Source organism: Aythya marila (assembly GCF_965140915.1).
Source record: "Aythya marila genome assembly, chromosome: 17".
NCBI classification, from domain to species: domain Eukaryota; kingdom Metazoa; phylum Chordata; class Aves; order Anseriformes; family Anatidae; genus Aythya; species Aythya marila.
In genome coordinates, this window is record NC_139058.1 from 9,732,351 (window position 1) to 9,875,511 (window position 143,161).

Genomic DNA, 143,161 nt, shown 5'->3' on the forward strand with positions numbered 1-143,161 from the left:
TTCTCTGTATCTCTGTGAGTCACAACTGAACACAGAGCCTGTGGACTGCAGGTGGGAGGCCACAGCCGGCAGCCTGGTAAGAGCAGAGCAGGCTGCGACATCGTTACTGTGCCTCTGCTGCCATTTGGAGCACATCGGGTGAGGCGGGGATAATGCCAAAGGCGAGGATTGAGGATCAGCGCCCACAAATACTGCTAGCTCCTATCTGTACTGTATTACTTCATGCCACTTTAGGAATAAAAATAAAAGCCAGAAATGTCAACAGCCTGTAACACAGCAAATGTACAGTGAAGCAGATGAAATGACTCACAGGTCTCCCCTGCAGTGTTGAGTGAGCAGCTCAAGTATTTTCAGGGCAGAAGGCTGCAGAACTTTGAATCTGGGATTGTCTCACAGTCTCCATCAAATTCCCACCTTTAAGAATTCCTGGCTTTCCACAAGAGTCAGATTACAACTGACAAATCCTTGAACATTCAGTCCAGGTCATTCTGTATACATTGTTCCAGGGTGATGTGATGCTGTCCCTCTCTTGCAAAGCTTTTTTTTTTTTTTTTTTTTTTACAAGACTGTTGTGTAGCCTCAGTATTCATATGTGCTGGATTTCCTGGCTGCCTTTCTGCCTAGTCATCACTTGAAAAGGGAAGGAACATCCTGTCATCATCCAAGTGGACCAGTAGGCAGAGACATAAATAGATTGGCCAATCCACGCATAAGGCAACAGTGAAAATAAGTCAGTAAAGACCGACTTCATGAGTGTTAGTATGCAGTAACTTTGTAGTCATTACCGTGGATCCTACTGGAAGCCAAGAACAGACTGACTGCATTACCACCCTTCTCAGTTACCTCTCACAAGGGAATTCCTGCAGGAATTTGTCTTCAAAGGCACTCAAATGTACTGCCTAGTGAACCCCACTGAGCAGATGAATATTTGATGTAAACAAACACTGGTATTACACAGGAATTCTAAGAGAAATATAGGGCTCAAATCCTAGGACAAGAAGGTCAAATTTTAGTACCCCCATAATCAAGCTCGATGTAATATTAGACTGGCAGAATTAGTATACCAGTGAGACTGTACTGAATACAAGCACCTTCGGTTAGCTCTTTCATCCCCATAAGATGGACAGTGGATGAATGTAAAGAATAAAACAAGGAAGAAGTTGGAAAAAGACATATGAAGCAATCAGCTAGAAGAAGCAAAATGTTACGTTAATAACTTGATTGAATGCAGGGAGAGGTTAAAAAATGAAGTAAATAGCTTACATTTTATCAATTTTACAAAATATGTAATGTCAGTAAGAAATGTTGTTGAATAAAGCCAGAGGAAGACAAATTCTGATTTTTCCTCACAAGCCTTAACATACCTTTCCTTAGATTATAAATTTAGGGGCAGGGTTTCCCACTTTCTGGGGCAGATGTGCACCTGGTTAATTGATAAACGCATTCCAAACTGTATCATTATCTTTCTGTGTTGAAGGATTAATGAATACAGCATGGCCTCAGTGGCACTCTTCTTACTCTTGCTCCCCTAGCTGCCTTGGAAGGTTGTGAGACACACTGAGGCCAGGCAAAGGTTTCTTCTAAGCAATACAAAATGTAGCAGTTTCTTGGAGTACTGATCTACAGGCAGAGCTTGTCTTTGGCAAATGACTGCTATCTGTTAACAGAAAGAACAGATTTATTAATATAGAGGAAAATGAAGAATCAACTCGAATACAGATGCCAAGGAAGACAGTTATTTTCCCAAAAACATTTACAGAGAGAGCTGGAATGCCATTTTCTAGAAGGTTCTGCCTCACTAACAACAAAGTCACAATCCATCTAGACTTTTTATAGCTGAGGCAGGGCTCCAGGGTCACTTTATTTAGAAAACCCTGCCTGGCCCCCCTCCAGGGGTCTTCCCAATTTGGCCAACTGTTTATTGTGGGGGTACCTCCCTGCTTTCTTTCAAGTAAGCCTTATCAGCCCATCAGTTCTGGATCCACGGATCCCTGGATCTCAAATATACATATTTATTTGGAAGCAATGTACAATATATGATGTACAAAACCAAAATGCAAATCGTAGGACTCTCTCCTTTAAAACCAAACCAAGCTGCTTTTCAGACACGGGAAAAAGAGACAGGCAGAAGCACAGCACCTGCTCTTCCCATTTTTTCATACTTGCATGAGCATCTTTTTTACCACCCCATTTCCCAGAAAGGCAGGGACTGCATTGTAAGAAAGGAAGTCCTTGAGGAAGCACAAAAGGATTGAAATGCCAGACCAGCCATAAACTAATCAGTATGAAATACTCTCTCTTCTGACTGTCTGATTCTCCATGCAAGTAGAGCAAGCTAAGAATATTTCTAGCAGAGACTCAGAATTCACTGCACCACTCCACTGTCTACAATCTTCCACTGTACTCTTGGCATTGTTTTGATTTTTCTATATGCAACAATAAGGTGCAGAGATGGAAGAGCTCTCAGATCCCGTCTGTTGGAGAACTCTCAGCACAAGGGCAGGAAAACAGTTCTTTGAATCTTAAAAACTGGTCGATCTCTCTAGCATTCAGACTTTAACTTTTCAGAGCTTCTGTAGTAGCACTTCTGTGGCTTTATGGTATCAAAGAAAATTACATCTCTGTTATAAAGAAGAAAAAAGAAATTCAGAAGCCAAGTTCCTCTTGTCACATACAGATAAGAACCTAGCTAAAGGTCAAGACATTCTGAGGACTTAATCAGCAAATTTGGGACCATGCAGGAATATTACATACCTGTTGCTTTTAAATTTTAAAGATTGTACAATTGTTTTAGCCTTATTCCTATCTTGCCTGCCTTCTTCATGTATATATATCCAGTTTATGATACTCCAGATGAAAACAAGCACTATGGCAAGATTACTTTTCAAGCAACATCTCGGATTATTTTGTCTGCACAAGTTAAGGTTTTGCATAAATGAATGCTTGTTTGCATTCCACTTTCGGGATCCAAGACAACCTACTCAAGAGCCACCCAGAAAGATAATACCCTTCTTTTATTCCAAGAAAACAAAACCCACCAGCTGCAAACTAATTTCCATTTTGACACAAAATTAACAGAATATGCCCAGCACATTAACAGATCTTATTATGGGACAGAAGTATCAATGAAGTTGTAATGAAAGAATTATGGAAAATAAATGCAAAAACTCTCCATTAACAATAAGCACCTTTATTGACCATCTTACCATTCAACACTTATTTAATTCAATTTCCTAAACTGATGAAGTACAGTCCAGTTTAGCATTTAAATAAAAGAAAAAGCAAGTGTTATACCTGGGTGGTATAGAACTAAAGTACTGTTAAAATAATAATAAAAAAAAGCTGTAGACACAACTACCTGTAGACACATCTACCTGTGATTCTAGAAATTAATCCCCACAGATTTCAGAGTCAAACTTAACACATCTCCTCCACATGACATTATGCCTCAAAAAATGCCTGTGAAAGTCTGTCTGTTTAGAAGGCAGAGTGGTTAGTAGGTATTTTCTATTTCACCATTTAACAAGTGACATCACAAAAAATACTAGGCAGCCAAATATTTCAGGTAAGTTTTACAAATTAAAAAACAAAACAGAACGACAGCTGTAAAACCTTCTTCAGGGAAAGGCCAGCTGATTTCAGACAGCATTTGTATATAAACCAAATAAAGGCAGTAGTATTCATTAGAAATTTTAGATGGAAGTCTTGCTATGTCCTCATAGGACATAATATAGCGTCCCAGTGATTTCAGTAAGACAAAAGAGTTCAGCACAGCAACAAATATTTGCAGTACAGACGAAAATCCAGACACATATCATTTGTTACAGTATTTAATTCAACACTCAAGCAATTTAAAATCATATGCACTGAGGAAACTAGTAACCAACTATCTGGTTATTCCCACTTCCTTTCCTTCCTGCTTTTAAAACGTATCTTACTATGTTTCCAGTATTTAACACTTTTTCAAAATATATTAGCAAATTTGTAGAAACAAGAAAATACCCTTTTATAAAGAAGATTGAAAAAAGTTTTTTGATCTCTTATGCTGACCATAGTATTAAACTTCTACTCAAGCCAGTAAGCATAAAATTAATCAGAGCTATGTGGCTGCAAGGACACCCATTTCTACGCCAACATGAATATTTAAGCAAAACAATTTATTTAGCTTATCAGGTTAGCACTGGTGTCTTCTGAAAGTCCTAAACCCTATACAAGGTAAGTATCCAAGAAGAAATAAAACTGTATGTCATATCAGGAAATAGTAAGAAAAGTTGCAGAAAGTCCTTCATAACATATATAAAGTGACATTTCCTGGAAAGGCAAAACTTGTGTCTGTTGTTTTGTTTTGATTTTTTCTCTCCTTTAAATTTCCCTTTCCTGCAGGATAGAAAGTTACTCTAATGAGGAAAAAAAAATCACTATTACAAAATAGAGTTGTCTCTTCACATCAGTTAAACTTCTTTATCAGCAGAAAGCATAAAGCACCTTTGTGTAAGTTGTGAAAGCAAATTAATTTTGTAGCAGATACTCTTTTATATCCTTGCACAATCTTTTTTTTTCCCCCAAAAATGAAAGCTCAATGTGGGAAGTAGACCTTTAAAACAAGGCTATTAAGCAAAACAAAAATACATAGAGCAGGAAAGCCTAACCAGCAAGAAAACAAACAAACATGTTTTCTCAAACAAATAAATAGCACAGAAAAGCCTACATAGCAAGAGAACAAAGACATATGTTACTGAGACTGTGAATGGAATTGTTAGAAAAGATGAAATGTTAGGCCTCTAACTTCCACATGGCTGAGATCTTGGTTTTCTAGTCTGCTCAGATCATGAAGTTCTCAAAGCAGAAATAGGGATTTATTTATTTATTTTATTCCTCTTTTTTTGCCTTTGTTTTCAAAGGCATCAACAGATATCCAGAATGCAGGAGACATTTAGTAAGGCTGATACAAATAAACTGTTGACCAAAAAAATTGAGCCCGTTCCACGAAACAATTCAGAATGAAAAAAGGAAGAGCTTACATCAGAAAGACAACGTACTTTTAAATCAGTCGAAATTTTTGCTTGGATTCAAGCTTCACATTTCTTATTACACGTAACATAACTAGATCTTCCAGATGCATTTTTCCTTCATTAACCATAACTTAGTGGAGAAAACCTCAGCCTACAACCTAGTTACCAAAGTCTAACTTTGGAAAAAATGCGATTGTTAAATAGCTGCATATGGATAAAGGCAGATTTCAAATTAAAATGAATGTTTTTAATTACTGTGCTTTTTTTTTTTTTTTTTTTTTTTAATATCCTCTATTCTCGACAGGCTTGATATATCATTTTTAAGATGCAAATGCTACTATTTAATTACTTTTAATAAAAAGGGGAGAGTCAAATACAAAATTAAAACAGGTACACTCAATTCCAATATTCCATCACTGAAGTTCTTAAAGATTTTGAAAACTAATGATTGGCACAATTTCCTAAATAAATCTATTGACCTTCTTGAGACATTAAATCATATAATTCATGAATATTCTAACAGAGTAAAAGAAAATTAATTATGATATACACTCACAAAAGTAGGTAAGTTGTCATTAATAAGGTTTTCCAAGCTTCCACATGAGTATAAGTGACATGTAAAGTGAAAGTTGAAAAGCAAATAAAGATGCTAATAGCTCATAAAGTCTCCACGAGGCACATCTCTTTTAGGGACCAAAACCAATGACAACAGTAAGGTAAGGAGAAACCGAGGCTCACTTTCAATCTAAATCACAACTGTACTGTGCTAGTAAGCGCAGGAATATATGCCTGTTTTTTCATAATACTATACTCAAGAAATGTAGCTTTTTTTAATGATTTATTTTTCTAAAAGGGAACTCTCAGGAGACACTGTAAAACAAAAAAGGCTTCAGTTTTCCTGTGCTTCCTTAAACTTGGTACACTTTATAGCCAGTCAGCTCAAGGTAACAGTTCCTTTTACTAAAGAAAGGAGAAACTCTGAATGTGATATTCATGAAGGATGCAAGCTTGACAGTCCTGAACATCAAGGTTTTAATTTAATTCATACAGTAACACGATACCAGCTCAAAGAAGTTATATCGTCTTAGTCACTCATTGTCATTTGTGATATTTAAGAGTTGCAATGCTGACAGGGATCTTCTCCAAACTGAAATAGCTTATTTGTTTTCAAGACAGACATCTAGTTCTCCCTGTCATGTCTTCAGGTTGGAGTAGAGCTGTAACTATTTTATTCTACAGTGATATTACTGTAATAAAGAATAAAACAAATTGGAAGGCAGAACATTTATCTGGAAGACTCAAACTTTTTAAACCTTTCTTAATCTGCAGAAGCTTTTTATACCTGCTATGCCTATGTAGAAGTATGCCAATCATAGTTGTGCATCTTAAAACCAGTCACATTACCAAGGAGGACACAGCACCTACTCGCTCCCTGATCACCTTTATTTGAAGTAAATGTTAAATTAAGGAATGATCTATGATCTGTTCGCACAGTATCAGTCCAATTCTTCACTTGGAGAAAATGGAAACTACTAAAATGGAAACTACTTTCAAATAACCATGTACCTGAATAAGCTGAGAAAGGGCAGAAAAATAAAAACTAGACGATGACAATGTTACCCAAACCTTTTGGGTTTCTGTCAGTCAATCAAGATTTTGTGTAAACCATAATACATGCCTGTAGATCTTTACTGATAATAACAAAGATTATAGCATTCACTGACAGTCATAACAACCACTGTTCTTCCACCTCTTGGGAAAAGAGGTCTTTGGAAAGTAAAAAAGCAGAGGATTTTATCATTCTTGCATGACACCCTTGATAGTTAACAATTTACAACTTCCATAGAACAGTTTGTTCCTTAAGCTCCAGAAATGCCAGAGGACAGTCAGTTACAATTATTTTTACAGCTGGAAATCGACATTTTTTCAGAATTTTAAATAGCTGTAGGTAAACAGAATTAGCAACATTTGCTCTGAACAAAGAAGTACATTCTGTTCCCCCTGACCCCTCCCCAAAACAGAGGGGAAATGTAGTTACTTTTCTCATCACAACTTTCAGGCCAAGGACACTGAAGCTTTGTAGACTCTGAATTCCTTCACGCACACAACACACAGTAATGCAACTGAGAAAGGTGTCCAGCACAAAAGAATTAACAGAGTGCTGAGAGATTTTACTCAGCATGCACTTTTCCTACGTACATTATGAAGAAACTTAAGGTATTATGCTGCACTTAAGATTATGCAATTTTAATGGCAACAAAATCAGTAACATACCAGAAAAAAATTAATAGATATTGTCCAAGTTTTTTTTAAAGAGATCTGTTGAGATAAGATATCCAAGAAGAACTAATGCTGGACAAAAATTTCTATAAGCTCTTTAAAGTTGTCGGATTTTTTTATCAGTGCTTTTAATATTGACATCCAGTGTCTCTACTTTTTTGGTTAGCCGATCCAGCATATCATCTTGCTCCTCTATTTCTGTCTGCAGACCAAGAGCTAGGTTTTTCAGACGACTCAACCCAGAAGACATCTCATCTGTCAACAGAGATTGACCGTAAGGATTCAAAGCAGTATAAAGCATCCGTTTAAACAGTGTGCTATCAGAATTCCCTCTTTGCCAAAACCTGGATTTAGGAAACGTTAGTTAAGACTGCTCAAGTCCAAGTGTTCTCTAATAGTGGAAGCAGCAATCTTTTTGACATGGCTACTGAATTACTGTCAGAAAGTAATCACTTCCTTCTTCCTTCCCATTAAAAGTTAAATGCTTAAAACCCAATTGTATCCTTATAAAATGAGGTATCCAGCAATATAGTTTCTACTTCTAAAAATACTTTATAGAAGGCTGGGATACATCTTTTCTCAGGTCGATATACACAATATGCTCACTAACTTTTCTTTTTCCCCGTTTTAAAATGTTCTTCATGCAGAGATATCATCAATACACTGAAAAATTTAAAATGTAAGCAGTTAATTATTTAACAGATGTAAAAAAAAAAAAAAAAAAATCAATTTCCACATTTCCTAATTTGGCTACAAGGAAACTTTTATTGCATGATTGATTGGTACAAATACTTCTGAGGCTAGTAAGTTTTTGCATGGCTTGGGAGTAGAACAAATGTGCTTCCACTAGCTCTTATACTTGATTATTTCTCTTTGATCTGTTCCTTTCTGATTTCCTTCAAATCTCTTCTTTCTAGGTCAGCTAAACAGCAACACATGTAAGCAAAGAGGCACTTTGTATATATACACTACAAAACAAGAGAAAAATCAGCTGAATATTTTTTGAAGTTAAAAAAAACAACAAACAAACATATGCAGCAAATTCACATGTGAAATATTTAGTGCCTTTTGATTGTTCAATTTTCTGCATTTTTTTTTCCAAAGTTGCACACAGTTGTAGACTCTTTGGGTTTAAACTGATGTACAATTTAATATCTTGGTTTTAACCGTCAGTGAGATAAGTTGAATGCATCTTTCAACACAGATGGCAAGCTTTATATAATGAGTTAATAAGTATCCATACTGGTCTAATCTGGCTGTCAATATGAGGCATTATTTCCTTCTTAATATTACTAGTATCTGTTTAATAATTTATTTTTTTCAGAATGGAAGAATTAGCCTGCCTGTCCCAGTGACGTTCCACTTACAGGATGATTCAAAGAAATATTTTCATATCCTGAGTACAGGTGTTATAGGATACATCAGCACCATTTTCTCATTCAAATAACAGAAACTTGCTAGCATATTCACATTTAGTAAGATTGTTTTTCTTATGGTCAATCTATGATCCAACAGGACTTATGCTTTGGGTGTAGTTTTTTTCTCCCAGTTTCTTTGTTCAGGGGCAGTTCAAAATCTAATAGTTTTAAAGCACAAGCATGTAGAAGAGTTAAAATGATGCCAATAGGGTATTTGTTTCCATAAGAGATTTATACTATTGCAGGCATCCTACCCAGTTTGTTTCTAGCTAGTTTCATGGGAAAGGTATTTCTAACTCAGATTTGTTATTAATATGTGCAGGTAGTTGACCCACAGACATCCCACAGTATAGAACTACTCAAATAACGCATGCCTCAATGAAATGTTGGATTCTGTCACGGTTATAGTTCTGAAAGAGTCTACAAGTAAATGTTGTTATTCTCAAAGCTTGTATGTGAGCTATATAAAAAAAAAAGTGCTTCTTGAGAACATATTGCTTAGAAATTTTCTCCCTGGCTTGAGAACCAAAAATTAAAAATTGTATTATGTCAAACAGTTTCAATTTTCTCACTTACCTAAGTTGTTATCTATTTTCTGGTGGTAAGCTCGCAGATGTTGATTCTTTGGATAGGCATCCCGTTGCACTGAAGTAACTAAATCTATGTTGCTGAAATCACTGTCTGCCAAGAATATAAAGTACATAGTATTATATAATAAAGAGAAAGAAAAATCAAGTTTTAGAAGGGCTATTAAAAATTAGTCTGACTACAGATGCCATGAAATCATATCACCTATTAGTCAGTGTATCAAAGCAGTCCAACTTCTCTATCTATAGGACATGCTCAAAATTAACAGTTATTAAGCTATAACTACTCTTCTGAATTGCGTTTTGTAGTTTTGCTGGGTAGTCGAGAGATGAAAAAAAAAATACACAACCAAAAAAACAGGCTTACCTGCTTTCTATCTGCATTTAGCCGTCCCTCAGGTAAACCCACCAGAGAGTTAGTTCTGCCCTCTGTTGGTCAGACTTTTAATATTATAGGGAGTGGAATGGAGATTGATGTTACCAAAAAGTATTTCTTGCCTTACAGAGCTACAACTATAAACTGCAGCTTTCTCAATCTCACGAAACTAAATAATTAAAACTTCACTTTAAGAAGTAACAGTTACTTTGTACATAAAAGTAATCCAAAGTTAACTCCTAAGAATGGGAACAAGACCAAACCCTGTATGGTTCCTTGCGCAAAGCAAGGACTTCATTGTGAAGGGTTATAGTTCACATTGCAAATAACAAGGAAAACACATACAAAAACTACTGCAAACCATGGTTAAAAAGAAGAACCTCAAAGTACAAGTCAACGTTTTGGCAATGTAGGACAAGGAAGGCTGTACATTATGTGGATTCTTGGCCAAAATCTCCTCTGTGCAAATATAAGCACTAGATGTCTTTACATCTGTAGATGCACTACAGTCCTTACTACATATAGCTTAAATCCCCTGCAGGAAGGGCTAGATAAAATCCAGGTGCAAGTAAAAATTTTCAAGTCTTCAGGATGGGTATAAGAGGTTTAGGGGCAGACAATTCCCTACAGTTGAAAGTCACAAACACTGGGATACAATCTCCAGAAGTTGGGTAGCAATCCAAGTCAGCAGTTGGGCAGGCTAAAGGGTCTCCGCCTTCACCACTGTGCAAGTTCCCTCCACTTTGATGACAGACATTCAGTATAAAATAAAGTTAACAAACCAGAATTATCTAGCCGCCTTAAGTTCGGATGACTTTCCTGGTATTTTGACTCTTGCTCCTTACTAGACGTCATTGCTTCTTTTAATCTGGTAATAAAGAGAGTAAAATTAAAACACTATTATGGACCACAGGCTTCATTCTAGATCCATTAAACAACAATGAGCATCAAAAGTATCCAAGAAAATATTTTTTAGACTTAATTCAACAAGTCCCTTTACAATAAATTATTGTATTCAGTGAAAGCAGAATTGGTTGCTTTAGTGCTGAAAATAGTGTAAGCTTTGATATCAAGAACAAAACCAAATCTTCAGTGTTGGAGGCAATCTATTTCTCTCTAATGGAAGATGAGGCCAGGAAAGAAAATAGTAACAATTTAAAAAAAAAAAGAGAAAAAGAAAAAAAAAAAAAAAAAATCAATCCATGCAGCATTACCAGGCTGTACACAAACTTCTCAGTTGAAGAGAGTACTGTAAGAGGTGGTACTTTCACAGCAATTCATTTTTGTTTACAGCTTTTAATAAACACTAGTGAAACATACGTAGTATTTAACTAGAAGCACTATAAATATAAAGGGATGCACAAATATTTTTCTCAGAGTTAAAGAAAAAGGGAATCAGACACCATCTCAGGAGTTTACAGAATCAACAAATTTATAATTTATTTTCTGGTGACATTTCAGAGATGCTGTGAGAAATGTCTCAAAAAAAAAGTTAAAAAGGTAAATGGACAAGGTGAGGAGTTTAGGGGAAAGATACACGAGTGAAACTGGCGACATTGTGAGGAAACCCTCTCTCTCCCCAGCAGACTGGTAACTGAAGGGATCAAGTAACATAAGTGTGCATACACACAGGAGACAGCCAGGACTCTGATAACAGAATAAGCTAATTACAGATTACTGGGGAGAAAAGGGTTCCACTTTAAGAATTACTTCAGAAAAACTGTTCTAGATCCAGAATATCTCAGAACATTTCTGATGACAGGTCTCCTGTTTGAACCCAAGAAAGTACTATCATTCCCAAGTGAAACATTTATTTTCCTTACCTACTATTACCATAATATTCAGGAGTTCCATTCTGCTCTGGCTTGCTCTCTGGAGGTTTGGGTTTGAAGTAGTTAACCAGCCCCCCAAAAACGCTCTTAATGCTATTTATGTGTCTTTGACTGGTCTTCAAATCCTGGTCCATTTTATCTACCATCTGTTCTGTGCGCTTCAGCGACTCTCCTTGACGTACAAGCTCCTAATAGATATTGACAGATAAAAGGAAGCTTGTAAAGCCAAGGTAAACTGAAACATCAAATATTTTTAACAGACATTCTGAAGAAAAATAAGAGCATTCCTTCCATCTATGTAGATGACCTCTAAGGGAGTGCAGCCTTTTCACTCACTCCTGTTTCTCCAGGGCATTTAAATCGAGCTGCTAGTCAGCTGTAGCACTAACCAGCTATAAAACCCTCATCAGTGCGATGCCAGCTTCCTGACAGGTACCACAAAGGGGAGCCAGGAATTTTCTGTATTGGCCGCTTGTCAGGTTGATGTTTGTATCTGTCCTCTGTGGGCAAAGTAGTGGAAATGCAAAGGTTTATGGCAGGGAAATGAGAACTATTTCTAGTTGTGAATGACACTTTAGTTAACAAGGGATGCTATTTTCATGTTACTGGGGTGTTTCAGATAATTTATAAACCGAATAACTGAAGAAAATAAACACAACTAGATTTTTTCATACTGCAGGAATATTTTTTTTGGCTAACACTGCAAGATTTAGAAGTTCTGATATACACAGCTGTGTTATTTTCTATTTCAGTGTCACAAATACTATTCTAAAGTAATCCAAAGCTTAATTTTGAGATTAATTTTGGCAGAAGAGTTGCCCACAGCCAACACTAGTGCACAGCAAAGGGCTTGTCCTCATACTCTCTCCAAAGCTTGGGGAGTTATTGTTAAAGCCCGTTGTTTTCTCCCTCCAGCAGCAAGCCCACACAATTTCTGTTTTACCATTACCCCTGAGTCAAGACTGAGTTCTTAATTCCTCATTTAGGCTGTTTTTAACACACAAATCACGAGGCAGGAAGCTCCCCGAGGCAGCCCTGGCAGGCCCAGCCCCGGGCAGGTGACTCCAGGGGCAGGACCCGCGTTAGCAGGAACCGGGCCCGGCCTGGCCCCCGGAACGGGCCCGTGAGCACGAAGGAAGTGATTAATCGGCGTGACACCGAGCGCCTGGTAAACAAAACAACTCGGCCGGCAGGCGCCTCGATTAGCGAGGGAACAGCTGGAAACCTCCCGGTCAGACAGGCACAAACCCTATCGCTACAAACGCCCGGGACCCACCTCGGAGGCGGCCACGCCGATGCGCTCCGACTCGTAGAGCAGCGACAGGGAGCGGGCGGTGCTGTCGGCGGTGGCGGCGGAGCGCCGCAGGACCTCCCGCTGCAGGTAGCGCTGCCGCTCGGCGCCGCCCGCCTCCTCCTCCACAACCTCCTCATCCTCCTCGGCGAAGGGGTTGTAGCTCCTCGGGGGGCCCGACATGGCGCTGCCGGGCGGCCTCAGGCACCGCCGCTCCTTCCCCACACAAGCACCGGGCGGCCCCGCCCGCCCCGCCCGCTCCGCTCCGCCCCGCCCCGCCCCTCCCCGTCCCGCCCCGGGCGCTGCGCTGAGGCGGGCGGCGGCTGGGACCGCCCACCGCCGAGAATAGGGGGAGCCGGGCGAGCCCATCGCTGAGAGGTCGGGTGCGTGGGGGGGGTGACTGGCAGCGAAGCCGCAGCGGGCGCTGCCATTTTGTTGACGCGCGGGGCGGTCCGGGGGAACGCCGTCCCGCGAGAGGGGCCCCGCCCGCGGGGCTCCCTCCCAACATGGCGGCCGCGGCGGTGGCGGCGGCGGCGGCGGCCGCAGCAACGGCGGCGGCGGCGGCCGCGCCGGGGAGCTCCGCCACAGCGCCGGCGGCTGCCGCGGCTCCCTCGGCCGGCACGGGGCGGGGGAGCAGCGCGGGCACCGCGCGGGGCTTCTACTTCAACACGGTGCTGTCGCTGGCGCGCTCGTTGGCGGTGCAGAACCCGGCGCCGCTGGAGAAGGTGAGCGAGGGGCTCGCCCTGAGGGGCTCGCCCTGAGGGGAGGCTGCTCCCCGGGGCGCCCGCAGCTCCGAGGGGCCCCGTGGGGTGGTCGTGAGGGGGTGTCCGGGCGCCCCGCGGGGCCCTGTCACGCGTGGCTCGGCTGTGTCCCCTGCGGGGGTGCTGAGGGGAGCAGGAGGCTGGGGTCCGGCCCTGAAGCTTGTGAGGTGTAATTAGCGCCAGCCTAACGAGGGCTGGTTGGGTTATCCTGTGTATCTGGTGAAATGGAAGTGAAGGAATCAGCTCAAGGTTAAAAAAAAGCAGAACGGAAAAAAATAGGAATTTGGGTTCAGGTAAGCGTCTAGTGACTGCGTAATGAAATAAGAGAATTTTCGCCTCACGAGGGTTCTCTCTGTGGGTCCTGCTGTCGGTGTGAGCTCCCGTGGCTGCGCTGAGACACCCCGTGTGTCAGTGTCTAGCTGGAAGGGGCTGAGCCTTCACATTGCTTCGGGCCTTCATGAGAAGTGGCTGAATTGGTGAAAAGCACAGCTCTGCCTTGGCAAAAATCATAGCGCATGACTTATTCTTGGCCAGCTGTTGCAGGTGTCTTTGCGTAGTTCTTGTTCTTGAAATCTGTCAGTGCTCTGACAGCCACCTGTAAGCGTTTTCTTTAACATCTTGCTGTTGGTTCACTCTTATCTGGTGTTTATTTTTTTTATTTGAGAGAGTACACGTAGGAGTTAAACGATATCAACAGGTCATATCTAGCTACAGTTACGTTATACCACATACTAATCTGACGTGGAACACAGGAATTAAAAGTTATTTTGAAGTTCATATTTTCCTCTGCCGCATTTTACGCTAATCAAGGGGATTATCTGTGTTGTATTACAGGTCTTGTAGTTACATTGGGCATCCACTAAGTTGTTTTAATCCTGTAGGAAAGTAGTTTCTTAGTTTACAAATTTCAAGACGGAATGTTTAAAGTTTACTGTGTAAATGGGAAGTAGTTTGACATTGAAACATAGGTCTTGTCCCTTTCTGTTACTACTTATTAGCATCAATCAGATTTTTAGAAAGTCCATCTGCTTGTTGCATTTCTTTTTTTTTTCTTTTTTTTTTTTTTTTAATAACAGTTCCATAGGCAAACTAAGCATTTTAGAGATTTGAAATATTCTTTAGTTGTGCGTTTGCTGGGTATGCAGTGAATTGATAGGTAAGTTGTGGGGAAAATAAGGTCTGGAAACTTAACATGTTAAAAGGATCAGAGCAAAAGTCAAACTCAGCTATGCAGCAGCGTTTATTCAGGGCTGTATATGAGGAAGGCACTGGTGCAGTTGTAACACCACTTCAGACACTGGAGGTCTGAATGAATCTTGAAAACCACAGCCTGTCAGCTTGTTTCTCTGTTATGAAAATATTTACAACTGTCTTAGTACTACCCAGGTCTATTGCTTGGCATGCTCTAGGGTGTGGACATGATGACTAAATCTATTCCTTATACAAAAAGCTGGGAGATATTTGCATTGCTTTCCTTACCAAACGTCTATTGGTAGATTTTTGAAAGACAGTTTTAACACTGTTGTTCCTTTGGATTGTTTTGACGCTTTTGCTCTTGTTCTCCCATCCTTTCCCATCGCTGTTTTTCAGGTACAAAAGCTGCTCTGTATGTGTCCAGTGGATTTCCATGGAATTTTCCAGTTAGATGAACGTCGAAGAGATGCTGTAATTGCTTTGGGAATCTTTCTAATTGAATCTGACCTTCAGGTATTTTTCCTCCCTTGGGATATTTAACTTGAAAGATGTTGAAATAGTTGTTCAATGAATCAAAACTTGGTATTTAATATTCATTTGAATTACTGTAATGCGGGGAAAATGAAATATGTGAATGCCTTAGACATATGGTACAATATTCATGTCCTTGCTATAAAGAGCTGACTAGATAAAAGATCAGACATAACAGATGGATGCAGGCAGGGGAGCACAAGGAAACAAGGACAGTACTGATGACAGAAGTCGTGGTACTGCCACAGCCAAACTGCTGTCATGTTTCTTGGTCGTCACAGCTGAAGGAGGGACAGGAAAGCTTAAATCATTTTGTAGAGTTTTTTTGGGGGGTGGTAACCAACACAAAGGCACTTGTTTGTAGATTTTTAAAAGGTAGCTGATGAATTGGCCCTGTGGCATTAAATTTGAGGTAGTAAAGGAGGGAAGTGGTTTTTAAGAGGAAACATGAAGCGTAGAAGTTTTCATTGTTAGAGTATATGTTGGCTGAATGTGGAAGTGCAAGAAGTTTTTATAGGTGTGGGCAAACTGTTCGGTGCAATTTACTCAGTGTGTCATTGCTTGTTCTGCTCTCACCAGCTTCTAAACAACAGGTATGTTTCAGGAGCAAACATGCTCCTGAATGTCAGGTTTGTAACAGCCTTTTTATGCCTGGGCATAGGTTGCATTGTATACAAATATCCCTTTTGTATCTGTCAGCTTGTTTCTGACAAGCTGGTTCTCTTCTCTTCAAACTCTGGGGATGGTATTGTTTCTTGGAGAAGAAAGGAAGGATGTATGGAGTCCTGGTTTCAAAGACATTCACCTCACTTCAAGTCTTTTAATGATGCTGGGGTTTGGATTGATACTGAATTTCCTCCTCTTTGGTGCCTGGTTACTACGATATAGCTTGCATACATAGTATTAACAACTTTGTCCTGTTTGCATTTTGTTAGTATGAAGTTAAAGCAATTGTATTCATTTTTTTAGCATTTTTATGATGGTTTTGAAAACATCAGTTTTAACTAATCCAGCTCTGTGGGGAAAGAAATTATTGTTCTTGGATTTGCAGATTTAACTGAGGTGTTAAGTGGGTGTGCAAAGTGATTTGCTTACGGCTAAGGGATGGATTTCCAATATTGAATTGGGACTGGCATTTCTAAATATCTAGACATCTTAAAATTATCTTGTGACTTTGGTGCAAATTGATGAACGAATTGGAGAGAAAATTAATTAATTCAATTAATCCCAACTTTTATGGAGAACGAGTGGTTGCCCAGAACAAAATGCTTGGGTTTATAGAACTGAGTTAATTTACTTTCCTTTGCCTGTGTTGAAATATATTTTGCAATATTCAAGAAGCCTGTGGAGTAATCATTAGAAAAAGCGTGTTCTATGTTTGTTTAATGTAGTGTTTCCATGCCTCTAAAATATCTTTAGCAGATATTGTTCAGCTTTTTGTTTCCATTTTAAATAGAGTATTTTCCACTTTAGCACAAAGATAATGTGGTTCCGTACCTCCTCCGACTTCTGAAGGGACTTCCCAAAGTCCAGTGGATAGAAGAAAGCAATGCACGGAAAGGCAGAGGTGATGTTTGTTTTTGTGTGTTCTTATCATTCTCATAGAACAGGAGACAAGACATAGAAAGAACAAAGCCTATTCAGGACATGGTAAAAAGAGAAATGGGAGAGGGCCTGTTAGGTCCTCAGCTCTTGACTTGACAGTGTTTAATACTGGTTGTTCTTTATAAGCAAAGAGAAAGCTGAATACCTCCCAGCTTTCTTCTTGACTGCTTTATGAGAAATTGCGCTTCCAAATAAATCTGTGTTCAATATATTTTGGGACTAAATTGGAGAAGTTTGCATGGCGGTTAGGTCAGGAGAATGGAACCTGAGATTTTTATGATCTGCTTTTAGTTAGATACTTAGTTGCTGTGAAACCACTTAATTTCTTCCTCCCTTAATACCACTTAAATATAATATAAGAATACTTCTGTTTCACAAAGCATATTATATTTTATTTATTTATTTATTTGAAAACCGGGAAGGGATTTTACAAATTTAAAAATAGGTTTTTAATGCTTCACACTGAAATTATGATGGTTAGAAAGTACTTCTGCATCATGTGTGTAGGACTCTACGCACAGGCTGTCTCAGAACTGTACGGCATGTGAATCTGTTGTGTTGTCTTTGTTATTATTTTTTCTGATATGCCATCTCTAACAGTACTTACCTCTTACTTTGCAGGGTTGCTTCCAGTAGCAGAAAACTTCAGCTTCTGCTTGGTAACTTTGTTATCAGATGTTGCTTACAGGGACGCCTCTCTCAGAGAGCAGGTAGAGTTTAAGTTTGTGCTTACCTCATACCCGATTCTCCAGTGGTGTAACTGACAAATGTCTAGGCAGGAGTACATCACAGCTGCCTTCCTTCTTCCTTGCCAAGGGATTGGTTGCTTTGACATGTATACTGCTGCGTTACTTTGCTTCAATTAATGAAGTCAGGTACGCAGAAGAAATTCTTAAATCTGTTTTTGCTTCTGGATGTCAAAGTATGACAATCACTGAGTCCAGAGTTCTAGAATTCAAGCTTGGTACTAAGATCAGGGCTTCTGCAATTTTATTCTGTTGTACACACCAGTTGGCTGAAGGCTTTACAAAGGAAGCTCTGTAAGCTGAATGAGACCAATATACTTTTGTAGTCACACAGCATTAAAAACATCTTGTTTACAGAGATGCTCACATTCGTAAGTAAGTGTCATATGTGTTGTAGTGATCTCATATATGATGATAAAACCTCTTTACCAACATCTGTTTTTGTACGTCTGTCATGATTACTTTAGATTTTGGATGCAATTCTACAAGTAATGCAGTTCCTGTTGGGAATGTGCCAGACCCCACAGATGCATGATAAAGGTACTTTTAAAATAACTCTTTATATTGTTACTGTATCTGAACTTGTCCTCTGAAATTCTTGTATTTTCAAACTATTAGGATTGCTCCTGAGAAATGAGAAGCTTTTCTCATTAGCTTTTCTCTTAGCATGTATTTACTCTGTTGCTGTAAATGAAATACAGAAGCTAGAGATGTATATTAATTTAAGATAACTTTCTAATTTTTCCTCTGCTTTTGAACAAATCTTTGTAAAGCACTTTAGGCTGAAGCAGTTTTGTGAACTGGTAGAACTACCTCTCCTCAGTTTTGCTATGTTACTGTTAATATATTCTTATATCTTTTGTTTTTGTTTCTTTTCCCTCTCCAGAATATTTATGCAAGTATGCAGTGCCCTCCCTCATCGGAATTTCTCGAGCCTTTGGTCGCTACAGCAATTCAGAGGAGGCTCTCCTTTCAAAGCTTTTCCCAAAAATTCCCCCACATTCCCTGAGAGTTCCAGAAGAGCTTGAAGGAATTCGCCGGCGATCCTTTAATGATTTCAGATCCATTCTTCCCAGTTCTCTGCTCACTGTTTGCCAAGAAGGAACACTAAAGAGAAAAGCTAGCAGTGTATCTAGCATCTCACAGGTCTGTATGACTTGCCATGTGGTGGAATTGGTGCTACAATGGCATTGTGGTCTTGATGTGATTAAGGCAGCCTTAAGCCTGGGTACATAGACTGTCTCTTAACATGTTATTTGACCACGTTCAGAAATCTTTATTTTGGTTCTATGGCTGACTTTCAGAATGATTTTTGTAGCTTCTAAGCTACAAAATAATTAGTGACAGTTAAACTAATTACTGTAGCAATAAATCTGGATTATAAATGGATGCCCAATTCTATTCCTGATTTTATATTATGTTTCATGTTAAAAAAAAAAAAATATATATATATATATATGTAATGTTTATTAGAAAATTTGGGAAACTGTCAGTTGATGGCTAGAGTTTTCAGAAGTGCTGAGATTATAGAAGCTCCTGCTGGCTTTACTGGCAGCTGTGCATATTCATTATCATAGGGAGAAAATGGGTTCAGGTGCCTGTTTGGAAACCATGGATTGTTATTAGCATAGTTATGTGCAGTACAGGAGTTGTCATTCTGATCTGTTTCCTTTAATCAAAACTACTGAACTAGCCTTTTTTAACTTCCCATTTTTTGGTTGTAATTGAGCTGTTAGGCCTGTCAATACATTGTTCTGGTAGTTTCACCTGAAGCTGTGTTTCACTATAAAGCGTGTGAACACACTGATGAGTATTTCTCCATAGTTTTTAAAAGTATGGTTTTAAAAAGTGTGTGATGTTTCAGGTTAGTCCTGAACGTGGAATTCCCCCACCCAGCTCTCCTGGAGGATCTGCAATTCATTACTTTGAAGGTAAATTATTTTGCAAATGAATAATGTGTGATTCCTTTATTTTTATTTCTCTTTACAGAAAATTGAGAACCAAAATCCTTTTGACCTCTTTCTCTACATTCTCGGATTCTTACAGTAATTCTAAGGCACATGCCTGCTAGATTTCTGAAAAAGTGCAGTGTGAAGACGGCAGGAAGTAGTCGTCATTAATACTACTGATCTCCGGGGTCAGTTGTTTCTGGCAGGCTTCTGAGAGACATGATTTCCTCGTGCTAGGCAGTGCCTCGTACTGAAGAGCTTAATTCGACTAAGCCAAAAATACTTGGGCAGATTAGACTGAGTAACTTTCAGAATCAAGTGTTAATGCCATTCTTCACAAAACAAGGAAATTGATGGACTAGTGTCTAGAATGTACCACAAAGGTCTCAAAATTCTAGGATTCTAAAACAACAGCTCCATTTGAAGTAAATTTGGTGTGGGTCACTGTTTAAGGACCTAGTAATTTGCTGAAGTAAAAAATATTAAAGGAGACACAGAAGTTGTCTCTTAACCACTGGGTTTTGGTACAGCTCCAGCTTTGAGTTTTTGTGCTGTGACATGTAGAAGCAGTGCTTGAAAATAAACCATATTTGCACAAGTTCAGTGGCAAACTGATTCTGCATCTGAGGCGTCTTTGGTTTTGTCTGGACCTCTGAAGTCTTTAATGGTTTGGACATTCTTGTTTTCTGTGTTCATTCTGTCTCTGAAACCCTGGTTTAAGATGATTTCTCCCACACTACATTTTCTGTCTTCTTCATGTTACTGTTTGTAGAGGAATCTGTCTTCCTTCCTCGTATCATGGGATGCAGGGTAATTCATCATAAGTGGATAAGTAAGAAAAATAAGTTATCCTCTGTCTACTCTGTTGAACCAACCTATACACATCTTCAGTTTTAGGTTCTTGAAGTTTTGAGTGTTAAAAAACAACCAAACAAAAAAAACCCATCAGGTTAAAGAGACAATAGCAAAATGCAAAGCATAATTAAAGCCTGGAGGCAAGCCTTTATATTTTTCTTTGTAGTATAGTCTGTGATAATCATCATATTTAGAAAATAAGGCTAATGGTCTTGTTTGTTTTTCTGGCTAAGTGTTTTGGGGAAATAAAAAAGACTTTTTTATTGTTGTTAGTAAACAGTGCTGCTTGAAAGACTATTAGTTGCAAGAACATTACTTCAGCACAGGCAGCTAAGTACTTTAAAAAGGCAAAGTTGTAAGTTCTAAACTGCAAGCAGTACCCAAAGCAGTACGATTTGCAAGCTATTTGTGTAATATTTGAATCTGAAAAAAATATTTTGTCTTTATCTTCAAACTGCAATAATGAACTGGCTCTTCTAAAATTAAAGCTATGCTCCATGTTCATTCACTCTAAGATAAGGAAAAATCTCACGAGAGAGCCTGTTTTTTGTATCTCTGCTCAATACTAAAATGGCATTTACAGAAATAATTTCAGGTAAAGGGACATCAGTAGTATGGTAAGAGTTGTTGTCAGCAGTGCCTGTGACATGAACACAGGCTAAAATCAATTCCTCACACAGGATTGTTGCTATTTGATGAACAAATATGTTTTTCATTGTAGTTTTGTCTTGATTTGCCAGTAGATTAGCTGAATTGAGCCTCTTGATAACTTGTCAGTTAAAGACTGCGCCCATGTTAGAAATAACTCTTTACTGATGATTAAACATTGCCATTAAACAAAATCTATGTATCCTTTCTCTCCCCAAATTTTTTTTCTCATACTTCTTTATTTTTTTGATCAGGTTCATATCTTCCTGATGGGAGTGCACTGGATCCTGATTATTACTTCACTACGATCAGCTCCAGCTTTTCAGTTTCTCCTCTCTTTAATGGCATTAACAATAAAGAGTTTAACATCCCACTGGAAATGCTTCGCCAGCTTTTGAACATGGTAAGTGATAGATTACTATGAAGGTTGCAGCAATTTCCATACTAGAGAAAGATGCAGTTTATTTAACCTTTTAGAAGTGCAAACAAAAAGATTGTGCTTATCGTTCGAGCTTTTTGTAATGTTATTTTTATGGCATTTAACATCGCGTTTCAATAGTATTCCTGAAATGCAAAGTTGAGATGTGAAGTTGGAATATCAAATAACTTTGTCAGATTCTTTCTTTTGGTGTGTCTCAGACCATGTGGTACTTGTGTACTGACAGTTGCTGAAGTAGATTGTTTTTTGCTGTGCGAATAAGACCCTCTTCCAGAAGAGTGTTGTTGCTGTGAATTCATGCTGAGTGGTAGAGGCTACTGGCCCTGGCTGCTTCATGCACCAGCTATTTTGGAATATTGCACAGAGGCTGAAAAATATTAAATCTTGTTGCAACTAAAAATTCTTGTAGCATTAATTTCATTGGATGCTTTGCAGAAGTGATGGGCGTTGTCTTTGCACATGCAAAATGGTATCATCTTTCTATCTAGAGTCATGAATATAAAATGTCCTTTTTTCTTTTTTCCCCTCTGTAGGTAAAACAGATTGTTGGGGATTCTCTGCTAAAGACTTTAGATGCAGTTGTAGCTGAAGTTGCAGAGGTACGTTCTTAAAATCTCTTTCTCTTGACTTGAATGTTTTGTCTTAATACTTTTAAATTAGCTAATTGGCTTTCTTTCAGTTTTTTGAAGCTAGCCTTGGGCTGTGTTAAAATGAGGAGAGAATATTTTTCACTAACAAAAAAGGAAATCATTATTTTCTTTTAATTATTCAGCTAACTGAGCTCTGTTGCCCTACTAAATTACAGCATTGGTTGCCCAAACTGGTTTGCTGTAGGCTCAGAATGTAGAATTGTTGCTTATTTCATTATGCTATTGTCTTTTTTCATGTAGTTAAAATATGGTGTGTGTTTGTTTTGTCTTTTCTCTCCTTTTTCTGGCTTGGAAATCACTGCTGCTCTTGTAGGTATCATTTCAAGAAATGTCATAGCATTACAATTCTTGGACCTTCAGTTTTAGAGGTGACATACGTGTTCCTGTACCACATATTATGGAGTTAGTTCCATTTTGTTGGAGGTGTAAAGCTGTCATAAAAGGAGTTCAGTTGTGTGGGAGTACAAGTGCTGTTCTCTCCAGCCATCTTTCAAGTTCTGCCATATTTGAAATGCAGGCTTAAGTGGAGACAGCTTCAGTTACTCCTTTGCTGTCTCAGTAAAATGATCAATTTTTTTTTTATGTATTATTATTAGAATACTGAGAACATGTATGAGCTTTTCAAATCAAAAGACTGACTGAATTGTATTTAATGGTGGTTGTAAAGTTGTTAAAGTGCTTGTACTTGTCTTTCTGTTTACATTGTGGGGTAAAACAATTGTGACTTGAATGAGAAGATTTATTTATCCATGTTATGGAAAATATTGCACTTTAATCTGGATGGTTGTTTGTTTTCTCTTGCAGACAGGTGCTAATACAGATCTCTATTATAAAACATTCAGTGATCCTCTTTATCTTGCGCAGTTTAAAATGCTGAGAGACACATTATACTATATGAAAGGTATAGTATTTATTTATTTTGCCATGTAATTTCTGATGTATTTTGAGATGTTTCCATGTAAAGGTGCAATGGAAATAGAGAAAAAAATTCTTATGACACCACTGGAATGATTTACAGACGGCGTTTTAATTGTCTGATAGCGGGTGAACTTTGCTACAATATTTATCTTTTTAGGTAGGGCATAAATTTCATGAAATTATTCATGACATGGCAATTAATTTCACATGTGCTTTCGTTCTGATACACTATCTCCCTTTCTTCTATTACAATGCTATTTCTTGTTATTTCTTTAGATCTTCCCACTTCATTTGTGAAGGAAATCCATGATTTTGTGCTTGAACAATTCAATACCAGTCAATCAGAACTTCAGAAAATCCTTCATGATGTTGACCGACTGCACAATGAGCTGAGTCCTCTAAAACTGCGTTGTCAGGCTAATGCTGCCTGTGTGGATCTCATGGTGTGGGCTGTGAAAGATGAGCAAGGTGAAAAATGCTTTTCTGTCTCTGGAATGTCTGATTTATATTTAACTCGTAGGAATACTTACAAGCTGTTTGAAACCTCAGAGAAATATAAATAAATTTTAGTTGAATACTTTTAGTTATTAGAATACACAACTTAAACTTCATCCAAGAAGTTAATGAAAATAAGTTGGCCAGGTAGACATCTCTTTATAGAAATGAAATCAGAAACTTCCTATTGGCTCATTTAGAAGGGACAGTACAATTGCTGAGTTTTGCTCTTTATTTTCTAGTTTGTTTTATGTTTTCAATTACTGCTTTTCATGTCTTAAAAGTTTCTTAGTGATTCATTAAAGGAAATGTTTTTCTTCATTGCTATCAGTATCGGTAAACTCTTTCCTCACTTTTTCTCCATTTTCTTTCTGTGTTACTCTTAAACATCTTCTGAGTACATGTAGCATTTTTTTCCTTTGACCCTTGCAAAAATTCCTCTCTGTCAGATGTGAAGTACCCTCAAAATCAACTTTAAGTACTGCCATTCTTTCCATCATAGTGTTTGACAGGGCATAGTGCAGATGCTAAGATTTTATGTTAACACTAGCATAACCTTTTTCTTTTTTAGAAAAAGTACTAAATCTCTTTGAGGAATTGTAGTACAAAGGGAGTGAAGCTGATAATTTTTCTTAATGCTTTAGGCATTCCAATGACATTGAGCTGTGTGTGGCGTAATAAATCTGACAAGCTTACTTTTTTGTTGTTGTTGTGTTTTCGGTATTAAGGTGCAGAAAATCTGTGCATCAAGTTATCAGAGAAGCTGCAGTCAAAAACTTCCAGCAAAGTCATCATTGCTCATTTGCCATTGCTAATTTGCTGTTTGCAGGTCTGTCTTTACTATATTTGACATGACTATATCGGGGAGGGAGTTGCAGGTTGCTGGAAGAGCATTTTATATCTCCTGTTTGTATTACTTTCCATCAATGTGTTCTTCATTTAGATTTTAGAGATTTGGTCTTGAAAGTAGATCTGCATAAGAGTAATGCTATCAAAATGTACTTAGCTCAGCTTGTTCTTGAATTATATTGATGAATGTTTTTAACCTGTATTTAATTTCTGAAATATTTAGTTTTATAGCCTATTACATAAACAGCTAAGCTGGGACTGGCAGATCACTGGCATTGAAGACTAAAACTTAGTTCTTCTAATTTTCATCGTCTTGTTGGACGCAGTCTTACAGATGTGGTACTTTGTGAAATTAGGATAGTAAGTTATCAAGATTCTGTACACATTGGAACTTGTCCAGTAACTTTATTTTTAGACTGAAATTCATTTCATATATTTCCTGTGAAATTAACTGTGAAGAAAACAGCAAGGCTTGAGTAGCATGCCAAATGCTAGGATAATCTAAAAGAATTAGAGGCTTAAATGTCTTCAGTCTTATACTAAATATTGAATCCCTCAGGACTATCTTTGTTTTTGGTGCAAAGCTTACAGTTGAATATAGCAGCACAGTTTTTATTTCAAATGATATATGCTACATAATGATTTTTTTTTCCTGTTTTGCTTTTAGGGTCTAGGTCGTTTATGTGAGAGGTTCCCTGTTGTGGTTCATTCTGTCAATCCATCTTTGAGAGACTTCCTTGTGATACCTTCCCCAGTGCTTGTGAAGCTTTACAAGTATCATAGCCAGTATCACACAGGTAACTGGGGGGTGGTGTCGTGTTCCAAAGGATATGATAGTGATCATTTCACAACTTTTGTGGCTTTTTGATGCTTTTAGATGTTCTGTGATGATGGATCTGTAGGGGAAGAATGGAGATGAATTTGATTTTTAGAGTGGAGAGGAGGAATAATGCAAATCAAGGTAGAAGTATATCTGTGTGCTAGCAGTGTACGTAGAGCTATGTTTCATTCTAGGAGCAACATTGCTGTGCTTGTATGCTGAAACTGCGATAGGAGAAAAGTGCTTGAGATAAGACTAAGCGAGATCACCAGCAATTGTGGTGTGATGCTGCATTATCAAAGGTTGTATTATGTGTGTCTTACGACAAACTTACTGGCAATGTCAGCTTATTTAGCTTTAAGTAGAACTAACATATGCTTTTCTAGTTCCAGAAAAGCATGTGCTTTTTCCAGCAGGGAGTTGAAATAGTATCCCATTGTGTAGACGGTGCAGCATGTGTTGCTAAGCAGAGAATGGTTACTTTCAGTTTGCAGGTTGAATATTAGACCTGTGTTAGCATGATACCAGCACAGAGTGGATGAAAAAGTTTGCTTTTTCGGTTTCTTTGCTTTATAAGGCAAATCTGAAGTGGGTGAGGAAATGGGTGGCTGCACTTTGGTACCTTTTGGCCACTCTTAGTGGGTCAGCATCTGTGTGTAGAAGGGTGTGCTTACATGCACAATGGGGTGAGCAAGTGTTATGAATCAACTTCGTAATCTTTAAAAATGCAAGCCTTTTAAGGCTTGCTTTCTGTCCAAAGTTAATCTTGGAAAAAGTGGCTATCAATATACTGTTCCGTTTTTATTTTGTGACTGCAGTTTGCCATGGAAAATGTTGGTTTTCCTGACTTGACAGCCTTGTAGAATCTTCTTGCTCAGGACAGCAAAGACAGAAGGGTGGCATTAAAATTCTGCAAGAAAATTTTGTTAATGATGACCAACATAGAGCAGAATTCTCTGTGCAATATGAATGAAAGAAAATGAGTAGATAGGATATGCAGATTCAGTGTGTTTAGGAGAGGCTTCATAATTTTAAACTATTCAATCTCTATTATAGTTATGGCTCAAATTTTAAAACAGAGTTCTTCAGCCCTCTGACTGTTTTGGTGGCACCCAGTGATTCTTTTGTTATTGTTTTTGAATTTTATTATTGAGCTGTGATTTCCCAAAAGAAAGTGTTCCATGTAAATCACTTCCTAATGCAAAAACAATATCATAATGCTAAGGCAGAATAGATAAAAATGAAAACCGGAGGTGACTAAATTTAGGAATTATTGTATTAAGTGTTACCTCACAAAAGTACTGACAACATAAGCAATTTCAAAGTTCTTCAGCTCAACTGTAAAGTATCCTCTTTTGCATTTGCCAGATATAGCTCTGCCTGTGTACTCTCAACTTGTGTGGGGGGGGGAACCTTTTGAAGGTGCTAATTTCTGTACTCTGTATTCTTAGTAGGTGGTAATGACATCAAGATTAGTGTAACCAATGAGCATTCAGAGTCCACTCTAAACGTAATGCCTGGCAAGAAAAGTCAACCATCCATGTATGAACAGCTCCGGGACATTGCCATAGACAATATCTGCAGGTAAGAGGTGTGTGGTAACAGAGGAGGCTTGCACCATTTTGGAATATATGTTCTGTTTCTCTAGCAGAAAAGTGTTGTGACCATTTAGAAGGTGCTGCTCTGTGTTATAAAGGCTTTTTGCCCTTTTCATTTCGTGACCTTGTTTTTCTTCAGATGATCCCTTGGTTTTATGTCCTAGTCTTAAAATACTCATTTAGTTAAATTGTTTTGTTTAATTGTTTTGCTTCCCACAAAGGCAATTCATGCTAGTCACATTTTGGTACACAGCAGGTTTTGTTTTTTTTTTGTAATGATTATTCTTCCCTTCTAGACAGCTGCACAGAGCTATAGGGAAGACAAATAGTTGGTGACTAGAGGCAAGGAGTTAAGGCTGCTAAAGGAATGGATTCTAAACTTGACTTACTGCGTATTTACTATTTACTACATATTTTACTATTTACTACTTACTGCATCTTTACTGTTGCTGGAAGAAGCAGCAGTAGAAACTTCAGTGATCTTTTTAAATACATCTGTGATGTTCTAGGCAATTGGTTCTTAGACTTCAGTGTAAATTCTTTTTCCTTATACTTGGTGTGCATTTACAGTTGTACAATGCGAAGTGTTTAATTGATGTGATTTTATTGTGTTGTTTTTTTCCTTTGGCTGTTTTAGCATGTTCTCTGTTCATTGTTATTCCAGGTGCTTGAAAGCTGGCTTGACGATAGATTCAGTGATTGTTGAGGCCTTTCTTGCCAGTTTGTCTAACCGTCTGTACATCTCACAGGAGAGTGATAAGTAAGTTGTTGATTGTGAAAACTCGTTTTCCTTCACTCTGGACATGAAGCTTATTCTAAAACTTAATTACTGACAGCATTATTTCAGAATTAAATATCACTGAGATCAGTGAGGGGAAGTCCTACAGTAGCTGGCCAGACTGTTGTGTCTTAATATTTTGCAGATCACATATATTTCTTTCCACTGTTGTTTACAGAGCAGTTTGCATGCAGGTTAGTGTGAGTTTCTTAGGCAGTGCGCTTGTGGGTTCTGGTTTCTATTTTGTTTTGCTTTTTTCTTTTTGCCTATGCATGTACCTCTCTAATGCTAAGTAGATGGGTGCGTAGAGGGGTAATAGTAAAGTTCAGTGATGCTTAAATTTAGTTCATGAATTGTTTCTTACATGAAATGTACTGTACTTTGAGGTCTTGTTAACTGCTGTACAGTTAAATGTGTTGCCTTGGGTTTTTTGTTTGTTTTTAACAGGGAAGCTCATTTGATTCCTGACCATACAATTCGTGCTCTAGGGCACATTGCAGTGGCACTGAGGGACACCCCTAAAATGATGGAACCCATCCTACAGATCTTACAGCAGAAGTTCTGCCAGCCACCTTCTAATCTTGATGTACTCATCATTGACCAGCTGGGCTGCTTGGTCATCACTGGAAATGTAAGGAAACAACTGTCCAAGAGTTTTCCAATTCATGACTTTTTTCCCTTTAGTTAAAAAGGAAGTCTGTATTTGCATATCTTTCTTGTTCACGCTCATACAATCTTGTCTCAGTGACATCAGAAAATAAAAGCTAATTAATAATGTGTAGAATGCTGTCCCCCGTAAAGAAGATTAGTCCCCACAGAAAATAATAAAAGTTTAGGAAACCAACTCCATGTTTTCAAAAGTTAAATAGTTCCTAAACCTGGTCTGTATGCCCAAAAGATGCACATAATCCTTTTTTTTTGTTTTTTGTTTTTTTTTTTTGTATCAGTATTCAGCTTAGAAGTCTTCTAGGTCCATATATTTAAAAGTAGAAGTTGACTTGAATAATGCAAACATTGACTCTTCCTTTTCCAAATGTAACTTGTTTTTCTGAGCAAGCAATTAAGAATTGCCAGAACTCAGAAACCTGGAGAAAAAAATGGGTGGAAAAAAAAAAGATAGTTAAAGAAATGAATAAACCTTGTAAAATCCAGGCAGCTGAAAGCACTAATGAAAGCACTTCCACTGCATGGTCTTTGGAAGTTGAAAATCTAGCTCAGGGTATGAGTAGATAGTTAAAGAACTTCGTAACAATTTATTTGACAGGGTCATTCTTCAGTGAAATAGTATTCAATAAACTCTACTTAGCATGTATTTTTTTTTTTTCACAGCAATATATTTACCAGGAGGTGTGGAATCTATTTCAGCAAATCAGCGTTAAAGCAAGCTCAGTTGTGTACTCTGCCACAAAGGATTATAAGGATCATGGATACAGGTAAGATTTATCCAAACACTTAAGGGGCACAGCTATTATACTGAATATTCTTTATTCTACATGATGGATTTTTCAGTCTCTTCCTTCAGTGCAGGTTTCAAACGATGTTGTAAATAATGCTGTTCTTTACTTAGTAAGTGAAGTATAATTTTAACACGGACTGAAGTATAAAGATAATCACTGACTTCATTGGTAGTTGGGCTAAACTGGGTATATTTTAATACAGTATTTGAGTAATTATTAGGACTATTCCCGTCACTGTTTTTGCATACTCTGACCCAGTGTGATCCCAGCTTTAATAACTACTGATACTAGTTCTGAATCTTCTGCTCAAGACCTTTCCCATTCCAGAAACACAGCCATTTGCTGTTCTTCTGTCTGTATCCATATCTGATACAGGAAAGTAATTTCCTCTTGGCAATGACAACATCATTCACAGGCAAAGTTGACAACTAATTTTTTACTTAAATATTGATTGCAGTAAAAATTCAGTTATTGATAAAAATGATTTACCAGTATTCATAGAAACAAAAGTTCAGAGAGGAGTTAAGAAAAAAACAAAAACTGATGTCAGCAGCCCTGCTAAAAGCATTGCTGATCAGCATTACTAAGAAAGGACTGAAGGTAGGAAAGCTTCTGTTGAGGAGTTGCTTGTTCATCATTTTGTTTTCTTTCTCAGGCACTGTTCCTTAGCTGTCATTAATGCCCTAGCTAACATTGCTGCTAACATTCAAGGAGAACACCTTGTGGATGAACTGCTGATGAATTTGCTGGAACTCTTTGTTCAGCTTGGGCTAGAAGGAAAGAGAGCTAGTGAGAGAGCAAGTGAAAAAGGACCAGCTCTGAAAGTAAGATATTAACTGTTTTTTGGTTTTAATTGCATGCAGCTTTATTTTTACATACATGGTATTACTAAGCATAGTCTCTATCCTTTTTTGAATCAAAACCAAATGTTTGTACGCTTTTCAAAAAACTTTATATACTTAAAAGAAATCTCCCCTGACTTGTAAGGGTGCTTTATTTAGGGAGCAAGTTTATTCAAAAAGCTTGCCTAAGAATGGCAAGACTCGTCTCTTTGAATTTGTATGATAGGAATACTTTGCAGAAGGTTACATTTATGTACCTTTGCTTTAAGATAGAGTTCTTTCTGAATGTGGTTTTTTTTTTTTTTAATTCAAATTTGTAAAATTTGACATGTACTGGCCATTTTGACATGTAAAAATTTGACATGTAAAAGTCAATGAGAAGGTCTGGAAGAGAAATGTATTTAAATGCTAGTTGAATTTTTACAAGAGCAGTTTTTATGCAGTTACTTTATTCAGTTAGAGTTCTGCTTTTTTATTATTGAAGACTTTCACCTCACTTCATACTAGTTTTTATTCCTATTTCAGTACAGTATCTGGAATTCTTGATACGCTTCTTCTATTTAAGAAGCATATAACAGTCTCAGCGTTTCCCACAGTACTTTCCTCTCTTCTTTACTCTAAAATATGCTCATAAACATGCTGCTAACCTTGACTTCTGCAGTTGAGTTCTACCCTATCATTTGAAAAGCAAAATGTGGTTGCTTCCTACTCATCGAAAATGAGATCTTTCCTCCCTAGCATTCAAATACAGTAACTTCTTGGCATTCTACGCTGTTCCTTATCATAACTTTAAAAATCTCATGGTGTTTGATAGTGCTTTTTTATTTTTATTATTATTATTTTTTTTTTTTTTGAGATGTGCTTTGAGAGCAGTTCCCTGCTATGATGTCTGCTTTTGGTTAAGGCAGACAGGTAACATTTCCTTTTGAAATAGACACATTGTCCTAGCAGTAAGAGGAATCTAAGATCTATGTGTTTGCTTTTTGTTTTTCCTCCTACATGTTGTTTGTATCAGCGCTCTCATCTTTGCAAGATGAGGAATGGGCTGTCTATACATCCAAACTCTAGTGATTCATGAGTTTTCAGGGAAGGAAAAATTACACATCATCATGTGGAATCAATGCTTTAGAAAGATGTGCAGGTCTTGATTGCTTTTCTTCTTTTGACTGTTATCTAGCAAGGCAGTATTTGTGCTTTATGATTAGTTTCGAAGATCTTAAATGGAGTTTTTTCAATAAACACTTGAAAGTAAATGCCACTTGTCTGTGCAGTCTATTACTGTAGTACTCTGTATTTAGTTGCATTCGCTGCTGGTATTTTTGAGAATATCCTACAGACAAAGTGCAAATTAATTGGCTTACTTGAGACCTGCTCCTGACTTATGCCACTAAATGTACATTCTCTTCGTTTTAATGGAACATATTTATGGTCATTTGTATCTGTGGGAATTCAAAATACACACTTCTCACCTGTGAGTTGCATTGACCTGCATTTTAGTTCCCCTTTTTTCCCTGTGAAGGTCAGGGAAGAGATGAATTCCACTTGAGTTTATTGATGCTTTTACTTGAGTCTCAAAAACAAGCACAGTGGGCCGAATGTCTTTCTGTTCAAATAATTGTTCCTTACATTCATATGGCTATTTATGGACTCGATATATTTCAAGTGTTAAAAGATAGTACTGACTTAAGCTGGAAATTATTATTTAAAGTGAGGTTAGTATTATCTACATACTCCACTTAAGTATAATATTTGCTCATAAAATTTCACCAATAACAAATTTGAAACATTTTTTTTTATTTTTGACCTCTTCCACCCTCCCTTCTGTGCATGCTACACTGTAATAGTATTAAGTTCTTTCTTTATCCCTTTATGGAATGGGTGAACTGTTGGTGAATCCCTCAGAAAAGAATGTTTGCTTTAAAGGTAGACTGCGTTTAATCAGGGATGCCAACTCTGCTTTTACAAAGGAACTAAGATATGTACAGAATTTGCTTTCCATGAAGTTTGTTGGAAGACATCTCTGCACAGCTGTTGTAGATTCTTTTACCACAGATAAGCAAGCTGAAATGGTGAAACGGATTGTAAATATTACACTAAAATGATACTTTTAAATTAGGTTCCACCCTCTCCCTTTACAGGGATGTTGTCATACTGTTATCATTTTAAATTGCTATGGGAGACAAACTGCTGCTCTGACTTAAGGTTGTCTGCAAATGGAAAAATGTCAGTGATTTAGCCTGAATTTTGAGCTAGGAGGCAGTGTTTCTTTATTTTGAAGATACTGAGAGTAGTTTTTACTAGAACACTCTTTATTCAATGTAGAGTAAAAGTTATGAAAGAAATTCTGAGGACTAGATTACTTATTTTTTGGGAAGAACTGAAGTTGGTAAGATATTGTACATGCTGTGCTCCAAAACAAAGGCATTTTTTCTCTTTGTTGGTTGTCAGTTTTCCCATGTCCTCTGCCGCTTTTATATGGAATTAAATTGGCTTGCCAGCAATTAAAATGCTTCAGTGGCATTCCGTATATTTGTTTTCACAGAATCACAGAATTTCTAGGTTGGAAGAGACCTCAAGGTCATCGAGTCCAACCTCCAACCTAACGCTAACAGCCCTCCACTAAACCATATCCCTAAGCTCTACATCTAAACGTCTTTTGAAGACTTCCAAGGATGGTGACTCCACCACTTCCCTGGGCAGCCTGTTCCAATGCCTCACAACCCTTTCAGTGAAGAAGTTCTTCCTAACATCTAGCCTAAAACTCCCCTGGCTCAACTTAAACCCATTCCCCCTCGTCCTGTCACCAGGCACGTGGGAGAACAGGCCAACCCCCACCTCGCTACAGCCTCCCTTGAGGTACCTAAAAAGAGCGATAAGGTCGCCCCTGAGCCTCCTTTTCTCCAGGCTGAACAAGCCCAGCTCCCTCAGCCGCTCCTCGTAGGACTTGTTCTCCAGGCCCCTCACCAGCTTCGTCGCCCTTCTCTGCACCCGCTCAAGCACCTCGATGTCCTTCTTGTAGCGAGGGGCCCAAAACTGAACACAGTACTCGAGGTGCGGCCTCACCAGAGCTGAGTACAGGGGGACGATCACCTCCCTAGCCCTGCTGGTCACGCTGTTCCTAATACAAGCCAGGATGCCGTTGGCCTTCTTGGCCACCTGAGCACACTGCTGGCTCATATTCAGCCGACTGTCCACCATCACTCCCAGGTCCTTCTCTGCCTGGCAGCTTTCCAACCATTCCTCTCCCAGCCTGTAGCTCTGCTTGGGGTTATTGCGCCCCAGGTGCAGGACCCGGCACTTGGCCTTGTTAAACTTCATGCAGTTGACCTCAGCCCATCGGTCCAGCCTATCCAGATCCTCCTGCAGAGCTTTCCTACCCTCAAGCAGATCGACACACGCACCTAACTTGGTGTCATCTGCGAACTTACTGAGGGTGCACTCGATGCCCTCGTCCAGATCATCGATGAAGATATTAAAGAGGACCGGCCCCAGCACCGAGCCCTGGGGGACGCCACTAGTGACTGGCCTCCAACTGGACTTGGCTCCATTCACCACGACTCTTTGGGCCCGGCTATCCAGCCAGTTTCTAACCCAACGAAGCGTGCGCCAGTCCAAGCCAAGAGCAGCCAGTTTCTTGAGGAGAATGCTGTGGGAGACGGTGTCAAAAGCCTTGCTGAAGTCAAGGTAGACCACATCCACAGCCTTTCCCTCATCCACCCAGCGCGTCACTCTGTCATAGAAGGAGATCAGGTTCGTCAGGCATGACCTGCCTTTCATAAAGCCATGCTGACTGGGCCTGATCGCCTGCTTCCCCTTCAAGTGCTGCATGATGACTCTCAGGAGGATCTGCTCCATGAGCTTTCCTGGCACTGAGGTCAAACTGACAGGCCTGTAGTTTCCTGGGTCAGCCCTCCGGCCCTTCTTGTAGATGGGCGTCACGTTTGCTAGCCGCCAGTCGATTGGGACCTCCCCCGATAGCCAGGACTGTTGATAAATGATGGACAGCGGCTTGGCCAGCTCCTCTGCCAGTTCCCTCAGTACCCTTGGGTGGATCCCATCTGGCCCCATCGACTTGTGCACATCTAAGTGCCGTAGTAGGTCACCAACCAGTTCTTCATGGATAATGAGGGCCACAAACCAGATCTGTTTTAAACCAGATCTTTCAGCCATGTGGAAGTGGCTTTTATGAGGGAAAGGATTTTTTTTTCTATTGCTAGCAGTTAACATAAATGTCTATTGAGTAGCCCAGGGATGGAAGAAATTGCATCCATTTGCAGACAGTAGGAATTTTTAATGCTTGAAATGTTACCTACCAAGTAATTTAGAAATGCTTTTGTAGATATAACTTTGCTTTTCTTTTCCAGGCCTCCAGTAGTGCAGGGAATCTTGGTGTGCTTATTCCTGTCATTGCTGTGGTGAGTATCCAATGATTGGTAGTTACAAACGGAATAATTTTGTTCATGTGTATCGAATACGAGTGCTATTGCAGAGTCAAATGGTTTGATTAACAAATAGTGTAGAAGTAAGTGTCCAAGATATAGTAGTGTAGTAGTACTGTTAATCTTTCATGATTCACAGTTAAATTGTTGCTTGTCCTGAATTCAGGAGATTAATGAACTAAATAATACCGCAAGGCATATTTCTTTGAATAATCTTTGGTGTGCAGTGCATAATAAATGGCATATACCTGAAGAAAAAGTGGCCTAAGAACAATGAAAAACAAAACTTATTAGAAACAGAGTTAAAAATAAAACTTAGTTTGGCAGCACAGAGAATTCTGCTTCTTAAAAAAATGATTGAGAAAGGAAGAAGAAGAGTGAAAAGTATTGTGTATCTCCTGAAACTTGAACTGCCTATCATGCTAAAGGCTTTTAAGGAAATGTGCAAGGATGCTGACCATTCTATGGTCACTTGTTCTGATGTGTATCTGCTTTTGGTCTTGGATGATGACTTCTTCTGGGGTCTACACTTTTTATTATTTTAAATAAAATGTAACTACTAATCCAGTCAAAAATGATGTGTGACCTTTATAGATTGCCCAGCTGAAAACTTGATTATGTCCAAGTTTGGGTTCAGTAGGACTAGTCATCTAACTCTAACAGTTTCTACAGAGCAATCATGTCTAGAAGATCCATAGACAAACTCACTGGAGGAGAAAAAACATCAGATCATTTTGTCCCCTTCTGAAGCTTTATTCTTCTGTGGCTTTTTTTTCTGCACAGCTAGTGGGACAAGAGGGGACAATATATTACATACTTGCAGTAAGCATGCCTATTTGTAACTTGCTCGACATCCATTAACAAGAATAAAAAAAGCATTAATTTCATACTCTTCCCTCACAAACCTCTTTACTGAAGCTTTTCAAAGAGCAGAGCCTTAAATTAGCACTGAAGATTTCAGAACCGTTCCTTTCCTTCCCACATCTTTCATCCGTTTCCAGCATAAGCTCTTGGCAAATTCACCAACACTCCTAAGGATCCAGGAGTGTATTTATAAGTGTCTCAGATTACTATTATTCAGTAGCTGCCCAGTTTTTGAATAAACTAGCCGATCCTGTGTCGAGAGATATTCTAGCGGTGGTATTTTTGAGTTGCAGTGAAGCTAGTGGTAATATCACTGATTAGAGTGCAAGATCGTTCCTTGTGTATTTAAAAAAAAAAATAAATGTTAGAGACACTAACATAAAAGTTATGGAAATAGTTTTCTGTTTCAAATTTTTATTGATGATGGGTCTGTTCTGAATAGCTGGTGATAACTATTTTTCTTAACCGATGTGACCTTTAAATAGTCAGATAGTGCCAGAATCTGAAGCAAGAGTTAATGGTTACATTATGGTTGTTGAGGCAAATATTTGACTTTCTTGCACAATATATGAAGATCATGAGTTTCGAGCAGTAGCTGATTTGCTTTTCTGCTTGACCTCTTTACCTTGAATAGTTCTGGTTACTTGGGTCCCCCCCAAAAAAATCCATCTCATTTAATCTTTGATATACTAATTAAATTTGCAACATGAAAATGTCATCTTTTGAATATCCTGTTCTTTTTTTAATTTAGATAAAACAATGAGTACATGAATGATAATGATTTCTCTTGTGAAACTTCAATATTGAAAATTATGTCTGCCATATGGACTTATGAGTAAGAACAGTATAAGCTAGGAATAGAGAAGGATTTGAACTTTTTATTAGATGTTAACTCTTTGTCATTGTGTCATTTAATACCAATCTTTCTTTGGCTGTCATGTTTAAGTGGCTTTGTGTATGGGGACAAATAATTGTAGTACATGCAAAATTACAAGTAGAAGTATAATCAGTAAGTTGAATTTAATATTGAAAAATACCGTTTTAAGAGAATTCTTACTCCTTTAACTGTTGGTTGATAGCGTTTTGTATTTTTGCTAACACGAGACTTTTATAATACAAATATATTTAGAGTGATACAGTATTTGACACTGCAAATAAAAAAGTCACTGGTTTATGAGGCACATCTTTTAGAAGTTATGATACAATGGAAGATATAAGAGGTGAGTATGCTCATGGACTTCAATAACTCACATGTGAAGTCTAACTCTGTCCCTTGCACCACATTGGCAGTAATACACTACGGAATGCAGATAATTTTTTGCTTTTTCAGATGTGAAACAAGCTTGTATACAGCATGCATATTGCTACCAGAATGAGTCAGAAAGTTCACAGTCTTAGTGCAGGCATTGCAAGGATTTGTCCATTGAATGGCGTGTGGAGAGTGCATTTGAATTCTTAACAAACATTGAAATTGCTGGAAATCACTTTTTGTAGAGAGGATTAGGTTTCCCTAGCTGCTTTCAATATATAAGGTATTCTGAAGTATTACCTGGTTGGCCTAACCCTGAAATTGCTTCTACTGATGAGTGCTGGAAAACTGTATCAAAATCATTGAAGTTAGGCTAGGGAAAAGTAAAGGATCCATTATTATTTAATTCTTCCAATACATTTTTATCTCCTCTTAATTGATACAATGGTCCATAAAGTTTATGTTCTGTGGCAGTCTGCTGATTTTTAAATGATGCAAGCAAAAGCAAAAATGCAGGCACCTACTCTAAATAGCGTTAGGTTATATAAAATACCCAGGAGAGACAGGTTTCTAATGTCAGTTGGTATTTAGGATTTCTCTACTCCTATTTATTATAAACAGGTGCCCTAGCACAAATTTAGAGCTGAACTTGAAAAACCCAGTTAGTCTAAATATTTTATTGATTACATTTTATGCAGTGAAGTAGAACACAAAGTATAAGTGACTTTGTGGTAATTTTTTAACACACTTGTTTTATATATGGCACTAACCACTGCAGACAAATCATCTACTATTATGAGTCCATTCATGTGAAACTATTTCTAGGCACTTATATATATATTTTTGTATACCAATGGCTTTTGTATCAACTAATATGACAAAGAAAATTGCCTTTTATGATACTGCTATATTAATGAATACAGCCTGTGTATGAAAGCATGTTGGAGGTCTTCTCTGCTTTTAAGACTTGGCAGGGTTGGCAACTCTACCCATGAACAGGAGGCAACTGGTACGATGTTCATAGATGAGAAACAAAAAGGGGCGATCGACGATAAAGCGAATCTGAGTAGACAGAGGCATGAAACCAACGTTGGTTATTGCTCCAGCCTCTGTGCCTTCCTCATTCACAGTTATTGTGCCTTGGTGATTGAACTGTGAAAAATAAAATAAAGCAAGATCTATTCAGTATTCTGAAATGATGTTCTTGCAGCCTTCCCCCGCCCGCCAACCCATGTCCAGTATGTGGCTCCCTTGTGACAATCCTGCTGGCAGCCCCCAGGGGCAGTAATCCTTTGGTTTTGGGTTCTAGGTAGACTGACTGACCAACCACAACATTGCCAGTAATTTAACATCTAATCAAACATATTCCTCTTTTTGTAAACGGACAATAAGGACATGCAGAGAAACCCACATCCCTCCAATATCCTCCAGGAAAGACTATAAAACAGTATTTTAGCTTATTAATCTGAATAACTTTTACTGCATTGCTTTGTTTTTGGATGATAAAGCTTAATCATAAAGGAAATGAAAACAGGAGAGGAATAAATACCCTGTCAATGGTGACTTTCTCATCTGATATACCAGAGTAGTCGCCTTTTTCATCGAATAGTTCTTCTATTCCCATGGATTTCAGAAAACCAATCAAGTTGTAGCTCTTCTCCAGCTTAAATTTAGGCAGAACCACTTCTCTTGTTCTAATAAAAATGAAAATTAAAAAAATAATTAAGGAGATGTGTATCTGTATATCTCCTTTGCTTTACTTTTTTAAACTTTCCAGCAAGTAGGACACAAATATACAGGAACTTGTACTATACTTTTACTATCAAAACTTGGGAATCACTAATTTTAAGCTGTGTTCTTTAAATTAATTCCTGTCCCCAGACTGTTAATTTGTCAATGCATTATTTAATTTCTGATGCTTTACTTTGGTTGTGTACATAGTATATAGGACTTTGAGCATTTCAGTACATGATTGGATGTGCTTGAACTGACAAATTTTCTGGAGTACTCAGGTGGGGATTTGTCGTTTCTGTACAACAGAAATAGGTTGACCAATTGCATAACACATCAGAACAGCTCTTATCTTTTTCTCAAGTCAGAGGAGAGACTACCATCTAGTCTGTCATACAGCCTGCCTTGGGCAAGGTCATTTTTTACCAGAGAGAAAATTGTGTTTTTAATCAAAATATCATGTGTTATCTTCTATGCTGTCTATTTACCATTCCCAACATGATCAAGAAAGTATATTAAGACTTTAAACAAGGTGTAATTTTCAGCAGATACCTGTTTGTCATGCTTTTCTGCCATTTTTCCACCACTTGAGGGGTTATCTGCTTTTCTAGGGCTTTCATGCCAGAGAGCTTGTGAGGAAGTACAATCAGCATACTGATATTACCCACAAACGGGAGCTGGATCACACCACAATCTAGGTCAGGGTCTGCAGCAGCCAGGAAGTTCCCTTTAGTCTGCATCATAGGAACCTTTATTGTTTGCTTATCATTCAGTCGGAAACTTCTTTTGGTTGTCATTTCCACTGGAAACTTATTCTCCCATGTTCCTGTTAATACAGTGCAGAAGACAGATAAACAAAAAGCCCCAGGACCTTATTTAGAAAAATATTCCCAGAATAACAACATATATTAAACTTCCTTTCATGTGAATTTGGATTTGCTGAAAGAGATTAATTTTAATTAAGCCGGAATAAGAAGACAAGTTTTAAAACAGCTTTAAAATTTCTGACTTTTTAACTTATTTGTCTTATTTAAATGGTCTGAATTACAAAAGGAGGTAAACACAAACTGGAGATCCTAAATGGCTTCATGTGCGCTTCTTTTCCTTACAAGAAATCTAGAAATTACAAAATACAAACATGCAAAATAGTTGACAGGGCTCGCACCTAGCGGAGCAACAGCCGCAGCTCTGTGTTCTGAGAGATCTGATACTTGAAAGCAGTACTGCAGTGGACTGCCTCAAGCATGGTATTGGTGCATCAGAGCTAGGTAGTAGCCGATTTCAGCATTATGCTGAAGGTATTACTTGGACTTAACTTCATCTGTGCTAATCAATGTACCATGTTAAGACCTCCTGAAGAGTTTAGGTGTTGACTGCCCAATTCTGTGCTGGAGTTTGATTTGATTTTAGCACATTTGCATGTTATCTGGCAGGTTTATTCCCAAAGCATGCGATTCACCATGTTTTGCAGCTGAGAAAGCGTGATTCAAACCCTGATGGTAAAGATACATGAAGATTCTTTGGGCATCCCCAGATATTTATTGACTGTGAAAACTGAATGGGATAAAAAAAACCACAACACTTCTTCAAAGCAAATTGCTATTGATCTTTTCAGAATGGTATCTCTGGAACAACATCCCTCTTTCTTAATGGGCAAAACTAGAATTTCACAGTGGAAATAAGGCTGTTGGTATTTCCTATTTAAACTCTAGACCATAGGTCACCATTGGCAAGCAAATGGGTGAGGAGTGTGGCTGCTGCTATGTGGAGAGACTACAAATTTAACTTCAATCTAACCTTCTAAAAAATTGCATGTGATTCTGAGGCCTTTAATCTGACTAATCTAAACTGACTGTGAAGTAACAAAATTAAAAACAACAAAAAACCCACATAAATCCAACTTTCATTCTAATATTTTCTTGATGTGTCTAGTCTATGAGAAGCAATAGAAGAAAATGCAGAGAAGCAAAAGAAGCAGTTTAGAACCTGTTAAAATTTTTCAGTTATCAAAAGCTGCCATGGTCTATCATGGCTAAAATAACCAGCTTCTACTTAATAGGAAGCTCATTTAAACCCTGGCAAACTGGAGAATAGATCTCAGGTAGATGTGGAATGGATATCAATGCAGGCTAAAGCTTACTTCTAACCAAGACTAAATACCCTCCAACAAATTCTTGTTTGTATTTAGCGTAAAAGGAGCCTAAGACTTAATGGTGTCTGCCAGCTATACTGTTACTCAATATTTCTTGTGTTGAGCATCTCTCTGTACCTGAGAATACTCACAGGTTTCTTATCTCTGAGGGCTAATCACAGGTTCTCTGTAGTGACACAAACAGTGTAAATGTTATAAATGGAAAGATGTGGACAAAAATTGGTATGTCTTTAAGGAGTGGTGGGGACACTAAGAATACCAGGAGCAGACCCTGCTTTTGAAAAGTAGTTTGAATTGAAGTGGAATTACCAGGAGATGGAAGAGTGGAAGATACTGATATATAGAATACATATTTTTTGGTTTTGAGGGTTAGAAATGATAGCCTTCAGCAGCAGACACTGAGGTAATTTGGAGTAACAAGACTTCATAAAGGAAAGAAAAAGCCAAAAGTCTTTTTGGTCTTGATTACTTCAGAGTTTCAATTCTAAAGCTATTTAATTTTATTTTTTTCCTTTTTTTTGAGATAGTGCAAGCATTTAATGATTTCAAAGTACGTATTCTCAATTAGGAAGTATTTTAAATATGACCAAATCAGGAAAAAATAATTCATCTGTTGCACATTGTGTAACGGTCTAATTGATAGTAAAGACATGCCTTTATTATGACAAGGTATTATCATTGGAGATGTACTTAAGGATACAAATAAGTTGGTTTTGGATGGCACTTCAAAATAGGGTATCATTGGATCTTGAGCTAAGGACAGCTCCAGAACTTTTAATGAGAGAAGTAGCATTGCTCAAGGAAGTAAGGCCTTGCAAGTGAGTGAAAAAGGTAATATTTTGTAAACTTGGAGGAACACTGTTGCAAGATCAAATGCTGACAATGCCGATTGCAAGAATGACCTTAAGCATCTGTTTCCTGGAAGCAGGGACATAAATAGGAGAAGGAAGCTCCCTTTATAAGTTATGGAAAGCAGTATGTTGTACTTCCAAACATTGCTATCCGATTATGGTGATTTCTCTTTTCTTACTGATGTCTTACTTTATCTGATTTTATTTTATACAGGCAGTAACAGATCTTGGTTTTGTCCTCAGATCTTTCACTTGCACTTCCCACCCTTTGCTCGTTTCATGCTGTTTAAAAAATGTTAGAAAACAAAACAAAACAAACAAACAACAACAACAAAACTTCCAACCTGAGGGAGATAACCAATGTTAAAAACCTCACTTCAGACTGCAAAATAAAATGTAAAGAGATTGAAAGTAAGAATTTTTAGTAACAGAATATATTTATAGTAAAAGTATTTCAAGCCTGTTTAACTGTTCAGCCTGTAGTGGAACATGTAGGAGCCTGTAGCTGCAAGCTGCAGGCAGTCCATGCAGAATTACTGAAGTACTCCAATTAGTGAATGTGGTTTTAGTTTTAGAAGAATAATGTTTTGATTATTGTCTTCAGTCCCCTTGTTGACAAGGATCACACCATGATCATGTAAAAATACATACTTTAAGCTGAAATTCTATAGTCATTGCTGTGAATCCTGAATACTTCATAAACATTGTGTATTGTAACTGAAATCACCCTTTACAATTTCAGTGAAGCCACTAACCCGAAGCAGGACTGAATCTGACCATTAACTTGCACATAAAGTACTGCTTCACCATCTGAGACTCCCATGAAGTCCATGCTTTCTGAGGTCATTACACATTCATGTTATTTTTTAGTCTCAGTTTTAGACTATAAGCTTTTAGGTGTAATAAGTGTTTTTGTCCCTGTACAATACCCACTAACTTCAGGGCATGACTAGAACATCAGAGTGCTACGGAAACATGCAAATTTTGTGTTAATAATAGAGATTCTTCTTAATGAGGGAATCAGTAGGCTATTTTGAACTGTAGAGTAGATTGAAGTTTAGTCTGGAGTTTCTATTAAAGTATACAGTGAAATACAAAGTAAGAAAATCCACAGCTAAAATCTGAAATATCAGATACTTACCTTTAAAGTAAAGACAGTTAAGAATCATCATCAGTGTTGTAGGATTTACATTCACAAGAGCTTCCTTTATTAATCCTTTGGTCAGCTTCAGGATGCGTTCGTTGGTTTTAGTTATGAAGGTAGGATCTGAAAAATCAGCTGGTTGGGCATCAGCAAAGTAGTATGTTTTCATATTGTTTCTGAAATCATTCAGAATAGAAAAGTCCTTCTGAATATAAAGATCGTTGACAGACCTCAGAGTATAACCAAAATTGCGCCTGAAGAGCCGATGAGTGAGTTTGCGGAAGAGATTATGAACAGTCATGAGCTCGTATTTGGTGCTTGCATTAATGAAGTCTTCAAAGCCAAGAACTGATAATACTTCCTGCTGAGTTTGACCCTTCAGACCCAGGGAAATCATAGCCATTGCAGTGGAAATACCAACAGGTGCCATGAGAATATTATCTGAAGAGTTGGCTTTGTCTGCCATGCTCCGATAAAGGTCGAAGCCAAAGTTTGCATTAAGAATATTAAGGCGCTGGATTCTGGTTTTGCCATGGAAAAGTTCAAGGATATTTCCTTGCTGAATTTCGGAAACGATGTATGGAGCAGCGTCAATAATGTCACTGTAGTCATCTTCACCCAGTATCTTGTCAAGATCTAGATAGTCCTCTTCCTCCTCCTCTTCAGGAATCAAGTCATTAGTGATGGTATTTTCTCTGTGGAACTCCAGTGGTAAGTTTGGCATACCGTAGCTCACGTTTTCACTTGGATGTGCATCTTTGAGGCTTTCAAAATGCTCACTGAAGTCCTTGATTCCACAAAACGTGGAGGTTATGATGACAGCAAAGGCAAGCAAATGAAGCAGGAACTTCATTCTGGCAGGTCACAATCTGAAAGACAACAGAGCTGAGAAAGCAGAGGGTAATTGAATTTTCATTGTCTCTTCACTAATTTTAGGTCTACGATGAATTCTGTTAGAGCAGAAAGTCTGTAGTTACTTTATTCAGCAGCAATTTTTTTTTAGTGGGACAGAGCGTAATTAGATGGATAAATCGGTTTTACTGGTAATCATTTTTGCTTGCATAATGCCTCCACCCTGCCAACTGAATGGTTGAACTTCTCCCACAGAAGCAGTTGTTATTGACATATTTCAGTGGTAACAAACTTGTTGCCTAAAATGCACTGGACTTTTTATATATAAACCACTAACACTTAAAATGTTTACTAACTGTGTTACTAACGTGTGCTAAAAATACGAGGTGAAGATAAGCTGAAAGATTTGAGCTTGGCAGGAGGAGGGACTAGGCATCCACTGAAGGAGCATACCAGAAGGCTGAGATGTGTTGAAGAATTTGCAAAACAGACGTTGCATAGCTACAGCAAAAAAAAAAAAAAAAAAAAAAGAGAATTTTATGGGAGTGTTTTTGGATGAGTGAAGCTGAAATTTGATGGAATAAAGGAGATCAGGGGATGTAGCAACAAATCTGGGAAAAGGCATTTATTTGTACTAAATATTGTTAGTGGGGCTGTGCTGTGTGAAGTGTTAGGCATAAATGTACATACTGGCATACTCATCATCTTACTCAGGTTTTACTCCATGGTCACGTACACTTTCTGCAGCTGTGATATATGCATCTGTCACTTTTGTTTGGATTATCTTGATTATGCTTTTTATTTAGTTTCAGTTTACTTTTTGTGTAGCACTGCAAAATACGTAGTGCTGTTTTCTTTATGAAAAGCACTTCACTGCTTCTTCCAAAGGGAAACTTGATCTCTTCTTCATCTATTATCGGACTGCTTTTTTTCTTTGCGATTTTAAGATCAAAATCTAGTCTTAGATACATAAAATTTGAAGAGAATTCATAAGCCTTACTCATCTGTCAAACACTAAAAAGAGGTGGGTCTGAGAGACTTTTCACCATAATACTGGCTTGCAATAACTATAGTGATCTCAGATATGAAAAAGTGCAATTTCTTTCTGTGCCTGTCAAAAGACTAAAATAAAAATGTTTAATAACTATGTCAACTGAGACTGTAAAATGGGTGAGTGAATACTAGGATCTTGATTTTTGATCGCACTTTAGAAGGTTGGTGACTGTATAAAGTTTATCTCTTTTGATAGTACTTGTTCTGAGTTGTGTGTTTTTTTTTTTTTTTTTAAGTATTTTGATCTAGGGAAAAAAAACACTCAATACGATAAAAACAAAAAATTACTAATATGTTTAAAATGTTTTGTGAATTAGCAAATAGTCCAAAGAGGTATTCTGTGGAAGTAAAATACATAGATACACATCTGTAAATCACTGCTTGTGTCAAATATTTTCAAACATGTTGTAGGAGGACTGAAGTAACAGCTAAAAATTTAATAAACCCCCCTCAAGCTAATAAGCCTGAAATCTTAAAACTATTCAAGATGATTATCCCATATCAAAAATGAATTGTTTTACAATGATGAAGAATCACTGGAAGGTACGTTTGAAAAGGTTTTACGTTGTGGCTGAAGGTCTCAACTCAATAGCACTGGTTTCTTCATAAATTCATTAATTTTTTTTCCCCGCCCCCAGAAGTCAGGCCCTTTGGGCTGAGATTCTCTGTCCAGTAACCACTGGTAAATGTTTTCTGCTTTTGTCACGTAAGAGTTTGCTGTCTGTAGTTCCCAACATTACATTCTAATCTTCACCAAAATGTAATTATCCTTCAGCTCCACAACGCAGGCAAAGCATTCCCCCACTCTGCAATATTTATATATTTGTGTTAGATCTACCAAAAATAACAGAAGATGTAAATGAAGCTTACCTTTAAGCCACTGTACGGAAAGGATGTGTTGAATAGCTCAAGTGAGGGGAATAGCAGGGTTTAAATCTGAACTTTGACGCTAGTTTTTTTGTCTATCTCCCAAAGTAAACATTCTCTAAACCAAACACTGCTAAACTTACTTCGTCAGCCAAAATCCCTCCCTTGCTTAGTGATCTCTGCTGGATCGTTTGGTTTGTTGTTTGTTAAACTGCTTTTATGGCTTTGCAGGTACTTGTTCACTTTTGAGGAAAATCTTTGAGCAAAAATTGGTGTGTATGTAAAGTTTGAAAGTCAAGCACGCGCATAAACTTGGCTGTTTATGACTTGTAGAAACCATATCGCTGCTGTTTTGTGCTGAGTTGGGGATATATTGCTGTTTGTCACTTCAAATGTATCTGAGGCTGCTGGGGTTGTGATGGTCAGGCTACTTTAGTCAGTGTGGATATGTGCAGACATTTGCTGACAGCTCCCCAGGGCTTATTCTCAATTTTACTGTTGTAAAGGATTTCTTAATAAACAAACTGGTTCATGATTTACAAATACATCCCAAATTGGCTTTATATAACATTTTATTAAGTACTGTTGGTTTTCTTACCACAAGAGAATTATGGTACAATTAGAGTACAATACTATTTTGTACAATTTGTACAAAATATCTTCAAGCTCAATTAGAATCCAAGTTTGTTTGTTTGTTTGTTTTTCTAATAAAGTTTGCAGTAATAATATCTGGTCATACTGGATAAAGCTGACAGTTTAATGAACCTTTAAGATTTTAAACACAGTCTGTGCTTGTAACAATTTCAGGGTAGCAGACTCTTAGATTTGTTTTAAAAATGTATCTAAAATTATGTATCATGTTGTCTGAGAGTATAAACTCTGCTCCAGCAGTAGCAGCTGTTTGTGAAAAAAGTATCAGAGAACTTTAATAGATGTGTTGAAAATAATGCTCTTCTACTTGCTTGTTTAGATAGTAAATTCCCCAGGCCTGATGTCATTATGTGCGTGGGTGCAAACAATGAAAGATCCCCAACTGGAGCCTCAATGTATTTCCACAAAGCCAATAAACAATAGCAACCAGAAGTATGTTTAACTAATATTTGTTTGGTTTTGAGTTCCTTTGTACTGAAGCAAAGCTGCATGGCACTGTCTTCAACACACAGTTTAAAGGACCATGTGATCTCTTTGCTGCAATTGATGTACAATAATATTACTTATTCTCTTCAGAAATTACTGTATCGGTACGGTGGTATGTGTGTGAAACCAAGGAAATTTACTTCAAGCATCTTGAATGTTAATATTTAAGCTATTCTAACAAAATCTATTTTTCCCCAGTGTAACAATAGCAATGTAGTATTAGTTTCCAGAAGTGACAAAATATTATGTTTCTAAATCAGAGTAGATGAAGGTACATGGATTGATTCCTGTGCTGCCCAGGGAAGTTGTGGAGTCGCCATCCCTGGAGGTGTGTGAATGTGGCACTTAAAAGATGGAGTTTACTGGTGGGCTTGGTAGTGTTATATGATGATTGGGCTTGATGTTAGGAGTCTTTTCCAACCTAAATGATTCTGTGAGTCTATGATTCTACGTGGAATTGGGTTATTGTAACTGCCACTGATTCCTGATTTTAATATTTATTTCTTTGTTAGCTTACTAGACGCTTACCACCCATCAAGGAGGCTAAACCAAGGTTGCAAAAGCTGTTCCGAGACTTTTGGTTGTATTCAGTTCTCATGGGTTTTGCTGTGGAAGGATCAGGTAGTGTAAATTTTAAAAGTATAACATTGCTTCTTGCATTTAGACTCTTGATGAACCGGAGTATAACTGATCTGGTTTGCTATGAGGCTCAGCACAATACAGCTTATTGTTAGACTCTTGTTTGTTTGTTTGTTTTTCTTAAGAAAAGATGGAACTTAGCCATGACTTCCGTATGAATTTTGATAGGCAAGTTTCTGAAATGGAAGATCAGACTAGTGTACAATGGAAAAAAAAATAGAAACTTTTTACCATTGAGAAGCTGCTCTCAGAATTACCTGAAAAAGTGGTTACTTTTGGAACATGAACCACTTGTGCTGACTGTTTGTGCTTAAGTGCGTGAGAAACTGGGTTTAGGAAGTGGTACAAAGCTTGATGATGCTGATTGACTTTGTGAATCTTAATATTGTTTTTGTCCTCTGCCCCACTGTCCTCTTTACACTTGTGCTTCAGGTCTGTGGCCAGAGGAATGGTATGAAGGTGTATGTGAAATTGCCACCAAGTCTCCATTACTCACATTTCCAAGCAAAGAACCACTTCGATCTGTTCTTCAGTATAATTCTGCCATGAAGAATGATACTGTGACTTCTGTAAGAATTAATTTCTTCGATTACCTTCTTCCATAATGTCTGTCAGGTGTTACATGATGTACCAACAAAGAAATATTGCATATTTCATAGCACAATACTCTTCCAGCCTTCCTCCTATTAGTGAAAAACAGCTCTTTTACACAACTCTTATGTTAGCAGTGTACATAAATGGCTTGGATTTGGTTTTATTGTGTTTTAATACAAGCATTTAGGGTAATACATTCTTTTGATTAGCTGTGGAAACAAAATCTTTCTGGAGATGGAAGCTATAAATAGTCAGTTTCATCTATTTTTTTATCAGACAGACAAAACTTGAATTATGAAAAAGAATTTCCAAAATGTATTTGCATAGAAACTATTAGTTACTTCAACAGAGAGCTTGATCCAATGTTTAATTCTGTTTAATTCTGTATTTTAAGAATCCAACTTGCTAAGTTAGAGCAAGTTGGTCCTAGTCTGCATTCAGAGGGGGTCTAGTATATTGTTTGTGAACATTAAAAAGTAAAAAGACTAATATCTGAAAGCAAAAGTTTTCAGAACACAAACTAATATAGTCCTCCCACTTCAGATAACTGCATGTATTCATCTCTAGGCTGAATTAAATGAACTACGGAGTACCATAATAAATCTCTTGGATCCTCCTCCAGAGGTGTCAGCGTTGATCAATAAGTTGGACTTTGCCATGTCTACTTACCTCCTTTCTGTTTACCGCCTGGAGTATATGAGGTACACACACACACACACCTTTTTCCCTGTTTGATTTTGTTGTTGTTGTTGTTTTGTTTCGTTTTTAAGTTGTATATGTTAAAGACAGAATTTCCAGGCACTATGATAAACGGGGATCAGTATTTTGAGTCAAAATACTCCACTGAAGATTCTGAGACTGAGTATTCAACTGTACAGAAATGGGGATGGGTAAAACGATGGAATAATATAGCAGGGCCCAAAAAATGGGAGCTCCTCTGTGTAGGGTCTAATAACAGATGGGCAAAAGGGTTCTTCAGAGAATTGTCTTGCAAGTGTAATATATCTTCTGCGCAGAATTGAAGTCTTGTGCTTGCTCTTCAGAAGGATAAGATATCTGAAAGATAATCTCTTCCATGAGATTAGTGTAATGTAGGAGCTGTGAAAACATTTTTATGGTGTTTTTCCCTCTCAGTAGTGTGTGTTAGGTTGTACTGTTCTGATTTACTGAATTCACATATTTTTTTTCTTTAGAAGTGTATTCATTACTGCTATGCAAAGAAGTGTGTAGCTGAAAGCTGAGGTGAAAGTCTAGCAGTAAGGAAAGTAGGTAGAAACTTCCCCCATCACATTTTTCTTTGTCAATAGCTAACTTGTACAACAGTTTGCAGAAACATACTGGCTGTGTTTTAGGAACAATTTTTTGATAAGTGATATTTGCATTAGTGCAAATTCAATAGAAGCAAAGCCTACAGAAATGCCAAAGATTGTATGTTTGTGATGTTTATGCATTTGTGGTGATTGATCCAAAGCTTTTAGAAATGCCAAAGATTGTATTGTATTTATATGTTTTTGGTGATTGTATAAGTGCATCATCGTCAGGTTTCCTGCTTCTGGGGTGTGAAAGTTACTCTCTGTGACAAATTGATGTTTTATCATCTGAGCCTAGTTAGCTGAATGTAGAAACATAGCAATATCACACTTAGTACAACTTAAAATTACCATGAAGTGAATCGTTATTGTAAGTGTGGGGTTTGCAATACAGGGTTAAAATACACAGATTTGTGTTGAAGGTGTTTAGATAAAAGGGAAAAAAAAAACACACCACCAACAAAAAAAACAACAGCAGAACTCTTCTTCTCCTAGGGTATTGCGTTCAACTGACCAAGATCGCTTCCAAGTCATGTTTTGCTATTTTGAAGATAAAGCAATTCAGAAAGACAAATCTGGTAAGTTTACTTATTTAGGTTATCTTGCAACTTGAAATACAATGAAGTTATTTTCAATCATGCCAAACTAGAACAAATCAGGCAACTAAATAATATAATGAGTCTCATTCATTAGATTGCTGTTGTCTTATTCTTGCCAAGAATGCTGTTTTCATTTTGAAACTGGTTTTTCAATGCTGTCTTGGTAAACATAAAGAATTTTGTAACTGTTAAGCATAAAGAAAACACAGTTCTTATGACAACCTTTGACTTCTCTCAATTCTTCAGGAATGATGCAGTGTGTGATAGCTGTTGCTGATAAGGTGTTTGAAGCTTTCCTGACAATGATGGCTGATAAAGTAGGTTACATGACAACTAAAATTTAAAATTAATATACAAGTTCTCATTCAGTTTATGAAAGTATGCTTGGATTTATACTACTATAATATGTTTTTTAGCCTAAAACCAAGGAGAATGAAGAAGAGCTGGAGAGACATGCTCAGTTCTTACTGGTGAATTTTAACCACATTCACAAGAGGATCAGGAGGGTTGCAGACAAGTACTTATCTGGTCTGGTAGACAAGTAAGTCTAGATTTCACTTTTCTTTTTTTCACGTTGACTGCTTAGTGAATATTTATGCAACTAAGGAAAACAGTCATGTGGATTTGGTGGCTGGTACTTTTGAAACATGGTCTTGTAAAATGACATCCAACAGTATTTTTAATGCAGGCTCTGAAATCACTGCTTAAAATGTCTGTGTCCACCAGCATTCCCACAGATTGAACAAAGGAAAGCACCCACTGGAGTTGACATTGCCTTTATTTAATGGAATAGCTCTACTTAGCTTGCTTTTTAGAGACCTTTCAAATGTTTATTGAGCCAGTCTGTTGTGAATCAAGGCAAACTTTGTGATTTCTGTGCAGTATGAGATAGTTTTCTTTGAGCAGCTCCATTTCTTGATAAAATAATTTCCTTCCTCAGTTCTCCATGGTTACTGTGTTTCTGAATGCTGTCTTGCTCTAGATTTCCTCACTTGCTGTGGAGTGGAACGGTGCTGAAGACTATGCTAGATATTCTGCAGACACTCTCACTGTCACTTAGTGCAGTAAGTGTATTTTTACTGATGCTATCAAGAATTAAGGGGCATATTTCCTTTTTTTTTTTTTTTTTTTTTTTTTTCCCCTTTCACAGAACTGATTTTTTTGCTTTTTTTCTGCATTTGATAATTCCTTTTTTGGAGTTCTTCATTTACTTTTGCTTTCATCATTAAGATTGCATCAATTTTAAGCAGTAGACTTCCATGACATAAGGAGTAAATTTGCACTTCTGTCAGTAAAATAGTGCTTGAAAGTTGTCAGATGTTCAGAAAATCAAATTTAGCATTAAGAAAACACAGGATTACCCAATCTGGATTGTAACTAATGAATTCTTTTATTGGTTCGTTTTTATTTTTTGAATGATAATGGGTGTCAGATTATATTCTTTCCAGTCTGTGTATGTAATCATAGTATTTTTGAATGTGGAAATGCTTTATCAAGATCTATTTTTGTACTAAACATAGAGGAGAAGTCTCTGGATTTTAGAATTACACAGAAAACCAAACTGGAATAGACCCCATCTCTTAGAGTTATTCAGACTGATTTTGAAAACAAATATGAACAAAATGTTGTGTTAAATCATACATTTTATTCAGGGAGTGTGCTATCTGTATTGTTCAAGTTAAGTGCTGATGAATTTTATTTTATTGAAACTTGATAATTTTTTTTGTTGAGGACATTCACAAGGACCAACCGTACTATGACATTCCTGATGCTCCATATAGAATAACTGTCCCTGACACACATGAAGCCAGAGAGGTAGGCAGTCCTTCTTAATATGTTATACAGTAAATTAATGCCTGAATTTTCTTCTTTTTTTTTTCTTTTTTTTTTTGTCTCAGTAAGTAACTCTGAGCTACTCTAAATGGTTGTTTAACAACCGAACAAAAAAAAACAACTTTTTTTAAAAAATGCTTACTTGTAGGTAAGGTTTTTTTTAATACCATCTGACACTTGGCATCTATATTTTTGGGTCTTATTATTTCACTTGACTTGAAGTGTGACAGTTCTTTTCTTACCCAAGTGAACTGTTCATTATTAGAGAAAATATTAACTGTATCATGTTGCTACAACCTTTCTTAATCCCTGTACTGCTTATTACACCATTAAAACCCATGCCTCCTGTTAAATATCCTGTATTTTACTGATGTATTGGTGCTTTGTTGTTTTAGAGTATAGTCAAGGATTTTGCTGCACGCTGTGGGATGATTCTGCAAGAAGCAATGAAGTGGGCTCCCTCTGTTACAAAATCTCATCTACAGGTGATGAGCCTGTTTCTGTGAAAGAATTTAATCCTTGTACATCTTCAAAATCAGAATTAAATTGTGTTGCTTTTTATTTTTTTAACTGTTCAAGCTTCATTTTTACTTTTTTTTTTTTTGTCACTCTAAGATTCCCTTTATATCATTACCAGAGAATAAAATGTTGCTTTGATATAGTCTAAATCTGAATATATTTAATACGACTTGTTTGTAAACAGTTGATCAGCCTGGACTTAGTTCAGAAATCAGAATTTAGTATAACAGAAAGCTCTGCCTAGCAAAGTTTAATTATAGCTAGCTTAAAATACCAGGTGGACTGAAAAATGTAATTAGGTTGTAAAACTTGTTTCTTGTTTCCCTCTTGGGAGGATGTTTTTTTCCATCTATGCAGTTCATTTTTCAAATACAGAGAAATACTGTTATATATGAGACCACTGTAAACTATAGACTTTAATTATTAGAGCATGAATGTAGAAAATGCTCACATGTGGCAGTTCAGCAGAAAGTGATAAAAGGACTTAGCAAAGACTACAGAAGACTCTTTATGATGTTCTAATAAAATAAATACTATATGTACACAAGAAGTCTCACTACAATAAAATAGAGGTCTCTTTTTGTTAACCCTTTCAGTAGTTGAAGAAAGCATGTAGTTCTGTTTAGACCAGCGTTCTGTATTCTTGAAGCTGATAACAGAATTTCTGTGTAGGCTCAAGAACTCTCTTGCACACTGAAAATCTACTTAGTCTTTCCTTTCCTAAAAACAAAATCCCAAGGGATTCTATCCTTATATAAAATAATAAATATATTCTCATCTTCCATGGAGCCCAGAGCACTTTGTTTTTTAAGGTTCTTTTTGTGAAAAGTCTTTTTAGAGGACTTCGGCCTTAAAACATTACCTTATTCACTTCATCCCTTTACAAAATGGACCAAGGCTTACTCTTTATGTATTTTGGATGGTGTTTAAAGTTTCTTACTGCCAGGGAGCAATGCCTAAAAGGGATGAATAGAGAAGGTATACTTGTTGTCAGATGCATATGTAATTAAGCTTTCTGGTAGCTTGTAATGTTGCAACACTTGCTTATGAGCTGTCTTGTTTTAAAAAACATAGTAATTTTTCAACAAATACATTTTTTTTGTGTACATCAGGAATACCTAAACAAACATCAGAACTGGGTATCAGGTTTGTCCCAGCACACAGGACTGGCTATGGCTACAGAAAGTGTTCTGCACTTTGCTGGCTACAACAGACAGAACACCACTTTGGGCGTGAGTATTTGCTTGTGTAGCTGTCATGCTAATTTTGTAACAAAATTAATTAAATAATACAGATTTCCTAAATCATCTTTGTCGTAGCACTTGAAAATTATTCAGATACCTTACTTCTTTCCATCTCAAGTCAAAGTATCTTCCAATCACATTACTGTACTGTAAATTACTGAAAAGTAGGGTGGTAACAAGCAAGGAATCAAATACATCTTTGATGTCTTTTAAGAGTTGTTTAGAGATGATTTTTAGTGGTTTGAAAGTAGTATCTTTGTACAAGGCTGAAACAAGCAGCTTTCTAGAATAGTAAGGTGAGCCGCATCCATTTGCTCTAATTTTACACAGGTATACTCAAAATATACTGTTGCATTGCATGTTTCATACAGTTATATGTAGTTTGTTACATTTCCTCTTTTCTCATATGTGGTTGTAATTTCTGACTTCCTGAAGAAACACCCAGTAGAATATGTTGCATTGTCAGCCAGCTTGTTTTCTAAAGAGGCAAGGTGAGAAATGAGAAAAATAGAGACCGTGATGGAAGAAACTTTAAAACTGGAAAGTAAATAAGAGAAACAACTTTCTCATTTTCCTAATGTGTTCACAGTACTTGTTTTCATTAGAGCCCTCCTGCATGCTAAGAGCTGTACTGAAAGAAATATGGCAGGGAAGTAACCAATCAAGTGACAAAAGCATTTTTAGAAAGCTGTCAAATTCTAGAATTTTACTACCTTTTTAATGCTTTTTTTGGTCTTTCAAAAGTGTGTGTTTGTATAAACCTTAAAAAATTTCAAACTGTATACATGGAACTAAGGCGCGTTTTCTTTATTTCATTTTTATCAGTCCTGCGACTGTTGTATCTAGTAGACCTGATACTCTTCTGATTGTAAACACAAAGAAAGCTAAGCTGAAAGCATAGGTAAAGGTATAAAAAGAAAAAGAGATAAGCGGTTGGATATGAACAGTATAAACAGCTATATGTGTTCTGGTCACAGGCAACCCAGCTAACTGAAAGACCTACTTGTGTGAAGAAGGACTACTCCAACTTCATGGCTTCTCTAAATTTGCGCAACCGCTATGCAGGAGAGGTAGGTACATACTTTTTTGAGCGTGTGGAGTGTTCACCAGCTCTAGCATAGCTTTTTAGGGGATGTTGTCCGTTCCAAACTAAACTGTTCTGTGATTCTATGTTCTTTTAAAAAAGGACTCTACATTTCTACAGGATAAAGGGTATAATTTTCCCGGGTTATTAAGGAGCTCATTTTACTCTTGGTCTTGTGCAGAATTCTTAGACTGCAGACAAGCCTATGTAGTGTTAGCAACGTAGAAAGAAGAGAGATCTGTTTGTTGTGGATATCCTTACTCAGCACGTGACCAATACCAAAGTAGACTTGAAAAAAAATATTGTTCTTTGTTGAAAAATTCATTATATTTTACAGGTTTCTGGAATGATTCAGTTCTCAAATGCTACAGGACGAACATCTGACCTGAATAAACTGATGGTCAAAGAGCTGAATGATGCTCTTGAATTGGGTCAGACTGAATTCTACACCCAGGCAATGTTTAAGTTGACTGCACTGCTAATAAGCAGCAAAGGTAATGAAAACCAAATGGAGTTCTGCTTTGTGGATGTGAATGCCAAGATTAATAAACTACAAAAGCTACCTATATGCAAACCCCATACACATCAACTTGATGCAAAGCTGCATTTGGAGATTTTTCAGTCAGGCTTATATTAAGGAAAGGGTGCTTAAGCTAGAAGCTATTTATTATCTATTTTCTTGTCGATGATCCATATATTTATTCTGCTGTTGAAATCTCTGTGAATGTTTGTTTTCAGATTGTGATCCCCAGCTACTTCATCATCTGTGTTGGGGTCCTCTGCGAATGTTCAATGAACATGGCATGGAAACAGCAATTGCTTGCTGGGAGTGGCTACTTGCTGCCAAGAATGGAATAGAAGTGCCGGTAGGAAGCTATCTAACTACTCTTTCTCTGCCACCGCAAGAGGGGGGAAGAGAGATAGGGAGAGATTCACAGCTGTTGTGAATCTGTGTCAAACAAGGATATTAAATGCATTGCTAATCACTTTAACCTGCCAGGAAGTTTCTGCTTATGTATTGTTGGAAGTCTGAATGCCCTCACTCGCTACGTGGAGTGTGGGAAATGGATCTTTCTCATTAGCAGGGAAAGCTGTTGGGTTCTCCGCTGTACTTTGCTGCTGAGATACCTGAGCTGCTCATGAATCGGGTCCCGAACTACTATGATTTATAGAATGCTGTTTTAAAGCAAATAGTAATTAATGTCTCTGCTCACCATTCAGGGCCTCTGGTATCTGGCATTGCTCCCTTGCAGAAAAAATAGGCTTGCAAAAGTACTAATCCTATAGCAGGCTAGCATTGTAGCTGTATTTCTCATGTAAGGATGAATCTAATGGTAATAAACCAACTCAGCATGGTAAAGTGACAATCCACACATGGCTGAGAAAGCTGCCTGGGGTAATTGCTGCAGTTAGTGAGCACTAAATACTTAATTTGCTGGATATAATTGTTTATCTAAAAATTTACGTATGTCAGTTCTGTGCATGTTTCAGTGTTTAGCTTTCTAAAGCAATAGTTTAATTTCTTCTCTTAAGCTTCTGGGAAATTTCTTTGTATCTTGTTGAGGAGATCAGATAGCCACCAACAGTTTCTTGGCCTCTTTTCTATTAGATGGTCCCACTTCCTAGAGAAGGTTCAGCAAAAGTGAATTTGTGTCATCTTTCTGTTGAGAGTCTACCGAGTGTTAAAGGTGGTAACCTTTAGCAGAGGGAGAGAAAGGCCAGCACTAGGTGATCTAACAGTTGGGCCTCTTCAACAAAATACAGCACTTGTCTGCTCTTCCCTCTAGTCCTTCTGTTATTAGCTGAACTTCCGAAGGAGTCTTTCTTCCCTTTGTGATTTAGCACGTGAAAGACATTTTACTTCAGGTGGAGTTTATACACCTGTCTTTGCCTCTCTGTTAGTGCTGCAGTGAATTTTAATTGAAGTAGTAGGTCATTGTGTGCCCTGTGGAGAAATAGTATGCTTCCCATACAAGAAGATGCTCTTGAAACCTTTGTTTGTGCAGTTCATGCGGGAAATGGCAGGAGCCTGGCAAATGACAGTGGAGCAGAAAGTTGGCCTGTTTTCTGCTGAGCAGAAAGAAGCAGATCCATTAGCAGCCTCAGAAGAGAGCCAGCCAAGGCCTTGTCCGCCAGAGGTCACCCCACATTACATATGGATAGAGGTGTGTATTTCATCTGGAGTGTCCCACCTATGATGGTGTTGCAGTGATGCTGCGATTAAGTGGAGTCATGATGGTAGTCCCTCTGTCACAAAGCCTCAGGGACACACTATTTTTAGAGGAGTATAATAATTGGGAGGGAGAAAGGTGTTTGAAACGGAGGAGACTGGTTTATGCATGTGGTTTTTGTTTGTTTGTTTGTTTTGAGTTGAAAAAACATCAAAGAAAGCATAGCATGTCTGTCTCCTTCTCAGTTTTTGGTGCAGAGATTTGAAATAGCCAAGTACTGCAGTTCTGACCAAATAGAGATCTTCTCCAGCCTGCTCCAGCGGTCACTTTCATTGAACATTGGAGGGGCGAAGGGCAGTTTGAATCGGCATGTGGCAGCAATTGGACCCCGTTTCAAGTGAGCAGGGTTTTCTTCCTTGTTGAAAACAATAACAGTATATGGGAGAAAAGAACTAAACGCTAAATAAATATATATCTTGTCCTTGGCTTAAAGTGGTGAAAATTCTTTTAAAAGACTGGAATTATAAGGAGATTAAGCTCTGTTTTCAAAGTAGATGTAGATAACTTTAGTTTGAAAGTCATTTTGGTGCTTCAGAAAACTTCATGGTATAATTTTGTACAGTGAATTGTCCAGATCATCGATCTAGTCAGTGCATCATTTGGGAATAATTTTGCTCCACCAATTGTTTTCACATTTGTGGCTTGAGGGCTTTAACTTTCTATGGTTTGGTCATCACAGCCTTAGGAACAGACTGATGAAAAAAAGTTGTCAAGAACTCAGAAACAGACAATTTTCAGTGACCTAACTGGGATTATAACTGTAGTATAGCTGTAACTGTGGTTTGTATGGTGTTGCATTGGTCACCATTTCAAGAATGCCAAAATTTTCATTCTGTAAATATTTTGTATGTTAGGTTGCTGACTCTGGGGTTGTCTTTGCTGCATGCTGATGTGGTTCCAAATGCAACTATTCGAAATGTTTTGAGGGAGAAGATTTATTCCACTGCCTTTGATTATTTCAGGTACCTTTTGTTTTATTTGCAACTACTCACTAAAAATGTGTGTGTGCGCGCCTGACTTCCTAAACCTTCCATGATATTTCAAAGCACCAGCTGTCTTTCTGTTCTAGTGATTTCACTTCCTTTCATGTTTTTGCCCATTTTAACAAAGGCTTTTATTTTCCTTGTGCTTTGGTGTAGTTCATGAACCATCTTGATAAGGCTTAGGTGTAAGTTCCATTTTTTTATATGTTGTCTATAAGGTAGTATCTTCAGGAATGTTTGTTCTTTTCTTCCCTACCTTATCTTGGTAACTTAATGCTCAAAACTGTACCTAGATTTATAAGATGTAAAAGGCTGCTATTACAGAATGTATGGCTGAAATGCAGTTTTATCATTTTAAAATACACCCACATTGAATTTGATTTCATGATTTGATGTGGACACAGCAGACAATAATGTAGTTAATAGGAATGTCTGACAATGTAAGGAGGTTAGTCAGTCATAACATTAAATGTCAAATCCAAGATGCTGACAGGCTGCCATGTTAATTTTCAGTTATAATAGGAAACTTCTGTTATAATAGGAAACTGAGTTATAATAGGAAGCTTCAGTCAGACAGAATGAAGCAATGAGGATAAAATATAGTGATGTGTAGTCTCATCCTTGAAGACTGGTCAGAAGGAAAAAAAGTTGTGATTAATTTGTGGCCCTCTTTTTTAATATAATATGTTCGACTTCACATTATTTGTGTGATTTCTTTAAGTTGTCCTTCAAAGTTTCCTACGCAAGGGGAAAAGAGGCTTCGTGAGGATATCAGCATATTGATAAAGTTTTGGACAGCAATGTTCTCAGACAAAAAGTATCTGACAGCAAGCCAACTTGTGCCACCTGGTAAGTTCTTTTATTTGCAGTTTCAAAAGCCTGTTGTTTCTTTGATTGCATTCTACATCAGATCTGTGTTCCGTTATTAGATAATCAAGACACCAGGAGCAACCTTGATATCAATGTTGGGTCTCGGCAGCAGGCCACACAAGGATGGATAAATACCTACCCTTTGTCTAGTGGCATGTCGACCATATCTAAAAAATCAGGTATCTTTTCAATTCTAACCAGCCAACTTTACAGAATATTTTGTATGCAGATGTTGCTTAAGGTCAGTATTTAACATTGGGCTCATATTCTCCTCCTGGAGGGAGGAGAACATACCAATACCAAGTCTGGAGAGGAGAAAAAAAGTAGTCTTACTGACAACAAGCAGCAAATTTTTGAAATTACCTGTTTTATTTGATAGAATGTTAAATTCTCTAGTACAGAAGATATAAGAATAGAGGTCAAGATTTATTGAAATCCATAAAGAAATTGCTTTCCACAGGCATGCCCCTAGTGCTTTTCTGGGGTCATCAGAGTGGCATTAAACTGTGAAGTGTGTTTTGTACCTTTACAAACTGTACTCTATAATAGGCTGTTGTGTTTCTAAAGTGAATGCAACATTGGCTAAACTAGTATCCCTGTAACCTGTTGTACTCCATATATCCAGAGAACAACTGCACAATGAGTAGTGCTGACTTTGAGGTCACTCCAATGTAAATTTACAGGTGTCCTATGGTGATTCAGTTCTTATGTGTTGATGTTGCCGGGTGTAGACAGATCGAAAGCAGAATTTAACATACAGAACGGAAGCCACTAAAAACTTTTTTTATCCTTTTCTCAAGGAATGTCTAAGAAGACTAACAGAGGTACACAGCTACACAAGTACTACATGAAGCGAAGGACGTTATTGCTCTCATTGCTGGTGAGTGTTTAGAAGAATGGGGAAACCGTATGAATTTATAAATGTGTTGTCTTTGCAGGATGCACAGACTGAAGTATCTTGTGAGGGTGAAATGGGAGTATTTTATCTTCTTCCAGAAAACATGTATTTTGTTCGGTTTCCCTCAGGCTACTGAGATTGAACGCTTAATCACATGGTACAATCCACTCTCCTCCCCTGAATTAGAGTTGGATCAAACTGGAGAGAGCAGTGTTGCAAACTGGAGGTCTAAGTATATCAGTCTTAGCGAGAAGCAATGGAAGGATAATGTGAATCTGGCTTGGAGCATTTCTCCTCATCTTGCTGTACAGCTCCCTACCAGGTGAGAAATTTCAAAAGAAAAATCTGATGTAATTCCTGCTGCCTTTCTTATAAGTTGAGTGAATACTGACTCTGTAAGTATTGATGCTGCTTGCTCCCATTTACAGCTTACTTACGTGCTTTCACAGCTGGTTGAGACCTTTCAAATATAAAGAAGTGGATTACTTTAAAAGATAGTGATTTGGCTTAAGCTCTAGTGGCATCTGGTTTCCATTCTTTCCATCCATTCTATGCTAATACTTAGTGTTTTGTTCAGCAAGAATTATGCTTGTTTTTTAATAGTGTTTAACCCATTAGCAGGCATAGCATTTAAACAGTTCTAAAATATCTTTGAATGAAATGTACTAGCTATATATTGGCTTGCACTTTAATAAGTATGCTAGGAGAATTAGCATAGTTGGCTTTGGAAGGGAAAGGAAATTCTTTCCCTATTACAACAGTGATACTTTTTGCCAAATAGAATTCTGTGTGCAGGTTTCTGTAGAATCCCAGACATTATATTTCAGTCAAGAATTCAATAATGGGGTAAAATGCTAGTGGTTTGTACAGAGCACTGGATGAGGACCAGTTGTTCCTGAATCCCTTTCTGACAGCATATTGTTCCCTCAGTGTGCATTATTTCATAGTTGGACTATTTGTTTATTAAGCATATTCATTTATACCTTTTGTAGTTCACAGCATAATTAGAAGAGGCTTTCACAATTTTCTAATAAGAATATTATATTCCTGGTTATACGTAGATTTAAGAACACTGAAGCTATTGGAACAGAAGTGACTCGTCTGGTTCGGTTGGACCCAGGAGCTGTTAGTGATGTTCCTGAAGCAATAAAGGTACTTGTGAATATTTACGCTGTCACAGGGCCCCATAATTCATTCAGTTACATTGGAGAATACAGTCTTTACTTAGCACAGTGCATGCTCTAGTGCTAAGCATATTTCCATAGGAGAAAATGGCAGAACAGCTTTGGAAATAAGATGCTGAGGCAAGAATCACAGGAATAAGAATAGAAGGCTAGTTAGCTCTTGCTATCAGCCTTATTGTCACCATACACAGAATGTCTGAAAACTCATCGCTTGCAGTACATCCACCATTTCTGTTCATTTTGCATAATGTGTAAAAAGACCCCAGGACCTCGGTGAGCACTGCTGCTGAAGCTATCTCAAGCTTAACCCATCCTCTGTGTCAAGAGGCCAAGCCTCCTAAAATGGAGAAGACTCATCATGTTGATCTGCAGTAAAGCATTCTAGTCATGTGAGGGACAGTCTTGTCACTTGCAAAATAAACAAGAAAACTTCACCTTCTTTGACTGTTGCAAAAGGGCTTATTTTTTCTTCTTTCTCCCCATGCTAGAACTCCTCTGTTGTGCTTTTAGTAATTTGACTTACTAATTTCATCTAGTGATCTGGGAGGTGAGGTGATTCCAATAGTTAGATTTCCATGGGAAAAATGCTTTAGATAAAATAGCTATGATGTTGTAAAATAAAACGTAGGATATTTCTATTGGCTTGCGATAATAAGCTAGATAATAGCATCACTGTCTGCTCTGCTGTGTATTACCCAGACATTACTGGGTGATGTAAACTTCTAATGTGTTTGACCTGCTTTTCCAGTACCTGGTTACCTGGCATACAATTGATGCTGATGCACCTGAGCTCAGCCACGTTCTGTGCTGGGCACCAACGGATCCACCAACTGGCCTTTCCTATTTTTCAAGCATGTACCCACCTCATCCTCTAACAGCTCAGTATGGGGTTAAAGTCCTGCGATCTTTTCCTCCGGTAAGATGAGTTCCAAGACAGCCTTAATGCTTCAAGTGTGGTTATGATCTTAGTCATTGTGGCAGTTGGCTCTTAGTTTTTAATACAGTGGAGAGACACATATGTGGAATGGGCACACCACATTGGGGAGAGTGAATAGATTGGGATGAAAATTTAAAGTTGAGAGTCCCAAATAATACTGGCTTGTGTACTTCCAACTTTATTGTCATAAATCACACCAAGTTTAATTCTTCAGAGTGTACCTCTCAAATAGTTCCTTGCAGATCTTTTCCTTTCTCTGGATAATTTTCATTCCTTGTTAAACTTGTATTAGGACTATAAAATATGTGATTGTTAATGATATTTTTGAAGTCAGAAAGGGCAGAAAAAATCCTTTGATTTGAGAAGATAATGCGTGTGTATAGAGTTTAAAATGAAGAGGCAGCAGTATTTGAAATTTTATTCCATCATGTAACTGAAGGAAGCTTTTATGTGCGTGTGACCTGTCTTCCATTCTTGAGTGCTAAAACAATAACAATAAAAACCCTGATGTCTTTTCTTTTCCAGGATGCCATTTTATTCTACATTCCACAGATTGTTCAGGCACTACGGTATGATAAGGTGAGGATATAAAACAGCTGTATATGAACCAAGCAAACTTCTAGAACAGCTTTCAGACTTAAAACTGCAAATTAGTCAAACTCTAAGGTTAAACTACTGCTGCTTATTATTATGTTATATCTAATATATAAAAGACAAATGTCTGTGGAGGCTAACTTGCTTTGGATACACCGCTTTTATGAACAAGTAAACTTGAGAAACCAGAGGCTATGAAGCTCATCTGTCAGGAGCAAAATTTTGGTATGGGAACCCTCGGCTGAGGACTGTGAATATGGCTTCTGAAGATCTGCATGAGACAAGAAGTAATAAAATTAATTTTAAATCACTATCCTTAAGCATTTTCCTGTGGAGTTATCCAGAAAAAACATCTAGGGGTGTCTCACTGTTCCATCACCAACATGAAATCAGATCTTAGCTTTATCTTGCAGAAGTAAGGAGCAAAGCTTGAGGACCACGTTCACAGTTCATTAATATGAGGTCATTGTTATATGCCAATAAGGTGTGTGAACTTTGGCTGGTGCATTATTTTCACATTAAGACATCCACAGACAGTAAACTAGGTGGCTGTATATAGTTATTTTTTAAGAACTTTTTATAAATTAATAACCTCTGTGATGCAGATCATGAGCATCAGATGTTTGACTTGTCAGTCAAACAGAGAAACCTCCACAGACTGAAGTAGCAGCTGCAAGTAGAGGAAAAGGAATGCTGTCCCTGGAATGAGTAGAATTCCCTTATACATTTCAAATTCTTTTGTAAGTTTGTTCTTATTACCTAGAATTTCTGTGGAACTGTGCCAAGATGTGTTGCTCTTGACACCAAAATGTGCAGTCTGTATAATTCTGTCTCCATTTCTGATATTACAGGAGCATTTAGTGATGCCAAGCAAGACCAATGCCTCTATGGCAGTTCCTGTGCATTGTACACATTCTAGGAGATAGCCAGATCTCAAGGAGATTTGAAATCCAAATAGAACATATAGTAAATGGAACAGAGGTGGGAAGATAGAGTAGTGGAGTATGTCAGTAATAAAGCTGAAAACAGTTTAGGTCAATTCCCTGCCTGTTAGAATACACCATCAGTCTTTAAATGTGTCTTGTTTTTTTTTTTAACAATGTGAATTTGATTGCAGTGGTCTTCCTTTCATCCTTTAAATATTTTTTTGTTTTGAAGAATTGCTGATAGAAACAGTAAAATTCAATCTGTTTGAGTTATAATGATCTTTGCTTACTGAACTGGATATGATTGCAGATGGGTTACGTTAGAGAATACATCCTGTGGGCAGCTGCCAAATCCCAGCTCTTGGCTCACCAATTCATCTGGAACATGAAAACTAATATCTACCTGGATGAAGAAGGACACCAAAAAGATCGTGAGTGATGTAAAATATAATATAGTTTTTAACTCCTTGCCTTAGTTCAGAATAAATCTCCCTTCTGCTTTCGCTTTTGGCAGGAGGAATCCTTTTAACTGAGAATTTCTTTCATTTTTAGAGATGGGGTCCATGCCCATTCTATAGAAGTGTCCTGCCTAACAGAATGTATCAAAAGAGATGCAGCAATGTTTGCATCAATACTTTTTTCTTTTGAATACTACCCGTAGCTGGCTATTCCCGTCACCCATGATATTTAGCTTTTAAAAATATGCTTCTTATGCAGATGCTTCCTTTTTTACATGCAGCTGACATTGGGGAACTCCTGGAGCAACTAGTAGAGGAGATAACTGGCTCATTATCTGGCCCAGCCAAGGAGTTCTATCAGCGGGAATTTGATTTCTTTAATAAAATCACCAATGTTTCAGCCATTATCAAGTAAGTGTTATGCTGCAGAGATTGTGCTCTTCTGGGACTCGTAGTTCTGGAAATTCCCAGCATCATGGTTAAAAGGCTAAAGTGCTTTCAGTGTTTTTGAAGATAGTGTCTTCAAGAAAAAAAAAAAGAATTAATCACTCATATGATAAGAAATTGATTTTGTTTTTAATGTAACTTAAGAGTCATAATAGGATGTAAAGGCTCATTTTACATTGATATTTTATATTTGGTCTGATCTGTGTGCTTTGGACCAGAGTTCTTCGGTCTGAAACATCTATAACAGTTTTATAAGTATTTTTCCTTCCTTCCTAAATGGAAGGAAAAGAATTCCTGTGGTTATGGAGAAAGATGTGGTTTCACAAGCACTGGACTGTATATCTTTAAAACTGGAAGTCTTGCTCACAGATTCTCACTGCTGATTGCAGCAAGGTATTTAATTTAACTTTATAAAGCTTGCCAGTGGATGGCAGCAGCTCAGCACACAAGTTGTAAGTCTGTAAATGTGGTTTTATTGCATATTTTTTAAACATTCTCTGGTGTGTTCAAGTATTTGAAAGGCATTTAAAATGTATTTCCTGGAACATACCTCTTTTAAAATGAAGCTTTGCAAACCACCAGTATAAGGGCATTGGGCTAAAGGACACTTGTTTTGCTAAAACTGTCAAATATTAAGTGTCTTTTATGCATGTGTCAAAATGTTTTCATCCAATAGGAGTTAAAATGGGTCTCTAGGGTCTGAATATCTAGATATTTAGGATGAATTTGTTAGTCATAATTAAGCAACTGTTTATAATTGTGCATTGCAAGCATTTTTTTGCACCCCAGACTTAAAACACATCTGTTTTTTTATGCATCTTTCATGTAAAGACAACACAGAGGAGATACTATTTGCTTTGTAGATGGCATAAATGAACAAATGTATCATCTGTGATTATTTCATTAGCTTAAGTGTTATGTTACTGCCTCAGTAATCTGCTGTACCTCTTAAACCAGAGCATAAGGAATACCTTTCAGTTACATGCTGCTACTCCAGGTGAGTGTGCAATTTGCAATTACATGACTAATTTCAATAGATGGTTAACACAAGTGCCTGTGCAAATTGGGTAATTGCACATGCTAATCGTTAACCATGTTACCAATTATCCAGTTGACACCTGCAGTCATGCTAAGTATGTGAGCAAATTAGGCGTGTAATTGCATAGGCATTTTACTGGCTTGTCCTTTTCCAGTTAGCTTGTACTACTTCCAAGGCAATGTTCTTACTCTGGAGTAAGGTCCACAAAGGAAAATTGTATCAATATAACTGTAGCAATACTTGCATGATTATGCTTGAATTTCTCTACCAGGAAGAGTCTTCATTTCATTTACTGTTTGATTTTGTCAGCAACCTGTATATCAAGTCAGTGTTAGATCTGCAAAGCAAAGACTAAGTCTACAAAGTGAAGACTCATGAAGAAGAGGTGCAGCAAGAGATCTTTGTCATTACAGAAGGAAATGTATTTTGTGAAGTTTTGTATAAATCTGAAACGAACTTCAGGGTAGTATATAGTATGTAGGTAGATAAAATATCGTTTATCTTTCTAGGCCATTTCCTAAAGGAGATGAAAGAAAAAAAGCTTGCTTGAGTGCCCTGTCTGAGGTGAAAGTGCAACCTGGTAAGAAGTGATTTAATAATGTAGTGGACTTTTTGCATTCAGTATGAGTACTGTATTTTCTGCAAGCAAACATTGAAATGTCTGGCAAGTGGATACTCACAGTTTTGATGCTTGTGACTAGGTGACTGCTCTTCTGTTACAGTTGGATTGTTTCTCTCTTGAAACAACTCAAATATTTTTACGCTGCCAATAATTTCTACGTGGTGCATCAAAACTTGCCCAAAAGTGCTTGCAGTTAAATTAGGTAACATAGAGATAAAAATAGCAATGTATATCTGAAAAGAGACAATAAATAAGCCTTCATTCTCCTTTTTCTCCCATCAGACACGCCCTTGTAACATCATTGTCTCAAGGTCCTTATATTTTTAAACATATTTTCCCTATCTGAATCTTCCCTTTAAAATGGACTTTGATGAAAGCTTGTCCTGACCTCTGTGTAACAAGTCTCAATTCTTGTACCATGTTTTTGTTGCTAAGGGCCCTCCCTAGTACACTGGGAAATGCTGCCGCATCTTATTAAAGGCTATTATAAGAGAAGCCTTACCTTTACATTTCTGTGATAAAGATTCTACAGTATTAGTTTAAAACTGTATTCTTGTAGTTTTGCAGTTGCTGACTAATGGAAAAGGTACTGCACCTTTCTTGGCTTGCAGACTGTACTCTCCAGTTTATCTGTAACATTTATTCAATTCAGAAGCATGTACTGAAGCTAGAGATGCTAATAGCAGTTATTCTCTGACTGTCACTGTCATACTGGCCAATGAGTTTGTTCTCAGCTGTCTGTTCTATTTTGCAGGCTGCTACTTGCCCAGCAATCCTGAAGCTATTGTTCTGGACATTGATTACAAATCAGGAACTCCTATGCAGAGGTAACATGCTCTTGTTGTATTCTTCCTTTAAGTTAATTCATTATATTTTTTCTGTAAGTTCTTGTTTGGCTAACTTGTGTTCATCTTCATCTTTGTGTTTATCACAATTTAGTGCAGCAAAAGCACCCTACTTGGCCAAATTTAAAGTGAAGCGATGTGGAGTTAGTGAGCTTGAAAAAGAAGGTTAGTAAATGGGTCTTAATCATTGATGCTACTAATGAAGAGTCAGCAATTCCTCTAAAACTGTCTGCTTTTAGTGACCTGTGCTGCTGCAGTAAAAATATTTCCATATTGAACTTTATCTGCAGTGGTTCAGCTTAGAAACAAAACTGCATAAAATGGAGACTTTTTTTTTTTTTTTTTTTTTTTTTTTTTAAGTCTCTGGAAGGAAGCCACTATACGTGTCCTGAAGAAATGCGAACAGTTACTTTAGACTAACATAAATTAATTGCCTTTCTCTGGTCTTTAGTGTGTAACAAACTCCACGCTTTGGCACCTTTTTCTTGTAATAAATTTTGTGGGATACTCTAGCTGACTAGCTTAATGTAATTCAGGCATTTATCAAGTAAATCACAAAGATTATTTTAATGTAGATGTTCTAATTCCAATATAGAATGGGAACTGCCTTGCAGAATTCACCTTGCAAAGCAGAAAATTCTGTAGTGGAATCTGCAGTGTGAAATGTTACGGTTTTGAGTGCTAAGGTGTTGTCATGATAGAAGGTTACTAACCAAAGTCTACATCTGGGTTTTGCTTTGTACTCTTCTTGCAGGTCTGCGATGTCGTTCTGATTCCATAGACGAAAGTGCAGAAGAAGGGGTAGACAGTAAGAAAATCTGTTGGCAGGCAGCTATCTTTAAAGTGGGCGATGACTGCAGACAGGTACAAAGCTAACTAGGCTTTGCAGTTGTAGAAGACAGATTTGTAAGTGACAGTATGTAAGAAGGAAATAATCTTAGTGTGGAAATGTGGTTTTTTTTTTTTTTGGAATTTTGAGAATCCCCACTAGCTGTGGACTGAGGGAGAAAACTGATTTGTGCTTGAGGGAACAGAACTGTGTTGTACCACTGTAGAAAAATCTGGTTTGGAAACAAAGGTCATTCTTTCAAAATAGTTCATCTAATGCAATGACTTACATTTTATTCTTTTTTAGAATATATTATTTCAGCAGAATTATTGGTAACATAAAGTACTTTCCAAGATGATACCTTGTATGTTGAAGCTTGATTGTTTTTGGTTAAGGAGGAATGCTTGCTATTATTTCTGGAGTTATTGGTAGTCTTCTTAATCAAAGAATGATGGAAAAGTTTGTTCTTCATAGTTTGTCAGCAGTTAAATCTTCTGTGTTGCTTGTTACACATTTAAACAACATTTATTTTTTCCTTTTTTGATTTCCCCCAGAGTCTCCGTGTATGCACAAGCACACATCTGCAGACCTTCTGGGGGAACTTAATGTTCACTTCAGGGTTCTTCAGAGCTTTTTTTGTAATTTGACTTACTATCCGTAACCCCTGTAATGTTCATGCAATTTTTTTCTTGTATAACAGGACATGTTAGCTTTACAAATCATCGATCTCTTCAAGAACATATTTCAGCTGGTAGGCCTGGATCTTTTTGTGTTTCCATACAGAGTAGTCGCCACAGCTCCTGGGGTAAGTGGACCTTTAACTGTACTGCTGTAGAAAATAGTTCCTAATTAAAAAAAAAAAAAAAAAAAAAGCACACATAAATTTCCATACTGCAAGGAAATACTGACAACATTGCTTATGCCAAATGTTTGGATTACCATTGACATGGAGAGTCTTTCCTCTCCTGCTTCCTGTGTTTCTAAAATTTTTGGCTCTGAAATTTTGCTGTTTGATTTTGGGGACTACATTGTGCAAGTCTATGGAAAGTAGCAGATATTGTCTTATGCTGAATGGAAATTCTTGAAGTTTGGATATACTTTCTTTAAGAATTAACTAGAAATTCTACATTTGGTGATCTGTAGGCTTCCCTGCATTTCCTGGGGAACCTGCATGACTGGCAAGAGCCATGAACAAAATATATGTTGGGAGTGTGCTTTACAGACCTGTTTCTCTTCTCCCCCTTCAGTGTGGTGTTATTGAATGCATTCCTGACTGTACATCCCGTGACCAGCTGGGCAGGCAGACAGACTTTGGGATGTATGATTACTTTACAAGGCAATATGGAGATGAGTCTACTCTTGCATTCCAGAAGGTAAAATATCAGTTGGCAGGCACAGCAAAATCTCAACTGAGAAACATTCTAGCTATAAGAAATAATGACAAATATTAGATAATGACTACCATAATGCTGTATCTGGCTTCTGATGCAGATAATTCATTTTAGCTATGAGTAAGTTAGAAGTTATTGCAGCTGTAGATATATGGAAAATATCATTGAACACTGCTTCAAACTAATCATAAAAAAGAATAAAATGTTCAGCTGTATCTGCTTCTAGTATGGAGAGTTATTAAATTCTGTGTTCTTACGATTTGTTTCAACTTCTTATTTGTACAGGCTCGCTATAATTTTATCCGCAGTATGGCTGCATATAGCCTTCTCCTGTTTCTGCTCCAGATTAAAGACAGGCATAATGGCAACATCATGTTGGACAAAAAGGGACACATCATTCACATTGGTCAGTTGTAGTCATCTTTCCTTCTGCTGTAAAGTATTGCTCACAGAAGTTAATAAGCCATTTCCATTTGAGATTAATTTGGTTTCATGGTTTGTAAATATACATAGGACATTTTTCATGCCTGTTTAGTAGTATTTTGTGTATATTTGTGTTGGCTGCTTCTGTGTAAATTTGGCTTTACAAGGTTTAACCAGCTTCAGGAAAGTATAAACACACGTGTATGGATTATGTGTGTATACATAAATGTACATGTATTCATATATATACAACTATATATTTATAAATACATAAATGTATCTTTGGATTTCTTTCATTAGTGTATGGGTCTGAACTAAATTTGACAAGTAAATTTATGTAATTACATGAGGCTGTAACTTCTGCTTTAGCTTTGCTTTTCTGGAACTGTACAGATGTTTCAGCACAAAATTTATTTGATGTCATCATCCTTGAGTATAGTCTAGTGTTACAGTGATGATTCTTTCATTGGTGTTTTTACACTTCATCAAAGCTTTTTCCCATTTGGATTTGAAATGCTAGTAGGAAAATAGATATCATGCAAAATCCACCTCTCCTTTATTCTGTCAGCTTTGACAGTGCACAACTAGCCAACGAAGTTTCTGAAGCAACTTATCTTTTGTGCACAGATTTTGGATTCATGTTTGAAAGCTCACCTGGTGGAAATCTGGGATGGGAGCCTGACATTAAGCTGACTGATGAGATGGTGATGATAATGGGAGGAAAAATGGAGGCAACTCCTTTCAAATGGTTTATGGAGATGTGTGTCAGAGGCTATCTGGCAGTCAGGTAAGGCATTCTTAACTGCTCAAAGGTGGATGCTCTTGCATGCCTAAAACCAGATAGGAAGATAAATAATAAACACTAGTCTGTAGGGGGGCTGAATTTGTCAGACTTTTCTGTTACATCTTGCAATCTTTGAAACAACTTAAGAATCCTGCAATTTTACAGCCTAACTTCATGGTTTTGTTTTTGTTTTTCTGTTTTTGTATGATGTATTTGAGAAGTTTATGTATTATATTCAATTTATAGATGTGATGGTCTCTTTTCCTCACTCAGTTTAGTATGCTGATAAAACTTTGCATTAAGAAGCTCCAGGAGAATCATTATCTTTCTTGTTTTCCCAAATAGGACAATCATATTAATCGCTATTTCAGCTAGAGATAATTATGTAGGTAAAAGTGCTATGATTTCTGTTGTAAAATATGCAGGGGTTTTGTTAGCTCTGCTTTTCAGCTATGATTGCCAGCCAGTCACAGTAGTTACTTGCAGCTTTACCAAGCTCCACACCAAGCAAACAAGGTTTGCTTTAACATGCATAAGCACTACTAAATTTATATGGAGCAGATGTTGTATGTGGTTAGGAGGACAGTATGAGAGTCAGATAAGGGATTGCTCTATCGTAAGTGTGAAGTATTATTGATGTTACCTTACAGAGTTTCTTCAGCTAATAGCCCCAGAAGGAGCTGTCTTGAAGTCAGGCAAAATTTGCTTTCTTGAAGGGGAACAGTCTGGAGAAAGTTCTGTGTCAAGCCAGAAATACTAGCAGAATAATACTACAGTAACATTATAAAATACTACTAGAGTGATGCTAGAGTAAAATGCCACTATATTAATATTGTTCTGCAACCAAGTAGTGGAGTAATAGTAGGTAATGTTCTAAGTGGGAGCAGAGGAGGGAGTAGGGAAGCCTGGCTGTTGTAGCAAAGAATTACGTAGAGTAATTAGGAAGTAGCAGATAATCTGTTACTGTGCTATTGCTGGTTTCAGCCATCTGTACTGTTTTGATGCACTGATTTACTTTTCTGTTGCCAAAGAAGTGTTATTTCTAAAAGTATTGCTTTGTATAATTTCCCTTGAGGCTGTTCATCTTGCAGCATTCTGAGTATCTGGTAGTCCAACATAAAGGAGTGAGATTTAATTGAAGTGAGAGATTGCAAGCAATGGTGTAGCTCCACCAGCAAATGTAGAGAGGTTTACATGTGTTGATTTAATTACAGAAAAAGGTGTGATTCAGCTCGTTGAACTCCTCAACTTGTCTGCTTTGCCTACTAAGGCTGCAGAAGTTTGAGTGCTGTAACCTTTTTGTCCTCTTTTTCCTCTAGGCCTTATATGGATGCTGTAGTCTCACTGGTTACATTAATGTTGGATACAGGGCTGCCCTGTTTCCGAGGGCAGACAATCAAGCTGCTAAAGTAAGTCAGCATTTATATGAACTGGAAAACTTTCATATGTTCTTTGTAGTATGTGCACTGTCACAGCTTGTGCAGTGAGTATTGTCATGCTAACCAAATATCTTAAATTTCTTACTGTTGTAAAAATAGTAACATTTTGTTTATAGAATATCTCCAAGTAGGAATTTCAAAGGCCTTTTCATATAATTAAGTTCAAGCTGTGCAGTGACTGTGTGAGTGCATGATTTCAGTTCTTAGCGCTATGAAGGAAGCACTACTTAAAGGAAAGGTCTGCTTTAATGAGAGGTAACGTGTTGCAGAGTTTAATGTCCTCTGAAATGGTGTTGCAATCCAAGGAATAGCAACTGGAATTTGTTCTGTGGATAATGCAGTAATGAATGTAACATTGTTTATGCAAACACAAATTATGATGTGATTTTTTAAACAGCCCTTCAGGCTTATGCCTCCAGAGTTAAATCAGTATTTCCTGCACGTAACTTCCTACAATTTCCTAAACGTGAGCACAGTTTCTTGAAGTATGATGGGCTGGAGCTCAAGGTTATTGCTAGGCACAAAGATATTTTAAAAGCATCAGCTGTCTAGAAAGAGGAATCTGCTGTTCCTATAGTTACCACTAAACTGATTAAAAGTTCATAGCCTCTGTCTCCACTGTAAAAATAGAGGCAAGTGCTTTTAAAATATTACACAGTTTGTACAAGGTAGTCTTACAGAAAGTAGGTACTTGCAGCAAGTAACTGACAGCAGGCTGAGCTTTTGCAAAGACACATTTGTATCACTCTCAAAAGAAAGTACACTAATTTGTACTCTCACTTTTTGTGATTTTTTTTTTTTTGCATATAGACACAGGTTCAGCCCCAACATGACAGAACGGGAGGCTGCAACTTTCATCATCAAGATCATCCAGAATTGTTTCCTCAGCAACAGGTTTGCCATCTATGTATGTCTTGTCTCTACAACCAAAATAAGCCGGTGAATCTGAGCAGAGCTAAAAACTACAGTTTTTATCACTCAGACACCAAACGTTTAGTTGATCTTGCAGTACTAAGAGGTATGAGCTTTGCTTCTGAACACATTGTGTCTCCTCCCTTTTATGTTGGAAAGGAAGGCTTAAGTCCAGGCTGGTCAAACAACAAGGCAGGCTAGTCTAAAGAATAGATTTTCTGTTAGGGTGAATCTTTGGTCTAAAAGTAAAGTCTTTTGTCTTCTGTGTTGGGGTATGCCCAACTGTACTATTGTGGGGATATGTCTACTTGTGCATCCCCTTTTGCGTAGGGTAGGTTCACCTATGAAGGGATAAATAGTAAAGAACAGTACCGGATGGCAACAGGAATAGCATGCTTTCTGGTCAGAATAAAGAGGGATTATCTTGAAGTTTGTTGTCCTTTATTTTGTAAGGAGAAGGTTTCTTAAAAAGAAGTGTGCATGGCCCATTATTCTGAGTATGAATGAAGCTGCAACAGTACTGCAGTACCTTTACAGAGTCCTTTCTATAGTAGCTTGCAGGTGTTAAGTTGCTTGAATATCCTTTTGAAATTCAAAGCTAGTATTCTTCACAAAAATGTATGTAACTCTTCTTTATGAATGAGTTTCAGGCTTCCCACTAACTTTCTTGTGATTTGATATTAACATTAATCTGCTAATAATTTTGCTAGACCATATGTTACTTACTGTATAATGTTGGATAGGGAAAAATTTATCAAGTAGAGAGCACTTGCAATGCAGTGTTTTAATATCTGTGTAGCTGGGCCACATTCATTTGTGATCTGCTATTCAATATGCTGAATGGCATAATCAATTCTATCTAGATAATTAGCAATTTAAAAAATAATCATAATGACAAGCTAGTCAATCAACTGTAGTTTTTTTCCCTTCAAGTATCTTACAGTTTAGTATAGCATCTACATAAGTAGTTTAGTATCTTGTACAAAAAACATGAAAGGAAATTACACATAAACTGGAATTTGAATGTAGTTAATATGTACAATAAATTTAATATTTAAATATCCTAAGTACATGTTTTATCACCTTTGATAAGGGTTTCTGTTGACATTTCTCCATCTGTAGCTTTTGCTTCTACTCCATCAGTGATATGAACCATATCTAACTGTTTATTAGTACAAAATACAACAGTCACTTTTGTCACCTGACCTATATATATATATGTGTGTGTGTGTGTGTGTATCCCAGTTAATGCAAATTTTGTGGGATATGCTGGAGAATCTAATACAAACTCTTATGTAGCTGTGCACGTGTTCATCTTGGGAACAGTAAGGTTCATTGGCTCAGATACAGCCCTGTTAGAGCTCAATTGGATCAAGTGCCTGCTGGTGCATCTGCTATAAAACTCTAATATTGGGAGTTGTGAACTCAGTCACACTGTTGTGTTCATCAGAGACAGCTTAGTTGTGGCAAGGTTGAGCTTCTCTTCTTGTGACATGGTCAGTCTGCGTCCTGAGCAAACTCTGTCCATGGATTAATTGAGTTGTCTGTAACAAGGCTTAGATATGATTATTCAGTCACTGATCAGAGATGATGCTATTAATGCAGCTATTTCTCCTGCATTTTTTAATTATTATTAGCATTCTCCTTCCCTGAGGTTACTTTGATATCCACATGATCCTGGATCTGTACAGACCTGCGTTGTTCATTATGCATTTCTTTCTCCTAAAACAAATGGCCGATGCAACATGAGGTGCTTCTGGTTTATCCAAACAGGTTCCACACGGCAATTGCAGCACGAATATGTTGTGTTCAGAACGGCACCATCTTATGTCTTACTGTTCTTTCCACAGTGAGAAGCACAGAAGTAATTTTTTAGCTAATTTAAACGAGAGCAGGACATTTTGTGCTGTCCATAACAATAAATGGGCCTTCACAGTGCCCTCAAAGTGTGTAAGACTGGTTTTGATTATAAGCTAATTTGCTTCACCTATGTTTTATTTCTGTGGGATCTTGATGTTTGTTTTCATGACAATGGATACAGTGTTCTGTTTTTTTTCTAACTTTCATTTACCCTGGCTTTGCTTTTCTCCTCTAGGAGTAGAACATACGACATGATCCAGTACTACCAGAATGACATCCCATACTGAGAGTCTGAAGATTCACTGCTGAAGTGAAACAGGTGGCCCAGAGCCCTTGCTCCAGACTTGTAATAAATAGGAGATACTCAGTCGCACCTTGCTATCTTCCACCTTTTGTGTATGTATGTGTACATGTGGGTACATGTTTCCTAGACATTGCAACAATCAGTCTGGTTCATTCCTTTCTCTTTATCAGGTTATATATATTTATTTTTGTCCCTGGATTTTTGGAGTTGGGCTGCAATCACAATAAAAATTGTACTACAATTATGAATGTGTGAAAGAGGTAAAGGTTGGGGAGTTTGATAATTTTTCATGCAATGCAAGGATTTTATAATACCTTTAAAAAGTAAAACAAACAAAAAAACACTTTCCTGCATGATTCCACAAAATGCTATGGAAGTGATGTGTATGGATTTCTCTTCGGAAGTGGAAATGTTGCATTGTTCAATTTTTACTTAAAAAAAGATAATCGTCCAAGGTGGTGATATCTTGTGTAGCTATGTTCATACTTTGCACTGTACATGGTCCCTGCTACGTGGTCAGTATTTCATATGTACATGAAGAATGTATTTTTTCCTTTTGTGTGTTTTAAAAGAGAGACTCTACTGAAGATATATTTAATCTATAAAATGTAATAAAAGACCTTAGACTTTGTGTCTGTTGCAAATCTTTTGGCGTGCACTGAGTTTTAGTTTATACACTACATCATTCTGCACATTTGTGTACTGGCCACTGTTCATTATATTGTGACCTTTCTGCTGGAGAAATGTGATATTTTTTTTCTTCAGCTTCTCATCCATCTTTAATGACAGTTTTTATTCATGAAATAAATGTTTTGTCCAAGACTCGCAGCTGAAGGAGCTGAAATGTAGGAACAAATGCTTTCCAAATGCTTCTTGCTGGGTTGGGCCAGAAAGTAAAATCTACTTTTTTAGCCGTTCTTTTTTTCATATGTTTTCTTGTGCAGTTTAGATGCCAGTTGTAGCTTTCTGGGGAAAAAGAAGCCCCTCATGGTTACTTGGGAGCCGCCTCAGCGGTCACCTCACGGCCCCGCCGCGCCCTGAGGCGGCCTCGTGCCGCGAAGGCGGGAAACGGCGGGGCCGGGCGGGCCGCGCGCGCCGCCCCTGTGGCGAACTGAGGCGGGCGCCTGAGGGCAGCGGCCGGGAGGGGCCCGGCGGGGCCGCGCCTCCCCTCAGCCCCGGGGAGCCGCCCTGGTGTGAGGGGGCTTCGCCGGGCAGCTGAGCCGTGAGGTGAGGAGCGGCGGGGCCGTGAGGGGGAACCGGGCCTGAGGCGGGTGGGGGGGGGGGCTTCGTGAGGTGGGTCCGGCCCTGAGGGGGTGGACGCGTGGGGAGCCTGAGGCCTCTGTGTGCCGCAGGAGGAGGTTGCAGCCGTTCACGCCGGGGCCCTCGTCTCCTGTGGAAGCTTCCCCTCGAGGAAAATGGCTCTGGGGTGTCGTCGCCCAGCCCGGGGCCCTGGAGCGCCCCCCTCGGGGGCCGGGGGAGGCGCTGCGTGTGGGGCGGCCGGGCCCTTGTCAGGGTCCCTTTTGGAGCACCTTCGAGTGTCCCCCCAACGAATTATCCTGCTCACTGGGGAGAAGTAGCGTGTAAGTCTGTGGTACAAGCTTATTTAGCTCAGTTTTAATAACGAGCAGCAGGGATGTGGAGTAGTTCTTGTGCTCCAAGCTTGAAGCTGGTTGTAACCACTTAGGCTTTGTAGGAAAAGGAGCTGAACAATATTAGAAACATAGTGTGCTTACTCAGACTGTTCCTGAAACGGAGAGCGGGTGAGGGTGTGAAGGCCTCTTCTCATTCCAGGGGAGGGGTTGAGGAGTTCTGGTATTTAGCTAACTAAAGCTAATGCATGTATTTTCCTTTCTTGCACCTAAAGACAAGCACACCGTGTAAGCTGAAAACCCAGATGAACGTCTTAAGCAGCCTTATGATGAGAAAGTCAGTTAATAGCTAGCAGTAAATGGAGGTGGCATGAGAAGCTGCCATCTTGAATGAGTCCAGGGTAAATGAAGACTAACAATAGCAAATGTCCTCACTAAAGCTGTAGCAAAAACTTGCAGTAGTATTGTTAGGAAGATTTGGTTCCAGAAGTATCAGCTAGTGATTAATAACATTAGATAAAATAATATTATGTGGAGCTCTGCACATGCTGGGATTGGGCTACAGAAAGTCACTTGCAGTTGCAGATCTCAGCTCATGTATGCTAGAATGCAATTAAAGCCATCTAGGGATTTGTATCACAAAGTGAAGGAGTTTGAGAGCTCTTCACAATATTTGCTTATTTTATGTACTTCAGTCAGGCTGCTTAGAGATCTGACGTGATCTTGGTTTCTTTAATCAAGTTTCTGAAAAAAAAAAAAGGCTACTGGAGCCAAATGAATGTACAGGTCAACTGGAATCATCACAAGAACAAGTTAGTTCAGTTATACTTGCAATGCACTCTTAAAAAACTTAAAGATGACTGTATTTGAGATCTCTTGGTTGTGTTGTTTCTTCTGGTACGGAGCCAGCAGAAATGTAAACGTGTTTAAAAAAATATTAGTAGGAAAGATGAGCTCTTGGTTTCTCTCCATGGTTTCTAGTGATGGCATGCACCAAAGCTCACCTGCAGACACCTGCAGTTTCCATATTCACAAGTTGATTGTGCCTCCTTTCCTGCTCCTCAGGGTTCCTGCACGTGGCACAGGGACAGGAAAAACCTCCCTTATAACTGAGCATCTGCTGGGATACAGAGAGGATTAGCTAGTGTACATTTAATCATGCAAAGCAGTACCCTAAAGCTGATTCTTCCTAAATGGATGTATTCTGAATCTTCCTCTAGGGAGATTGAGGAGGGGAGGTGAGAAGAGATGGTTAAGGTGCTCCAATATATTGCATGCACTTCGGAGATACTGAAGCGAGACAGTTGGAGATGACAGGCTTATTTCAGCTTCATCCTCCCACCCAGGAAGGATGCGAGTCCTTTGTGCAAGAAGTCTGGCAGGCTTTCAGAAGTCACTGAGGTAATTAGGACCAGATAAAATAAAGACCTACATAAAGGCGTTCTGAATGTTTTTGTCCCTAAATGTTATATCAGCATATGCTGTAATGCCTCCACAGCCCTGGCAGAAAAGAAGCATCAAAAAGAGGGAGGGAAAAATGCTCGCACTCTCTCAAAAAATATCTTTCAGCAAAGATGCTCCCATCACTTCTCCACTGTCAGAAATCCAGGTCACAGTGAGAGACAGATTTCCCTGTCCATACCTACTGCAGTTCTTTCTGCATTGGCTGTGAATATAAAGAGCCCTTAAGAAAGGAGCAAAATTTATAGTGGCTCATTTGCATCTGATGGACCCCAGGTTCAATGCTACTGGTAACTTGATCAGCACTATTCAAATGCTAATCTCATTATGTGCGTTAGAGACTGAAGCACAGCAATCCAGCTCCATTAGTGCGATGTGTCTGTGATGTTCTGGCTGGTGCTCAGGGTCGTGGGACCCCCTGCGGACATCTAGCACATGCTGCATTGCGCTGGGGCTGATGTGGGCAGAGAACGGGAACAACTCAGTGGAGGAGCCAATGGAATGGTCAAACACGGGAAGAGAATCTAGATTCCTCTTTGGGATGGGCTGGGAGGAGAGAGAGTGGGGAGGGAATGAAGGTTTGTTGCTGACAAAGCAGTTTAGTTAACACTTTTTTTCCTTTTTACCTTAAATATGCCCATTGGTTCCCTTTGGTTCCAAATGAACACTGTGGAAAAAGAACAGTAAGTAAAATGATTTGTCTTGGATGCAGATACAATTTAAAGGCATGATTAATAACTGTCTGACCTTATGAAAAAGATCACCCTGTGCTGCCCAGTGTTACGACGTGGCATTTCTGCTTGTCATGTACCAGGACTAAAATAGGTTGGGCAGCATGTGGCATGCTCAAGGAAAAAATGTGGGATTGTTTCTAGATAAAGGCTCTCTGCCAACCTTGTTAGTGAAAGCAGATTGAAATCAAGTTTGGGGGTGCTGCGTCAGTTTCCGAGCCTGGTGGGAAGGAGACCTACCCCAAGCTGTTACCTACCCCGTGTCAGTGGTGGGCTCATTTGTTGTGTCTGGTTTGTTTGTTTTTGTGTCTGCTTTTGTCATAATTCTGCATTTGGGAGGTCATGGGGTTTGTAATAGTAAAGAAGCAAAATTTGTAACGTGACAAAGTATATTTATTAGGTAAGCTACTTAGCTGGCAAAAGCAGATGAGCTGTGATATATGCAGTACTGGCATCAACTGGTTTATTAAATAACACGACCTCCCCAAAGGGACTGTTTCTGATGGGCTACTGCAACTGCAGCAGCCTTATTGCTAGAGCTTTGTAGTTCTAGGTGATGCTTTTGTGCTTTTTTTTTTTTTTTTTTTTTTCATGCAGTATCAGTGGTAGTGTTTCTGTTAGTCTTGTTATTCTAACACATCAACTCAAGGTCAGTGCTGCTGTGGTTATCCTTGGTACTTGTTACAGAAGCAGCAAAGTGAGAACATGCTCGTGTTAAGGTTTATGAACACTGTGTAGCTGTGTTTGCTTGTTGTCTTCCTGGCTGTACGTCCCTGGCAGGAAGGAGCAGAACAGGGCTGTTGCAGAGCAAAGGAGGATGACACAGTGACACAGAGAAGTGACCTCAGTAGTCATGCATGCTGGCAGTGTGCATGGCAACGACGGCTGGCAGCTCTCTGAAGGAGTTACCTACCTGACTGCGTTCAGGTATCTCTTCCCAAGGGAAGCCAGGGAACCGAAAGGGAATTGGGAATCTTGGGTATAAGTGCCCATACCTTCTGTTATACACTCTGACCACCTTTCGTACCCCTTTGTGAATGAAAAATCCCTCACTGGTGACAGGTGAACATCGAGGGATGCACCCTCTTCTGTTCTTAAGCAAGTTGTCTCATCATTGCCATAGCAAGCCTGGCCAAATTGTGCTTTTGCCATGGGGGAAAAAATGTCTAAACTTGGCAAATCTAGGAGACAGTCCCAGTTGCATGTACTGCTTAGGAGTGGATGCATGGGGTGGTAACCGTGATCCTGACATGAGAAGGGTGAGTCTATAGCTCTCTGAGGAATTTCATCCTTGTCGTGGTATCAGAGTGATGCCTCAGAAATCTGTCTCTGGATAACAGAAGAGAGAAAATCCTGTATTGGTATCGTGAAGTTCCCTTTCTCTGTGTGAGACTTGCTTACAATTATTACACCTAAGCTTTTTAAGATGCTTGTTGAAAACTGTATGTTTTTGCATGCCCACATATGAACTCTTTTCCTTTCCAGAGAGCATTGCATTACTCTTTGGCACACAGATTTAAATGCTTCACAACACCTGACTTGCACAGTGAATCCTGTATGTATTGCAGGGCTGTTCCTCGCACAGTGCAGTGCATGTGTGGTAGCCAAGTGTGCACGAGTGAGCGATCTAACAGAGTGACCTATGGGTGTGGGGCTTGAAAGAACTTTGATAACTTAGGTAAGTAACAGATTTGCAGGAACATCTTTATTCTGAACGCTTTATATTCTGGCACTGAGGGTCAGAAACTAATCTTAGTGTCAGGCCTGGCTGCCTGTACCAGCTTGGACATGTTGCTCTCCGTACACGGGGCAGAAAGATTATTGGTAAGGGTGGGGATTCTTGGAGCTGTTAGGATACCTGACTGACTAAACAGCTTTGCCAAGCAGTAGAGGTGGTATGCCAGTAGAAACCTGGAATATCTGGTCTCTTACCACCTAGACAGAAACTTCCAGTGCAGTTTCCAGAGGACCCCCACTACCAAAAGGAATCCTGGTTCCAGGTTTTGTGCCAGGTCAGGATGAAAGTCAGCTTTCCTGTTTTCCCTGGCAGATGGGAGTTACTCTTTACTCAGATGACATGGGCTGAGTAGCAGTGAAGAGTAAAGCTGCCAGCTGTGGCTGCAAAGGAGGGGTCCCAGCAGTGCTAGTACAAGGGGTGTCTGCTGTCTGTTCTATCCTAGATAGGAGCAATCAGAACAGGGCAAGAGCTTTGGGAGGTGCGGGTTGTGAGCTGAGGTACAGTTCCTCCAGAAACTGAACACAGACCTGAAAATCAATCAGCTGTGCATCCCTGGCATGTGGCAGTGCTTTCTGAGCCCGCCGCACTTAGAGCTCTGGCAGGGACCAGATGCTGAACTCAGATCTCAGCACTAGCACGGGGCCTCTGAGCTGACACGAAGCTGTGTGGTGCTGAGTGCTGTCTGTCCCCACAAAGATCCTACTGATTTCTCGGCACATTACCTATAGCCTCACAGCCGTGTGGGCTGGGCGGTAGAGGGCACTGTGAAACAAGCAATAGTACCTGGGACACACGAACCAAACAATTGAATAGAGAAACAAATCTGCCTTTCCTGTAAGGCGAGGAACACTGACAGGGAAAACCTTGCCGTGACCTTTAGTGGTGACATATCTGTCACGGCAGGCACCAAGTGGTAGAGCTAGTGAGGTACCCGAATATCAGATATGAAATTGTTCAAGAGCCTGGCAGTTTGTATTCGGGCATATTCAGCTGGGGACGTTTTTGACCTTCTAAGGGACATACAGGAAATGCATTCTGCTGACTCTGCATTGTTGTCGCAGGTGAAGTCTTTAAATATATGAGTCTCCTTCCATATAGCAAGCATGCAGAAACCCATGGTGAATTTACCAAAAACCAGAGGTTTGCTGTGGATAATGCCATGGTTCATGTCACTATCGCACTGTGTTGGATAAGCAGCAGCTGTATTCAGCTCCAGAGGTGGCTGCATTTCTGTTGGTCTGTGCACGTACATTTTTGGAAAGCAGCTTTTTTTCCATTTTTTGAAAGATACTCAGTCTGCAGGCTCAGATGGAAGTTGTCCCATAGTTTGCTTAAGATTCCTGAGTACATATATATATATATAAATAAAACCTTCCTTAGATAACACTATTTTAACTTCATCTCTTACTTCGAGTAATTCACCTTGTGCTTCACCTTCACAGTAGACACAGACGTAGGCTAAACACTTCACAGGGGCAAGTCTCAGAGTAAACCACACAAGTGGTAGGATGGGGAAATAAACCAGGTGCAAGAGAAGAAAACACAGAAACAGTTCAGGTATAAAGAACTCAGTGAGTATGAATAATTCCTGTGGTCATTTGGAATCCAGGCAAGTACTCGTTAATAGTCTTCCCCTTGCTGTTTGTGCCAAAGGTGGAATCCTGTGCCATGAAGATAGCCCTGGCCTGTGCTGTTAAAAGGCTTTAAAAAAAAATGCTGTCTAGGTATGGATCCCAAATTAAACCTTGGCTCTAAAAAGTTCTTTCTCCCTTTTACCCCACATGGAAACAGATTTGAATTTCAGTGCTCTCAGCATCAAGCCTCGCCTTTAGGCTGCAACCCGTCAGTGAAGAGAGAAATAACTCCAGCTACAGCTGTGGCTGTGTCACAGATCAGAGCTCAGAGAGGGGCAAACAAGTGTGTAGTAATTTCAAGCTCATTAGCTTGCAGACAGGCCGACTAGATCAGAGGAAGGGATTAACTCTAGGTAAGAAGACAAACCTGCTAAGGAAACACCTGAGCTTGATCCATGGTGAAGCTTTGCAAAGACCTCAGAAACCTGAAAACCCAGTTGGTTACCAGGACAATGCTGAAATTATTTTCCCCTCCACTTCTTTGCTGATACTGTGATCCTTCTTCCAATGTGAAGAGTTGTCTTTCCTTTGAGATGTTCACTCTTATCGAGTTGTGGGAAAAGTGACTCAGCGCAGTGCCCGAGGCTATAGGAACAGGTCTGATGGTGACTGAGTTCCTACACATCAGCTGAGCCTGGATAACCAATCATGTTTGTGTTCCTCTTTTGTCTCAGGTGAGAGGTAAAACTCTTGAACTTAAATCTCACTGAAAGTTCCTTAAAACCAGAGCAGCCTTTAGAGCAGCTACATCAGTTCACAACTTCACTGAGGAGCAGGAATTCCTGTTGCCGTAGCCCCATGACATGGGATGTATGATGAGTTAAATCCCTTTAGAAATGCTGGAAGTGAGACACAAGGAGCTCAATTTTTCACAAGCATTGTGCATTAAATTTGGAAGCTCCTTTGGCTGCTCAGTACTTAGGAAAATTGAAGCCAATGGGATGTCCGTTGGGGATCCAAAAATCAGCAACTGCTTCTTGAGAACCGAGTGCATTTGTATGGCTGTGCAAAGGGAGCTCAAAGTATGAAGTGAAATCTGAGTCCTCCTTCCTCTACTGTCTTGTCGCTGGGATGTTTCGGCAGTAGTGGTAACAGCAGAGTAAAAGTGATATTTCAGCTGATGCAAGTTTTATGCTGAGAATGGCTTGAGTTTGAAACTGGTTCGTGACTGAGCCTGCAGGTTGCTGTCCCTCAGAGTTACTGTGGTTTGCCCTTTTCCCAGGAGCTCATTTGCTTGTTGTGTAGAAGTGACAGGATAAGCAGAGCTTGTTTTTCCCTTTATTTGGGACCCTTTGCAAAAAAAAAAAAAAAAAAATCTCTTCTAAATGTGAATGGCTTTTGCTGAAATAGCGTGGCTGGTTTGCCTCTCAAAGAATTGATGCAAAGCAAGTTACTCCCTGGACCTGGAATTACACTGCACTGCTCGGAGGATGTTTGGGAAGTAGAGGTGGGTACTGTGCGCGCTCATACAAGCTGCCACCACTAGGTGACACCATGACTCTGGCAACAAGGTCCAGATCAACCTTAAGACCAAGGGCATTTGGTGTGCTTTGGAGGTTTTGCTACAAACCCAGAACATGAGCTGGATTCACAAACTTGCCGTGAACCAGGTTCAGGTTTCCTCCAAATCGCAGGTTGGAGCAGAATGGGCTCGGCTCCAGGTGACAGGGTGGGATTTATGGCTAGGGGTGGAAGCCATGTGAATATCTGACTTGCAACCAGGCTGATCTTGGCTGTTGGTTATGCGTGGAGGGCCTACACGTATTTGAAACAAAATCTCACCCAGATTCAGGAAATGTGAACCTGTCTGAGCTAGAGCCAGAAGGGGTTTGCGTGACCCTGCCGTGAACCACTGTAAGGAGATTTCACGTGCCTTCATTGCTCACCCGAGGTGGGCCCAGATGTGAACCCAAACACGGTATCCAGACACGGTCAGCTCTAGCCCCACTTCCCTTTAAAGCTACTGTCACTGTGGGCGGTCGGCAACTGGATGCTAGCTGCTAGCACCTTGCCATGTTACGGCCAGTCACCATAGCATCGTGGTGGCTCAGTGAGGGGTATGGAGGCAGCCTGGTCTCCAGGAGCACTTTGCTTTCTGATGGACTGCCTGGCTCCTTGCATACCAGCAGGAGGTATCTATTTCTCCTGGGGTGTCTTTCTGGGCACTCATTCTTTAAATTGCACATAGTGTAGCAGTTACAACTGCGTAACTGTTCCTTGAGCAGTGGTTATTGTGTGCTATTTCTTTTTTTTTTTTTTTTTTGGTAGAGGAAATGCTTAGCTATTGCCTACCCTGAAAAAGCTTCTTTCTCCTGTAGTTACTGTATATGTACATCTACTAAAGCCACTCTTCCATTATTTTTTTTCCTATTGCTTTTTTTTCCATCCCTTTCAATGAGACTCAGAGGATGTTTGCATGAAACATGTTCCTAAACCAACCTGCGTGTCTTTGACTCTTGCAAAGGGTATTTCTGTTTAGCAGAGTGTGGCAACTATCATGTAATTACGTGGCTCCAAGGATAGATTCAGGGAGCTGATAATCTAAGAGATGTTTATACAGTGCTCTGTCATCTTTGAAATTCGTGTCTTTCCACTACCACCTCAGCAACAATCCTCACATGCAAACTGGTTAAATGTCTTTTAGCAAGGAGTCAGCAGGAGTGAGGTAGGCATTCCCCTAATGAGCACATTGTGTGTGAGCAACCCCAAACGCCCGATGCCCTAGTGTCTGCCACGCTAGTCATGGCCTAGAGGGATCCTGGCAATTTGAGAGACAGGTCTTTTCAGAAATACTGTGGCTCTCAAAAGTGCATGGATATCTGGTTTTTATTTTGGAAACCTTGTAGTGCATGGGAGTTTCCCAAGTTATTGACTTCACAAATTTATATTTTCATATGATGCTCAGATGACCAGCAAAACCAAACTAACCATATTAATACAGTTTTATTATTCTGTGTGTAGAAGTATTTTTCAAAATAACATTCATAAAAGCTTCATTACTATTGTAAATTTAAGCATCACAGAAATCCCCACTACAAATAATTTGGTTTATTGTTTGTTTCTGTAGACGAAACAGCACAGTGTTTACCTTGGATCATCACAAAAGTGTTCTGGTTGGAATGTTTTTATGGAAGCTGGCTTTTAATGTAAGGCTGGTGCTTCGTGACACTGTCTTTTGTTTATTGTATTCACTGAAGCAGTCAGAGAACTCTAATGGATTAGTAAAATGGGATTTTCCTTTACAGAAACTCTGTTCTTGCCCATCATGGAAAAACAGTATCATTACTCCTATTTTTAATTAACAACTAAATGAATTTACCAGCATACAGCCTTTGAGTCTGCAGCTCTCCAGAGAACCCTAAGGGGCTTTTTGAAATACAGGTACCACACTTGTTACTGTGCGGGGCTGCAGCACAGGAGCTGCTTTTAATGAGATTGCATATTTTCATTCCCAGTTTAAACACTTTGTTCTTCTGACACTTTATGTCATTAGACGTTGGGAGAGTCAGGACTACAGGAAGGAGAAATAAGAGGCGAACTCTTTCCTTTCTACACTGTGGTAGCTAAGCCCAATGTACTCTACTATGGGTTTTGCATAAAACTGACACCGTGACAGATCAGAGGAGGCAACACGTATGGGTCAGTAGTAGATGTAACACAGATGGGTACTGATGGCCTAGACACCAAGTGTAGTATGCACGTGTTGGGCTGCACCAGGTTGTTCCAGTCCCATGGTATTCAGCTGCTTTGGCCAGACCATCAAATGGGAAAGCAAATAGGAGCCCGGTCAGTTAGTCTCACTCCTGGCAGTGTCAGGTGACTCTCATCCCTGATAAGCCTTCCAAAATCTGTTGCAATTTTTTTCCTCCCCCCACTCCCCACAGCCTTTATTGCTTAAAGAAAATTACTGCTTTCTGGGCAGCGTGTCATCTTGCAGAGATTTCTGGCTGTGCTGGAAGACAAAAGATACAGCTACATCTAGCAACCAGCGCTGTGTAGTGTACACTTATGCTGCCGGTAGTGTTCTCCTCAAGTCCTGTGTGAACTTTTGTTCCAGAGGGCCAACATACTAGAGGAACAACTGCTTTCCTTCTCCTGTGAAGCACCTCTGGATCAGATGCCTGAGGGAGCTGAGTGGAGCTGTCAGGCACCCTCCAGGGCTCTGTGCAGCTCTGACTACTCCAGAATTAATGGGCTGAGGTCTCTGAGTGCTAAGACCATTCTTAGCAGCTGTTCATTCTCACCTTTAACCCTTCTCTATTTTCATATACAGGGCAGGCATAGGGAAAAGAATAATGCCTGTATCTTTTTCCCTCCTTGCCACACACTCTGCCAGGCTTATAGTATTCAAGGTAGCTTCCTCCAGTGGTAGAGGATTGATGGCCTCTGGCACAGAAACTGGAGTGAGGAAACTCCAAACCTCTGTGCTGGGAGCACCGTACACCCTGAGCTATGAAAGACCTTACGCCTTGCAGGAAAGAGCAACGTTACTGAAACCTCAGTGCTTGTAAGTGTGGATTTCTCATTTATTCTGTGACTGACTTCTGCTTAAGGGGCTGGACTCCTGAAAGGCTGACTGTCATGCAGAATGTCTGTGAGGCTGAATGGAACTCTTTAGCAGGATGAAATGGCACTGCAGCAAGCCTCTTTGGTGCGGATTCCTATAATGCTTGTAGCTTTCTGCTTGGATGGGGGTGGGGAATCTCTTGCCTGAGAACTGACACTCTGCAAGTTAGTGCTTGCTGCCTGCTCACTTTCTGCATGCTGATGTGAAAGAAGCAACCCAGCAAGCTGATGTACAGTCAGAGAAATGTAGTTTGGAGAAGAGGGCAGGCGCTTAGGAGAATCAGCACAGGCTTCCCTCTGTTCTGCTGCCTGTCCTGGTCATTTGTTGCCACATTTACACACAGGATAGCAAAGTGGGTAACAGCTTGGTCTAGTGCTGGGTCCTTCAGATAAAACCTGAAGTTAGAAGCGTTGTCTTTGCTAGCCAGATTTCACTGCTTCTGTTTAACGCTGTGCTGCATCCACTCTCCAACAAGCTTCTGCAAAGTTACCTTCCTGTGTGGATGTGAGAGTCCCGCAAAGTTGCTTATGCAGGTAACCGAAAGGGTGTGAGTGGTGCACAGAGCTGACAAAATGAGGAGCCCTGCTTGATGGGCTGTGCTGTTCTGGGAAGGTCAGCCAAATGGCCTGGGTCCGTTTGCCTGTCTGTAACGCTGGACATTGTGAAGAACCCGCTATCGAAAGTGCTCTGTGACCCCTGGACTGAAAGTGCCAAGGCTTGGTGCTTCATCAGAACTGTCAGGCCCCTAGAGTTGCTCCTATTTGTAGGGTCTGCTGAGACTCTGGGGGGAAGGATTTAATTTTCTCTTTTACAACTGGGAAAACAGTTGAAAACAGGCTTGAGTCAGTGATAGACTCCCACATACCCAACTTTAGCCAAGAGCTGCTGTTGCCCATTACGGAGAGCTCTCAGAAGGGAAGAGCTGAAGCAGTACACCAAAGCCCTCCCTACAAGCTAAGCAAAAGGCAGAGGGCTCCATTTGGCGGGGCCCCAACCAGTGAGCCAACAGCAGGTCACGGCAGTAGACTCCCTGCTTCTGTAGGGGATAAGAGTGTGACTGCAGGGAATGAAGAAGTGCGTGCTGCTTCTTGCTTGAAGTCTTGCCTGCAGAAAAGGAGCTCCAGCAAAGGCTATCACTCTCCCATTTGCACCCTCTTGGTCTCTCATTCTCCCATCTCCCTTTCTGGCCATTTGTGCTGCCTGCCAGTTTGTTTGTTGGCTGAGTGCCTGCTGAATTATTTACCAGCCTGGCTGAATTAAGCAGCAGCAAAAGCAGGCAAGTGAATCCCACCTGAGACTCTTCCAGGGAGGAGGAGGGTGAAGAAGTAGCATTTGTGTGTGTGGCTGGGGGGAGCTGATCCACAGTGCTTAATTAAATGCACTAGTCCCTTCTAGGCAAAACCTTGTGGGAAGAGGAACTCCTTTCTTGCCCTGTGAATGCACTGAAGGAAGCTGAGTGCACGGCTGACACCTGCCCAGGTGGCAGCACGCCCCATCTCCAAGGGAGGGGGCTGGGAGTACGCCACGTAGGTGCTCAACACACCGTTGTTTGTGGTGGTTGTTGTGCTGGGTAGGGTTAATTAGGTTAATGATTGCATTGTTCATTATTAGAGGCTGAATCAGCCAATTATGCTAATTATTTTGTCTCCCAAAATGCAACAGTTAGTGAGGATGTTCAAAAGTACAGGGGCTCTCCCACCACCCAGTAGATCAGAGCTGAGTATCTGGGCAGCAGGGGACCTGTGCAAATCGTGGTGCACCAGGTGTCTGAGGTACAGCAACTCTCCTTGTTGAAAAGAAAGCTCAAGCTTAGCACGCAGTCTTAAGCTCGTGCAGGTCCTATCTGCTCTGCATTTCCCAGCTGTAAAATCTTACAGATGGATAAACGAAGACGTAGGTCATTCTATGATATATCTGGTTTGCTTTCCTTGTGCAATTCCTCCCTACCTTGTGGTTGTCACAGCCTTGTGACTCTGCCACGTGGCAGAGTCAACCTTTTTCTTCCCTCTGACACACACTGAGTGTGTTAGCAGAGACTTAACCCCCTCAGTCAGCCTGCTTGCACTAACATCTCCCAGACTTCTGACTTGCGGCATCTTTTCCCTTCCGGAGCACAGCATGTCAGAAGAGGCAACTGTTGCAGGCTGGTCCTTATTATCCGTAGTACCCCTTTAGCATGTGAGATAGAAAACTGCCTCTGGAAGCCGGGTAAAGAGGGAGCTGAAAACGACAAGACATGAGAAGAGCACTGTGCGATCAAAAGCACATGCCTCATGAATTTATCATGAACTAACTCTGTGGGACTCTTGCTACATAAATCAACTGATAACACACCATGTAAAAGATCATATACAGCAATTCACCATTTCCTTCCCATTTCTATTTCTATATTCCCATTTCTGAAATTCGCTGTGCAATTGGTGTGAATGTGCTCACACACTGCTCTGTTGCAGCTGTGTGGATGTAGCACGTCAAGGTAATGGATTTTTCCTGAATAACCTATGCAAGTACTGTCATGTTTTGCATCAACAGTAAGTGATTTCATATTGCATAAAGCAAGGAGTTTAAAAGAGTTGATGACCCCTTCTGGCTTTATTCCATATGGGGGTCATGTGTCTGGGTTACTGCCCAACCTTTTTCAATAAGTTAATTCCCCTTCTTAGAATAGTAATGGCTGCATTGAGCTGTGCTACCCTCTGTAATGATTACTTAAAGAGAAGATAAAGTGCTTTTTCACCAGACTTCAGAATTCTTCATCATGCCTTGCCAGGGTTTTGTACAAGTGCTTCGCTTTCCACTGCTGTGAAAACAGAGGCAGCAGGTGTGAAAATGCTGCTGGCGTGAGCACACGTGTGGCATCCCAGGGCTATGCAGGAACACTCAAGTCAACCAGTTCTGTTCAGTCTTCACGTGTTCAACTAATTTCATGTGTTTCTGTCGTAAGGAAACTCGATTGTCATGGATCATCATCAGACGTGATCTGGATAGATTTAAGTAAAGCACTGTACAAGGAATATTTTCTAAGGCAGAGAAAAGAGGAATTAGCACATGGCTTGTGTGGTAGAAGAGGGCCTTGTGTCAGGAGACTGCACAGAAAGGAAAAGTCATAAAGGGTGGAATTCTATCAGCACAAGGTTGCTGCATTTATGAACTTTAGTTCAACTGCTTATGTACAGATCGCTGAACAACATTAGGATTCCCCAGAAGCATCTGTATAAACAAATGTGTCAGAGGAGCCGAGGTCCTCTTCCTTTGGCTCTGTACCCGTTGAACAGCACTTCCTCACGCTAGTTTCTGCCAAAGGAAATGACCCTTTCTGGTGCTACCATCTCCTGCTGTGTTTCGTGGAGACTTAGGGCTCTCTACTCACTGACTGCAGCGGGAAGACTTGTATAACAGTAAGTACTGCAGGGAGGCATGTCAGCAAAACTTGGTCTCCCTGATCACTGAAGTTAGTCCGGCATGGGCTTTCTGTCAAAGAAAGGATTGTAAGTCTGGATCTACCCTCTTCAGGCTAGGACAGTTTCCCCCTACATCTGCTCCTGTCTGCTTGTCTGAGCTTGGACGGAGAAAGGGACAGTCGTACTTAGGGTGTCAGAGGTGTCCTGGCTGGTGCCAATAGCAGTGTCCAGGAGAGGTGCTCCTTCTGGCATCTGTAACCAAGCAGATAGCTGCACGTGAGCATCAGGGTCACTGCCTCGCACTCATAACACTCTGTACAGCTGCTGCTGCTGTACACGTAAAGGCAACGTAAAGGTCATTTACCTTCTTGGCAGACTTGTCAGGGAGATGATGGAAGAGATGCACCTAGGGGAGCTGAAACAACTGAGGGAGCCCCAGAGAGAACAAGGGGGAGAGATTCAGAAATGATGAGTGAGACATGGGGAAGGAAGAGAATAAAGAAGATGAAAACAGGATGTGGAGAAGTATTGTGGGAGGATACAGACAGGGACTAACCTCAGCAGCAGTCTTGAAGAGGATGTTTTTCTTCTCTTCCCTCTCTTCCCTTTCTCTTTCCCAGCCTCTAGCCTTTCTCCCTTTCTCATCTTTCTCACTTACGTATCTTAACCTACTTCCACCACGATGGCAGGCCAGTCCAGTCCAGAGCATGTTCTACACTGCTGTGCTATCAACAAGATGCTGTTCTGCCTTTTCTGTGTGTTTTTTTTTTTTTTTTTTTTTTTGTGCCAATTTGATGCCAAGAGCAAACCTTTAGATCTGCTGCACAGGAGGTGACGTGTTAACATGAGGAAGGGAAGGATGGCATCAGTGCCTAGGACTTGGGAGCCCTTTCCTCTCCCATTCACAAATATTCACTAAAGACGTGTTTTGGTGTAACTGTAGCTTATTGGATTATATGACCATGAGATTTGAATTCTTTATTAGATCTTTTCTATTTTGGTCTCTAGGGTAGAGAGGGACTTGTTTTCTGGCCTTTGATGTGCTTGGAAAGTCAGGCTATCTCTGTCACTGTTCCTTTGCTTTGTTTGATTCTTTGACTCCTCCTCTGGGGAGCATTTTCATGTGCAGAGCTCAGCGTTGTGTGCATCTACTGTACGGGATGTCTTTGTGGTTTGCTTTTGGTATGGTTACAAGTCACCCCTCCTGCTTGCTTCTTCGCAAGTTGTCTTGAAAGCAGACTGTTGCTGACTGGTTCTGTTGGAAAGCTTGTATTTGCTGAAATCTGTACAGAAAATTTGGTATTTCATGGGGGGAACAAGGGATGGGTGGCATTGCAGCAAACTGGAATTGCACTGTACATTTCCAAAGTGTGGGCTTGATCTAGGCCCCTGGTCAACAAGCTGCCGGCAGTAATACAGCACTACAGCAGAGTTCTGATTTTCCCTCGTCCCCTTTCTTCTGTGTCTAATCTGACTGTAAAATCTGATTGTTCTAGTTTGGGTATCAAAAGAACATTCCCCCACATTCTGCAAAGTTTGCTCTCTCCTGATGATTTTGAGTGATGTGCCAGGAGAGGACTCCTAAACCCCCAGTCGGAAGTGAGAAGCTTCTACTCCAGTGCTTAGCCACAAAGCAGCACCCCGTGAGCAGAATATCAGAGGAGGGAAATTTGCTTAGCCTGCAAGAAAAGGTCAGTCCCAGCCCGGTAAACCCTGCCAAGAAGGGTCAGCGTGGTGAACCAACTTACGCTTCATTTGTCACCTGTCAGGGCTGAGCGTGCTACACTTAATAGCATGGTAGTGCAAAGGACAAAGGGGATTTCTGATGGGGAGAAGTGAGGTAAGCCATAATTAACTAGAACACGGAAGGAAAAACTCCATCTTGGAGCTGCTGGGTTTCTCTTGTGAGCTCAGAGGTTTTTTACATGAGCTCAGCCACACCCACGTGTCCCTCACACCCACCCAGGGTCACGTTCTCTGAGTGTGACAGATCAGCAAATGAGACAGTAAATAAAGGGATGACTGAGCCTTTGTAGGCATCACTAATGAATGTAGTATGAAGATCCATGACACTGAGCGTCCCTGCCAGTGCACAGCACAGGCTCGGTCTGAAGTGCTGCCTGTGGCAGCAGAGAGGAGCCTCCCGTGCTTCTGCTAATTGTGGAGTTAACCTCCTCACCCAGCATCAGTGAAAAGGGGGCTCACGGGCCTCTGAGGAGGATAGAGTTGATGTTAACAGTCACCTCTGGCAAGAAGAAACAAGAGGTTTCCTCTAATACTTCCTTTTCCTGTAGCTTGAGCTTAATGCCAGTATCTGTAGTGGCTGGTTTGTGTATAATGCCGTCTTTGCTGCATGAACGGTTACTGCTGCATTCCTGCTCTTCCCGAGATGTAAAACATACATGTGTGCTTTTCTTCCTGAGTAGCTTCCAGCCAGTGCCCCGTCCCCATGAAATGTACCTCAGTGTATGTGTGCTGCATGACACAGGCTGCTTGGATCTCAAAGCACATGCTAGTTGGAAATGAGCAGATCGGTGACCTCTTTTTCTTCCAAGGCATGTTTTGGAAATAGCTCTGCAAGGACTGCTGGTGCCCAAGCAGTGATTTGGTTCCCACATCCTGCTCATCGTATGTGGGAGCTGCTCATGTTTTGTGTGCAGGCAGCTGGCACAGCTGACTGTGAAGGCTGGACACAGGTTCTGCCTCACCCCCCAGTATTGTAATTTAAATGGCACTGAACTATTTTTAAAGGAAGCCTTTCAAGAGTTGGTAACAACAAAGACATAATGGCAGTCTCTGATGCAGATCTTTTCCAGCTGCAAACACTTGGAACAGGTACCAGGTTGATGAGACTAATGTTGTATCAGACTGCTCATGGGGATAAACAGCCCTAGCTGGTGGGGTTAGCAAGGTTCGGAAGTGTTATGTGTGTTTGGTTCGGAAGCGTTATGTGTTCGGGAAATGTTGGTAAACCCCAGCGCCTCCTTGCTTCTCGAGGGTGTCGGGATGTAGAATACCAAAGAAATGTAATTTACCTTACAAATGTAGCCCTGCTCCTTATATGGATTTTTCTTCTTGCATTTGCTCATTAGTCAAAATTTGTCAGATTTCTGTGGCATTTTGGAGGGTGGAGAGTAGGCATTTTGGATTGTTGTAGGCTTTCTTTTAAACAGCTGCCTGCACTTGGTAACTGTGGCTGTCAGTGGTTAAATGACTAATGTTTTACATTCCCTAACCTTAAAAATAGCTGTAGTGAAGACTTTGCTGAGATTAGTTCTGTTAATCTGTTTCTGTAAAGACTTATGCAAGTGGCTTCCAAAGATGCTTTCCGTGATTGTCTGCATCAGCAGAAGTTATTCACACAAATTATGGCATGAACGCAGCAGTGGTTAGAAGAGTGATTCATATGTCCAAATGAATATTCATTAGGATTTTTATTTTATTTTATTTTATTTTATTTTATTTTATTTTATTTTATTTTGCATGTTTGCTCTGAGGAGTGTCTGGATGGTCAGGATGCCATAATTTTTATGTTTCTGATACTCTAGCTTGAGAAGGAGATTCTAAGCTCTCTATCTCTCCCTATCACTTGATAGGGAGACTCTAAGTGATAACCACACCACATGGTGAATATAGCAAAAAGACAGTGTTGTGTTCTGTGTCCTCTCCACCTCCCACCCAAGCTTTACCATTGTCTGAAGAACAATTTAATATTTTTTATCATTTTAATAGAAATGCCAGGTGAAATAGATATTGGAGATCAAAGTCTTTCTGTTCATTGTGGAGCCATTAAGCAACACTGCTGTCTCCCCGTACATGAGAGTATTTTTGATGTCACAAAAGCCACTGAAGATCTTTTTTTCTCCTTTACTAATAAGACGCACTTCTCCCTTGAAGGAGGCACAATCAGAGCAGGGCAAACCTCCTAAATACAAAATAAAGACAGAGCTTTGGTATCGCAGCTACAGCACACAGTGTTGGCTGGACCTCTGTGATGCTGTTTGGCAGAACAGTTCCAGCTGCTGCTAGGTAAGAGGTCTGAGAGAAACTCTGGCTTCATGGGGCTCTCAGTTTTCTGAGATAATGTTTATGCAGAGTAAGTAACGTCAAAAGGCCTTATTGGAAACACCATGACACTCAGCACATGTTGGAGACACTGTTGTTGAGTCGTTTACCTAGAGACTTTTCAGTGTTTGCAGAGGGAGAAGGTTTGAGTTTTTAAACTTAGTTAAAGGGAAAAATTCAGTTTAAATATTTTCTTCGAGTTTCAAATCTGATTTAAGATTACCTAAGAGAGCAATAAACTTTGTCTTCCCTACCATACCCTTTTTTAGGTTTACTGTAAGTACCTGGTAATACTCTAAGTAGCCACTTTGTTCTCACCATATATATCATCCTGGATTAATCCACAAGGAGGCTGGTCTGTGGGATGTCCAACTGGCCTCAGATTGAGTGTTTTGGGGAGTGGAGCAATGAGGCATGTGTCTCCCATCGAAACAGCGTCTTCAAAGCTTGATCTATGCACCACTTTTGTACCTGCATACGTTCTGTTGGTAAGGAGTAGGGTTCTTTGGCTAATTAGGGTTCTATTGGTAAGGAGCAGTGTCACAAGCACTGGGGCAGCCTCTAGGCTATATAAAATTATGCAGATATAAGGACACATGAACAAACACAGATGCAAATTCGTTAACGTTATTCTTTTCCCCTAACGAAAACACTTGCATTGCAGTCAGATTAGTGGCAAAGGGGTCTTGCGGCCTCAGCTGTGCTAGTGAAAGATGCTACCATCACCAACCGATGTTACTCTCTCCACTGATCACTGCAAGACCCCCTGGCAAAGGTGAGTGTCTTAAGCACACTCTGTGCACTTAAACTGCCCAGAGCAAGCCTGTTGGCTCCGCCTGAATAAAATTAGGGAGTGCTTACTGAAAGTGCTCCTTTGGCAAATCATTGGAAACACAACCTCTGTAGGGAGGATGAAAGAGATGGGAGAAGTAGGCAAGCAGCTGGAGGAGGTAGGCTCTGGTTCTGGGTGGTGATGGCTGATCGTGTCCTTAAACATCTTTGGACCGCTGGAGTGATAGCAGAAAACTGTCTGAGTGTAGACCCACCTTTTGTTTGTTTCAGCAGATCTGAGACAACTTCTTTACCTGTCATAAAAGAGCAGAGTATTGTTGCTACTATTTTTACATAATTTTTAAGGTACTTCTGCAGGGTTATGTTCAGTAAGTGACAGTGACAGACCTAGAAACAAAAGCCAGGACTCCAGAGTTCGTAGCTATCTTCACTAACCATTAGATGATACTTCCTCCAGATGTTTCTGTAAGGGCTGCTATAAAAAGTTCTTGACGTTGCTGTTCCAATTCCTCATTTCCAAAGGGCTGCCTGCCTTTATGGTTTTAATATCATTGCTTTGAAGCACCATAGCTAGAAGTGACAGTGCCAGAAATAATAATAACAATAATAATCTGCATAGCACAACAAACATTTTACCAGCATGTAGGAAGACAAAGGTCTCTGTGTGTTTCATATTAGCACACTGGAAAAGTCTCATTGAGTCTATCAGGAATTCATAGGTGGGAACCTTAACCCCTCATATGCTGAGAAGAAGATTGTATGCAGACCTGAGGGCTGAATTAAGTGAACAAAAGGGCACATGAGCTTCATTCCTTTGGCGGTGGGAGGTCTTTCTGGACCATATGGCTTGACAGCCTCCTTCAGGCTTATATATCTAATATCTGTGTGACACCAGGGTAGTTAATTTACAAGTATTTTTCCAGTTTCTTCAGTCATATTTAATTATTCTTTACCATACACCAGAAAAGAGAGGAAAGGGACAAGCTAACCCAAACGTTAAAATCTGCGTTTTTTCCTCTGCGAATTCCATCCTTATTTCAACCATGGCCCACGTTCAAAACCAAACAATAAAGCATACAGCTGTGACATAGGGGAATTGTCCAAAAAGGACGATGTCTGAAGGTTTATGATTAGGTTTTATATTCCCTCTGTCTATAGAGCAGCACTTCCTGAATGTTTCTGTGGTGGGAAAAGCATCCCAGCCATTTCCCCTTATGGATGATGGTGTAATTAGAGCTGTAAAGAAAGAACCCATGACACTAAAAGGCTATAAGTGCTGCAGATTTAGGACAACAGGTTACTATGGAAACTGAAGTGAAAATAGGACCTTAAATGGGTGAATAACAATAATATATAGAGTTCTCAGTTTGGATCAGTCTGTAAGTTGCACTAAAATACAGACTGCTTTTCTGGCAGTTATTTGCATAACCTTTTCCATGGTGCTCTCAAGGAAACCTTGCTACTCCCCACATCAACTCTTCCTTTCCATACAGAAACATTTCCTTTCAAAAAGAAAGAAAGATGCTCAATTTGCAATGGATACGCATATAATATCAAAATACCTTGAACTTAATATAGAGAATATTCAGTGTACTAAGTTCTGACATCTGTTGTCATCGCTAGTGCTACTGCAATGGAGTCCTTGGTAGTAGCTACAAATTCCTGCGCATCACATGAAGTTCTCTTATATTCGGGTTTCATACTGGTGCACTGGAAAGCTGGGGCAATGCCAGTGATGCCTTTGTGTCCATCACTGTGTGCTGGATTTGTCAGTTCTTGGTAACTAATTGTCTCCTGGAGCCTGCCGGAACTCACATTTGGTGTGCTGAAATTAGTTCTCGTGGCTGCAGTGCAAGATCCTGTCCTTTGGTGCTCCAGTTTCTGAGGAAATTCTCTACCAGTAGAAGACGGTTCTCAATCCTTCAAGGATTTTCAGTAGAATAATGGTGTCTTGCACTGGTTGTGTCGTGCTTGAAGCAACATCTAAGAAATGGCAGTACTATAAATGTTCCGGGAAAGAACAAAGAAGGGGTCGGCATTCTTCGCACCATGATTTTTCTTTTGAGGATTTAACAGAAGTGGAAGAAAGGAAACTGTGGGGAGGGAAAGATTGAATTGCTAGTGTCAGAAACACCCATATGGTCCTGTTTGTTTCTGTAGAAGCAGCTGTGCAAACTTTGTAGTAATAAATATAACAACTCAGGGATATTTAGAAAAAAATACTTTAGATGATGGACTTGGCTGCAACTAACTTGTATAGGCTAAGTATATAGACAAATATATGTGGAATTGTCACTGAAATCAGTGGCAACTGAACTGGGACACATCTGTGCAATAATGACCCTAAAAGCTTATTGTCATCCTGGCACTCTGAATGGTTCATGTTCTCTACAGCCTGAAACATGAATTAATTTTGCAAGCAGTGGGCTAAAAGTAACATAAGTCACAGCTTAACTCTTTGAAAGCCATCTCTGTAGAAGAGCCAGCCTCATAGTGCGGGGTTTCTTGCTCTGCCTGCACTGGCATAGTTCCCAGAAAACCACCACTCCAAGTGGGAACTGCTTAAACCAGTCAGTTCCCAGTCATCAAGAGTGAGTCAGGGTCCCAGTTTGTGAGAATGGGGTTTGCATCAACACACCGTGCCCAAATGCCGGTAACTTCTGGTCTGAAGCTGGTGTCCCCTGGTTTTAGTGTAATAATATGGGCTTCCCTGACTCTCCAGCTTTATGTTGCCATAAATGAGAGAGAAACAGTTTCTTTGTGTGTCCAGAAGCTCTCATTACATGGCAAGCCAGGCAAATTCATGACTCCTGGCTGCTCTGCTTGTGTAGGCTGAGGGCAGCATCCAGATGCTGATGTGCTGGCTCCAGACAGCCTCCCCACAGAATAAATGCTGTTAAATTCTTGATCTGATTGGCAGCCTTGGGAATTCAATTCAGGTCCCTGGGGAGAGGCAGGAGACTGTTTCTTTTCTCTGTGGCTATTGTCATGAAAATGAATAAATCTTCCTCCCTTCCCCCCATCCTCAGGTTGTAATTGGCCTAGATTAATTTTGTGTACGTTTTTCATATTCCTACCTTTCATCTTGAGGAGGGAATTGCCCAGTTCACCGAGTGCAAAGCAAGGCCAGGCAACTTGGCAGGTTGGGAGGTAAGAGAAGGCTGAAGCCACCGTGCCTGAGTGCTGTGTGGGCACCTGCTGCTGGGTCCTGGTACCCCAGGAAAGGGACAGGCTCACCCTGCTGCTGGCAGCGGGACCAGGCACGCTCCTGCCTTTGGCACAGCTCATGTCATTCTCTCCTTAAGATAATACTCGATGATTTGCCCATGGCTTTACCCATTCTTCTAGACGAATGTAAGTTATTCAAGGCTGGGCTGGCCCTAGTTTGCTCCCAATGTCTGCCCCCCTATTCATCTGTGTCATCTAACGTGGGGTAGCAGCTCAGCGCTCACCAGTGAGGAGAGCAAGCCCTGCAACGCAGCGCCGCTCGGGGCAGGCACAAATCAACTGGAGGTGAGCAGCAGCTGGGACCCAGCACCGGGGCTGGGCTGTGGCATTGGGCTGTCACCGAGTACCTTGGGCACGGGCTGCTGGAGGCACCAGGGTCAGGAGCAGAGGCTGTGGGGCCCAGCCCTAACCTGCCTGTCTGAGGGCGCCCTCTCAGGCCTTTGTTTCAGCAGAGTATTCAGGTAGAGGTAAACCTCAGGTTCATGGAAGAGCTTGCAGAGGAAAAAATGGAAAAATAGATTTTTGCAATGAATTTTAATACACAGACAATTTCACTGTCTCCTCCCTTTCGAAGGGAAATGAAATTTAGTTTTTGGGAAGAAATTTTTCAGTTTTGAAAATGTATGGTTAGGGAAACAAAATATTTTAATGGAAATGAAAAACTCTTCCAGAATTTTCTTTAGAGAAGTAACAAGTATTTCTTAACCGGCTTTATTTATGTGTTTTAAATTATATGCTCAAGAATCTTGTTGGGTTAGAATTTTAAAAGGAAAATCTTATCCTATCTCAGCTTCGGCATCCATTTTAACTTATGTAGGGCATTAAGTATGGTAGTTCTATGCTCTCTCTTTTATCTCTTAATTGCAGGTCTTTAAACAACGTTTTTTCTTTTGAAGTGTCTGTACTTATTATATATAGGTTGGAGATTTTACCTTTAAATGTCAGGTATTTGCATGAAAATTTACATATATTAATGCTAAGCAGGGCCATAGGAAAGGAAACAATTTCTCTAAACTCCCTGCTCCAAAACAGGACTCCAGAGTCAGAGGGCAGGCTGAAAACACAGACCATTCCAGCTGTGCTCCCAAAATCTTTTGGTAACTGCAAACTGGTTTGGTGTTCCCGTGGGTGATGGTTCTGTCAGGCTGGTGCTGATGTGCGTGTTGCTGCACTGTGGTGCTAACGCCTTGGTGAGCTGCACGAGGAGCTCGCACCTCTTTTTAAGGCCATTGATTTAGTGATTTATGATCTGTGCTCTGGAGGCTCTTCGAAGTGCGACTAAGGAAAGTGAGCCTGTTGTCAGCGTGCTTAGAGTTAGTAGACAAAGCATGGGACAATCGCTGGAAAATATTTAGAATCCGGGGTGTGGAAAAGGTTGCCAACTTGATTTTAGACCGTCAGCAGCTGGAGCAGCTCCTGGTTAAGATGGGGAACGTTTCCTCTCCAGCATCAGATGCAGTGTACATGCAGTGTACCTTCTCACCTGGGAGCCTGGGTCTTTTCTCAGTCACTCCAAGTGCATAAATGCAGTACCGAAATAGAAAGTGTTCAGGAGTAAGTGATTATTCCTAGAAATGTGAGGTAGCTTCCACACAAAAAGTTTATTTACTTTGAAGAGTGAGGGAATGATGGAGAGTTGTCCTAGAAGCAGGTGAAACAAAGACTAACATGATGATGGTAAGGAACTCCCCTTTCTGAATGTTTCAGTAGAAGAGGAAGGAGATGTTTGGTAACTTTGAAAGGAAAAAAAAAAATGTCTAAAGAAAACAATCTGTTACCTGCTTCAGGACATCCCACCAAATGTAGCACTGGGCCAGGAGTTTAGCAGAATCCAGAGAAGAATTGAGAAGAATTTTCCAAGGCAAAAGAAACAGTTTGGGCATCTGACTCGCTGTGGGAATTAAATGAACGCTGAACCTGCAGTCATGAGCTTGAGATCCCCTCCTTGTCTCTGTGGTGAGAACTTCAACAGTTGCCTTAAAGAGGGTGAAGTGAAATAAAACAATAAATCTACAAGAACCCCATATGCCGAGGCAAAAACTCTGACTTGTGCCAGTTAGGAAGGAACTTTCCCTCTGGGCAGATCGTTCTGTAATTCACCTGCTGTGAAGCTCCTCACATTGAGATCTCTGCTAGGGATTGCTTAACAAAAAGGAAAACAAACAAAAATAAAACCTAGATTTTGAAGCACTGAAATGTCAAAGTGCACCAAGTCCTGAGCTGCTGAACAGAGTTTCTGTCACTCCACACCAGGGAGAAACTGCTGCTGCTTGTGCAGGTGGAGCGGTGCTCAGCTGGCCGCCTGCCTGCAGCCATCCCACCCGGTGCTTGGCTGGGCTGAATTTGGAATGGGAAGGAAAACCGACTGTGCTTTAAGGGGAAGTTATTTTTTTCAACTTGCTTGAATGTTGATGTTAATTTGTCAGGTTTTATAATAAATACCTAAGTAGCTGGAAGCCTTTATCCAATCGTTAGTGCAACAAACCTGCACTAGCACAGAGCAGCCTTCCCCAACACTTAAATCTATAGAAGGATTGCTTTCCACACACAGGCCTCTCACATACAAGCTAAATGAGCATCATCTTGTTTAAGAAGTAATTCATTTATGGTGAGCAAGGGCTGAAAAGGAGACAGTTACAAAGAAGGTACTAGAGCCACGCAGTATCAGCGTTTAGGTACACTTTTTAGAGCTATAGATACAGAACGATGCTACGATGTTATCATTATGCTTGTCCATGTAAAACGAGAATGACACACATAGGCTAGCATGTGGAAGGAAACCATGCTATTTTCTTTGAGACGTGCCTTTGTGCTATTTTAAGATGGCATCATTTTCTAATAGTGTCAGAGGCAAGCTTGCTGTGGTCTGTAAGCCTTTAACTCAGCAGCGGTCCAGGATGGAAATAGAGCCCACCTACCTGCAAAAAAGTCATCCCCCTGCATCGTGCTTGCAGTTTGAATACCAGAAAGGCAGAGCTTTTAAAGCCGAATTAATATGTAAAAGCTTAGCCATATCCAGTTGTGAGACATCTAAGGCAATTTTAGTGTCAGTCTTTGGGATTATGATTTACACCACGTGTGCCTTTTGACTGGGGCAGAGAATAGCTTTAAAGTGTGTTCTGATTGAACACGTGCTGCTGCTGTCTTTGGACTGGTGTGGGCATAGTCAGAATCCACAGGTATCTAGAGCAGAGCTTAGTGTCTTTAGAAGAATGTACTTTAAAAAAAAAAAAAAAAACACTTTATGGCTTTGATATACTTTTTTTTTTTTTTTTTTTTTTAAAGTCATGATGCAAAGAAGGACACCAGTTTTAGAGAAATTATTTTTTTGTGGAAAAAGACAAGAAAGTGTTGTCTGTAGTGATTGTAAAAAATAAATTGTTTTTGTACAGATGAGGCCTATATATATTAAAAGAACATTCCAGAAAGCTCATCATTTAACATTAGTAGAAATAGGGCTAAAATGTAGAAGACTATTTTCTACAACATCCATTCATATTAGCAAATCAGGTTCTGCAGTCATGGGCATGAGTATAATCCAGAAGGGCTCTCAGCAAGGGAGAAGTGAGTGTGCCATCATGCTTATACTGAGATGAGAAGAACAGAGTTGGGTCCAGTGAATATTGAGTCAGGCAGGGTAAAGCTGGTAGTATCTTGCAGGGAGGCTATCTGGAGCTTGCAGCTTCAGTTGACACAAACAGCTAATTCGTGCAATATACTGCAGCATTTTTGTGCATGTTGTATTTTATAGAGTAGTGCTTGCCTTGGATATAAGCATTAATTGGTCTGTTTGATTGTAACACTCATGGGCTAGATGTGGAGGAGTTACAGCAGACTACACCAGTGGCACCTGAACAGATTACTAGGACCTGTGTTTTGCTGCAGGGCAGCAACCCATGTGATAGGGATTAGAGGTCAAATTCTGCTCTCCTGTAGACTGTTGTAAATATCAATAATCCAATCGATTTTATCAGAGTGACTCTGGGTTTAAACTGGTGTGATTAACGGCATCTGACCTTGTTTTGTGGAGTTTGTTAATGCCTCCAGTACGCTCTAGCAGCTGTCGTTGGACAGGAGAGGAATCCATAGATTCCCATAGGTTGCTGAGATTTTTGAAGGAGTCTAAACAACTGTAATGTGAGCCTTTCACTAACTGCAGTGGTCCGGTATTTCAATGTTAAAAATCTCAGCCATGAAGTAGAACATAGAAATTATAGTGCAGTTTTGTGCAACATCCTCTGAAGTGAATGCCCTCGTTTCAGTCTGAGCTGTTAGGAAGGGCAGTGTGCTGCAAGATGTTGCAGTGACAGTATGGTCACGAGATACGTAATGCTGGTTATATGACATGAACAGGAAAGTGGATGCAAACAACGTAAGTGGTTACTTATGGATTTAGTACTTGATCTTATCACCACCAAAGCCTGTAACAAAACTTCCTTCAGCTCTAGGAAGAAAAATGAAACCCTGCTGTTGCTCCAGTCCAGCACAGCCTCCTTGTACGTGCTACAGAGAGGAGTGCATCGTGATGTGAGATTGCATTGCTACAGCATCAGGGAATCTTCTGGTCGGGTGGTCTGTAACAGAAATGTGACATAGCCTGCCTGCTTTTATAAATTAGCGTAGTTATTTTGACATTGCTCTTGTTAAATTCAAAGCTGCTAAAACAGCTGAGTGGCAGGGGTGAGCCAGCTTCACCTGCAGCCACCCTGGCAGGCCATAGGATTCTGTTGCTTGCTCCTCCAAGGAAGAACAGCAGTTTTGTTCTCACACCTCCCATCTGACCTTGCTGTGCCTTCCAGAGCAAATGTTGCACAGAGCCTCATGAGTGGGGTGTGAGACTGATGGATTTTGCAAGGGGGAATAATTTTTGCCTCTGTTGCAGCTCTGCCACTTGTTTTGCCTCCCTGAGTGGAGGGAGCCAAGGGCTGGTGCCTCTCTTGACCTCTCAGGTTTCTTCCAGGCTTGGAAATGGTCACCACCGCTAGAAGTGCGAGTGGCTGCATGGGAGGCTGGGGGTCACAGAACAGAAAGCAAAGCTGCCTACTAAACCTGGGCCCAGGATCCTGTCACCTTCCCAGGGTGACGCATGGGCTTTGTGACACATGTGCATCCTGTCTGGGCTCTTTGCACTGTGGGTAGGCCTGGGTGGCCAGCAGCCACTGACTTACTAATGATCCCATAAATAATGCATATGCTAGAGTTTAATTGGATGGATACTGGGCCCTGTGTGTGACCTCCAACAGAAAGTCTTTCTTCGAGCCTTTTGATTGTTTGCTCTTTTGATTTCAGGGTCACATCAGCTGCCGATTCTTCCTCGGAGTTTGGTTCTTCTGTAAGTGACCAGCTATGGAAAAGCTAAACACAGGCCTGAAAAGTGATACTTATTTTTTCCTGGTGCTTCATACAGGAGATGACTTGCCCCCTTTTCTGCTTTGCTAGAGGCACTCACTGACAAAACACAGTCTGGACTGACTGGAGGAAGCACTGACAATACAGTCTTAACTTTGAGCTCTGCAAGACAAAACGTGGGCAAGGCAGTGGTAGTCTTGGTGAAACCTGGAGCTAGTGCACAAGAGACCTGAGGTCTTTCCAAGGTCCTTTCCTAGTCTGTTCTATTGTCTTTAGCACCTGAACTGTACGCCTTGTTCCCCACCTGTCTGGTGAAATTTTAAGATTTCAGAGCCCAGAAGTACAGTACTTCAGTGTGACATCTACAGGCTGTAGGGCCTTGGTCTCTGGCTGCAGTTTTTAGGCCAGGTGGAAACGTGGTTAGTGTCTGGTGCCCTATCTAGTGTGTTTTAAAACACTGTAGCCTGTCTGGGTATGAGTCCGAATCTCTTGCAGTGCCAAGCATCACAGCAGGTGGTTCTCTAAGGTGGCTGTAGAAGTTGTCAAACAAACAACAAATAGGTCCTGTGGATGAACGCTGCAGAAGGACTGCAGAAAGGGTCCCTGTCAATCTGAGGGCGTAGAGAAATGGGATAACTGCTTAAAATGCAAAATGCTCTCGTTTTATTCATTGCCTTGTCTCCTTTTCTGTCTCCTTCTGTTCCACCTACCTGTTGCGCCTGTCATTAACTCAGACTGTAATCAGTTCAGGGCAGGGTCACGGTCCTGTGGTAACGTAGACCAAGAGATCTTTTATTAACGGGAGTGATGCACCAGTAGTTGAGCCAGAGCTGAACACGTGGCTGCATTTGCATCACCGACTGTTCATGTTCTTGGACTAAAAACCAAGTGGTTTTGCACTCAGGTTTGTGTACGACAGCTATATGGAGCCCTGTGCTGTTGATTTTAACTAACTGAATAGCACCAGGCTCCAAAGGAAGTTCTGAGGCTTGAACTTCATTGAAAGGAATGCTGTTCTGTGTGCAGTGCAAGGGATGAGTACGCCAAGTCTGACTTAGTCTGTAGATCTGAGAAATTTCTCTGTTACATGTGCATCCATTCATGAAAACAAAATCCCATTCCTTTTTTTTTTTTTTTTTAATTGAGTTCTAACCCTCTGTGCGTTAGAGGGAATTTAACCCATGGCATTCACAATAGGAATTTTGAAGCAGTCACACATATTTGCTTCCCTGACTGCCCCATCATGTCACCCCAACTAGCAGCGATGCATTGACCTACCCAGGACTGTTAGCCCTTCTTGCATTGGTTTATTTCCCTGTTTTCTGCCCCCAAAAGTTAGACAAGGGAGGTTAGAAAATCTGTGCAAGTTTTAAAGGAATTTATGCAGCTTTGACACAGCCAGAATCACTGGTACTCAGCCCTGTCATTATTACTGTAACAGCTTAATTATTTGATTTCCAGTTGCTGTTGTATTGTTGCTGTAGGCACTGTGTAAACATACAAAAAATGATGGCCTCTGCCTTGAAGCAATTGCAATTTTGAGTACACAATGAGAGACAGCAGCCTGATGCAACAAACGCATTACCAGCCAATTAAAAGTATAAAGCAACAGTTGGGTTTTACCCTTAGGTCCTCATGGCTGTCAGGTGCTGGTCTTGTGGTTAGGTTTAAGTCTGCTGTTGCCAGGATGGAATGGGGCAGGCTTGCTTGTGTATTGGTTTATGTGAGGTTGTCTTTAAACAGTGTAAATCATCGTTTTAGCACACAGCTTCAATGAGACAAGAAGCCTGAGTTAACTAGTGGGAGGACTGCCATGTACCAGATTGAGCTCAACGGCTGCTGACAAAGGCCACTGGTGGATAATTGATGGTTTTTGCTGCTCTGTCTCAGTTTCAGTGCAGAATTCAGCATAAGCTATCAGAACGTCATCCCCATGATATCTCTGACTTCTCTGCTGGCTTTCCCCAGGCGCTCTGACACAGTTTAATTTATAGAGGTGTTGGGGAAAAGGGACCCCTGTAAATAATTGGGTTAACTTTGGACATAGGCAAGTATTAACGTTGAAACAGCAGCTACTTTGAAGGCTGATTTTTATTTGAGGAGGCATCTAGGCAAGCAGCAAAGGTAGAAATATGATTTAGACAATTAGTCACACCAGTGTTCCAATACAGAATGCTCAAAGTCAACAGCTGCAGCAAGTTGTTTGCAAATATTCCAGATAAGTAAGGTATTCCTGGAAGTATTGGAGCTCTGCTGCTGTGTAGTATGTTTGCATAAAGCATCAGATAAGGATGTGTTACGCTGTTCTAACACTGATTGTGAAAGGATCTATTTCTGGGTTTCTTTTAAATAGTTTGACTTACACCTGGCTTGAAACTTTAATAATTTATCTAAAAATGGTTAGACTATGACATTCTTGCATGGTTGCAGGGGTAAAAGTTTCAGTATAAAGGTAGGTACGGTGATAGGTAGGTTGTTGGTAGGGGGTTTTCCAAGCTGGGCAGGAGGAGGTGAGGATGCTGTCTGAGCTCAGGAGAGCTGGGGGGATTGCCTTGCAGGAGGCAAGCTTCAGCCATCCGCTGCTGCAGCGAGCAGCCACTCTCAGCTCCTGCCTCCAGGCACTGACCCGCAGCTGCTGGGTGCTGTTCTGCTTCTGTGCGAGCCAGCAGCCCCTGCAAATTCCTTCCAGGTATTTGGCGTGCGGCTCTTTGGCTGAAAAGGCAAGGGGAGGGGCAGCGTGGTGTTGCAAAGAAGGGAAAAAGCATAATGTGCCTCTGCGTATCAGCGCCTCTGGGCAGTGCTGCCAGAGGTGACCGTCCCATTTTCCCTACAAGCATAAGAAAATCTGCACAGAATGCATTTAAAGACAAGGTCTGCCTGGCTGGGGAAGCTTGTAGGTGCCTTGCTCTAGCAAAGCAGCCAAGCTTTCTAGTGCAGACTGAGCCCTGGGCAAAGCTCGGGACAAGAGCAGTAGAGTTACTGCTTGATGTTGGGTGACTTGCTTTTAGAGATGTGGGGAACCACAAGCCGTGTGGGCATTTACTTCCTTCACAAACCCTAATGTGCTCCATGTGACACCAATGAATAGGGCTAATCGTTCCTGGGAGGTGGCTGTGCATCTGTCAGTACCTCAGGGCACTGAAATCTGGTGAGAAGTCGCTCTGATCGTTGTCTTTTAGTGTCACTGCTGGAGTCTTACAGGTCGTAGTTTTATAAAACTGATCGGAACAGGAATTCCCTTCCTAAACTTGTTTTCAGCTCTTCTTGAAAATCAGGTTGGTTTTGTTTGTTTGTTTGTTTTTCCGTTTGTTTCATTACTGGTCAAAACAGGGTGTCTCCAAACGCATCATCCTGCATTGGCATCCAGTCTTCTTGGCTGCTCTGGATTTTGCAGAAGTTAATTTTTATTGCTGGTTTGCAGGAGCTGACTTGTCGTCATCCATATGTCCCTAGTAACTGATAAATTCAGGTTCTCCCCACGTAAGCATGTAGAATCTCATCATCTTCAGAAGTTGAGGTCTCCTGACAGGCTTCTGTCGTGAGCGCTATTTCATGGGAGACTTTGGTGAGGTGCATGTTGGGTTAGGGTAATTCTTACCGTTAGAGTCAGGGTTTGGAGAGAATGAAAGCAGAGTGCTGTTGCGAGTAGTGTTACAGCACTGCAGCACTGCTTAGGCTCAGTTCAGTGTTTTCCACATTACACTGGGATTTCTTGAGCATCTCTAGGGTACACTGGGCACCCCTAGTTATCGCTAAAGTACCCTGGGAGTCCCTGGTCTGTCTGTACAGTATGCCACAGCAATATGGGTCGTGCTGAGAGGCATTTGGAAGTATTAGAGGGCACTGGCAGGCCCTGCGAGGCATCCAGGGGACACTAGAGTGCACTGCAAGATCTCAAGATGCTTGTAGGCTGCACTGGGAGGCCTCTAGTGGATGCTAGACTACACTAGGGGCCATTTTGAGTCTTTTGGGGGTGCTGGAGCGGGCTGGAGGCCCTCGTAGACACGCACAGTCTTTAGGTCAGATCGGAGATTCGTGGGAGGCATGCAGTGAGCGCTGGAAGGCCTTTAGGGCGCTCTGGAGGACACTGCAGAGCCTTGCAAGGCCTCCAGCTGGTGCTAGACCACATGGCTGGGCCCTGGGAGTCCTGGAGTGTGCTCTAGAGTGCACTGGGGAGCACTGGGAGGTCTCTAGGCTGCAGGTGGAGGCTCCTAGAGCATCCGAGAGTGCGCTGGGTGGCCCTGCAGAGAATCTAGGGTGGAGTGGAGGGCGACTGGCAGCCTCTAGTGTGAACTGGGAGGCATTTACGGCACCCTAGAGGGCAGTGGAAAGCCCGGTGAGGCATCCAGCTGGTGCTCGAGTGCTCTGGGAGCCCTCGTGTGCCCTCGAGCACACTGAGAGCTCTTTGAGGTCTCCGGGTGGCACTGGAGTACACCTGGGGGCACTGGGAGGCTTTCAGGTTCTGCTAAACTCCACCAGGAGGCCCTGGAAGACTCTAGGTTGCACTGGGAGCCCTCCAGTGCTCTCTAGAGTGCACTGGGGCTCCTGGGAAGCCTGCAGGGGTTACCAGAGGCACTGCGGAGCCTGGGCGGCCTCTACAGAGCCTTGGAGAGTTTCTTCGGGGCACTGTGAGGTCTCCACGGGGACACTAAATTACAGGGGAAGCCCTTGGAGCCTGTAGGGTGCACTGGGAGGCCTCTGGTGCCCCCTAGAGTGCACTGGGGGGCAGCTGCTTGAAATGGGGTGCGGAGGCACAGACCTGGTGAAGGAGCAAGACCACCGAGCGGAGTTAAGGGGACAGGGAATTCTAGAGAGAGGGAGACATACTCTTTCATAAAACAGCCATCTTTCTACATCAGTGAACCTCGCTGAAAGGCAGCGTGCAATTTTCTTACCAAAAGGAGAACGCCTGCAATACTGCTCACCCTCCAGGGCTCCGCAGCAACACGTTGCTGCAGCCCTTGTGGGGCTGCTCTTGGCGGACTTGCGGTGTGCCTGTAGCAAGGCAATCTCATCGCGCTGCTCCGTGCAGGGCCGTAACAGACTTGTCAAATCCGATACCCTAAGCGAAAGATTTGCACCACTGATTCTTCCCTCTTCTCCCCTGCAGCTAGGACACAGCTCCCGTATTTCCATTATATTGCCATGGTCGCCCTCCTGCCCTGTGATCTGTGCCCCAGATGGTTGTCGCCAGGGTGCTCCCACCATCAGGTAACTGGGTGCTGTTTCACATGTTAATGAGGACACTTCAAAGGTTTCCAGACACGGTTCCTATGCCTCCGTGGAGTGGCACAGGGGTGAAAGTAAGAGATGGAGTCAGCCTCCTGCCTTTTGCCAGTGGTGTGGTGTTGGTGAAATAGCAAGAAGGATCTCAGATACCATGATGTTAACAACTACATAAATACGTAACCAGAGCCTGACTGTTTTTACAGTGCCTTGAACTGGGCACAGCTGTAAGTGTTCTGTATTAACCTTACTGCTGCCTACAAGCACCTTTCAGTTTGGTAACTATGTAAAAATCCAGCTCTGAATATCTGCAGAGGCTGGGGAATGCTGATCTCAAGGCACGGGGCTGGGCAGCTCTGCAGGAGCCAGGCTTTAAGTGCCAACATCCCATTCCCATGAAATTCTGCATCCTTCCAGAAGTGGGCTTCAACTCCGTGGCCCTTCCACAGAATGTTTTCAGTCACTTTTCCTTTGCCAGTTTCAGAATGCTGTTATTCCCCCTGCGGGGCTGTACCAGGCTCCCTGTGGTTGGTAATTAAACATGCTGGAAATTCTTGTGCTTTCATTTTTGACCAAAGACCCTAGGCTGAGTGGCACAAAGGGATAAGGTTTGCTGACTTTGGTGTAGGAAGCCCTGAGTTCAGATTCTCTTCCCTTTCTCAGCACTTTTCTCTTTCTAATGAAAACAATAAAAAGAAGAGATATGTGATCACAAAGCACTTAACAAGTACAAAAATATTGGAAATGGGATGTTTGCTGCAAAGATGGGATGAAGTTAGTACAAGCAGAGCCTCGGAATGGGCCAAGTTAAATAAGCAGCAAGTCTTGATAACTTGGCCCCTTTTTTCTAAGGTTCATACGCCCACATATGGGATCTCAAAAGGGTGAGCCAATGTAACCCTAATTGTGTCTTATTTATCTTGGCTGTTTAAACAGCTCACCATGCTGTAACTTGGCCCCTTCTACAGTGATTGCATCTTTATACAGTTGACCTTTTCTTCCCCCTCCATTTTTTTTTTTTGTATGTGCTACAAGTTTTCATGTCAGATATAATTATCTGAACCCCTGTAGGCTATAAGGATAAGGTTTCAGCCATTTTTGGCAATGGGGTTCTTTCCCAGGGCTGCAGATGGGTTAGGTGAACCAGATGTACTCAGATAAGTTTGTTGCAATTTCTGTGGGTTTTTGGGTTGTGCTTCAAAGGATGGCCCTTGTGCTTAGGGGTTAGTTGCCTTATAAATTCTAACTTACATTTTTGCCTCTGTGATGAGTGCATTTTTCATTTCGTTGAAACCTGGCATAAACTATCCTGTTCTTGCACGTTCGTTTCTAGGACTAGGGATGTGACAGTTGTGTGTGTTTGCTTGTAGGCAAGTGCTTGGGCTAAAGTTGAAAAATAAAGTCTTAAAAGATGTTTGGGAACCCAGAGGTAGCTCTGCTGCTGCAGTACCCTATCACCTGCAGCAAGCTCAGCACAGGGGGCCGCACTGTGCTGGCACCAGCTTTACCCGGGAGGTGAAGACACTGCCCGGGTATCAAAGCCGTGCAGGCAGCCCTCCCCATCACCACCTGGCTTCTCCTGCAGTTGCATCTGAGTCTGATTCTTACAGATTATTGATGGACTGAAAAGTAGACAGATTGGTGAGCTGATTAATTAATTGTTTGATTATTACTGTTTATACTGAGAGACTACAAAGAGCTCAAAGAGCTGTCTGAGGTCAGGCACCCCCCACCCCCCCTCCACTAAGCACTTGAAAAGCATGTGGGCAGGACACTTTCTACTTTGATTTGGTTTCTATCTCACTAGAAGAGGGTGGGGAAAAATGATGTGTTGTGACCCTTGTTTTGTGCAGGGCTAAGTGGGAAAGGGGAGAGGCTAAGAGACGTGGCCAAGGCTGTACAGAGACCCTGGCTAAGCCAGAAAGTATTGTCATCTCTCCCAGACTCAAGTGCAGGGCCCTTATCAGAAGGCGTCCTTGGTTTTTGCTGAAGCCTTCTATTTTTAAATTTCTCCATCTTAATATTTCCATAAGTTACAACATCCTTTCTTTGCTCCCTGTCTCTCATTCTGTCACCCCATCTCTGTGGTCTCAGAGCCACAATACCTCCATCCACCAGGAACAGCATTATTTTGGAAGCGGAACACGATGTGTTTCAAAGACAGCCCTGCTCAGCTAAACCACTTGTAAGGAGCAGAAAGGAAATGTGAAGAGCTCACCGGCTTCTTTTTATTAGTGAGTTGCTGTTTTTTCTGTTTGCTGCAGATGCCACTGAGGAGCACCCCCCAGTTTCTGTTAAAACCCCGTTCCCTGACAGACCACAAGCCACACGCTGCACTGGTGAGCCCCAGCTGCACTGAATGAAGGCGGTCAGAGCCCAGACCCCTCAGGAATTGGCTCTTTTTTTTTCCTCCAATTTCATGTTTTTGTCTATTTGGGAGGTGACCAGTGGCACTTAATGTGGGTCAAGCCTGGCAAACTGATCTCCATGGCAACCCTTAATGAATGCCATTGGCTCAGTGGTTCCATCCCTGCATCTCATTAAATTTCAATGACTTTCATGGGGCTCGGACATGTAATTAATATCAAACACATGGTATTCAGCAGGGTAAGGTTTAACAGCAGGCAACGTGTGCACGAGCGGGAGACTGACGTGGGGGGGCAGGGGGAATGTTTGGGCTCTGTCCCCAAACGCCGCAGGAACAAACAGCCCATGAAAAAGAAGCAGAAGGCAGAGCCTGGCGGTTGCTGCTTGCAGCCTGGCAGAGACGGAGCTGGGCTTTTTTATCCCCGTTCGCTTTGGAGAAGATTGGGAAGCAGTTCTGTGACAGGGGCTGATGCCCGCGTGTCAGAGTGGCTCTCATTGCTTTGTGACCAGTAGCCATCTTGCTGAAGTAGTTCCATTGTTGTAAGAAATCAGGAATTGTGGCACATGTGCTGGCTAAAGGGAACTCCTCAAAGGCCCGGAAGGGTGGAGGAGGCTGCACGAGGCAGGAAGAAACCTTCAGTTGCGTGCTTCGATTTATTTTGGTCATGTACAGGTACAGCCTCGTCTGTGGCTTCTGTGGCACAAAGGGAACCCTCCCCAGCCCCTGCACAGCAGCACCACAGAGCAGCTTCCAAAGTCCTCGCGAGAAACCACTGTGGACTTGGGTGCATCTTGTGCTTATCATGAGGCTGGAGTGAATCACAGCTCTTCAGAAGTGGGCAGTGCAGCCCAAGCACAGGGCTGCTGAGATGGTGGCGCAGGGACCGCCTGACCCTCACACCATCCAGCTGCACAGGAGGCCCGGGGGAGGCTCCTTCTCTAGGGGAAGGGACAGATGCCAAAATGCAGGGGGGAGTGGCTTCTGTTGTTTGCCAAATTGAATTTGGATTTCCTAGGGTTTGCCTGCCTCTAGTGAAGATCCCAATCATTTCAGCTGTATTAAAATCTTACAGCGTCTTATCTCCCATGGACTAATGTTATCAGACATGAAATGAAGCAAAAAGGGGGGAAGGAGGGGGGAGGAAATAACCTCTGCTAATTACTAATGCAAAATGAGTAATGAGATGAAGAAATGATGTGCTATCAGATACAATCCTGGGGTTTTTAAAACGAATTATTTCATCTTCAGCTGCATTGCTGCTATTCCCCAGGGAATAATATACAATTCCCACAAGGATATGAGGGTATAATTCAGTGGCAGCTCTGGTGAAGTTATATTCAGTTTAATGAACGTTGGTGGGAAGCTAAGATTGAATTATTGCCTGAGTGCTCTGTCAGGTTGCCTCATGTTGTTATGCAGGATATAAAGAAAATTATTATTGACAATACTAAGGAGATTCATTTTGTCTGAGTGAAGGAGGTAAAGGAGGTGTATTGAATATGTGACGTAGCGGGAGAAGGTTAATCATGACTGTAATGTGGGATGGGGAGATCGATCATGCGTGGATCATGGGGATGGCTATTTAATGTGTATGTGACACCGCGAGGGAAGTTTTACTGACTAGGATGCGTGGAAGGGACAGGGCTGGAGGCAATAACAGTGACTTACTGCATGAATAGTAAACAGTGGTGTGGGGAGGATGGTATTCAGGGATCCACGATGCACTTGAAGGTGCATCAGTGGGTGGAGAGTGAATGGGATTTCTTACGGAGTTGAGCTAAATTCAAGGCTTCTCCAGGTCTGCAAAGAAAACCCAGACCTTTGCAAGCGTTGCAAATGGTCATTGGCATTTTACCCAACTGCTGCTCGTCCTCTCTTGCCATTAGGTGGCAGCATCTTGATGTTGAAAAAAATGCTCCTGGAGCGTTTACAGGTTCCTTTCACTCCAGGAGTCCCAAAGGCATCTCCAGAGGCTTTTGAGTTTGGGCTCACATCTGTAACTCCAAGCAGGACGCGCTGTGCCTGGTGGGGAGTCTGGAGGGCAGAGTGTTACAGGATTACAGCACGGAGCTGGGAGCAGGGTGTGGTGGAACTGGCACCTATAACTCTGTCTCCGTTGGTCCCAAGCTGCATCTCCTTATTCTGCTTGTTACAGCTGGAGACTCCAGTTGCTTGCCAGGAGGCCACCTCTGAAGCTGGGAAGGGTGGGTGGTGTTGGGACACAGTGACGGGTGTCAGACAAAGGATGACAGAGGCTTGCAAGGTTTCCCAATGTTGTACAGACAGATGGAAAGCTTTCTGGCACAAACAGGGGATGGCAACAAACACCCTGGCCTTGCACTTGCTCTGCACTTCACATTCTGCACTGAAATAAGCTCTCTGGCCAGCAGCTGTGGTTGCACATAGCATGAGGGAGCGCTTTTATTTGGTTGCCTCTCTAAACACCTTGGCTGTTCTATTTCCCCCTTTGTGCTCTTTCTTTCTTTCCTTTGCCCAACCCACTTTACTTCCTACAGAAGTAAAGACAAATTGAGCTGGAAGGGATCTCAAAAGGTAAAGTTATTCATCTCAGTCAGGGCAGGCTCTTCTGTCCTGGTGTCTGCTCCTGGGAGACGTCCAGCCTGTCCTTAAGGAACTCCAGTGACAGAGCTTCTGCACCCTCCCAGACAGCTGCTTTGTTATTCCTTACCATAAGAAGTGGCCTCTTGGTGTCTTACCTGGACTGTCCTGGGTTCCTTTTGCAACTGTTTTTATTACATCTGCCATGGACATAGAGAATAAATTACCTCCTCCCACTGCCGCGTCCTTTTCTGTGTTTGAGGACTTCTGTTATACTTCTTCATGGAGTTTTCTTATTCCTCAAGAGTCTAAACTAAACAGAACATTTGCAGAACATTTTTTAAGCTCTTACCATTCTCACTGCTCTCTTCTGAGCTCATTAGTAGAGGACGGTGGACATCAAATTTTCAGTAAGTTACATTTGCATCAGAAGTTAGCTAGCCTCCTTGTCTCGACGAAGAGCAGTGGACTGTCAGTCCCACCAGTTGTAGGTATTTCTTGGACAGTCTCGACTTGAATGAGAAAAAAGATCTTTGCAAAAAGAGCAATTCTGTGCAAAACAATGCAGAATTAGCAAAGCTAGTTCTTGCTAAAACCAGATCTGAGTACCTCTGAGATCTTTAGATGTCAAATTTGGTTGACTTTGGCCAATGAGTTACAACTGGTAGACAATCTGTAGTACAGGGGTATTAATAAATGGCCCAGTTATTAATGGGGAGACTTGCTCAAGCATGTAATAGAGCAGGATTGCACAAGACTTGTTTTCTCAGGAAACCAGCCTGTAAGTAACGGATGGTTTGGAAAAAAGTATCTGAACTTTTTCAGACTTCCAAGAAATGTTTGCTCAAAAATAAACATTAAAATGCTTTTTAAAAAACTCCTATCAAATATCTGTTTTATCTTGGCCATTCGTACACAGGAAGTTCGTGATTTATTTTTAAGGATTCTAACCAAGATCTCAGTTGCACGCACTCAGAAGGTAGAGGTCACTGACTTGAGGGTTTTCTTTGATTCTTCATACTTTCCATGCTGAGAAATGTACCCTCCAATTTGTAGTACCATTAGGGTAAAGGGATGTTTGGATCTGCAGCACTGGCTGAGGTCCATCTTTAGCATGGAATAGTCAGTAGCTGTTAGAAGGAAATGAACGTATTGGAACCCAGTGCAAAATACTATAAGCAAGCAGCTGGTGGTCTTGTTTCAGCAAATTCCACTAGTTTGCAAAGTAGGAGATCTGTCCAGAAATTATTTTCACGTTTATTTTTGCCATCCACAAACAACTTCAAAAGCAGATTAATTTCAGTCTCCTTGGACCTGTCCACCACATTTCACTTTCATATTTTCTTGGAGAAAAAAATCATACGACAAAATATGGAGATGATTGTTTCATTTTCTTAACCTGTCACTCACAGTGTTTGATCTGTCTGTTCAAAGTGCAGTCACTCGCAGGCAGCATGTTTCCATTAGAGGCAGGAGGAGTGCCTGGTCCAGACTATCTAGCACTTCTCCAGCGGCGGGATTGAGAGCAACATGGAATATTTTATTGGTTTCTGTTCTGGTGAGATGGGAAGAGTGGTAAGAGGATAACTAGACAAATTTGTTAGTGGTCAAAATATGAGATACTCTCATAAATCATAGAATAATGTGAGTTGGAAGAGACCATCTTGTCCAATCTTCTGCTCAAATTCCTCATCAAATATTGAATTTTGATATTGTAGACCTCAGTGTCACATTTATACACTGCCTTTTCTAAAAAGTCCTATGAATTACTTCCTTTTAAGTGCATTTCTGCATGGAGCATCTTTCATTCTTGATATTTCTATTGCAAATAGCAGTAGGCAGTCCTCAGATGCAAAATTTGGATCTGCATTCGGAATCCCAGTCCCAGGGAAAGTCTGTGTTAAAATGGAGCTGAAGCTAAGAATACCTGTCAGGGACTGAGGGGTAAAACATTGCAAGGGTCTGTTGTATGTAGGATCCCACTGGGCACTACATGACCAGGGAATTCAGAATTGAGATAAAACTTTAAAAGAATCTGAATAAAATAAGGAATGGAAAACCATCCAAAAATAGCTAACTGTCTTTTTCAATGATACGAATTTGTTACTAGGATAGAAATGTCATAGTGCTGGTGGTGAAAATTAAACAGATTTTAAGGTACATTAGATTTTATGTGTTATTATTTTTTTTCCCTATGTATTCAGTTAGCATCACTTGGAACATGACAGAGAACATATCACATTTCTTAATGGACCCGAATTTTAATTTATCTGTATAAGCCATGCAGTGATATATATTTATAAATTCCCCAGTAATTGCTGTTGTAAAACCAGAATCGGAAGTTTTTACTCTCTGAAAATACCAGACTTCTATAAAACAAAGATGTTTTGTTTTTAGGGATGCCCATTTAACAATGGGCTCTGCTCTGAACTTGTGTACCTGGCACCTGAATGGGGTGCACGTGCATTATGGAGAGAAGCCCAATCGCAGTGGTGGGATGTGTCACAGGATGGCCACAGCCCCTGTGAGAACCTGGCAGTACCTTGCTCCTAACTGAGAATAGACAAAGAGTCATCACACCTTATTTTTCTCATGGCAGAACGTGAGTCACAAGCAGGATGTGCCCATGGGGTCCAGAACTGCCTCATCTGACACTTCCCGCTCTTCCCAGGCTCCAGCTGTAGTCAGGAAGGTTGCTGCTGTAGGTGTGCTGCGGGCTTTTGGTTTGGTTTGGTTTGGTTTGTTTGTTTGTTTTGAAGGTAGAAGATGGGATCTGAAGGAGTGGTGCTTCCAAGCCTTCTGGGGTAGAAGAGAGCTGCTGCCATCACGCCAGGCTCCGTTTTGCCTCCTGCAGAGGAAAGGTGCTTGCTGAACTCAGCAGCTGCCTGCCGGAAGCCAAGGCTATGCCAGCTGAGACAGATGCGTTAGAAATGCTAAAGCTGCATTCTCTCGCAAAAGGCTACTGGAGCTAAATGTGCAAAAACAGCGAGGCTGGGGAAGCTGCTGGGACTGAAAAGGGGAACTGTAATGGGGAGATGCAACCTGTAAAGGTCCATTACCCTTCCTTCTAGCCTCAGGTCAGCAGCGAATGAGATTTTAATTCTCCCATGGCTGCTGCAGGGCGCTTGTTCTTTGGTCACATTACCAGAGCATTACATTATGCCTAGCACAGAAGCTGCTTCCTGATGGAGGATGCTGCACTTGTTTCCCATTTTTCCTGAGAGTATTGGTGGAGGCAAACTCTGAAACTCAAAACCGCCTGCCCTGAATCTCACACTCAGCATCCATGCCATTTTTCTGTGAGGGGAAGCAACCCTGTTTGGCATGGTTGAAAATCAAGTCTGAGGAAGGGGCACGGGTTAGCGCAGCTTTGTCTTAGGTACTAAGCAATAAAGAGGGAACCAGGTGAAATGAGGCTCAGGGAAGAGTTTTCCTTCAGCTTTATTTCCTATTCAGGGGCCTAAATCTGCTGAGGGCTTGGCATGGGTGGGGAGCTGTGGTCATTAAAAGAACTCAGAAGGTCTGGTTCCCCGGTTTGGGGTTACAGTTCAACACCAGGGAGCCCATCGGAGCTGCTGGTAGCACGGAATGAAAAGCTGGAAGCCCAGGATTTCCCAAGGCTCATGCCAGGTAACTGCTTTGGCAGGTGAAGCCTTAGCACTGAAATCCAATTCCAGCCTTGTGTTTGGGAAGATGGCAAGGCTCTTTTGTGGATGTGCGGATTCCTTGATGGTGGATAGCTTCCTTCACTTAGACTTTCCATTTTCCTTTCTCTCTCTCTCTTACATATTATCCAGTCAGCGTGTTTGGGAGCTCTATGCATTAAATAGATTTATGTGTTTAATAATTATTAGTTTCAAAGATTTACAGTGCCCTGCTGCTGTTGCTGTGACTCTGCTCCCCTGGGGGGTTGAGAAAGTGAAAATCCTTCATCAGGGGAAGGGAAAAAATTAGAAACTTTAAATCTTTCATCATTTGGAAAATAGTTTGAGCAAAGAGTAAATGCACATTCTCTGGACGTCACTGTGCTACGTGGGTGCATGCATATGTTTTGGGGTTGCACATTATTTCATAGCTGATCCGACACTCTTGTGCAGTGATGGTTTCACAGGACGAAGCCTTGATTTGTCAAAAAAAGAAATAGGATTTACCAAGAAGATACAGCTACTTCTAATACAGCATCGCTGTTTTGTGTCGTCTTTGAAGCTGTCTCTTGGTCTGCACTTGGATCAGCTCCAAAGCTGTCTCATGCCAGAGCATGTCCCATCGTGCAAAATGGGCATTTCAGTCTCCTTTTCATGCACAGTGATTATAGTTACTACAAAAGCAAAGGGAGCACAACGAGGAATTTGAGAACTGAAATGTTTTTACTTAATGCTTACTAACATATTCCTGACCAGATATGGTGCAAAACCAACGTGGATCAATTACGCAATCCTAGAGGAGTAAGGAGTTAGGGATGCAACTTAAAGAAATTGAATTGAAATGACCCATTTTGAAATGGAATGAAGAAAGTCCTCTTGGGTGACATTTGTAATAGTGAAAGAGTTCATGAATTTTGTGCTTATCCCAGTTAACTTAGGCTGTAATACACAAAATTAGAGGTTGCAAGATAGAACTTCAGTAGCACTAAACTGGAAAGTGTGTGATGCTTCTGGGAAGAGAAAGATGAGGGAAACCGTGTATTGCGAAAGGTTGGAATTATATGCTAAAGAATTACGTTTCCAGTTTCCTGACACCTCGGCATTTCCAGGGTCCCAGAAGGATGGAAGACGTGTAACAAACACCAAAGTTCCTGCCATGAAACAAGCCCTGGAATCTCATGAACATTAGAGTTGTGTGGTTAACATTGTAAGTGAAAGCCCGAGGTCCTCTCTTCCTTCTGATAAAGGGAGGACCTTGTTATGCAGAACACAGAGAAGTGATTTTAATTTGGAACTGGTGTTAGTGAGTGATGGCAACAAGAAAGAACTAAATGGAGAGCAGCAGTGCTCTTAGAGGCCAGCAAGGGTTGTCATTTGAACACTGATCCATGGGCACCCACTTATCCCAGCAACCCCCTCCGATGGTGAGAAGTCTCTGTCCTCTCCTCCTGTGACCTGTGCGGCTCCAGTGGCCCTGCGAGGGAGAACTGAGCTCTCTGGTCTGGTTTGGACACCCAAGGGTGCAGACTGCAGCCTCACTACCCGGCACACATTAAGGGATCTGCGGAAGAGAGGTTTATCCTGAAATTTGGCAGCACAGAGAAGTAGATAATATTTGAACGAAGCTATGAAGAACTTGCCAAGAAGCCCTCAGGGCCTTAGCAAATTGCAGCTTTTGAAGGACTAAGCTGCATTTCTTGCTCATTATTTAATTTGAAGAAACTTGTGGAAAAATCCCTCTGTAATTGGCCTTGCAACCTTCGCTTGCTAATTCGGATCTGAGCAGCGTGGTGAAGACAGACTCCCAAACTCTTGCTCACGGGCAGCCCTGACCATCTGGCTGGAGGAGCACACAACAGACAGCCTGCAAAGCAGGCGCTTCGTGTAGATACAAGGTGGCACGCTTCAAAAGCACCAGTGCTGGTGACGAGCACCTCTGCAGCAGCTCCTGGCTGGTAGGAACCAGCACCAGGAGCTGGTCTGGGCTCTGGCTGGTGGCTGCAGGGGCTGGCCTGCTCTGAGCACCGACAGGCAAAGAAATTCCACTGCTGGAGCGGTCCCTGCTGCTGGTACTGATGAAAAAAGCCTTCATGAATGCTCCAGCCTCTGCGATGAGTTCGCTGCCTTGAGGAAGATCTTCAGCAGGCTGTGTAAAAAGGTTTCATACGGCACAAGTGGTTTGCAGGGTTCAGCACTTTGCGTGCTGTGGTTATAGAAGAAAGGTCCCCGTATGCCTGAAGATGAAGAATTTGGAGGGCTGCTTCTAAGCCTCGAGACCTCTGTAGCCTGATGGCAGACAGTTTGCTTTTCTGCTCCAAATGCAGCTGTGGGGCCTTGCACTTAGATAGCCAAAGCAAGTTGGTGCCATTGTACTGCTAATACACAGCACGTTGTGTGTGTGATTACAGCGTGACAAGGTTTCCCACACTGCTGTCCTCTTGCTGGGGACTGCGGGGTTAGGCAGGTCTGGAAAGCCTCTTTCTCTCCTTCACCAGCTTTTGCAAGTGTCAGTGCCCATCTTGCATGTGTTACGTTTTAACAGCTTTAAGTAGAAAAACATCGCACTGTAGGTGGTTGCTGTGGCCTGGAATGGCCATTTGCTAAGCTGTATTTGCAATCCTAAGAACAACAGAGAGAAAAAGACAAATGGAGATGGTTTCCCACTAATGCGAGGGGTGGAACGCGTGTGTGTGGCCGTGGGGATGCACGTGTGCACAGACATGCTTGGGGGTCTGTCTGTTTGTATATTCGTATTTATTAAGCTAAAGCTAATCATTTAGTTTCTCCTGCTGCTGTTGGCTCTACTTGCTTTCTGTGCATGCCCTATGACATGAAATCTGCCTGGTGGTGTCAAGTAGTACACAGATACCTTTACGTGCCTACAGCCTGCAAGGGAAGTTGTGAGGACATGGGGCTTTTCTGTATCCTTTGCTCAGGCTTTTTTTTTTTCCCTATAAAGAAGAAAATGTTGTCTTTTTTTTTTTTTTTTTTTTTAATGTTTAGTGCTTATTGGCCTAAGGTGTCTCAGCCCTGCGTAGCTGTAGAGCAACTTCTCCTGCTTAGAGCGGATGTGTAGATGTGTTCAGGACAGTGGGGAGGCAGATAAATTTCTGCCTTACCATCGTGCTGCGGTCTGTATCCCTTCCCTGGCCCCAGATGAGTAATGGACAGACTGATTTTGATTCCCAAATGCTCCCTGTTCCGTAAAACGCTGGGAGGAGAGATGCTTCCCAGCATGGTATTATCCGAGATAAGCAGATTTTGAATTAGCTCCTTCTCTTGTATTTTCATGCCTTTCCTTGACCTCAGTTCAGAGGTGCTGTATCTATGCTGGGCGCTCAGTTCCCTGCTGGCCAAGAGTATGGGGGCAGCTTGGAGCAGCCCCTCTCAGTAACCCTACCAGCCTGCTGCCTCCCAAGTGTCTCTCGTGGTATGTTTAGAAGAGCAGGCATGTGTCACATTTCTACAGATCGGGCTGGAAGATGGGATTTTCTGTAACTCCAGCTCATCTGAGAGAGATGCGTGCAGGTCCTCATCTCAGTAAGACCTGGATTAAAAACTTGGCGCTGTTGAAGTCGGTGGGATTGTTGCAGCTGAGTTACTTAATTACTTAAGCGCGTCTCTAGTGAACACTGAAGATTTATAGATGTCTTTTCAGCAACACAGAAGATTTATAGATGTCTTTTCAGCATATCCTTAATGCATTTGCAATGCACTTGTAATAGGACTACTGTTTTACTATTATCTTTTTATAGTCAATACAGTTGTTCTGCTTTAAAGATAAAAAGCTACGAGTTAATATTTTTGAATGGGCTCAGTTAAGTTTGGGACTTGTGTTGTAGGCATTAGATCAAGATATGCTGAAATGCATGAACCTGCATTTGTACATTGCTACAGGTGAAAACAACTTCATTTTTTCAGTCCCAAATGAGAACATGTAAGGAACACAAGGACAAACAATAACATCTACTCATGAGAATGGAGATCTGTAGTAGGTTTTACAGCAAGCTCTTCTGACTTGAGAACAAGGCAGTTGCTGTTTAGGCAGAAAGTTTATTCATAGCAATGTAAAAGCACAATGCCTAGCAAAGGAAGGGGGCAGTGACAAGCTGTCTGTGCCGGTTAGGTGCTGCTGAATGAGCTCCTGCATCCTCAGCTTGTATGAGAAGGGGGATCTCTGGCTCTTGCCATTTACAGCAGCAGCTTGCACAGCGACCTTCATGACTCAGTGCTGGAAGAGAGCACTCAGACCATTGAGAAGATCTTTCTTGGCTTCTTCCACCTTTCTTTGATCACTTTGCATGGAGAAGCGTATACCTGAGGAGGATCAACCTGCTGTGTTTCTGCAGGGTTATTATTCTGTCACTCTAGGCAGAGAATTGCATGCCAGCAGTTTACTGAATTCTTCTGTGGGGCCATTGTGACATTGTTAAAAAGTAGGTCATTTGAATGCATTGCTGATAACAGTAATGGATTCACACATCAGCTGGCTGCTCTGTACACATGTAACCCCTGCCCAATGTCACCTCTGGAGTGGTTCACTCCCCTCGCAGTGGAATGTGCCATTTTGCTCATGCACATATACATAGTTTGTATTTTGAGCTAAGGAGAGCTGGGGGCATACAAAATCCTATTTATGGCTGTTCCATCCCCAAATCTCAGACCTGGGCTCTATCACCAGCCGTAGTTGGGATGTATGAAGCAATTTCAGGATTAGAACTTGTTTAAAACGCTGCATGTTGCAGGAGAGCTCTTTAAAATTAATAAATTAACACACATACCCACACCCCTTCCCATCTTCCTGGAGCACACAACAGTGCCTGTTCAATGGGGTCTGTGGGCTGCTCTGTCTGTGCAGCATCCTCTGAAAACTGCTTTCTGCTTGCCCGGCCGTGCTGCAGCGTGCACTGCTGTGCAGCGCGCTGCTGGCGCTGACCCAGCTCCACGGTCAGCGTGCTGCTGGGAGCACGCAGCGCCTAGGGAGCTGCAGGCTCTGTAATCAGCAGCTCTGCACCAATTTGCATAAGCAGTTGTTCCTTCCTACTTCCAGGACAGGTGAATCTAACTTCTAAAGGATGAAATCTTGATTACTGTGCTTCTACCGTCCCCCCAAAGCCCTGAAGTGTTGGCAACAACCAAGTGCAGAAGCTTTGGGTTAACCAGAAGCTTTGGGTTACTTTTGCATGCTCTGTTCTGGCTGTAGGTGAGGCACACAAAGCAGCAATAAGCCTCTGTATCCCTGTGCCAGCTCTCAACAAGCAGCACTGAGTTAGGGAGCAACTGTAATTGTAGTTACGCCAGCAGATCAGACAGGCAGTGGCAGGGCTTGCACCAGGGAATTAGCATCATCATTTGTCTGCTGCATGCAGACCGAGAGGTGGGAGCAGAGCCCTAGAGAGGCGTTGCAGGCCACTGGAGCCATCCTCTGCTGAAGCAGGCTTCAGTTCCCATGGAGAGGATAATTCACTCGTGAAGCAAAACCCATAAGCCCTACATGATCTCACCTAAGAGAGTCAGAGTAATTTTGTGCTCGCCACCCAAAATGAAGTTAACTACAGAAACAGTGCAGAAATCATTTGCTTTTAAAGTGAAGAAGAAAATAGAGCAAGTCCAATCGCTTCTTAGAACCCACTTGTTTGTGTGAAACTCTGGCACTGGGGTAGATGTACTAAGTGCAAGGTAGGAAAGCCCAAGAGGTGAGCTGAAAACGCTGGCAGATGCACAAAACAATCAGTTAACTATTTGATAGTTGACTGTGCCATCAAATGATTACTCAGGCTGTAAAAAGTGTCTTTCAGTTCTCATTGTTCATGTTGTGCTGGACAGTACAAAATTGTGCTTGGTGAGTAAAAGTAAACCGGTTAAGGTCACCTTTGCTTTTCCCCCCAGTTAATGGGTATAGTTCTGCTACAATCAAGAATTGTGTGTGTCTCTAAGCTGCTTTAAAATATTTTATTGTTGGTTTCACTTTTCTTGTGTAGATTCAGGAATTGCTGATGAGACCAAAACCTGCAACTTTAGAGAGAATGTATCTGAAGCGTCAGCAGCGATATGCCACCACAGGCTGTTTCTGTGCATGCCTGTGGTAGGAGGTTAGCTTTTCCAGCGCAGCATAATGCAGCGAGCTGATGGAAAGCCGAGTGAGATGCAGGCTTGGCTAATTGGAGCACTCCTGGGAGGATGTGAATTGCACAGTTTCCATAATGAGTAGAGAGAAACGATAGTTTACATCCCCTAATGTAGAAGCGTCAGGACAAGATTAATAGCAGGACCACAGCAGCGGTGTCTATCAGGCACTTCATTATTAAAGGGACTGAGTTTTGCTAATGATATTTTGCTGGCGATGGGTGCTGTGAGTCAGTAGGCAAAATCCCTTCCCTGGGTCTCCCCCAACTTTCTTATCACCAAAGCCCAAGCTTAAAAAGGACGCAAGAACAGAGGTTTTTACTGTTATGAGATGCAATTAAATTGTGGTTCAGCTCCAGAACTAAGCTGGAAATGGAGTCATCTAAATGCACAATAGTTCATGGATCTTTGCTGCTGCTTTATACAGGGCCATCTGAGGAGAGTTAATGAAGAGTCATTAATTTGAGTCTAGGGAAATGGACTAGGTTTGTGTCAACACACCATTTTCCTTCACGTTTTGAGTGCCCTATACAGTCTGTCCAGGTTTGCAGGGTACTAAGTTACGTCTCAGCCCTAGAGAAAGCTTGTGCATTCAACTGGGACAACAAAAATTTGGAAACAATTCTCCTTTGGCAACTGCTGTCCAGGAACGGGCTAGCAGAGGATGCTGCAAATCAGCATGTGTGCACCAAATTTGACTGGGAAACCTTAACCCAGAGAAGCATTTTCAGATCAGAAACAGAAAAGGTAATTTTGCCATTACCTATAGCAGCATCGGGGCTTGATCCACAGATTTTTATTTTTTTATTTTATACTCACAGGGACCAAAATCCCAAGAGACTGTGCAAGTCATTCTGGTGTCTCACTCTTCAGTTATTAGAATACAAGCTGTGTCATTGTTTGTAGCCATGGAAGGAAAAGACATTGGAATCCCCACTGCTCTAAAAAAGGTGTATGTATGCTTGCTGCAGGCTTTGGGGAAAATCCCAATTGGCCATTTCGTAGGATCAGTGCTGGCAAAAAGTCTCTGTCTTTTTCAGCAATCCATTCACAGGAGGTGCCTTTTTCACACAAACACCATTTGGGTTATCACTAGATAAGTGTCTCTAATCCCAGCAAACGCTAGCTTAAACCTTGTTACAGACCTAATCCCATATTGGTGAAGTGAAATTTTTAGTGCAAAATGAGATGAGATTTGTATGTAAATCTGTATCCCCTTCCTGGACAGATTTGTGTATCTGTTGGCAAGCGTATCCTCAGCTCTTGCCAGCCATGGTACCTCCGCAGGCCCGGATTCAAGGCACGCGCTGTGCCAGCAGAACTTTGCCATTTCCAGCGTTGAGGATGGCGATAGCTCTGATAAGCCTGGAGGCCCCATTTTACTCTGTCCTGTTGTTATAGAGGCTTGACATGCTCCAGCCTTAGCTTGGATTGAAGCAGGAGGTGAATTTAAGATGCAATAACTGTTCTGAATAAATCCCCGTAGATACGCTGTCATTATTTGTAGAGAACTCAGTGGCAGTTCTGTCTCCAGCAACTATGAGAGGGGAAACTTGAGGCCAAAATTACAAAAAGTCCTGAGTCTGCTGCAACCACAATGCATGCAGTTGTCTAAAGAATGTTTTTGCTGCAGTCACAGAGATTACACACCTATAAAGCAAAGAAAGTGAGACTCGGGGGCTGCTTTGGGCAAACAGACATCTTTCCAGTTGGCACTCCGCGTGTGCATCCGAAGGTGGTCGCTTAACCACCTGCCTGGGCTGTTCTTCTGGGTTTGTTTGTTTCTCTCTGGAATTGCCCGGGTCATCTCAGCCTGTTAGTAAACTGAGCACGTTTCCTTCTCTCTCTCTCTCTCTTTTTTTTTTTTTTTGAAAGGAGTCAACCACAACTCAATATTTATATCATTCAAGCTCAATTAAAAGCACACACACACAAAGTTCATGAATAGTCTGCTTCTAATGAAGAGACGTACTTTCATAACAGCCCGTGTTCAAAGATACTTTTAACAGCAAGAGCGAAGGATTTACGATATAAGTGTTTTAGTCATTAGAAAATTGGAATTGTTTCTTTGGAGAAAACAAACAGGCTCTGGGCTCTTCCTAAGAGCAGTATGAACTCAGCGGCTGGCAGCTAGTTAGCCCCCCTGCTGTATGAATTAATGATAAAACTGCTTTCGTTCAGAAGGGAATTTTATTGGGCAGGATGCCGGGTACCAACACAATGAGGTCTCCAGGCGCCCCTCCCTCTAGGGGTCTTCAATTACACTTCGTAATGAGCACTGTTTCATTAGTGAGGAAAGCAAAAGTCGGCACTAATTAAAATTAAATTAGGACACACTGAAGTTGTGTCGCACAGTGTGCTGAGATATTAATAAAAAAGAAGCTGCCTTGAACAAGCATGGACTAAAAGGTCAAGTGATAACAATTAAAACATTGGATGTGATGTCAATGCTGAATTTTTAACACTCCAGTTTTGGCTTTGTGTATGGAAAGATGATGTCTGGGCTGGTTTCTGTAAGTTGGAAGAGGCATTGCATCTACATCTGTCAACATAATATCTGACAGAACATTTTCCTAAAGCTTGCTTTCCTGCCAGAGTATTTCACAAGAACACATGCATGTGCACATGTGCCTGCAATCTGGTGTTCATACACGCTGCTGAGCTGACGTGTGAAAATAAGATGTACATTTCATGTGAGAAGCCTGCAGAAAGTCCTGCTGACATGCAAAAGGTGTCTTGCACGAGCACTCATGTGGAGAAGCAGGGCGTCTGTGCTGTACACATGCATACCATGAGCGTGTATTTGTGTGTGTATCTCACATGAAGGCAGTGTCTTCTGAGAACAACTGGGTTCCGGTCCCAGCCCTTAGTTACCTTCCTGGGAACACCAGTCCTTTGCCTTACTGCTCACGTGGAGCTCTCGACAGGGGTTCTCAGACGTTTTGTAGATGAGCTGCGCTTAGGGTTAGACCAATGCTAAACATCTCATTGATTCACTTCCTTTCTTTCCAGCTCCCACTTTTCCTTTTGTCATGCTCTGCCTCGAGGCCTTCTGCTCTTGCTCTGTCACCAGTTGTGCCGCGCGGTGCCAGGAGAGCAATGCCAGCACCCAGGTGGATCTGCTGCGAGGCAGCGCAGGTCTGGCAGAGCTCAGGCACCCGAGCTGCAGTCCTCCAGCGGGATCGGTCTAAGCCTGTAGTTAATTGTTCAGGCTGGTTGCTGTAAGCATTTTTGAGGAAACCCTACTGCCCAATTTAACCGTGGCGTTTAATTAAGTTGGTTCCAAAGGCATTTGCAGAAATATTAAAATATGTTTGACCTTCAAAATGGATTAAATAGACACGATGTTCACCGAGGCAAATTACAGCAAACATCTGTATGTTCTGTGTTTATATACACGTGGAGCTTGCTGGGCTGGTGAATGTATATGGAATATTCAGCACAGAGATTGTAATCTGGAAAACAATTTTTTCTTCTTAGTGAATGTGTTCTTGCACATTAGTAAAATTCTAGCCAAGTCACTTCACGCAGTATACATCTGTTTGCCTGTATAATAATTATTAACGCTTGTTATGGTACATCAGTACAGCATGCATGAGTCTTGGGTGGAAAACAGTGTCAATAGTTTCCTCACGTTACAGAAGACATTCTGTGGACGTTCAGGCTGCGAGGCCACCAGCCCACCCAAACGTCCACGGCTCCGTAAATGTACGTCGGAGAGTGCTGTAGGCTTCAGCCCTGGGCAGTGTGACTTCTTGCGTGTAAGTCCTCTTTCCTTACCGTTAAGGCAATTGGTTCCTTTACGCTTGCTGCTTGCTTAAATAACTCCTGCACTCTCTGGGTATTTCCTATAGCAGCAACTACAAACAAAGCTCTACATCCTGTGCAGCCTGCGCCTGTTTATCTGAGGTAGAGCTGGCAAATATTTGAGGCCCGGCACTGAAAGTTGACTGCTTACATTTCCTTAATATGTATTTACAAGACAGATCACGAAGCCTGTAAATATGTGTTACAACAAAAACATCCCCAACGTGTAGCTGAGCGCTGTGCCATAACCATTCTGCACGGGCTGCTGCTCGCTGTGAGGGCAACAGCCGGCGTTTCACTCGTTTCCTAACGTATGGCTTAACAAAGAGCCTGACTTCACTAGGTCCTGATTTACAATTCTATAAATGCTCTACCTCTTTAGTGCAGTCAAAACATGCGTTTGCAGATCTTGTGGGTTTTTGTTTCTTTGCTGGTTGTATTTGATTATAATGACACACACTTACACCATGCTTTCCATCCAGGAGGCAGAGATGGATCGCAGATAAGCCGTGTGTGACTTCACCGACACAGAAGTTGCTCAGAGGTAGAGCGCTGCGTCCACTGGATGCTGCACACAGACTAGATTGAAGAGTTTTAAAAGCCGCTTAAAACCCCTGTCTTGCACAGAAAATCTCAACTGACAATCTCAGAATTGCTGGAAATGAGTGTTAACTCTGCTAAGCAGAACATTGATCCCCTGGGGAATGATGCGAAGGGAGAAAGTTATCAAACAGATCACCAGAAAGCATTCTTTAGCACCTTAGCTTTCTAGATATCTGCAGTTGTATGAAACCTATTTCTGATTAGCCTTGAGGCAGGACAGTCTGTGAGGGCAAAGGTTTTCCTCAGTGAAACTGTTATGTAGCTGCTTTTAAAATTTGTACAGCCTTAGAGTCAAGTACCAGCCCCACCACTTCTCCACGGAGTCCCAGGCCGCAGATAATGAGCACAGTAACATAAAAACCAACAATCCTAACCAAAAGTAGTTAGCAATAGGAAGCCACAGAGACCTCAGCGTGGTTGGTCACCTTTAAAGGAAGCAAACTGGGAAAGCCTCAGACCTCCACATCCCAAAAGCTGAGGGGGGTGCAGGTGTTGGGAGATGCCCCCGGCGGGGAGCCCAGCCCTCCCCGAGGGACCCACGGGAGGGAAGATGCTGACATCTGCAGCAGGCAGCACAAGGGCTCCACGTTTCGGTCTCTAGAGCTGATAGTCCAGCACTAAAACTACCAAAAAAAAACAACCATAAGCCACCGTCCCTAAGCGCATTTCTAGTCCCAATGTCTCCCTGTCCTGCTGAGCTCTGCTGGGGGAAGGTGCGGGCAGGCCCCGGGTGGGTGCATGAGCAGGCAGGACGCTAACATGCACACGCAGCACTGCTGCACAGGCATACCTCAAACAGGCATTTGCTTGCTGGTTCCTTCTGCCTCTCACTTAACTTGCTGGGAACTGCAAAGGAACACTTCAGTGTTTGCTTACGTTGGGTTACTGGATGCCACAGATCTGTGCTCTGTTACCAAAGGCCGCCTGGTCCCGTGCAGTAGCAAGGGCATTTCTCTCTGTGTTAGGGGTACTTGCTCTTGCCTGCTGCAGACCTTTCTTAATGGTGAATGGAGATTGTGTACGCGCTTTATGAATCCCTTACACACACCCCTTTGGCAACCTCTTTTATGAAATTTTTATTAGTATGTTCAGCAATGTGCATGTCCTCAGGAATAACAAACAGCACAGAGAATATATAGCCACTCAAATGGTCCAGGGGCTTCAGGAGGGAGGTGAACAATGCTACTTTAAATATTGCAGGATGGTTTACAACCCTGAGGGAGGAGGTGTGGGGGAGGAGGGAGGAAGAGCAGATGGGCACAGTGTCCATTTAAGGTGGTCTGGCACAGTTATTGGTCAGCAACAACGGGATTTTTATTTGGAGGCTCTTTCCAGTCCCCGTTTTTCTCCTGGGTTTACACACACGTCTGTCCCTGCAAATGTTGCCTTGCGTTTCATGGGGTTTTCCAGCTGGGCTGTGCCATGGTGATTAGCTTTAAAGATGGGCAGGGCATTTTGGTGATCTATTTCTTTAGACCAGAGGGCTGTATGACATGGCTGACATACCCATGTTAGGGGGCTAACGTGGCAGGTCGTGCTGCCCACCTTAGCCGTGGTAAGGCAGTCTCAAATCACAAGGAAATGTGTGCCTGCTACTGGGATCTGTTGGGCGCAGACCTCTGGCAGGGTCTGGAAACCATTCAGAAACATCACTGGCCATTATCCCAGACACGAGGCTGGCTCCAGGCTGTGTGACATGGGGAATGAAAAAAATGTGTTATTCTGGGCTTTCAGCTCCAGGGACATCAGGACAACACAAGATCCTTGGCTTAATTCAAAGCCTCAGTGTCAGAGTAATCTGTAACAAAGAGATGAATACAACAAGGTTCTTAGTTTGCGTGGTTTCCACCCGAATTGGTAGAGCTGAGGGTGCTCTTGCATCAGGGCTGGAGCTGGGGAGGTTATACTGATTCTGGCAGCCTCAGCTTGGAAAGAAATCACCAGGCTGTGCTGTTTGTATATCCCCAAATCGTATATGCATGTTCCTTGCTCCTTTCTGAATACAGATCCCTGAATGCTGGGGGGCACAGAGCTGTTAGATTCCATGGGAGAAAAAGGACCTTTTATCTGTAGCAATATATCTGTCTACAGTTTGGGCCTGGTTTATCTGCTAGTTAAGTTTTACTGAATAGGATGGTATTTATGTTTCCCAATTTTCCTCCCCAAGTGACCCATTAAATAACGTTAATCTGTCCGCTCCAGTCTGCTCACCTACTAAAACCCATGTCTTCCTGTAACTTGCTTCTCATCAGCAACCCATTCACCAGTGCTCCCAGCTGGGGCGGAGGAAATTCAGCCCGGTGTTCAGCAAGGGGAGGTTACAGACTAGCAGCAGGTACCTGCTCTTGGTGCAGCTTTCACTCTCGGCGTGATCCCCTGAAAAGACACCTCTGACTTCTTGCCTGTGTTTCCCCACCTGCAGAATTGTTTGTCACATTGCAAGCGGCGTAAGGCTTAGTGCAGTAAGGTCCTTGAGGAAGCCGATAGAGCAAGGCTAAGGAAGAGCATTTGTACTCACGTGATTCGTGACATCGATAACAAAATGAGCCTCATTTCCCTACTTTTTCTACCAGCAGTGGTATCAGGCTCCATAATAAACTAAAACCGTCTGTGTAAGGGTTCTAGTTTCTGTTTGCAGTAGGATTATTCTGTTGATCCGCATGGCAGCATGATGCAATATCCCATAGGGGAATTGGAAATGAGCTGTTTTCTTAACTTCAGCATCTTCAGGCGTGTGCGTGTGAAGAGGCAGGCAATGATCCTTTAATGGCACGTGGAAGGACCAGTATTTGTATTCCTTTAAGTGGGAGATGATAATGTGCTATTAAGGATTCAGCTCTTCGTGATGCTACAAGAATAAAGCGAAAGGAACATGATCTCGTGCTAAACAGAGCCTGAACTCTTTGGGGCAGGAACCGTCACTTTCCATAATGTATGCACTGTCTCTAGCATGATAAGCGGTGTGGCTGGGAGATGGTTAAGCATTCCGTCAGAAAAAATGTCATTGTCACCACTGACTGCTTGTGTGCTGAGATTTGCAACGAATGGTCTGGTATTTTAGGGGTGTACCTGCAAAATATTAAACGTTGGCAGTCTGCTGCTTGGAAGCTTGATTTCATCCTTCTGCATTGACCTCTCGGCACTCCCTCAGCTGTTCTGGGTTCCAGGGCTGTGACAGCAGGGGCAGTGTGACAACCTCACTCAATTTTCTGCCGTCTGGAGTATAGCCACGATTAGCCCAATGGAGCATAAGGGTAAGGGCAGGTATGTACAGTACCCAGGCACTAGAGCAGTCAGAATGGGCGTGACCCAACAGGAGGCTGGAAAACCGCCTGACACACTTGGCAAGTGATGTAATGCTCCATTCTCAGGAGGAAATTCTTTATTGAACCCCTCTAGCAATGAACTTTTGGCCTGAAGCTGGAGCTTAGATTGCACAAGCTCAATAAATGTGTAATTATAAATACCAGAGACACACCAAGCCCCCGTACAAGTAGGACCTGTTTCAGGAGTCGGGAAGAAGCAAACATCTAGGCAGTGAACCCGCTGCAGGAGCCAGCTGCTCTGAAGGAGAGCAGGCTCTGATCAGGGTGTGGGCCCTGCAGGAGATGGCTCCTGCCCAAGAAAGTGTCATCGGTCATCCTGGGCATCATGGCAGCCAATCAAGCCAGCAAAGCCATCAAACTTTCAGCCTCCTCCTCAGGTCTGGCTGCTTTGAATTGGCTGCTTGACAAGTGTGTGGTAATTCTGCTTTTACCTGAAGTCATTGCCTAATTTAGAGTTTGTTTGCAGCTTTGCCATAGAGGAGCCAGAGCTGGATGGGAAGCCCAGGGCTATTGGGCTTTCTCTGATGTGGCAGATGGTATCACGCAGAGGGGGAGAATCTCAGCTTTCATAAAACACCAGCCCCCGATCTTTTTTTTTCCTCTTCTTAAATCAGAGTGACTAAATCCTAGTGCAGAGATAGCAGAACCACTTCGGTGGTGGTTCTGCCTATCTGCAGCGCTGGTAGATCCCTCCTGCTCCCTTAACTCCAAAGGATGGATGCAGAGTTCATGCTCCACTGACACTTGCACACCTGTAACAGCACCGAGAATGCAGCAGAAAGCTATCGCTGGGGCATGAGTGCTTACTGGGTGATTTCAGGGCAAACTGTGCTTGTGATATTCCAGGCTAAGTGTGTAAGCACACACCAGTTCCGATACGGACCCCCTAATTTTCACATTCTCGTGACATGAACAAGCAGTGTTTCATGTGCTTCTGTTCAGAATAGGGTGAGGCTGGGATGGATGGAAATTGTTTACAACTTCGGGTCACCTGTGACAGTGTGGTGTGGTAGAGGAAGTCATCACTGCTTGAAAGGTCGGAGATGCTGGGTTTATGGGGCTGACCAGAACCACGGTAACTGTAGCTCTGCCTGTATGTAGAACTTCTGCACAAACCCCTGCTAGTTTGCATGTTGGTTGCTGAGCCTTTCATGTCGTGGGTGGATCCACCGCTGAAATAGGCAAATGAAAAGGCTGTTCGAAGATGGGTTAGGAGCAGAACCAAGAGGTGGCATATTCTGTCCTTTCTGAAGGCCAGGAAGACCTGTCCAGCCTGCTCACTGCAACTGTGAGGTTACCATAAATATTCAACACCATTTTGAAAAGTCTGCTGTACGTATAACTGCAAACAATAACATTGACTGGCACTGAACAAAATCAGGCATGGGTAAAAGCCAAAAAAAATATGACTCTTACGTTAGGTTGGAGAGTAGAAAAAGGCATCCTAAAGCATTCAGAGCAATCACCCCAAAGCTCTGAGGCACTGTGCAGCAGCACCGTGTTGGGAAAGCACTACGATAAAGTAGGGTGTGTGTGCACGTTTCTGTGTGCATGTGCATGAATTTTAAGGTTAGCAAATGAAAATGTTTTCTTTTCATTTCTACCTGAATATGGATTTATCTTCCTGCTTTCAGGTATCTACCACATCACGGTTTCTAAACTGTACAGCTGTCAGCAGTTATGAAGCACCATTAGTAATTGCTATCAGTCAAGACACCTGAGTGATGATCTAGGTGTAAGAGACTTTTATTTATGGCTCTGTAAACTTTCTCACCAGGTTTCTTGAAGCACCAAATGACATTAGAAGTGGTTGAGCAATAGTCTGAACATCTCTCCGCAGGATACGGCAGCCCATAGACCAGCTACGACATTTCTTGCTCTTAGAGCAGGAACAGCAACATAGTTCTGGTTTGGATGTTTATTTACTGTGTTCTTCAGATGTATATGCATTAAACAAATATGACCAAATAGTTTGTCACTGCACACGTGCAGTTTATTTTGTTACTCCTATAATAGTAAATGGAAATCAAATGTTTCTGTGACCATTTTAAGCATGTTGCTCTGTGACCTTCCCAGCGCTCCCTTCCTTCAGGTTCTGTGAAGTGATTCCTTTTGCCAGTTATCGCCTTTGCCAGTCTTTTCCCTTTTTCTTTTTGAAGCATGCTGGTCTCATAACTTTCCATTTCCTTTTGTTCTGCCTGTGGACTTCAATTTGTTTTGGCATTCTCTGCAGTTGTGAAACTTGAAATTAAGCTAAGATTTTTCTATGTGCTAAAGCAGTTGCCTTAGGTGTGGCTGAGTAGAAGAATGTGAAAGTGTCATGCACACAGTTCAGCATAATATTTGTTTTAGCTGTAATCACAGTACACTATTATAATATCATGGTAGATTATAGTTTATTGTGGTATATTACTGCAGCTAGCAAACAATGCTATCCAGTCTAATTGTTATATCAATATGAGTGTTTCAGGGATCTACCAATGTTTGTACTAGAAAAAAAGGTTTCAAGGGTTTATAATTCATCCATTATATATTGCCTGAAGGTGGAACTTACCATAATATGAACCAATATTGGGGAAATCCCTGATCTCTTTGTACTATCCACTGGATTGAGGCCTATCAGGCTTGGAGGAAGATCTAACCTCCTAGAGCTAAGGCTGTGGAGGCTTATCTTTATGGGTAGGAATCTGTGCCAATCCCTGCAATAGAAGATATTTACTCTATCCAGCTTCTAATAAACATATCTTCTTTTTCTTGTTCTGCTAACCAGTTGACTCATTTTACTCTTAAGGGAAGACATGAGTGATAGAGAAAGAAATGGGGAAGTGTTTAAGACAGAAATTGATCTGCCAGTCAGCAAAGAGGTGAGAGCCAGGAATACCTGGAGACTGAGTCCCAGTCCCAAATTGCTGGCAGCTCCCTGCCAGTCAGCGTTTATTCCTTAATTTCCAGAGGGAAGGAGGTAAGATGTGCTTGAATTAGTCATACTCCTATCTCCCTTACCCCAGGGTGTGTTCTGGGGAACCTTTTCCTGTCTTAACCTCAGGGAACCTAGATGGTCTGTCCATTGGAGTTTGGGAGTTTTCTTTCCAAGGATTGCTCCCTAGAACTCTTGTCTTTCACTTGTCCTTCTTAGAGCCTAGGCTGAGGATGAGGCTCTGGGTATCAACATCAATCTTTGTCCCTTGCTAAGGGACCTCAAACCCACCCTTCTGTTCTTGAAGCCTACCAGCACGACAGTCAGGTGGAGGTTTGGGGTATTGGAGCATGGATGTGGACGTGGATATGTACGTTTATTGATTCATTACTGGAGAGAGGCTTACAAAGAGCCAGGTGAGAATGTGAGAATAGCTGGTGAGTCACAGAGGACGGCAGCAAGGAATGAGACTGCTGATGCCAGGTGCTGATGTTGGTGCTGCAAATGCCCTGAAACAGAGGCAGCATGCTGCGTGCACACAGCAGCTCACTGCTGTACCTACAGCTCGGGCTAGAGCTGTGGCTGAGTGCCTGTTCAGAAAGGAACTGATCTGTTTGCACAGAGCCACGATAGGCGAGGTTTGACATCTACTGGATCTGTGCGTTAGCATCAGCATGTCCTGCAAACATGTTAAGGTAGTAGTAATTACACATAAAAGAATTAAAATCAGAAAAATTTCATGGAAGGACTGCTAGGATTTATTATTATTCTTTTATTATTCTCGTTGCGTGTTGGGTATGTGCAAAAAGGGTGCAATGAGAATGAGGTCCCAGAATGGAGGCAAAGCCAAGGAGCCTTCCTGGCCTGTGGTGGGCCCTGGGATGAGTGAGCTCTTGCAGCTCCTTGTGAGTGCAGTAGTGAGGACCAGTACGCGTGGGGTGAGCTGAAACCAGCTGTTCTCAGGTCGATTCGGGGGAATCTTCTCCTGGCTCTCCTTTTACCCATCCTCCCTTCCCACAGGTTTCATGTGGGAGGGTGAAACCCTGCTTTGCAATCAGAACATTGTCAAATTAGCAGTAACTGGCAATGCAGTAAATAATGTGCAGTAGTAGGAACAAGTGCTAGGGGGAGCAGAAGAGCTGTTGGTAGGTCACCCATCAGTTAAACAGTAGGTGCTGCTGGTGGCTTGTTGCAGGGGGTAGGAAAGGTCTTTAAATCTGCAGAAAGACACTAAATGCATTTAAGAGAAATATGAATGTGTTTTTAAAGCTTGCTGGGTGATTCCCAGAGTTCTAGTTAATCAGTTGCACTTATCTTAAATTGTAATGGGCTAAGGTCTTGTTGGGCACTGTTCTCTCAGTAGGAAGCATCACGGTGTAACAGATTAACTCCCAGAGCTGTTCACTCTCTGGCCTGATGCAGCTGCTCTGGGATGCAACACAAAAATTAGTGAACCAACAGGACTTCGCAGCCGAGTTTGGGAGGGACACAAAATACGAGATTTTTATATCAGCTGCCCTGGTGAAATGTGGAATAATTCCCTCAACTGTCAGAGGAATTGTTTGATTTATACCCCTGTACAAAATCTAGGCTTAAAAATGTCTCCAGTTGAAACTACTTCAAAATGTGAGCAGTAATTTAGCCAGAAAATACAGTCTAAGGCAATCTTTGCTGGGAATGCTGTTCGCAGAGATGTGTTTAAGCCAGCTGCATACTCTGGCTTGGGTTCATACGTGTAGCTCTGGGTTGCACTCACAGCAGAGAGGACAGTGTGCATCCAGGCTATTGTGCTATACTGAAAAGCAGTAGGGAACCTAAAGGCAGACAGGACAAAGCCTTCCTATCTCATCCCACCATCATGTGAGACTTGCATGTACTCACCCAAGAGGCATTCCCCTCTGCTGGTCTGGCTGGTTTTGCCGCACCAGGGTTATGATACTAGCAATTTGGTTATGGTGCAAGTGAGAGGATATTAAGGATTTAAGTTTGCTGTGGTGTAATTTTATGATTCCGTGTGCAGAATTACTCTGATATTACCAGAACCGTCTACTGAAAATAAATTTTAGTATAACAATTTTGGCAACATTTGCTTTTTCCTCTTCTTTAGGAAAAGTTTGTTCTGCTGCCATCCACCATTGGTGTGTTGCCGAGGGGCTTGCTGAAGAGCAGTGCGAGGTCTCTCCGCATGTCTGGAAGTTAATTCTTCTTCATTCTGCCAAGTGCCTTTTCTTTTCTCTTTCAAACGGCTCTCAATACCATCCACCTGGTTCTTCTGTTGCCTTCTGTGTGCTAATATCTACCTGTTGCTTCAGTAATCACTACTGTTTTGATAGCACTTCATAGATTTATCTTCCTGAGAGTGTTTATTCTGTTGCAAAGCACTCTGCATAGTAATAGAGCATTCACTCATTTGATGAATGTATGAGGTACCTCTTCAGTGCCACGCTAAAAGGACAGTGCTAATGCAAAAGCAAAGCTCCCCGTTCAGACATCAAGACTGGACAAATAACTGACCAATCCATAGCAAAAGCAAACGTGAAACCCATTAGATAAATCTCCCCTCCATAAAAAGTTTAGTCTGGCAAAGTGCAAGGCTGAGAGAAATTCTATAAATACACCAGGACGGGAGGAAAACGGGAAGCAAATGCCAAGGAGGGAGAGCAACTGCTTCAACTAAAGGCAACACTGGCACGGGAACAGATGGGTGTCATCTAGCCACTGGTAACTTTAGGCTGGTAATTAGAAGGTTCCCAACCATCAGAGCAGAGAGATTCTGGAACAAACTCCCAAGAAGTGATGCTTTTTGTTGTGTGTTGTGCTTTTTTTCACCTCTCTTGCTTGGAAATGAGGTTAAGATAGACCTCGGTCAGCTGTCACAGGGGTTGTGTCCGATGTACTGGTGGTGTCTGCACGTGTCCTCCCTCCGTCCTGGGTCCCCACAGTCCTCAGCAGAAGGGGTGGAGGAGAGAATAGCATGCGAGTAAACCTCAGCATATATGCAGTGTGAGTTCATCGAGAGGGTTTGCATCATTCCCATCCTGGAGGACGAGAGAGGAAATAGCCGAGAGCTCTCCTTTGTGCCTCTGTGGCACAGAGGATCAGTCCCAGAGCAGAGCTTCCTGGTGCAAAGGCCTAAAGGTACAAGGAGGCAGCAAAGCTCACCCTGGGGAGCCTGCCCCTCTGCAAGGGCCCTCCTCAGCGCTGGAGAAGACAGGCCTGGAGCAGAACATAGCCCTGAGCAGCTAGCCCTTTTGCAGCTCGTCAGCTCCACATCTGAGGTCTGTAGCATGAGCTTATCTCCAATGAGATCTCATTGATTCTGAATTACTTCTCCTGCTGCTAATGCACAACAGGCAGATGTGTATTCTCACACCCACTGCTCACCTGGTTTTCTGTTTTTTGCTTTAGTAATTGTGAAAGTCACCTGATAATTCAGCTAAAAGCCCTTACGAGACATTACATAATGTCCTCGGAGAAACCCTGTCTGCTGCAACATTGGATAGATTATTATGTAAAACTTTCTTTCTTTTTCTCAGTTGTTTGTTTTTGGGTGGGGAGTCAGGCTGGATTTCCACTTGGCTGAACCTAAAAGGCTTTGGGTTTACTCTGGATTGCTCCACTATTTTATTAATCTCTGGAGACTCTGCTGGAATTGGCCTCAGCATCACAAGTGAAATGAGTTTGGCAGGGCTCTCTGGAGGCTAGGCAGCACACCTGGCCGTGCTCTGAGGTGCGATTCAGCTCAAGTGGCAACACTTACTCAAGAAAGCCCCCAGCTCTAATGTGATGATTTAATTAGCATCACTGGACCAGCTCCATGGGATAAAACCTTCTCCCTGTGTTCCCTCAGGAGTGCTGTGCTTTCTGTACGCTGAAAGGTTTGTGCATTGCCTGCAAACGTGGGCAGGAGAGCTGTGAGCAGGCTCTGCTGAGGAGAAGGAGTACGAAGAGGCAGGTCGCAGCTTACTTGCTGAACCCTCTGCCTGTGGCTTCTGTCTCTTGAGCGACTATTGGAGGCTTGAGGAGCTCTGGCCCGCTGTCTCCTCCCTGGTTGGGTCAAGACCCTGAGGCCCTACCAGCCCCAGGGTAACAAACAGCCCGTGGAGGACACCAAGCTCCCACGCAGGTTTGAAGAAAGGTTAAAGGCTAACAAGTAAAAGAGCAGCGAGGCACCTCGCCATCCCCGAGCAGCCTCTGTCTGTGTCCTGCAACTCTCCAGCTACGAGGGCGGATGGGAGGAAGTCTGACCTCTGCTCACAGTTTCCCCGCAGGTGAAGCAGCAGCAGACACCTGCCCAGGCATTAAGAGCAGCTGTCACCACCACTGCGTTTTGGGAGGGCCAGAGGAGCTGATTCATTGCTGGGGGTCTGCAGCCTTGCACCAGCGTCTGTCCTGCCATCCTGCCTGGCATCCAGCGCAGCGTTGTTCATTGCCTGCCCCTCGCAGAGACACCAGGAGCTCGTCAGGGCTGTGCTTTAGGCAGCATTTGGTTACAGAACTGGGAACAAGAGCTTTGAGGTGATGTCCTGGGCAGAGGCCTTGCCGAGGAACCTGCTTCTCGGAGCCCTACGGGTGGGTGCCCACACAGCAGAGGGCAGAGCCGTGAGCCACAGCTCGGGTCAGCAGAAGTAGACAAGAACCATTTTCCTTTCTGTCCAGAAGCTCCAAATGGAAGTATTTCCTCTGAAACACTTCTTTTGCCTGAATGTGATGTTTCAGGGCTGAATGAAAAACTTTGTTTCCATTCATGGAGTTCTCTTTGAACTGAGGTTTTAAGCGAACCTTTTCCTCTTGAAAGCTGAGATTAAAGAAAGGCATCAACTGCAAAAGAATTTCTGTTGAGAAATATATCAAAAATGCAAAATGTTAATTTAAAAAAAATCCCCTATGATGTGTGGGGGGTGACAACAATTCCTTTTAACAGCTGTGTTTTTTCAAAGGGAATTTTTTCCAATCAGAAAAATATCAAACGGCTCTATCAAAATGGTGTTTCCTCCTCCTTGTTCACATTTTTCCCTTATTTGGGACATCCTGTAACAACTCAGAATCCAGAAAGTCTTTTTTTCCCCAAAGATTTGCAAACCTCCTCGATGAACAAGCTTCAGGCTTGTCATGAAACCTGAGTCCAAGGAAGGTTTCCTGGCTTCAGCTTTCAGTCTGATGTTGCACATGGCTCTGGCTCAGAGGATCGCTTTAGTCTTGGAGCAAGGATGGGAAATCCACTTGTGCAGAGGAAAAAAAGATGGAAAGTGTATGGGCTGTAGTGTGGAAAATCCAGCTGCGGGACAGCCTCTCCGTCCCCGCTGCTAAGCCCCGGGCTGGTGTCGTGCTGCAGTTCTCACCAGCTTTGGCAGCGGAGCTGGATTGCTGTGGACCACCTTAAATGTTTTCCATGCCAGCTGAGCACAGAAAGCTGCTGAAATGGGTCTCTGCTGTGCAGCGCACTCTCTCTTAGCAATGCCCTCGTGGTGACTCAGTCCCATTCCCCGCTTCTTTTAACCCACAGCAGGTCAAGAGTTTAACAAAGTGACTGGGGCTGGGAGCCAAGTCCCCAGAGTTGCAATCTGCAGCCAGCATGCCAGCATCTGGAAAGCGTTTGTGACCAATAAAAAATGAATGTGCAGACTCCGCCAAAGCAGCAATCATTTGGCATCTCAAGCCCAGATCTTTACAAGATGATTCTTCTGAGGCTTGGAAAGGCTTGCCTTAGTGTTTTCTAATAAAAACAGTTTTGGGCTGGGCCAATGGCCGGGTGAATAGTGCTGTGCGTCGCCACATGGGAGACAGCCAGCCGGGGATGGGAAGACGTTGCTGGAGCCTAACCTCTGGGCTGGCTGGTGCCGGATGCCTCGTGTCGGCGATGCTCTCACTCGGGCCAGGGCCAGGGCACTATGGCTGTTACAGCAGCTGCCTTTCAAACGTGCTTCGACCTTGGGCTGGTTTATCTGGTGCCACAGGACTGCAGGGGAAGGACACATGGAACAGAGGGTAGAGGAGCGCCCAGCTATTGGGGCAAGAAGTACTCGGTCTTGTTAGACTGCCTTAGTCTCACCCCTGGAAAAAGTGGCCTCCAGCTTCCAGCAGCTACCTTTCCAGCTGGTGCAGCTGTCTCTGCAGGGTACTGCAGCATTCCCACCTGTCTGTCGGTTCCTGACTGCACAAAAACAGCGGGATTCACGTACAGGTAACACGGTAGGTCCATGCATATACAGGCTTGATACCTTCAAGTGGCAGAGGCCTGCTGTGGGTGTTCAGGAAAGGGGAAAGAGAAACATAATATGTGAATGCTGCCAGTGAGGGTCCTTGCCAATAGCTAGCTCGTCCTGCTGTTGTTGAGCACATCCAAGAGTCCTTCCCATTGCTTCCGGACTCCGTCCCTAAGGATGCATTGAACTCGGCACCCTGCTCCTCCTTGCAGTGCTCAGCAGGATGGGTTTGTCCGTACGGATGTTCCTTCCCACAGCTGGATTCCTTCTTTCTCATTGCTTTATCGCTCTTCTCTGGAGTGGCCATGGCTGGCAGTCATGTGCAAGCCTCTAGGGCTTTGGACTCCACCACCACATACCCTGGATTCCACTGTGAGGAAACAAACACAAATGAATGGAAGCTTAGTAATTGTCTTGCAAGTTGCCAGAATATTTTCTGCTGGAGCTATACGGATGTTGTTCTTATGGTGTCATCCTTCTAACTACAGAATCAATACAGTGCCGTGGCTAGAGCAGTGCAGCTGGGGTGCAAGGAACTCCGCAGCTAACCCCTGGTTTAACTCTGAAATAATGAAGAGAAACTCATGGTTGCTTGATGGTTTCAGAGAATGACTCTGCACAGGGCCTTCTACCACAGAAGAGGAAACTGGCATCTAAACTGCAGGATTAGAGCACAGTTGCAGCACAGATGCCCTCGTTTTGTACATTTGTTCTTGCCTTTGAGGGGCATCAAAGCTGTAAGATTGGGTTAGAAGGATGTGGAATCCTGTAAACAAAGAAATTTTATTTTTTACATTTCAAACCATGGGTATTTGAAGTGAGGCCCTCTGGGACTGCTAGGGCTGTGCGTAGCACTGCTGCTTTGCTAAGTTTGGTTTTGAGTCAGTGTTGTTTGTTCTCACCTGGGTTCTGCACGCCCTAGGAAGATGAGGTAGAGTCAGCCAGTACCAGCTTCTGCACGGCAGCGTGTGTACAAAGGGTGGGTGAGGGTAACCTACCCAGGGCAGGTAAAACCAGCAGTGTTTGAAAAGATGTTAGTGGCTTTGGTCAACCTATAGTATGGCTAAACCCACTCCTTGTGTGCCTAGCCCTGGCAAAATTAGTGAAACAAAACCAACTCCCCCCAGAAAAACTTTTTGCTTTGAATTTGTGTCACACGTGCAAAATCCCTCCCTCCAAAGGAAACTCAGCCAGATCCACTTCATTTGCCCTGCTTTGGAAACTTTAGGTTGGGCCAGGTTGGCTTTAAAGGTTGAGTGACTCCTGGCCAAAACCAGCCTGAGTTTAAAACTCAAAACAAAGAGAAATCCAGATACCTTCTAACTTCTGCTTCAGGACGTTTCTTGTAGCCCTGAAGTTACTGTCAGTTTGAAATCTGTCCCTGGAAGATGGCTGGTGCATATGGCCCATGGTCTCCAGAGGTGGCAATTCTTTTTCCTTCTGTTATTTCTCATACTTTTGTGGGAGGTGCCTTATTAGCCCTAGTAAGAGATTATTTAGAGCTTGCAAAATATGTCTTGTGACTACTCAGCACTTTCCATGCATCCCTGAGCACTGCTTCTATTTCCTCTTGATGGAGATGGGGCCCGGTCTCTTTGCCTCTGTCGTCCACGCAGCAGTTTCCTCACAGCATTACAAATGTTCCACTTCCTACAGATGCTGAGATTCGTCGCCCAGGGGATGCGTTAACCCTAGCAGTGCTGCTGCACTGACCCGAGCCTACCCCTGGTAAGAGCTGCCTTCTGGAAGCACCCCACGGGGCCGATGCCCAGCCGCCCCAGGAGGTAGTGGGGCACTGGGTGGGCAGATCTGTAATAAAAAACAAGGAGCTGTTGGGCTGTGGCATGTCCCCAACACCTAGGCAGTGCAGCCAGCAGTGGTTCGGATGCTTTCTATGGGATGGCAGCTGGACGGGTGGAGGCCTGGAGGCAGATGGCAGCAGTGGGTAGCGCTGCGTGCACGTTGGTGAGGCACAAGCAGGCGGTGCACCCATGGCACAAAGTGACGGGCGTGTGAGCGAGGCATTTCGTCCTGTGGTGATCCCAGGGCTGGACGCCTTGCACCATCTGGATTTCTGGTGACTTCCTGCTCTAGCTGGTGGCTTAAGGGCATTGATGCTCTTGCACACAGCAGGCTGCTGCCTGCCTGCATGGTCGCAGGATGCTTCTCCTTAAACACATTCAAGCAAAGGTTGCTGTGTTACACCTAAGCGTTCTCTGTGGTTGCTGCACCGCTTTCCTCTCCCCCGCCTCTCTGACCATGAAGGGTTAAAGCCGACTTTTCCCATGTGCCTGCTGATGAGCTGTGAATATGCAGCTAGGACCTGTTTTCACACATATGTCCCTTTCTATAATCCAATCTTCTTCTCCACTGTGGCACAGACCTGGAGGCTCTTCTGCAGCATAGTGTGGCAGGTCTGCTGCCATGGGATAAGATGCAGTAGGTTGATTTACATAATCACATATGCAAATAGGTCAAATCAGGGTCCTTTCTTTCAGCTTTGGTTTTAAGGGGACTGTGTCCATGGGCTTGAGAGCAAAGGGATTTGAAAGGATGGTTTCTTCTCTTGAGCTCTTGCAAAACAGAGCACAGCATCGGCAATGTATTGCTCTTACCAGCCTCGTACAGCCCACTGGGCATATATGATTAATTGTGCAAAACCACCTGATAACCCATCCCATGCAAATACACCCTTACCCTCTAGGCCTACATCATCTGTTCCCTCCACTGGAAGTGTGGACTGCATCCTTATGCAGGAAATGAAAGAAACTGCATCTCTGAGGAACAAAGGGAATTCATCTCTTCATCTGGTGGAACATTTAAAAGATGTTAAGAGCAGCAACAGCCTCACACCTGTGGCATACCAGATGAGCACTGGTGGAGACACGTGGGGAGGTCATTTTAATGTGTGCCCTTAAAAAGGCTACAGAGAATAAATCAGAGCGCGGCAGTGTCTGTCAGCACTCTGAATGAGGATTCCAAACATTTCTGCTCCTACTTGCTTCAGTTTCTTTCAGTTCTTTGCATTACCCCTGTCTTGCAGTGATGCTGGCCGGCCTGGTCCGGGCTTCGGGGGAACTCCCAAAGTTGCAGAAGAGAGCAGTGGGAACCATCCACGATGAATTTGTCAGTCAGTTCACTGATCTGTTTCCAGTAATGAACGTTGTAGGAAATCCCAAGGAAAACTCCAAAAAAATGAGGCTAACAAAGTAACAGTTAAGGCAGTACATGGTCTGGACTAGAGTGACTAGGACAGGTACCAGCGGTATCACACGTTCTAGCCTGGCTGCTAAAAAAAATAAAAAATAGCAAGTGAGACTAGAGGTAAATTGTATGTGTTAAAAGTTGCATGAAAAATAATGACCTCTTCTCAATTTTAAATGCTTTTCCTTTAGAATTCCACTGACTTCAAGGGAATGTGCATCTTGCTCTGTTCTTCCGCTTGCATGGCCAACTCTTGCTTGAACATATGTGGAACTTGCCAACTTGGTTTAAAGCTTTAGATGAAGGAAAACATGGCCAGGTGCTCTAGCTAAATGCCATGGTTCAAGCTCAAAAAAACAAGAGATGCAGTAACTGGGTGCTGTTAACTCTTGTCCATTAGAGATTCTGATGGCATGAAGCAGAACAGTGGGCATTCAGAAGCAGGTGAAGCATATTCAAAGGTGTCTTTAGCTGTGGGCAGTCTCCTTGGTGAGGGAGAATATTTTGCTCTAAGTCTCCTAAGCAGCTTCATCATCCTGGAGCTGCAGGCAC

At 41.6% G+C, this 143,161-nt stretch overlaps 3 protein-coding genes across 5 annotated transcripts; 1 reads left to right on the top strand and 2 right to left on the bottom strand.

The window, feature by feature from the left end:
* Positions 1–3,817: 3,817 nt before the first annotated feature.
* SNAP29 (synaptosome associated protein 29) lies at positions 3,818–13,034 on the bottom strand. The gene is made up of 5 exons (XM_082773888.1): positions 12,782–13,034; positions 11,497–11,693; positions 10,456–10,541; positions 9,287–9,391; positions 3,818–7,547 (listed from the first exon to the last, which is right to left on the bottom strand). Exons 1-5 carry the CDS (start codon positions 12,977–12,979, stop codon positions 7,390–7,392), a joined length of 744 nt encoding a protein of 247 aa, XP_082630014.1. The 5' UTR covers positions 12,980–13,034; the 3' UTR covers positions 3,818–7,389.
* Positions 13,035–13,276: 242 nt separating this feature from the next.
* Positions 13,277–74,702, top strand: PI4KA (phosphatidylinositol 4-kinase alpha). Of its 2 annotated transcripts, none has more exons than XM_082774545.1 (55): positions 13,277–13,521; positions 15,148–15,264; positions 16,756–16,849; positions 17,509–17,597; positions 18,101–18,173; positions 18,520–18,779; positions 19,498–19,564; positions 21,340–21,488; positions 22,058–22,123; positions 22,979–23,075; positions 23,369–23,560; positions 24,316–24,416; positions 25,104–25,233; positions 26,711–26,840; positions 27,519–27,614; positions 28,080–28,263; positions 28,962–29,065; positions 29,745–29,913; positions 34,296–34,346; positions 46,783–46,891; positions 47,342–47,478; positions 48,071–48,204; positions 49,309–49,391; positions 49,659–49,729; positions 49,829–49,953; positions 50,395–50,476; positions 51,144–51,227; positions 51,641–51,730; positions 52,877–52,996; positions 53,986–54,078; positions 54,430–54,586; positions 54,831–54,958; positions 56,099–56,257; positions 56,509–56,660; positions 57,178–57,285; positions 58,028–58,155; positions 58,236–58,355; positions 58,977–59,056; positions 59,203–59,396; positions 60,136–60,226; positions 61,007–61,174; positions 61,721–61,774; positions 63,026–63,146; positions 63,455–63,584; positions 65,169–65,239; positions 66,036–66,108; positions 66,221–66,291; positions 66,881–66,990; positions 67,656–67,760; positions 68,203–68,328; positions 68,632–68,752; positions 69,397–69,556; positions 70,873–70,962; positions 71,803–71,886; positions 74,000–74,702. In XM_082774545.1, the coding sequence occupies exons 1-55, from the start codon at positions 13,303–13,305 to the stop codon at positions 74,049–74,051; spliced, it is 6,369 nt and encodes a 2,122-aa protein (XP_082630671.1). In that variant the 5' UTR covers positions 13,277–13,302; the 3' UTR covers positions 74,052–74,702. The 2 variants fall into 2 exon arrangements, with proteins under 2 accessions (XP_082630671.1, XP_082630670.1); XM_082774544.1 differs by having other exon boundaries at positions 13,278–13,521; positions 26,708–26,840.
* Positions 35,128–45,290, bottom strand: SERPIND1 (serpin family D member 1). Of its 2 annotated transcripts, none has more exons than XM_082774013.1 (5): positions 45,137–45,246; positions 42,359–43,230; positions 38,767–39,040; positions 38,033–38,177; positions 35,128–37,635 (listed from the first exon to the last, which is right to left on the bottom strand). In XM_082774013.1, exons 2-5 carry the CDS (start codon positions 43,212–43,214, stop codon positions 37,444–37,446), a joined length of 1,467 nt encoding a protein of 488 aa, XP_082630139.1. In that variant the 5' UTR covers positions 43,215–43,230; positions 45,137–45,246; the 3' UTR covers positions 35,128–37,443. The 2 variants fall into 2 exon arrangements, with proteins under 2 accessions (XP_082630139.1, XP_082630138.1); XM_082774012.1 differs by having other exon boundaries at positions 35,129–37,635; positions 42,359–43,246; positions 45,137–45,290.
* Positions 74,703–143,161: the final 68,459 nt, after the last annotated feature.

What these genes read in the sequence shown, in the direction of transcription:
- SNAP29 (XM_082773888.1), bottom strand. Translation starts at nt 12,979, where the DNA reads ATGTCGGGCCCCCCGAGGAGCTACAACCCCTTCGCCGAGGAGGATGAG. An exon ending in GAATATTATGGTAATAGTAG is followed by an intron (nt 10,542 to 11,496) that starts GTAAGGAAAATA and finishes CTTTATTACCAG; the next exon opens with ATTAAAAGAAGCAATGACGT. An exon ending in GAAAATAGATAACAACTTAG is followed by an intron (nt 7,548 to 9,286) that starts GTAAGTGAGAAA and finishes CTCTGTTGACAG; the next exon opens with ATGAGATGTCTTCTGGGTTG.
- SERPIND1 (XM_082774013.1), bottom strand. Translation starts at nt 43,214, where the DNA reads ATGAAGTTCCTGCTTCATTTGCTTGCCTTTGCTGTCATCATAACCTCC. An exon ending in TAACTGTCTTTACTTTAAAG is followed by an intron (nt 39,041 to 42,358) that starts GTAAGTATCTGA and finishes CTGTATTAACAG; the next exon opens with GAACATGGGAGAATAAGTTT. An exon ending in AGAAAGTCACCATTGACAGG is followed by an intron (nt 37,636 to 38,032) that starts GTATTTATTCCT and finishes TATTTTTCACAG; the next exon opens with TTCAATCACCAAGGCACAAT.
- PI4KA (XM_082774544.1), top strand. Translation starts at nt 13,303, where the DNA reads ATGGCGGCCGCGGCGGTGGCGGCGGCGGCGGCGGCCGCAGCAACGGCG. An exon ending in ACTGCCTTTGATTATTTCAG is followed by an intron (nt 57,286 to 58,027) that starts GTACCTTTTGTT and finishes GATTTCTTTAAG; the next exon opens with TTGTCCTTCAAAGTTTCCTA. An exon ending in TGAGGTGAAAGTGCAACCTG is followed by an intron (nt 65,240 to 66,035) that starts GTAAGAAGTGAT and finishes TCTATTTTGCAG; the next exon opens with GCTGCTACTTGCCCAGCAAT.